This window comes from Protomyctophum parallelum (genome assembly GCF_964188405.1).
Source record: "Protomyctophum parallelum genome assembly, chromosome: 8".
In the NCBI taxonomy this organism is placed as follows: Eukaryota; Metazoa; Chordata; class Actinopteri; order Myctophiformes; family Myctophidae; genus Protomyctophum; species Protomyctophum parallelum.
In genome coordinates, this window is record NC_139703.1 from 10545425 (window position 1) to 10689603 (window position 144179).

The following is a 144179-nucleotide window of genomic DNA, read 5'->3' on the forward strand; positions in this document are numbered from 1 at the left end:
ATGTCCACCGTAAGATGAACCTAAGTAGGCTAGAATGGGGTTGCTAGGTGTAAGTATGTAGGACTAGTAGCATTCCAAATTTTGTGCTATTGCCATAGAGAATGCATTGGGCGTTTAAGTTAAATAACTCATAAACTACAAAGCATAAAAATAAAAAAAAGTTCCAGCATGTGTCTCCACAGTAAGCTGAATAATAAAAAGTGTGAATGGAGTTTCTAGGTGAAAGTGACTTTTGACGTGCCTATAGAGCTGCCATTGAGCCCCATGTTAAATGTCTCAAATTTGAAAGCACTATATTTCTAAAACTATGAAACATTTCAAAGATTCCTTTTCAGGCAAACATGTCCACCGTAAGATGAACCTAAGTAGGCTAGAATGGGGTTGCTAGGTGTAAGTATGTAGGACTAGTAGCATGCCAAATGTTGTGCTATTGCCATAGAGAATGCATTGGGCGTTTAAGTTAAATAACTCATAAACTACAAAACATAAAAATAAAAAAAAGTTCCAGCATGTGTCTCCACAGTAAGCTGAATAATAAAAAGTGTGAATGGAGTTTCTAGGTGAAAGTGACTTTTGACGTGCCTATAGAGCTGCCATTGAGCCCCATGTTAAATGTCTCAAATTTGAAAGCACTATATTTCCAAAACTATGAAACATTTCAAAGATTCCTTTTCAGGCAAACATGTCCACCGTAAGATGAACCTAAGTAGGCTAGAATGGGGTTGCTAGGTGTAAGCATGTAGGACTAGTAGCATTCCAAATTTTGTGCTATTGCCATAGAGAATGCATTGGGCGTTTAAGTTAAATAACTCATAAACTACAAAACATAAAAATAAAAAAAAGTTCCAGCATGTGTTTCCACAGTAAGCTGAATAATAAAAAGTGTGAATGGAGTTTCTAGGTGAAAGTGACTTTTGACGTGCCTATAGAGCTGCCATTGAGCCCCATGTTAAATGTCTCAAATTTGAAAGCACTATATTTCTAAAACTATGAAACATTTCAAAGATTCCTTTTCAGGCAAACATGTCCACCGTAAGATGAACCTAAGTAGGCTAGAATGGGGTTGCTAGGTGTAAGCATGTAGGACTAGTAGCATTCCAAATTTTGTGCTATTGCCATAGAGAATGCATTGGGCATTTAAGTTAAATAACTCATAAACTACAAAACATAAAAATAAAAAAAAGTTCCAGCATGTGTTTCCACAGTAAGCTGAATAATAAAAAGTGTGAATGGAGTTTCTAGGTGAAAGTGACTTTTGACGTGCCTATAGAGCTGCCATTGAGCCCCATGTTAAATGTCTCAAATTTGAAAGCACTATATTTCTAAAACTATGAAACATTTCAAAGATTCCTTTTCAGGCAAACATGTCCACCGTAAGATGAACCTAAGTAGGCTAGAATGGGGTTGCTAGGTGTAAGTATGTAGGACTAGTAGCATGCCAAATGTTGTGCTATTGCCATAGAGAATGCATTGTGTTGCGGAGGATGAGAGGAAAGCTCTCATCCTCCGCAACACCCATTCTCATACACCGCTATACACCGCGAGGATATGGGCTATAGCCCATATCGTACGGCATACTATACTGTAGCACGCCGTTTTTCATCATTTTTGAGGATTTGGAAAAAATTAAAAAATTAAAAAAAACGATGGGTTATAACCCATTGTTTTTTTTATTTTTGAAAAAAATAATATCCTCGTTTTTCATCATTTTGGACCATGGGCTATAGCCTATATAGTACGGCATACTATAGCACGCAGTTTTTCATCATTTTTGAGGATTTGGAAAAAATTAAAAAATTAAAAAAACGATGGGTTATAACCCATTGTTTTTTTTATTTTTGAAAAAAATAATATCCTCGTTTTTCATCATTTTGGACCATGGGCTATAGCCTATATCGTACGGCATACTATAGCACGCCGTTTTTCATCATTTTTGAGGATTTGGAAAAAAATAAAAAATAAAAAAAAAGATGGGTTATAACCCATTGTTTTTTTTATTTTTGAAAAAAATAATATCCTCGTTTTTCATCATTTTGGACCATGGGCTATAGCCAATATCGTACGGCATACTATAGCACGCCGTTTTTCATCATTTTTGAGGTTTTGAAAAAATAATAATAATAAAGAAACGGTGGGTTATAGCCCATCGTTTAAAAAAAAATGTAACCTCGTTTTTCATCATTTTGGACCATATCGTACGGCATACTATAGCACGCCGTTTTTCATCATTTTTTCCATTGAGCCCCATTGTAAATTTGAAAGCACTATATTTCTAAAACTATGAAACATTTCAAAGATTCCTTTTCAGGCAAACATGTCCACCGTAAGATGAACCTAAGTAGGCTAGAATGGGGTTGCTAGGTGTAAGTATGTAGGACTAGTAGCATTCCAAATTTTGTGCTATTGCCATAGAGAATGCATTGGGCGTTTAAGTTAAATAACTCATAAACTACAAAACATAAAAATAAAAAAAAGTTCCAGCATGTGTCTCCACAGTAAGCTGAATAATAAAAAGTGTGAATGGAGTTTCTAGGTGAAAGTGACTTTTGACGTGCCTATAGAGCTGCCATTGAGCCCCATGTTAAATGTCTCAAATTTGAAAGCACTATATTTCTAAAACTATGAAACATTTCAAAGATTCCTTTTCAGGCAAACATGTCCACCGTAAGATGAACCTAAGTAGGCTAGAATGGGGTTGCTAGGTGTAAGTATGTAGGACTAGTAGCATGCCAAATTTTGTGCTATTGCCATAGAGAATGCATTGTGTTGCGGAGGATGAGAGGAAAGCTCTCATCCTCCGCAACACCCATTCTCATACACCGCTATACACCGCGAGGATATGGGCTATAGCCCATATCGTACGGCATACTATACTGTAGCACGCCGTTTTTCATCATTTTTGAGGATTTGGAAAAAATTAAAAAACTAAAAAAACCATGGGTTATAACCCATTGTTTTTTTATTTTTGAAAAAAATAATATCCTCGTTTTTCATCATTTTGGACCATGGGCTATAGCCTATATCGTACGGCATACTATAGCACGCAGTTTTTCATCATTTTTGAGGATTTGGAAAAAATTAAAAAATTAAAAAAACGATGGGTTATAACCCATTGTTTTTTTTTATTTTTGAAAAAAATAATATCCTCGTTTTTCATCATTTTGGACCATGGGCTATAGCCTATATCGTACGGCATACTATAGCACGCCGTTTTTCATCATTTTTGAGGATTTGGAAAAAATAAAAAAAATAAAAAAAAAGATGGGTTATAACCCATTGTTTTTTTTTTTTTTTGAAAAAAATAATATCCTCGTTTTTCATCATTTTGGACCATGGGCTATAGCCTATATCGTACGGCATACTATAGCACGCCGTTTTTCATCATTTTTGAGGATTTGAAAAAAATGAAAAAATGAAAAAAAACGATGGGTTATAACCCATCGTATTTTTTTTTTTTTTTTGAAAAAATAATATCCTCGTTTTTCATCATATTGGACCATGGGCTATAGCCAATATCGTACGGCATACTATAGCACGCCGTTTTTCATCATTTTTGAGGTTTTGAAAAAATAATAATAATAAAGAAACGATGGGTTATAGCCCATCGTTTAAAAAAAATGTAACCTAGTTTTTCATCATTTTGGACCATATCGTACGGCATACTATAGCACGCCGTTTTTCATCATTTTTTCCATTGAGCCCCATTGTAAATTTGAAAGCACTATATTTCTAAAACTATGAAACATTTCAAAGATTCCTTTTCAGGCAAACATGTCCACCGTAAGATGAACCTAAGTAGGCTAGAATGGGGTTGCTAGGTGTAAGTATGTAGGACTAGTAGCATTCCAAATTTTGTGCTATTGCCATAGAGAATGCATTGGGCGTTTAAGTTAAATAACTCATAAACTACAAAACATAAAAATAAAAAAAAGTTCCAGCATGTGTCTCCACAGTAAGCTGAATAATAAAAAGTGTGAATGGAGTTTCTAGGTGAAAGTGACTTTTGACGTGCCTATAGAGCTGCCATTGAGCCCCATGTTAAATGTCTCAAATTTGAAAGCACTATATTTCTAAAACTATGAAACATTTCAAAGATTCCTTTTCAGGCAAACATGTCCACCGTAAGATGAACCTAAGTAGGCTAGAATGGGGTTGCTAGGTGTAAGTATGTAGGACTAGTAGCATGCCAAATGTTGTGCTATTGCCATAGAGAATGCATTGTGTTGCGGAGGATGAGAGGAAAGCTCTCATCCTCCGCAACACCCATTCTCATACACCGCTATACACCGCGAGGATATGGGCTATAGCCCATATCGTACTTATACTGTAGCACGCCGTTTTTCATCATTTTTGAGGATTTGGAAAAAATTAAAAAAAACGATGGGTTATAACCCATTGTTTTTTTTTATTTTTGAAAAAAATAATATCCTCGTTTTTCATCATTTTGGACCATGGGCTATAGCCTATATCGTACGGCATACTATAGCACGCCGTTTTTCATCATTTTTGAGGTTTTGAAAAAATAATAATAATAAAGAAACGATGGGTTATAGCCCATCGTTTAAAAAAAATGTAACCTCGTTTTTCATCATTTTGGACCATATCGTACGGCATACTATAGCACGCCGTTTTTCATCATTTTTTCCATTGAGCCCCATTGTAAATTTGAAAGCACTATATTTCTAAAACTATGAAACATTTCAAAGATTCCTTTTCAGGCAAACATGTCCACCGTAAGATGAACCTAAGTAGGCTAGAATGGGGTTGCTAGGTGTAAGTATGTAGGACTAGTAGCATTCCAAATTTTGTGCTATTGCCATAGAGAATGCATTGGGCGTTTAAGTTAAATAACTCATAAACTACAAAACATAAAAATAAAAAAAAGTTCCAGCATGTGTCTCCACAGTAAGCTGAATAATAAAAAGTGTGAATGGAGTTTCTAGGTGAAAGTGACTTTTGACGTGCCTATAGAGCTGCCATTGAGCCCATGTTAAATGTCTCAAATTTGAAAGCACTATATTTCTAAAACTATGAAACATTTCAAAGATTCCTTTTCAGGCAAACATGTCCACCGTAAGATGAACCTAAGTAGGCTAGAATGGGGTTGCTAGGTGTAAGTATGTAGGACTAGTAGCATTCCAAATTTTGTGCTATTGCCATAGAGAATGCATTGGGCGTTTAAGTTAAATAACTCATAAACTACAAAACATAAAAATAAAAAAAAGTTCCAGCATGTGTTTCCACAGTAAGCTGAATAATAAAAAGTGTGAATGGAGTTTCTAGGTGAAAGTGACTTTTGACGTGCCTATAGAGCTGCCATTGAGCCCCATGTTAAATGTCTCAAATTTGAAAGCACTATATTTCTAAAACTATGAAACATTTCAAAGATTCCTTTTCAGGCAAACATGTCCACCGTAAGATGAACCTAAGTAGGCTAGAATGGGGTTGCTAGGTGTAAGTATGTAGGACTAGTAGCATGCCAAATGTTGTGCTATTGCCATAGAGAATGCATTGTGTTGCGGAGGATGAGAGGAAAGCTCTCATCCTCCGCAACACCCATTCTCATACACCGCTATACACCGCGAGGATATGGGCTATAGCCCATATCGTACGGCATACTATACTGTAGCACGCCGTTTTTCATCATTTTTGAGGATTTGGAAAAAATTAAAAAATTAAAAAAACGATGGGTTATAACCCATTGTTTTTTTTTTTTTTGAAAAAAATAATATCCTCGTTTTTCATCATTTTGGACCATGGGCTATAGCCTATATAGTACGGCATACTATAGCACGCAGTTTTTCATCATTTTTGAGGATTTGGAAAAAATTAAAAAATTAAAAAAACGATGGGTTATAACCCATTGTTTTTTTTATTTTTGAAAAAAATAATATCCTCGTTTTTCATCATTTTGGACCATGGGCTATAGCCTATATCGTACGGCATACTATAGCACGCCGTTTTTCATCATTTTTGAGGATTTGGAAAAAAAAAAAAAAAAAAAAAAAGATGGGTTATAACCCATTGTTTTTTTTATTTTTGAAAAAAATAATATCCTCGTTTTTCATCATTTTGGACCATGGGCTATAGCCTATATCGTACGGCATACTATAGCATGCCGTTTTTCATCATTTTTGAGGATTTGAAAAAAATGAAAAAATGAAAAAAAACGATGGGTTATAACCCATCGTTTTTTTTTTTTTTTTTTTTTTTTAATAATATCCTCGTTTTTCATCATATTGGACCATGGGCTATAGCCAATATCGTACGGCATACTATAGCACGCCGTTTTTCATCATTTTTGAGGTTTTGAAAAAATAATAATAATAAAGAAACGGTGGGTTATAGCCCATCGTTTAAAAAAAAATGTAACCTCGTTTTTCATCATTTTGGACCATATCGTACGGCATACTATAGCACGCCGTTTTTCATCATTTTTTCCATTGAGCCCCATTGTAAATTTGAAAGCACTATATTTCTAAAACTATGAAACATTTCAAAGATTCCTTTTCAGGCAAACATGTCCACCGTAAGATGAACCTAAGTAGGCTAGAATGGGGTTGCTAGGTGTAAGTATGTAGGACTAGTAGCATTCCAAATTTTGTGCTATTGCCATAGAGAATGCATTGGGCGTTTAAGTTAAATAACTCATAAACTACAAAACATAAAAATAAAAAAAAGTTCCAGCATGTGTCTCCACAGTAAGCTGAATAATAAAAAGTGTGAATGGAGTTTCTAGGTGAAAGTGACTTTTGACGTGCCTATAGAGCTGCCATTGAGCCCCATGTTAAATGTCTCAAATTTGAAAGCACTATATTTCTAAAACTATGAAACATTTCAAAGATTCCTTTTCAGGCAAACATGTCCACCGTAAGATGAACCTAAGTAGGCTAGAATGGGGTTGCTAGGTGTAAGTATGTAGGACTAGTAGCATGCCAAATTTTGTGCTATTGCCATAGAGAATGCATTGTGTTGCGGAGGATGAGAGGAAAGCTCTCATCCTCCGCAACACCCATTCTCATACACCGCTATACACCGCGAGGATATGGGCTATAGCCCATATCGTACGGCATACTATACTGTAGCACGCCGTTTTTCATCATTTTTGAGGATTTGGAAAAAATTAAAAAATTAAAAAAACCATGGGTTATAACCCATTGTTTTTTTTATTTTTGAAAAAAATAATATCCTCGTTTTTCATCATTTTGGACCATGGGCTATAGCCTATATCGTACGGCATACTATAGCACGCAGTTTTTCATCATTTTTGAGGATTTGGAAAAAATTAAAAAATTAAAAAAACGATGGGTTATAACCCATTGTTTTTTTTTATTTTTGAAAAAAATAATATCCTCGTTTTTCATCATTTTGGACCATGGGCTATAGCCTATATCGTACGGCATACTATAGCACGCCGTTTTTCATCATTTTTGAGGATTTGGAAAAAAATAAAAAATAAAAAAAAAGATGGGTTATAACCCATTGTTTTTTTTTATTTTTGAAAAAAATAATATCCTCGTTTTTCATCATTTTGGACCATGGGCTATAGCCTATATCGTACGGCATACTATAGCACGCCGTTTTTCATCATTTTTGAGGATTTGAAAAAAATGAAAAAATGAAAAAAAACGATGGGTTATAACCCATCGTTTTTTTTTTTTTTTTGAAAAAATAATATCCTCGTTTTTCATCATATTGGACCATGGGCTATAGCCAATATCGTACGGCATACTATAGCACGCCGTTTTTCATCATTTTTGAGGTTTTGAAAAAATAATAATAATAAAGAAACGATGGGTTATAGCCCATCGTTTAAAAAAAATGTAACCTCGTTTTTCATCATTTTGGACCATATCGTACGGCATACTATAGCACGCCGTTTTTCATCATTTTTTCCATTGAGCCCCATTGTAAATTTGAAAGCACTATATTTCTAAAACTATGAAACATTTCAAAGATTCCTTTTCAGGCAAACATGTCCACCGTAAGATGAACCTAAGTAGGCTAGAATGGGGTTGCTAGGTGTAAGTATGTAGGACTAGTAGCATTCCAAATTTTGTGCTATTGCCATAGAGAATGCATTGGGCGTTTAAGTTAAATAACTCATAAACTACAAAACATAAAAATAAAAAAAAGTTCCAGCATGTGTCTCCACAGTAAGCTGAATAATAAAAAGTGTGAATGGAGTTTCTAGGTGAAAGTGACTTTTGACGTGCCTATAGAGCTGCCATTGAGCCCATGTTAAATGTCTCAAATTTGAAAGCACTATATTTCTAAAACTATGAAACATTTCAAAGATTCCTTTTCAGGCAAACATGTCCACCGTAAGATGAACCTAAGTAGGCTAGAATGGGGTTGCTAGGTGTAAGTATGTAGGACTAGTAGCATTCCAAATTTTGTGCTATTGCCATAGAGAATGCATTGGGCGTTTAAGTTAAATAACTCATAAACTACAAAACATAAAAATAAAAAAAAGTTCCAGCATGTGTTTCCACAGTAAGCTGAATAATAAAAAGTGTGAATGGAGTTTCTAGGTGAAAGTGACTTTTGACGTGCCTATAGAGCTGCCATTGAGCCCCATGTTAAATGTCTCAAATTTGAAAGCACTATATTTCTAAAACTATGAAACATTTCAAAGATTCCTTTTCAGGCAAACATGTCCACCGTAAGATGAACCTAAGTAGGCTAGAATGGGGTTGCTAGGTGTAAGTATGTAGGACTAGTAGCATGCCAAATGTTGTGCTATTGCCATAGAGAATGCATTGTGTTGCGGAGGATGAGAGGAAAGCTCTCATCCTCCGCAACACCCATTCTCATACACCGCTATACACCGCGAGGATATGGGCTATAGCCCATATCGTACGGCATACTATACTGTAGCACGCCGTTTTTCATCATTTTTGAGGATTTGGAAAAAATTAAAAAATTAAAAAAACGATGGGTTATAACCCATTGTTTTTTTTATTTTTGAAAAAAATAATATCCTCGTTTTTCATCATTTTGGACCATGGGCTATAGCCTATATAGTACGGCATACTATAGCACGCAGTTTTTCATCATTTTTGAGGATTTGGAAAAAATTAAAAAATTAAAAAAACGATGGGTTATAACCCATTGTTTTTTTTATTTTTGAAAAAAATAATATCCTCGTTTTTCATCATTTTGGACCATGGGCTATAGCCTATATCGTACGGCATACTATAGCACGCCGTTTTTCATCATTTTTGAGGATTTGGAAAAAAAAAAAAAAAAAAGATGGGTTATAACCCATTGTTTTTTTTATTTTTGAAAAAAATAATATCCTCGTTTTTCATCATTTTGGACCATGGGCTATAGCCTATATCGTACGGCATACTATAGCACGCCGTTTTTCATCATTTTTGAGGATTTGAAAAAAATGAAAAAATGAAAAAAAAACGATAGGTTATAACCCATCGTTTTTTTTTTTTTTTTTTTTTTTTAATAATATCCTCGTTTTTCATCATATTGGACCATGGGCTATAGCCAATATCGTACGGCATACTATAGCACGCCGTTTTTCATCATTTTTGAGGTTTTGAAAAAATAATAATAATAAAGAAACGGTGGGTTATAGCCCATCGTTTAAAAAAAAATGTAACCTCGTTTTTCATCATTTTGGACCATATCGTACGGCATACTATAGCACGCCGTTTTTCATCATTTTTTCCATTGAGCCCCATTGTAAATTTGAAAGCACTATATTTCTAAAACTATGAAACATTTCAAAGATTCCTTTTCAGGCAAACATGTCCACCGTAAGATGAACCTAAGTAGGCTAGAATGGGGTTGCTAGGTGTAAGTATGTAGGACTAGTAGCATTCCAAATTTTGTGCTATTGCCATAGAGAATGCATTGGGCGTTTAAGTTAAATAACTCATAAACTACAAAACATAAAAATAAAAAAAAGTTCCAGCATGCGTCTCCACAGTAAGCTGAATAATAAAAAGTGTGAATGGAGTTTCTAGGTGAAAGTGACTTTTGACGTGCCTATAGAGCTGCCATTGAGCCCCATGTTAAATGTCTCAAATTTGAAAGCACTATATTTCTAAAACTATGAAACATTTCAAAGATTCCTTTTCAGGCAAACATGTCCACCGTAAGATGAACCTAAGTAGGCTAGAATGGGGTTGCTAGGTGTAAGTATGTAGGACTAGTAGCATGCCAAATTTTGTGCTATTGCCATAGAGAATGCATTGTGTTGCGGAGGATGAGAGGAAAGCTCTCATCCTCCGCAACACCCATTCTCATACACCGCTATACACCGCGAGGATATGGGCTATAGCCCATATCGTACGGCATACTATACTGTAGCACGCCGTTTTTCATCATTTTTGAGGATTTGGAAAAAATTAAAAAATTAAAAAAACCATGGGTTATAACCCATTGTTTTTTTTATTTTTGAAAAAAATAATATCCTCGTTTTTCATCATTTTGGACCATGGGCTATAGCCTATATCGTACGGCATACTATAGCACGCAGTTTTTCATCATTTTTGAGGATTTGGAAAAAATTAAAAAATAAAAAAAAAGATGGGTTATAACCCATTGTTTTTTTTTATTTTTGAAAAAAATAATATCCTCGTTTTTCATCATTTTGGACCATGGGCTATAGCCTATATCGTACGGCATACTATAGCACGCCGTTTTTCATCATTTTTGAGGATTTGAAAAAAATGAAAAAATGAAAAAAAACGATGGGTTATAACCCATCGTTTTTTTTTTTTTTTTTGAAAAAATAATATCCTCGTTTTTCATCATATTGGACCATGGGCTATAGCCAATATCGTACGGCATACTATAGCACGCCGTTTTTCATCATTTTTGAGGTTTTGAAAAAATAATAATAATAAAGAAACGATGGGTTATAGCCCATCGTTTAAAAAAAATGTAACCTCGTTTTTCATCATTTTGGACCATATCGTACGGCATACTATAGCACGCCGTTTTTCATCATTTTTTCCATTGAGCCCCATTGTAAATTTGAAAGCACTATATTTCTAAAACTATGAAACATTTCAAAGATTCCTTTTCAGGCAAACATGTCCACCGTAAGATGAACCTAAGTAGGCTAGAATGGGGTTGCTAGGTGTAAGTATGTAGGACTAGTAGCATTCCAAATTTTGTGCTATTGCCATAGAGAATGCATTGGGCGTTTAAGTTAAATAACTCATAAACTACAAAACATAAAAATAAAAAAAAGTTCCAGCATGTGTCTCCACAGTAAGCTGAATAATAAAAAGTGTGAATGGAGTTTCTAGGTGAAAGTGACTTTTGACGTGCCTATAGAGCTGCCATTGAGCCCATGTTAAATGTCTCAAATTTGAAAGCACTATATTTCTAAAACTATGAAACATTTCAAAGATTCCTTTTCAGGCAAACATGTCCACCGTAAGATGAACCTAAGTAGGCTAGAATGGGGTTGCTAGGTGTAAGTATGTAGGACTAGTAGCATTCCAAATTTTGTGCTATTGCCATAGAGAATGCATTGGGCGTTTAAGTTAAATAACTCATAAACTACAAAACATAAAAATAAAAAAAAGTTCCAGCATGTGTTTCCACAGTAAGCTGAATAATAAAAAGTGTGAATGGAGTTTCTAGGTGAAAGTGACTTTTGACGTGCCTATAGAGCTGCCATTGAGCCCCATGTTAAATGTCTCAAATTTGAAAGCACTATATTTCTAAAACTATGAAACATTTCAAAGATTCCTTTTCAGGCAAACATGTCCACCGTAAGATGAACCTAAGTAGGCTAGAATGGGGTTGCTAGGTGTAAGTATGTAGGACTAGTAGCATGCCAAATTTTGTGCTATTGCCATAGAGAATGCATTGTGTTGCGGAGGATGAGAGGAAAGCTCTCATCCTCCGCAACACCCATTCTCATACACCGCTATACACTGCGAGGATATGGGCTATAGCCCATATCGTACGGCATACTATACTGTAGCACGCCGTTTTTCATCATTTTTGAGGATTTGGAAAAAATTAAAAAATTAAAAAAACGATGGGTTATAACCCATTGTTTTTTTTTTTTTTGAAAAAATAATATCCTCGTTTTTCATCATATTGGACCATGGACTATAGCCAATATCGTACGGCATACTATAGCACGCCGTTTTTCATCATTTTTGAGGTTTTGAAAAAAAATAATAATAAAGAAACGATGGGTTATAGCCCATCGTTTAAAAAAAATGTAACCTCGTTTTTCATCATTTTGGACCATATCGTACGGCATACTACAGCACGCCGTTTTTCATCATTTTTTCCATTGAGCCCCATTGTAAATTTGAAAGCACTATATTTCTAAAACTATGAAACATTTCAAAGATTCCTTTTCAGGCAAACATGTCCACCGTAAGATGAACCTAAGTAGGCTAGAATGGGGTTGCTAGGTGTAAGTATGTAGGACTAGTAGCATTCAAAATTTTGTGCTATTGCCATAGAGAATGCATTGGGCGTTTAAGTTAAATAACTCATAAACTACAAAACATAAAAATAAAAAAAAGTTCCAGCATGTGTCTCCACAGTAAGCTGAATAATAAAAAGTGTGATTGGAGTTTCTAGGTGAAAGTGACTTTTGACGTGCCTATAGAGCTGCCATTGAGCCCCATGTTAAATGTCTCAAATTTGAAAGCACTATATTTCTAAAACTATGAAACATTTCAAAGATTCCTTTTCAGGCAAACATGTCCACCGTAAGATGAACCTAAGTAGGCTAGAATGGGGTTGCTAGGTGTAAGTATGTAGGACTAGTAGCATTCCAAATTTTGTGCTATTGCCATAGAGAATGCATTGTGTTGCGGAGGATGAGAGGAAAGCTCTCATCCTCCGCAACACCCATTCTCATACACCGCTATACACCGCGAGGATATGGGCTATAGCCCATATCGTACGGCATACTATACTGTAGCACGCCGTTTTTCATCATTTTTGAGGATTTGGAAAAAATTAAAAAATTAAAGAAACGATGGGTTATAACCCATTGTTTTGTTTTGTTTTTTGAAAAAAATAATATCCTCGTTTTTCATCATTTTGGACCATGGGCTATAGCCTATATCGTACGGCATACTATAGCACGCCGTTTTTCATCATTTTTGAGGATTTGGAAAAAATTAAAAAATTAAAAAAACGATGGGTTATAACCCATTGTTTTTGTTTAAAAAAAAAAAAATATATATCCTCGTATTTCATCATTTTGGACCATGGGCTATAGCCTATATCGTACGGCATACTATAGCACGCCGTTTTTCATCATTTTTGAGATTTTGAAAAAAATAAAATAATAAAGAAACGATGGGTTATAGCCCATCGTTTAAAAAAAAAATGTTACCTCGTTTTTCATCATTTTGGACCATATCGTACGGCATACTATAGCACGCCGTTTTTCATCATTTTTGCCATTGAGCCCCATTGTAAATTTGAAAGCACTATTTTTCTAAAAGTATGAAACATTTCAAAGATTCCTTTTCAGGCAAACATGTCCACCGTAAGATGAACCTAAGTAGGCTAGAATGGGGTTGCTAGGTGTAAGTATGTAGGACTAGTAGCATTCCAAATTTTGTGCTATTGCCATAGAGAATGCATTGGGCGTTTAAGTTAAATAACTCATAAACTACAAAGCATAAAAATAAAAAAAAGTTCCAGCATGTGTCTCCACAGTAAGCTGAATAATAAAAAGTGTGAATGGAGTTTCTAGGTGAAAGTGACTTTTGACGTGCCTATAGAGCTGCCATTGAGCCCCATGTTAAATGTCTCAAATTTGAAAGCACTATATTTCTAAAACTATGAAACATTTCAAAGATTCCTTTTCAGGCAAACATGTCCACCGTAAGATGAACCTAAGTAGGCTAGAATGGGGTTGCTAGGTGTAAGTATGTAGGACTAGTAGCATGCCAAATTTTGTGCTATTGCCATAGAGAATGCATTGGGCGTTTAAGTTAAATAACTCATAAACTACAAAACATAAAAATAAAAAAAAGTTCCAGCATGTGTCTCCACAGTAAGCTGAATAATAAAAAGTGTGAATGGAGTTTCTAGGTGAAAGTGACTTTTGACGTGCCTATAGAGCTGCCATTGAGCCCCATGTTAAATGTCTCAAATTTGAAAGCACTATATTTCCAAAACTATGAAACATTTCAAAGATTCCTTTTCAGGCAAACATGTCCACCGTAAGATGAACCTAAGTAGGCTAGAATGGGGTTGCTAGGTGTAAGCATGTAGGACTAGTAGCATTCCAAATTTTGTGCTATTGCCATAGAGAATGCATTGGGCGTTTAAGTTAAATAACTCATAAACTACAAAACATAAAAATAAAAAAAAGTTCCAGCATGTGTTTCCACAGTAAGCTGAATAATAAAAAGTGTGAATGGAGTTTCTAGGTGAAAGTGACTTTTGACGTGCCTATAGAGCTGCCATTGAGCCCCATGTTAAATGTCTCAAATTTGAAAGCACTATATTTCTAAAACTATGAAACATTTCAAAGATTCCTTTTCAGGCAAACATGTCCACCGTAAGATGAACCTAAGTAGGCTAGAATGGGGTTGCTAGGTGTAAGTATGTAGGACTAGTAGCATGCCAAATTTTGTGCTATTGCCATAGAGAATGCATTGGGCGTTTAAGTTAAATAACTCATAAACTACAAAACATAAAAATAAAAAAAAGTTCCAGCATGTGTCTCCACAGTAAGCTGAATAATAAAAAGTGTGAATGGAGTTTCTAGGTGAAAGTGACTTTTGACGTGCCTATAGAGCTGCCATTGAGCCCCATGTTAAATGTCTCAAATTTGAAAGCACTATATTTCTAAAACTATGAAACATTTCAAAGATTCCTTTTCAGGCAAACATGTCCACCGTAAGATGAACCTAAGTAGGCTAGAATGGGGTTGCTAGGTGTAAGCATGTAGGACTAGTAGCATTCCAAATTTTGTGCTATTGCCATAGAGAATGCATTGGGCGTTTAAGTTAAATAACTCATAAACTACAAAACATAAAAATAAAAAAAAGTTCCAGCATGTGTTTCCACAGTAAGCTGAATAATAAAAAGTGTGAATGGAGTTTCTAGGTGAAAGTGACTTTTGACGTGCCTATAGAGCTGCCATTGAGCCCCATGTTAAATGTCTCAAATTTGAAAGCACTATATTTCTAAAACTATGAAACATTTCAAAGATTCCTTTTCAGGCAAACATGTCCACCGTAAGATGAACCTAAGTAGGCTAGAATGGGGTTGCTAGGTGTAAGTATGTAGGACTAGTAGCATGCCAAATTTTGTGCTATTGCCATAGAGAATGCATTGTGTTGCGGAGGATGAGAGGAAAGCTCTCATCCTCCGCAACACCCATTCTCATACACCGCTATACACCGCGAGGATATGGGCTATAGCCCATATCGTACGGCATACTATACTGTAGCACGCCGTTTTTCATCATTTTTGAGGATTTGGAAAAAATTAAAAAATTAAAAAAACGATGGGTTATAACCCATTGTTTTTTTTATTTTTGAAAAAAATAATATCCTCGTTTTTCATCATTTTGGACCATGGGCTATAGCCTATATAGTACGGCATACTATAGCACGCAGTTTTTCATCATTTTTGAGGATTTGGAAAAAATTAAAAAATTAAAAAAACGATGGGTTATAACCCATTGTTTTTTTTATTTTTGAAAAAAATAATATCCTCGTTTTTCATCATTTTGGACCATGGGCTATAGCCTATATCGTACGGCATACTATAGCACGCCGTTTTTCATCATTTTTGAGGATTTGGAAAAAATTAAAAAATTAAAAAAAATATGGGTTATAACTAGGGTTGGGATTCGTTAGGATTTTAACGGTTCCGGATCCTTCCCGGATCCCTCTTAACGGTTCCGGTTCCTAACGGTTCCCTTAACGGATCCTAATATAATTTTTTCCCCTTTTTTTCTGACATAAATGATGCTTATATTATACCTAACCTAACCAAGTACATAATAAAAACAAATTAATTAATTAAATTATTGAAAATGCACTTTACAAGTATGAGGTGGCACTATTATTTAAACTTCACCACCACCACCACCAGCTAGCCACCACAACAATATCATTTTTACTCTATATATTGCAATTTGCTGTATATTAAATACAGTACACATTGCAATAATGATATTGTTGTGGTGACAAATGTTGTCTTTAATGTTCAGATTAATTTAATATGAAGGACCCCTTACCCTAATGGAAACAAATAGTGCTTTCTTGGAATAAAAAAATCCTTTTAGCAGACCTTGTATTGAACTGTAGGCTACGTTCCTGTGCTTTTTTCTGCAAACTGTTTATAAAGTAGGCTAATCAATCTATGGAGGTATATGCACCTAAACGCTGGGCTCTCAACAGTCACGCGATTAATTTAAAGCCAAATCAAAAGCAGTTGAGTTGCTTATAAGTTGTAAAAAATAAGTGCAGAAAATTGATTTGGCATGATTCATAAAATATCAGACAGAAAGACGTCGAGACATTGGCGTTCTAAATTAACACCATTAACAGTTGTACAATACACCTAATGAAAAGCTCTGTAGACATTAGTAGTTTTTATTTTCTATTACGTTACTAGCCTGGGGAAAGTGAACCAGCCTTGCATCATCCTCATCCCCCGCCGGCTGTGGTGGAGCTGCGGGGAGTGTGAGCTTTCCGCATGGCTCTCAAACGCGATTTGCCTAGATTATTCTCGTGAGTTGTGGACTCGTGTAGGCGTATTGATTTTGAGTTGTTTCATCAATGTGGACGTGCAACAGGTACAAGTTGCAACAACCTTTGCAGGGAACTATAGCATAACATTTATTCCACTTTGCGTGCTCAGCCTCAGAGTCATTTCCCTCTCTGTTAACCACACTTTGGAGATCTCTTCGACATCACTCGCTCCGTGGCGGTGAGCGGTCGCTGAATGCACAGAACAGTGGGCGTATCCTCCCCGACCCCACACACTCCTTTAGGTGGGGTGACGTCACCTCAGGCTCTGCTTGCATGCATGCACATTGCACAGACACAGCGGAGCTAAATGACGACTGATGAGAACCGTTTGGGGAACCGTTAATAAAAAAACGATGGAACCGGCTCCGGATCCGCAATGTCGGAACCGGGTCTGAAATGGACCCGGTTCCGAATCCCAACCCTAGTTATAACCCATTGTTTTTTTTATTTTTGAAAAAAATAATATCCTCGTTTTTCATCATATTGGACCATGGGCTATAGCCAATATCGTACGGCATACTATAGCACGCCGTTTTTCATCATTTTTGAGGTTTTGAAAAAAAAATAATAATAAAGAAACGATGGGTTATAGCCCATCGTTTAAAAAAAATGTAACCTCGTTTTTCATCATTTTGGACCATATCGTACGGCATACTATAGCACGCCGTTTTTCATCATTTTTTCCATTGAGCCCCATTGTAAATTTGAAAGCACTATATTTCTAAAACTATGAAACATTTCAAAGATTCCTTTTCAGGCAAACATGTCCACCGTAAGATGAACCTAAGTAGGCTAGAATGGGGTTGCTAGGTGTAAGTATGTAGGACTAGTAGCATTCCAAATTTTGTGCTATTGCCATAGAGAATGCATTGGGCGTTTAAGTTAAATAACTCATAAACTACAAAACATAAAAATAAAAAAAAGTTCCAGCATGTGTCTCCACAGTAAGCTGAATAATAAAAAGTGTGAATGGAGTTTCTAGGTGAAAGTGACTTTTGACGTGCCTATAGAGCTGCCATTGAGCCCTATGTTAAATGTCTCAAATTTGAAAGCACTATATTTCTAAAACTATGAAACATTTCAAAGATTCCTTTTCAGGCAAACATGTCCACCGTAAGATGAACCTAAGTAGGCTAGAATGGGGTTGCTAGGTGTAAGTATGTAGGACTAGTAGCATGCCAAATTTTGTGCTATTGCCATAGAGAATGCATTGTGTTGCGGAGGATGAGAGGAAAGCTCTCATCCTCCGCAACACCCATTCTCATACACCGCTATACACCGCGAGGATATGGGCTATAGCCCATATCGTACGGCATACTATACTGTAGCACGCCGTTTTTCATCATTTTTGAGGATTTGGAAAAAATTAAAAAATTAAAAAAACCATGGGTTATAACCCATTGTTTTTTTTATTTTTGAAAAAAATAATATCCTCGTTTTTCATCATTTTGGACCATGGGCTATAGCCTATATCGTACGGCATACTATAGCACGCAGTTTTTCATCATTTTTGAGGATTTGGAAAAAATTAAAAAATTAAAAAAACGATGGGTTATAACCCATTGTTTTTTTTTATTTTTGAAAAAAGATAATATCCTCGTTTTTCATCATTTTGGACCATGGGCTATAGCCTATATCGTACGGCATACTATAGCATGCCGTTTTTCATCATTTTTGAGGATTTGGAAAAAATTAAAAAATTAAAAAAAAGATGGGTTATAACCCATTGTTTTTTTTTATTTTTGAAAAAAATAATATCCTCGTTTTTCATCATATTGGACCATGGGCTATAGCCAATATCGTACGGCATACTATAGCACGCCGTTTTTCATCATTTTTGAGGTTTTGAAAAAATAATAATAATAAAGAAACGATGGGTTATAGCCCATCGTTTAAAAAAAATGTAACCTCGTTTTTCATCATTTTGGACCATATCGTACGGCATACTATAGCACGCCGTTTTTCATCATTTTTTCCATTGAGCCCCATTGTAAATTTGAAAGCACTATATTTCTAAAACTATGAAACATTTCAACGATTCCTTTTCAGGCAAACATGTCCACCGTAAGATGAACCTAAGTAGGCTAGAATGGGGTTGCTAGGTGTAAGTATGTAGGACTAGTAGCATTCCAAATTTTGTGCTATTGCCATAGAGAATGCATTGGGCGTTTAAGTTAAATAACTCATAAACTACAAAACATAAAAATAAAAAAAAGTTCCAGCATGTGTCTCCACAGTAAGCTGAATAATAAAAAGTGTGAATGGAGTTTCTAGGTGAAAGTGACTTTTGACGTGCCTATAGAGCTGCCATTGAGCCCCATGTTAAATGTCTCAAATTTGAAAGCACTATATTTCTAAAACTATGAAACATTTCAACGATTCCTTTTCAGGCAAACATGTCCACCGTAAGATGAACCTAAGTAGGCTAGAATGGGGTTGCTAAGTGTAAGTATGTAGGACTAGTAGCATTCCAAATTTTGTGCTATTGCCATAGAGAATGCATTGGGCGTTTAAGTTAAATAACTCATAAACTACAAAACATAAAAATAAAAAAAAGTTCCAGCATGTGTCTCCACAGTAAGCTGAATAATAAAAAGTGTGAATGGAGTTTCTAGGTGAAAGTGACTTTTGACGTGCCTATAGAGCTGCCATTGAGCCCCATGTTAAATGTCTCAAATTTGAAAGCACTATATTTCTAAAACTATGAAACATTTCAAAGATTCCTTTTCAGGCAAACATGTCCACCGTAAGATGAACCTAAGTAGGCTAGAATGGGGTTGCTAGGTGTAAGCATGTAGGACTAGTAGCATTCCAAATTTTGTGCTATTGCCATAGAGAATGCATTGGGCGTTTAAGTTAAATAACTCATAAACTACAAAACATAAAAATAAAAAAAAGTTCCAGCATGTGTCTCCACAGTAAGCTGAATAATAAAAAGTGTGAATGGAGTTTCTAGGTGAAAGTGACTTTTGACGTGCCTATAGAGCTGCCATTGAGCCCCATGTTAAATGTCTCAAATTTGAAAGCACTATATTTCTAAAACTATGAAACATTTCAAAGATTCCTTTTCAGGCAAACATGTCCACCGTAAGATGAACCTAAGTAGGCTAGAATGGGGTTGCTAGGTGTAAGCATGTAGGACTAGTAGCATTCCAAATTTTGTGCTATTGCCATAGAGAATGCATTGGGCGTTTAAGTTAAATAACTCATAAACTACAAAACATAAAAATAAAAAAAAGTTCCAGCATGTGTTTCCACAGTAAGCTGAATAATAAAAAGTGTGAATGGAGTTTCTAGGTGAAAGTGACTTTTGACGTGCCTATAGAGCTGCCATTGAGCCCCATGTTAAATGTCTCAAATTTGAAAGCACTATATTTCTAAAACTATGAAACATTTCAAAGATTCCTTTTCAGGCAAACATGTCCACCGTAAGATGAACCTAAGTAGGCTAGAATGGGGTTGCTAGGTGTAAGTATGTAGGACTAGTAGCATGCCAAATTTTGTGCTATTGCCATAGAGAATGCATTGTGTTGCGGAGGATGAGAGGAAAGCTCTCATCCTCCGCAACACCCATTCTCATACACCGCTATACACCGCGAGGATATGGGCTATAGCCCATATCGTACTTATACTGTAGCACGCCGTTTTTCATCATTTTTGAGGATTTGGAAAAAATAAAAAAAACGATGGGTTATAACCCATTGTTTTTTTTTATTTTTGAAAAAAATAATATCCTCGTTTTTCATCATTTTGGACCATGGGCTATAGCCTATATCGTACGGCATACTATAGCACGCCGTTTTTCATCATTTTTGAGGATTTGGAAAAAATGTAAAAATTTTAAAAACGATGGGTTATAACCCATTCTTTTTTTTTCTTTTTAAAAAAAAATAATATCCTCGTTTTTCATCATTTTGGACCATGGGCTATAGCCTATATCGTACGGCATACTATAGCACGCCGTTTTTCATCATTTTTGAGGATTTGAAAAAAATGAAAAAATGAAGAAAAAAAACGCTGGGTTATAAACCCTCGTTTTTTTTTTTTTTTTTTTTTTTTTTAATATCCTCGTTTTTCATCATATTGGACCATGGGCTATAGCCAATATCGTACGGCATACTATAGCACGCCGTTTTTCATCATTTTTGAGGTTTTGAAAAAAATAAAATAATAAAGAAACGATGGGTTATAGCCCATCGTTAAAAAAAAAAAATTAACCTCGTTTTTCATCATTTTGGACCATATCGTACGGCATACTATAGCACGCCGTTTTTCATCATTTTTGCCATTGAGCCCCATTGTAAATTTGAAAGCACTATATTTCTAAAAGTATGAAACATTTCAAAGATTCCTTTTCAGGCAAACATGTCCACCGTAAGATGAACCTAAGTAGGCTAGAATGGGGTTGCTAGGTGTAAGTATGTAGGACTAGTAGCATTCCAAATTTTGTGCTATTGCCATAGAGAATGCATTGGGCGTTTAAGTTAAATAACTCATAAACTACAAAACATAAAAATAAAAAAAAGTTCCAGCATGTGTCTCCACAGTAAGCTGAATAATAAAAAGTGTGAATGGAGTTTCTAGGTGAAAGTGACTTTTGACGTGCCTATAGAGCTGCCATTGAGCCCCATGTTAAATGTCTCAAATTTGAAAGCACTATATTTCTAAAACTATGAAACATTTCAAAGATTCCTTTTCAGGCAAACATGTCCACCGTAAGATGAACCTAAGTAGGTTAGAATGGGGTTGCTAGGTGTAAGTATGTAGGACTAGTAGCATGCCAAATTTTGTGCTATTGCCATAGAGAATGCATTGGGCGTTTAAGTTAAATAACTCATAAACTACAAAACATAAAAATAAAAAAAAGTTCCAGCATGTGTCTCCACAGTAAGCTGAATAATAAAAAAGTGTGAATGGAGTTTCTAGGTGAAAGTGACTTTTGACGTGCCTATAGAGCTGCCATTGAGCCCCATGTTAAATGTCTCAAATTTGAAAGCACTATATTTCTAAAACTATGAAACATTTCAAAGATTCCTTTTCAGGCAAACATGTCCACCGTAAGATGAACCTAAGTAGGCTAGAATGGGGTTGCTAGGTGTAAGTATGTAGGACTAGTAGCATGCCAAATTTTGTGCTATTGCCATAGAGAATGCATTGTGTTGCGGAGGATGAGAGGAAAGCTCTCATCCTCCGCAACACCCATTCTCATACACCGCTATACACCGCGAGGATATGGGCTATAGCCCATATCGTACTTATACTGTAGCACGCCGTTTTTCATCATTTTTGAGGATTTGGAAAAAATTAAAAAAACGATGGGTTATAACCCATTGTTTTTTTTTTTTTTTGAAAAAAATAATATCCTCGTTTTTCATCATTTTGGACCATGGGCTATAGCCTATATCGTACGGCATACTATAGCACGCCGTTTTTCATCATTTTTGAGGATTTGGAAAAAATTTAAAAAAAATTAAAACGATGGGTTATAACCCATTGTTTTTTTTTTGTTTTCTTTTTAAATAATATCCTCGTTTTTCATCATTTTGGACCATGGGCTATAGCCTATATCGTACGGCATACTATAGCACGCCGTTTTTCATCATTTTTGAGGTTTTGAAAAAAATAAAATAATAAAGAAACGATGGGTTATAGCCCATCGTTTAAAAAAAAATTAACCTCGTTTTTCATCATTTTGGACCATATCGTACGGCATACTATAGCACGCCGTTTTTCATCATTTTTGCCATTGAGCCCCATTGTAAATTTGAAAGCACTATATTTCTAAAACTATGAAACATTTCAAAGATTCCTTTTCAGGCAAACATGTCCACCGTAAGATGAACCTAAGTAGGCTAGAATGGGGTTGCTAGGTGTAAGTATGTAGGACTAGTAGCATTCCAAATTTTGTGCTATTGCCATAGAGAATGCATTGGGCGTTTAAGTTAAATAACTCATAAACTACAAAACATAAAAATAAAAAAAAGTTCCAGCATGTGTCTCCACAGTAAGCTGAATAATAAAAAGTGTGAATGGAGTTTCTAGGTGAAAGTGACTTTTGACGTGCCTATAGAGCTGCCATTGAGCCCCATGTTAAATGTCTCAAATTTGAAAGCACTATATTTCTAAAACTATGAAACATTTCAAAGATTCCTTTTCAGGCAAACATGTCCACCGTAAGATGAACCTAAGTAGGCTAGAATGGGGTTGCTAGGTGTAAGTATGTAGGACTAGTAGCATTCCAAATTTTGTGCTATTGCCATAGAGAATGCATTGGGCGTTTAAGTTAAATAACTCATAAACTACAAAACATAAAAATAAAAAAAAGTTCCAGCATGTGTCTCCACAGTAAGCTGAATAATAAAAAGTGTGAATGGAGTTTCTAGGTGAAAGTGACTTTTGACGTGCCTATAGAGCTGCCATTGAGCCCCATGTTAAATGTCTCAAATTTGAAAGCACTATATTTCTAAAACTATGAAACATTTCAAAGATTCCTTTTCAGGCAAACATGTCCACCGTAAGATGAACCTAAGTAGGCTAGAATGGGGTTGCTAGGTGTAAGTATGTAGGACTAGTAGCATGCCAAATTTTGTGCTATTGCCATAGAGAATGCATTGTGTTGCGGAGGATGAGAGGAAAGCTCTCATCCTCCGCAACACCCATTCTCATACACCGCTATACACCGCGAGGATATGGGCTATAGCCCATATCGTACTTATACTGTAGCACGCCGTTTTTCATCATTTTTGAGGATTTGGAAAAAATTAAAAAAACGATGGGTTATAACCCATTGTTTTTTTTTTGTTTTTTTTTAAATAATATCCTCGTTTTTCATCATTTTGGACCATGGGCTATAGCCTATATCGTACGGCATACTATAGCACGCCGTTTTTCATCATTTTTGAGGTTTTGAAAAAAATAAAATAATAAAGAAACGATGGGTTATAGCCCATCGTTTAAAAAAAAAATTAACCTCGTTTTTCATCATTTTGGACCATATCGTACGGCATACTATAGCACGCCGTTTTTCATCATTTTTGCCATTGAGCCCCATTGTAAATTTGAAAGCACTATATTTCTAAAAGTATGAAACATTTCAAAGATTCCTTTTCAGGCAAACATGTCCACCGTAAGATGAACCTAAGTAGGCTAGAATGGGGTTGCTAGGTGTAAGTATGTAGGACTAGTAGCATTCCAAATTTTGTGCTATTGCCATAGAGAATGCATTGGGCGTTTAAGTTAAATAACTCATAAACTACAAAACATAAAAATAAAAAAGAGTTCCAGCATGTGTCTCCACAGTAAGCTGAATAATAAAAAGTGTGAATGGAGTTTCTAGGTGAAAGTGACTTTTGACGTGCCTATAGAGCTGCCATTGAGCCCCATGTTAAATGTCTCAAATTTGAAAGCACTATATTTCTAAAACTATGAAATATTTCAAAGATTCCTTTTCAGGCAAACATGTCCACCGTAAGATGAACCTAAGTAGGCTAGAATGGGGTTGCTAGGTGTAAGTATGTAGGACTAGTAGCATTCCAAATTTTGTGCTATTGCCATAGAGAATGCATTGGGCGTTTAAGTTAAATAACTCATAAACTACAAAACATAAAAATAAAAAAAAGTTCCAGCATGTGTCTCCACAGTAAGCTGAATAATAAAAAGTGTGAATGGAGTTTCTAGGTGAAAGTGACTTTTGACGTGCCTATAGAGCTGCCATTGAGCCCCATGTTAAATGTCTCAAATTTGAAAGCACTATATTTCTAAAACTATGAAACATTTCAAAGATTCCTTTTCAGGCAAACATGTCCACCGTAAGATGAACCTAAGTAGGTTAGAATGGGGTTGCTAGGTGTAAGTATGTAGGACTAGTAGCATGCCAAATTTTGTGCTATTGCCATAGAGAATGCATTGGGCGTTTAAGTTAAATAACTCATAAACTACAAAACATAAAAATAAAAAAAAGTTCCAGCATGTGTCTCCACAGTAAGCTGAATAATAAAAAGTGTGAATGGAGTTTCTAGGTGAAAGTGACTTTTGACGTGCCTATAGAGCTGCCATTGAGCCCCATGTTAAATGTCTCAAATTTGAAAGCACTATATTTCTAAAACTATGAAACATTTCAAAGATTCCTTTTCACGCAAACATGTCCACCGTAAGATGAACCTAAGTAGGCTAGAATGGGGTTGCTAGGTGTAAGTATGTAGGACTAGTAGCATGCCAAATTTTGTGCTATTGCCATAGAGAATGCATTGTGTTGAGGATGAGAGGAATGCTCTCATCCTCCGCAACACCCATTCTCATACACCGCTATACACCGCGAGGATATGGGCTATAGCCCATATCGTACGGCATACTATACTGTAGCACGCCGTTTTTCATCATTTTTGAGGATTTGGAAAAAATTTAAAAATTAAAAAAACGATGGGTTATAACCCATTGTTTTTTTTATTTTTGAAAAAAATAATATCCTCGTTTTTCATCATTTTGGACCATGGGCTATAGCCTATATCGTACGGCATACTATAGCACGCCGTTTTTCATCATTTTTGAGGTTTTGAAAAAAATAAATAAATAAAGAAACGATGGGTTATAGCCCATCGTTTAAAAAAAAAAATAACCTAGTTTTTCATCATTTTGGACCATATCGTACGGCATACTATAGCACGCCGTTTTTCATCATTTTTGCCATTGAGCCCCATTGTAAATTTGAAAGCACTATATTTCTAAAACTATGAAACATTTCAAAGATTCCTTTTCAGGCAAACATGTCCACCGTAAGATGAACCTAAGTAGGCTAGAATGGGGTTGCTAGGTGTAAGTATGTAGGACTAGTAGCATTCCAAATGTTGTGCTATTGCCATAGAGAATGCATTGGGCGTTTAAGTTAAATAACTCATAAACTACAAAACATAAAAATAAAAAAAAGTTCCAGCATGTGTCTCCACAGTAAGCTGAATAATAAAAAGTGTGAATGGAGTTTCTAGGTGAAAGTGACTTTTGACGTGCCTATAGAGCTGCCATTGAGCCCCATGTTAAATGTCTCAAATTTGAAAGCACTATATTTCTAAAACTATGAAACATTTCAAAGATTCCTTTTCAGGCAAACATGTCCACCGTAAGATGAACCTAAGTAGGCTAGAATGGGGTTGCTAGGTGTAAGTATGTAGGACTAGTAGCATTCCAAATTTTGTGCTATTGCCATAGAGAATGCATTGGGCGTTTAAGTTAAATAACTCATAAACTACAAAACATAAAAATAAAAAAAAGTTCCAGCATGTGTCTCCACAGTAAGCTGAATAATAAAAAGTGTGAATGGAGTTTCTAGGTGAAAGTGACTTTTGACGTGCCTATAGAGCTGCCATTGAGCCCCATGTTAAATGTCTCAAATTTGAAAGCACTATATTTCTAAAACTATGAAACATTTCAAAGATTCCTTTTCAGGCAAACATGTCCACCGTAAGATGAACCTAAGTAGGTTAGAATGGGGTTGCTAGGTGTAAGTATGTAGGACTAGTAGCATGCCAAATTTTGTGCTATTGCCATAGAGAATGCATTGGGCGTTTAAGTTAAATAACTCATAAACGGCCCAGGCCGTAGCGTAACGGTCTGGGCACCGGACTGGTGATCCAGTCGCAGTGTGCCGCGGGTTCGACTCCCGGACCCGACACGGCCTTTACTGCATGTCATCCCCCCATCTCTCTCCCCTTTCCTGTCAGCCTACTGTCTGTCCCTTCAAAAATCAATAAAAGGCGTAAGCCGCAAAAAAATATCTTAAAAAAAATATATATAATAACTCATAAACTACAAAACATAAAAATAAAAAAAAGTTCCAGCATGTGTCTCCACAGTAAGCTGAATAATAAAAAGTGTGAATGGAGTTTCTAGGTGAAAGTGACTTTTGACGTGCCTATAGAGCTGCCATTGAGCCCCATGTTAAATGTCTCAAATTTGAAAGCACTATATTTCTAAAACTATGAAACATTTCAAAGATTCCTTTTCAGGCAAACATGTCCACCGTAAGATGAACCTAAGTAGGCTAGAATGGGGTTGCTAGGTGTAAGTATGTAGGACTAGTAGCATTCCAAATGTTGTGCTATTGCCATAGAGAATGCATTGGGCGTTTAAGTTAAATAACTCATAAACTACAAAACATAAAAATAAAAAAAAGTTCCAGCATGTGTTTCCACAGTAAGCTGAATAATAAAAAGTGTGAATGGAGTTTCTAGGTGAAAGTGACTTTTGACGTGCCTATAGAGCTGCCATTGAGCCCCATGTTAAATGTCTCAAATTTGAAAGCACTATATTTCTAAAACTATGAAACATTTCAAAGATTCCTTTTCAGGCAAACATGTCCACCGTAAGATGAACCTAAGTAGGCTAGAATGGGGTTGCTAGGTGTAAGTATGTAGGACTAGTAGCATGCCAAAGTGTGTGCTATTGCCATAGAGAATGCATTGGGCATTTAAGTTAAATAACTCAATAAATACAAAACATTTTAAAGTAAAAGGTTTCAGCATGTGTCTCCACAGTAAGCTGAATTCTAAAAAGTGTGAATGGAGTTTCTACGTGAAAGTGACTTTTTGACGTGCCACAGTCTGCCATTGAGCCAATCTCAACCTGGATTATTATTTAGTTGTTTTTCCAGATCTGTCTGTTTTCCAGGTTATAACAGACAGTACAGTGCCTGTGAGAACGAGAGGGCCGGAGCAGAAGCCAGCAGTTGGTTCACAGACAGTTGGTTCACAGACAGCGTCTCCTTTCTCAGTTGAAAGATCCATTATCATCAAGTATATACAGGACTAATTCAAGCTGCATGTCTGTCTGTCAGGTCGCTGGTTGCATGGCACAGAACCCGACGTGGAAAATGACTTCTCTCCTAAAGTCCTAATACTGTACACCACACACGCACGGACACATGGCCGCACGCACAGCCACATGCACACACGCTCTCCAGTTTTGTATATCCATTAACTAAGTGATTGATTATTATCTTTGCGTTAGAAATGGCCAACGGAAACAAATGAGAATGCATGCAGGCTTTGGGCCCAGTAGCCCCCTCCCGAGAGAGAGAGAGAGAGACACACACACACACACACACACCACAGGCCCACACACACAGACGATGGACGTGCACGCATGTACATGCACACACATACAGTACAATAATTCCTCCTTTGTCCAGTCCTGTTCCTCTCTCTATACGCTAGAGCCGTTCATTTGTTTTGGACACGGCGTCAGACAAACCATTGTGTCTCAGGCCAAATCTTTCCTTATACCCCCGAAAAAAAAGGGAAACAGACAAGAATCATTAATGACCAACATTTTCCGATTGGACTCTTGCCATTTTGTTCCCCCCCTTCCCTTCGCTCCCTCTGGCATCCTCTGAGATCTGCATTGTTCCAGGAGTCAAACCAGGTTAAACTTGAGAGCCCAGCTGTTCTCTGGTCTGGAACCAGGGGGGCAGTCAGACAGATATTTTGTGAAGCCACTGAGGAAATCGGGATTTCCTGAAAGTTCATATAATGGCCTGTTGTGGCGCTGTCATTGGACCCAGAAAAACCCATATCCCCATAGAGGTCCATGTATTTGGGCCCAACTTCACCTAGACTGTATTACCTTAATAAACATGGTCATGAATACTTTCTGCTTCCAGTCACTAGTTTAAAGTCTCATTTCTAATGTCATAATATTCTTTTTGGAAAATGGTCCCATTTATGAAAAACATGACCATGTCGCGTATGTTCTGAGACCATAGCCTTTAGTTTTTCCGTGATTTTCCCCTTTTTTCAAATCCTCAATGAAGAATGGCTCACTATAGCGGGTCACTCAATGACCTTGAACAGTATAAATGACCTTTAGCAGTATAAATGACTGTCACCAGTATCAATGACCTTGACCAGTATAGATGACCTTCATAAGACTATAGTATGCCCTCCGAGACCATGGACTATCCTGTATTTGGATAAAGTGGTGATAAGATAAGACATTGAGCTGTATTTTGGTAAAGTGATAATATAAGAACACATTCAAGTATCTCACAATGTATAAAGTTCCCAAACCAACAATGATGAGTCACTTCATCACCAATTTTTGCAGAAGAAATATACGTGTGAAAACTTTCTTAAACTAAAATAAGAGACACTCATTTTGTTCTGGGTCTAGTGAACAGAAATCATTATGGAATAAATAGACTTGGGAACCTAACTGTAGGGAGTACAAACACAGTAGAGAACCTTGGGGTTATCTATGAAAAGGCAACACAATGAGCAGAAAATTCAAATAAACCATGTAAATACAAATTGAGCATAGCACTGCAGGGACTTGAACCCCGTTCTGGTAAACCAGGAGTACCACACCAGTGCCTTAGTTTGTTTTGTTGTAATGTACAGGTCCATTATTTTCATCTTGTTCTCAAATCCTGCAAAATCGTGAAAAACGTCATGCAGTCCGAAACCATGGACTAGTATACCTTTTTTTCGTGATTCATCTTTTTTTCGAATCCTCAAATCTTGAAAATCACACCTGTGTGAAGTAAGTGCTGCAACTCTGTTGGGTTGCACCACGGCATACTATAGAGCGTAGCAGTCCCGCCCCCTCGAGAGACCCGGAAAAGTAATCCCTGTTCATTTTCCTCAGACTTTTCAGAAAGTATTTATTTAAAGAAGTTTACGCCGCAGACAAAGCCAACTCTTATTGTGACAAATCATGACAATAAACACAATGTTTTGGACCAAACAAAGAATTAGAAAAAAAATGGCAGGTACAACACTTTGTTTTTCTTCTTTGTAATCATTTGTTGGTCCAAGATAGTGTTTGTTGTCATGACTCGGCTTCGTACAACAATTAAGGTCTTTAAATAAATACTTTTTGAAATGTCTATGGGAAAAATGCATTGGGATTCATTTCCTGGGCCTGGCATAGTCATGTAAGGGAACGGGACTGCGATGCTCTATAGTATGCCGTCCGAGACCATGGACTGTCATTTTTTTCAAATACTCTTAAATCATGAGCTTGTAGATCAGATTTTGTTAATGTTCACCTCTAGTGATTCTATGGTTAATGTAAATAAAGGAAATACATTTATTTATTACATTAACGATATGAACGAATTATTAAATGAAAAAAGTTGCAATCAAAGATTTGGAACCCCTATACTAGGGGTCCGAGAACCATGTGATCAGAACCATCACTCGCTCCTGGTTAAATACAGAAGAGTTCAAAATCCTCCTCACCTATAAAGCTCACAATGGTCAGGCACCACAATATCTCAAAGAACTAATCGATCCCTACAATCTTAACAGAACAGCGTGTTCATAGTTTACAAAAATGCACCAGTCTTTTAAAGTCCTGAATATCAAAAGTTACAATAGGAGGCAGGGCGTTTAAGTCCCGGGCACCGTCTCCCGGCATTTGTCCTCGGTGGTGACACTCTGCACAGTCGAGACTAGATTAAAAACCTCTATGACAAAGGTCACCCGACAGAGTAAAAAGGGTGAGAAGAGAACCCCTCCACCCAACCCACTGTTGTATATCGTGTACACGTAATCAGTGTTGGCAAGTAACTTAAGTAATATACTACTTTCAGTAATATCATTACTTTTTTCCAGTAATATGTAACTTAACTAGTTACTTTCACATTTTGAGTAATAATATTACATTTACTTTTTTTCAAAAGTAATATTACTATTTCACGAGCCTTGGTGGAACTGTGGGTTTGAGTGTTTATTTATAATGGTAGACTGGGTTGAAGTCAAGTTGCTTTGCAGACTGCTGATCCGCTCTAGATCTAGACTCTAGAGCGGATACGGAAACGATGCACACTCGTCGGTACGTATGTGTGAAGTATCGGATGCAGAAGGGCGGGCCTTAAACCGTCCGGAACACGGAACAACAACCTAAACTAGTGTGTGTAACTCGTTAGACTGCACTGTTAAAGAGAAGAGATGTAAATAAACTAACAATGGAGGAGGTGGAGGAGACAGAAACACCGGCACAACAAAGCGTTATAACATTCAATACTTGGAAGTATTCAAAAAAAAATTAGTATGTCCGTGATCAAGACGAGATGGACATTATTGTCCGCTGCAAGTTGTGCATACAGAAGAAGCTATATTCCACGTCGAAATCTACTTCTAATCTATGTGTACAAATGGATCCATCATCATGAGTTAAATAAACACTGCAGAATAGGGGAGGGGGGACTGCTAATGTTGAAAATGCAAAGTAAGACTTTTGGGGACAAAATATGCAATTACTGGGGGAGAGAGAAAAAAAGTAAGTAAAGTAATAAGTAACTAGTTACTTTTATCAGGGAGTAATAAGTAGTGTAACTTTATTACTTTTTTTAAAAGTAATAAGTAGTATATTAGTGTTAAAGTAATATTTTGCCAACACTGCACGTAATAGAGGCTAGTATTTTATAGAGAAAGGTTTTTAATGTGAAGGGAGTTTAATTGTGTTTGAGTGCTTTGCATTATATGAAATGTAGTTTACCGTTTTGCCTCATTCTATAACCCACTGAGTATTTACTTTAATAAAGATTGTTATACCTGTAAAACCCTTGTCTGTGGTCCTTCCAGGTTCTGACATGACTACAGTTTGTAGTAAACCCAGTCATTTATTTTTAGACTTATTTTCGTATAGAAATGTTTAGGCATTTTGAGCAAAGATCCCGGGAGGAGAGAGATACAATTCAGATCCAAAAGTCAGAATACGAAAGTGAGGCAAGAGGAGACACATGGTAGGGATGGAGTTCATTATTTTTTATTGAGCCGGGTTCTTATCGAGCAATCTATTATTTTGTGGAAAGACGGGAGACTATAAACTCTGAACAGAACCAGTATCTTATACTAGGGCAGACGGAAGGCAATAAAATATTAAAGAAACTGTTAACAGGTTGCGTTTACCCGGATAGTGCTGGTTGGCATTTATTGATCCACCTCTCGTCTTGATCATTTAAACATGACCGGGCCACTATACCGCTATGCTCAACAACAAGCTCGATAAGCCCAAAGCTTATCGATAACGGGTACTCAATAAGCTTACGGATTTTCTCCAGGTATCGAGCTCCATCCCTACACATGGGTATCAATGTTTTATTGCTCATGGTCAAGCGGTTCATGAGCTATGCCCGTTTAAAGTTTGAATTTTCAGTTGAGTGCTATAGCACCACCCATTGGCCAATGGTTGTGGGCTTTGCGTCCTCACCGTTTGGCATTGCCCTCTAGGTTGTCCCGATCAGATGGGGTGATCAGGGCCAATCTTAATTTTCAAATGATAACCCGACAGCACAGTTCAGCCAGAACTGACATTTTTGGTGGAAGGAGAAGAGAAAAATAAGGGACCAAGAGTCCCTTCGGGCTTGGTCTCTAAATAGACTTGTAACCCAACTGTAAGGAGTACAAACAGTAAAGAACCTGGGGGTTATCATCTATGAAAAGGCAACACAATGAGCAGAAAATGAACCATGTAAATACAACAAATTGAGGGCACCGCAGGGAGTTGAACCCCGTTCTGGTAAACCAGGAGTACCACACCAGTGCCTTAGTTTTATAATTTACAGGTCCAAAATCAGTCATTAGTTTCAATTTTGCAAAATATGTTTTGAAATTAAGAAGAAAAGAGCCTACACACTCAATTTGAATCACAACTATAAATGATAGCCATGATTATGTCTTTATACAATTGAAAACCGGAAGACTCACTCCACAAATACCTTAAGGAAAACTCCTCAGACATAAACTAAGAATTCTATTTTGTCATGCTCATAAAGTGCTGCAAAGTGCTAAAAGTGAAAAGTGCAGCAGAAAACGTTTGGGTCATAGGCCCATCGTCAATGCCTCGCCTACTGACTGGCATGGATGAAGTTTTAGCTGCAAATGGCAGCATAAATAAATCACATAATGTGATGTTAACTGACGATGAAGCTTGCACATTATAAGACATCACATCAACCAACATCACATACCTAGCCCTACCCTAACCCTAAGTTCATTATGTGATGTTGGGATGACATGATGAAGCCTTACTCACAAATGTGAAATGAGACAAGACATAAACACACATCACATACCGGGCCTGTGTTCATATGTGATGTGGGCTTACGTAATGAAGCTTTACTCACAAATTAGATCTGATAATATAGCACCAACAATGGTCTTATGACCTAGATGTTTGCTGCTGCACTTTTCACTTTAAACACTTGGAGCGCTTTATGAACATGAACAAAATAGATTTTCTTGGTCTCTGCCCAAGCAGTTGGCCTTTAGGTTTTTGTGGCGCAAGTATTTTTCTATCTAGTTGTCCCATGTAGGAAACATGGGGCAAGACTGTACAATTTATGCCATTTGTGGACGATTGACATAAATGAGGTAGCAGCATTCTTTGAGCCCCAGTATTTGTCAGCAATACTACGAACATTAGTACACAACAGCAATAAACACAATTCGTATGGCGCAATGCCAACAGACGTGAATGACGAGCTATCCGCAATTGCTGTGAAATATCACCTTTAAAAAACACATAAATGCACATCACATATCGGCCTGTGTTCATATCGGATGTGAACTGACGTGTTGACGCTTTACTGGTAAATTACATGAAACAGCTCCAAATGAGAAACTGTACGCGAGACACGACCCGAGTCACACATACACTAGTGAAGAACTAGTGTCATAGATAGGAAAGAAATACAATAAAGCAAAATGCGATAAAAAACTCTGACCACAAAAACAAATAACTTTATTAAAGCAAAGAATAGAAGAGAGAAAAGATGAAGGTTGGGTAGAAACCTTGTACATCCAAAACAGTTACTTTTCTGGACCAAAAAACAACTGTGATCCAATATTATTAATATAATAATCTGTGTTCCAATATTATTTAGTCACAAGCTCTTGCTGATACTTCACTGGTTCAATATATTAGAAAAACAGAATACTACATGAATTAAATATTCAATAATGGATTTGCCTCGTGAGATAACATAACATAAATCACATACCTCCACATCACATTTGTACACACATAAAACACAAGTGAAGAACTAGGGCAATAGATAGGCAAGAAGAAAGAAATGACCTAAATAAAGCAAAATGCGATTAAAAACTATGACAACAAAATAAATAACTTTATTAAATCCAATATAGAGAAGAGAAAGGAGACACAAGAGAACATACATATGTGATGTGGATGTGGACAGACTTTACCCGTAAATTATGTTAAACGATAAATAAATCACATGCCTCCACAAACATCACATAACGGTGATGTGGACTGGCATTATACACACAAATTAAGTGAAACTATACATGGCGCGAAAGACAACCTACGGTATGGTAGCATGTAGCCCAGTTAAACAAGCAGCAGGAATCAGACGGTTAACTAACCTTCACTGCTAACAGCAGCCAGAAGTGGCAACAGCATAGAGTTCACCCAGCAGTGGCAACAGCATAGACTAGAGTTCACCCAGCAGTGGCAACAGCATAGAGTTCACACCTCCAGTCAGCTTCACTTTCTGAAATGGCAGGGGGAAAGAAAATTAGTTGTCGGCCTACAGGATGACATTTTGGAAGTCATAACAGTCACCGACAGGGCTGTGTCACCATTATTACACACATTCTAGGGCTATAATCGGCCTTGTGCAACCAATTATTTTATGAAGCCTAAAAGTTAAGGAAACTTCGTATTCATATGTTCAACAGCAAACACAATTGTTAATCGCAATCCTTTGTATGACAATGAATGGTCAACTTAACATGTTGTAATGGTGACCCAGCCCTAGTGTCTACTACAGCCACATGTAATCCAGGTACGTACCGTGGGGGGCCTTCCGTCACTCAGTTGAAGATAGCCGGTATTAATAGAGCCGCGTAGGTTGTATGGCACAATATGTCCCGAGCACCGTACGCCTCGTAATCTCAGGGAGCGTTCGTTGACACCGTTATTCGTTTCAGCCCAGCCGAGTAGACACTATTACCAATACCAGCCATCTCCTGATGACTGCAGCCAAGGTCACCGCATGACACCAAGGTCACATGATCAACCTGTAAAACACAAACATACGCCAACATTACTCTTCATCCAGATTTTATACATTGTAGAAAATACATCTTTAGGAAATTCTTGCATTTTTCTTTTGCAACCAGATCTTATTTGAATGATGTTTGGGAGACAAAAAACACTTTCCTGGGGTTTTTATGCATTTAGATATTTCAGTATTTCAAAGAGTCCATGATGTCATGGACACTGGGCTCACTTCCTTCCTGGACTAAATGTTGTCTCAGGCCCAATCCCAATCCACTCCCTTGCTGACTCAATGAGCCCTCACTGACTTAGCTGCGCGTTCATGTGAAGTCTGCGAGGGCTTGAGGGATGTCCCATTTGAAATCGGTAAGTCAGTGAGGGCTCAGCCCCGCCCCTTTATGTGCCCTTTGCCAAAGTCAGCGTCGATGCTGACTTTAGGCTGACTTTGGCAAATAAATTACCCACAGTTCATAGCGTTACTAGTGGAATGAGGGGGATCCTCCAAACGTCAATCATTTAGGTATGCAAATTAGTTATGTATCACGATTAGAATGTCAACAAACACAATAGTGCTTTCTCACTGTTCTCAAAAGGAGACGGAATGGAAGGATATAGGCTATATATTTAATAACAATAATAATATTAAGGGAAACATGATGAGAAATGACTAATGAGCAAAGTAAAATAATATGGAAATGAAATTTTGAAATTTTATAATGCATATTATTATATATGAATATTAAAACTCATATCACACAGGAAAGTGTATTTATTAAACTAATAATAAAACGATCATCTTAAATACTAAAATAGACATGATAGACATGTATAAATAGGCCAAGCATGTAGGTAGGCACTGGCTGTGAATGAGGACAGTTTGTATAAAGTGATGCAAAGTGTCATGAATGGCGGACTCATCTTCAAAGTGCTGTCCCATTTCTTTCACAACAATTTGGAGCCCTTGCAGCCTCTCACCCTCAAGCACTTACAGCTGACGTCATTAAAGTCAATGAGGGTCCAGGGCTCAGGGCTTGAGGGAGGCATTTGGGATTGGGCCTCAGTAAGACAGCCCTCCCCCTATCCACAAGGAGGAGCAGTGGACCAAAGCATTGTAGGAATTGTAGTTCAGGAAGGAAGTGAGCCCGGTGTCCATGACATCATGGAGTCCATGGACACTTTGAAATACTAAAATATCTAAAAAACACATAAAAACCCCAGGAAAGTGTTTGTCTCAAAAAATCATTCAAATAAGATCTGGTTGCAAAAGGGGTGAAGTGGCCCTTTAGAGTTGAAATAAAGTTGCTCTGTATGGTAGAAATTGGCATGTAGATCTGCTACTTTTGTATGCATGTGTACGTTTGTACATTTGAGTTTTCCATCCAGCAGAGAGACATTTAGTTTAGCTTAATCTTATGAATGCGTCTGAGCCACAGTTACAACTTGTGTTACCATTATGTACTAAAGTAAAAGGGTATGGCATCAAAATGCACTTACAAAATGACTCAATACGCAGAAATGTCCCATTTCAAATGTTTGAAAGAAAAAAAATCTGAAAATAGCAATCTACAATCTCACAATGCATTGTGAGATTGTAGATCAGCTACTTCCAAATGGCCAAAATGTGTTTTTTAAATAATCCAAATCTACAAAACTAGTAAAGTGTCCAAATGTAATGTAATTATGTAATTCTTTACTTTCCACCCGTTTGTTTATTTGTTTGTGTCTCAAAAAGTACCAAAACATTCCTCACATTGTTGTCCTTTTAGAGTCACAATAAACAACCAACAGTCCTTCTAACAACACTAATGTTTAAACAATAACAGAGTTAATGTTGGCTAACAACAACCATGCGGTTCTCAAACAAATCTTACCTTCCAGCACGCCCCAAACACACTGCTATGCACCTCCCAGTGAGCTGTGGCGTCCCACAAGGAAGCATACTAGGGCCTTTACTGTTCCTAATATATGTTAATGACATGACTTCAGCTTGTGACTGCAACTTGTTCCTGTTCGCAGATGACTCAGCACTGCTGGTCTCGGACAGGAACAAACTGCAGGTTGAAAAGACCCTCAGCTCTGAACTCGGTAGAATCTGCACCTGGCTCGCTGATAACAAACTATCCTTACACCTGGGAAAAACTGAATCCATCCTCTTCGGATCAAATAGTAATCTCAGCAAGGCAGATGGCTTCTTGGTTAGAGTGGGTGACAATATTATCACACGAAAAGATCAAATTACCTACCTAGGTTCCATCCTGGAGGCCAATCTTTCCGGTGATAAGATGGCCACCAACGTAATCAAAAAAGTCAATCAAAGAACAAGATTCCTTTACAGGATCTCCTCACTGGTCAGCAAAAACACCTTGAAGACCTTAACAGGAGCCCTCGTACAAGGTTTCTTTGACTATGCATCCACCTCTTGGTACCACAGCACCTCAAAGGCCCTTAAAACAAGGCTCCAGACCTCCCAAAACAAACTGGTCAGGCTCCTACTTGGCCTCACCCCCCGAACCCACCTCACCCCTGCCCACTTTGACAGGCTGGGATGGCTTAGGGTCGTCGACAGAGTACAGCATCTTGCAATGGGTCTGGTCCACAAGATTCGATACACCACCAAGATACCCATGTACCTGTCTAAATACTTCCTTAATGTAAACGAAGTCCACACCCACAACACCAGAGGGAGTGCAACAAACCATGTACAACCCAGATTCGGCACAAACAAGGGACTAAATTCTTTTCGCTCCTATGCCACCAAAATGTGGAACGCCCTACCAACAGTCATTAAGACATGTGAATCCCTTGACTCCTTCAAAACCGCTCTCAAAGGGCACCTACGGATGGCTGCAATTCGAAACTGGCCTCTGTAAAATCTGAATCCCCCCCACCCCCCCCACCCCATTTTCCCTCACTGTATATTGTATCTTTTCCCTTTTTTGCTTCCCATATGATGAATTTAGCTACATAGAAATGTCTATTTGTATGTCTCTAAATGTTTGTATGTCTTTAAATGTTTTGATGAATTGAACAATGTGGACCCTGTTGTAAACAAGTGTAATGCTTAATTGGGTCGTCCACTCACAGTTAACAGTCTTTGTATTGTGTTTGTGCTTAAAATGTACTGTAAATTCTACAAACTGTTAATAAATATTTCAATCAATCAATCAAAGATCACAGCTGTGTAGAAGCCGCACGCATGCGCGCGCACACACACGCACGCACACACGACTGATTGCTGTCGGTCGGAGGAGGAGGAGGAGGAGGAGGATTTCCTGACAGGGTGGGGAGGGAGTTGGCTGAGATCCAGGAAGGTGTTGCTGGCTGCAATGAATAAAGGTTGGGTTTTGGTTACAACTGGTATATCTATCTATTAGTAAAGTAAACGAGGTGGTTGAATGGAGTGATAATAGTAGGCTATGTCTTCAGGTTCTTTCATGATTTTTCTAATTTTTTTATCGTTGAAAATCATGAAAAACAACATAAGTATGTAGTCTAGATTAAAGAAATGATTAAAATCTGTTTTTTCGGCGACATACGTCGAACCAATCATCGACTTAATACTACTCATGTATAGCTTAATCGAGAAGCACATTTTTGGAGGTTTTACATTTTTAAAACATCTGATATATCAACGAAAAACAGTGGGAAGTGGGAATTGGTAGAAGGAATAACCTGGGAGAGAAATGGAGCAGGGGACAAACCTAATGAAATGTTGTCCAGCAGGGGGCGTGGGTTTACCCAGGCTAGCTAGGACAAACCGTCACTAAGAATTTCACGGTGTGCAGTTTTTGGTTTGCCATAAATGAGCAGTTGAACGATGGGCGGCACTATATCTGTATCTAAACATGACATTATATGAGTCATCTTTGTGCTGCAATTATGGAAGTCCAGTGGTGGAAGAAAGTAGGCTAATAGACAGACAGACAGACAGACAGATAGATCTAGAATGCTTTGGACATATAATAATAATACAGCAAATTAATGTGATTGTTCTTTATAGCAATTTTATGTTTCATGCATTTTTATTTTATTTATTCATAATCAATCCATCCATCCATCTTCAACCGCTTATCCGTAGTCGGGTTGCGGGGGCAACAGCTCCACCAGAGTCCTCTCCAGAGCAACATTAGTGACTTAATCCTGGGGGATTCCGAGACGTTCCAAGGCCAGTGAGTCGATGTATTTCCTCCACCTGCGCCTTGGTCTGCCCCGGGGTCTCCTCCCAGTGGGACGTGCGTCGAGGACCTCCCTAGGCAGGCGCCCGAGAGGCGTCCTAACCAGATGGTCTCCTCCCAGTGGGACGTGATCTTTGGTTTGCCCCGGGTCTCCTCCCAGTGGGACGTGATCCTTGGTCTGCCCCGGGGTCTCCTCCCAGTGGGACGTGATCCTTGGTCTGCCCCGGGATCTCCTCCCAGTGGGACGTGCGTCGAGGACCTCCCTAGGGAGGTGCCTGAGAGGCATCCTAACCAGATGGTCTCCTCCCAGTGGGATGTGATCCTTGGTCTGCCCCGGGGTCTCCTCCCAGTGGGACGTGCGTCGAGGACCTCCCTAGGGAGGTGCCCGAGAGGCATCCTAACCAGATGGTCTCCTCCCAGTGGGACGTGATCCTTGGTCTGCCCAGGGGTCTCCTACCAGTGGGACGTGCTTCAAGGACCACCCTAGGGAGGCGCCCCAGAGGCATCCTAACCAGATACCCGAACCACCTAAGCTGATCACAGGCTCAGATCCATATAGTGTTTCATTTGGAGGGAAGTCCGCACACAGATTTCATGACATGCCTTTACAAAATATATATTTTTCACATGTATAATATGTATTGGTTTTATATACATTTTAGAAGTGAGAACATATGTTTAGATGCCTGTGACAGCCTGTCAGCTGGTCAGACACTGCTGCTCCGCTTTTCTACAACAGAAAAATAGGTGAGGACAAAGCCTATACGACAGCTCCCGACCTGACATGATGTTTGTCCGGGCGCAAGTTCAAGTTCATGCTGGAATGAAAAATGCAGATGATTTCGGTGTACGCCCATATTTGGGCGTACGCCAAGTTGATAAATGAGGGTCTATAGTCTACTTGCCTGCCCAATAGAGCCCCAATTGTGAACCCGGACATGTTGAGTAGGCTACACGCCTACACCAAGGTTTTATGTTAGGAATGTTGAGTATGGGTCCCCAGCATTTGGAAACTTCCGGATGCTATCTTGCATATGTTTAGAAATTTTCATAATTGGCATAATATGTGACCATACCATTAACAACCTACATCATGCTTTATGTATAGCAATAATGACATGTCAAACTAGGGGGTTTTCATGATGCTGAATCCATTCCAAGCATTAGTTTTGCAAAAAGAAGAAGAAAGAATCACACCTGTGTGAAGTGAGTGGCGCTAATATATTAAAGCCTAACTCATGTTGATTAGGTGATGTAATGGTGATGTAAAACAAACGGTGCCAACACAAACATTAAACACCATTAACAATAAAGAGACAATATGACGTAATGAGGCACATTATGATGTACATTTTCCCTTCATTGTCAATGGCGTTTACAAAACAAACACTGAACCAAAGACAAACATAGAGCACCGAAGTCTGACGTCACTTTCAGTAGAGGGCGCCAGTACACAGGTTCATGTATTTCTTTAGTTGCATTGAAATCCACATAGGGTTATTTTAGATCGCTTCACATAAGAACTGTGTTTGAAAAATAAGCTGATCATCTCGGCCTTTCTGTCAGGGGGGTATAATATTTGATACAGCCAGTTTCTGGAGACAGTGACGTCAGGACTTCGGTGCTCTATTAAACCTGTATTATAGGAGGGGCTAGCGCCCCTAAAAAAAACACTCATTGGGCTAAAAACGGCCATAGCCACTTGCCCAAATGTGCAGACATCATCACATTTGTGATGACGGCTATGGCTGTGTATTTTGTGCAGATGTTTTTTAAGGCTAGCCTACTGGCAGTGTGCACAAGAAATATAGCACTGATCGGTCCAGCGGTTTGTAAGATTAGCTCCAGAACACAGACACACATATTTAAATAAATAAAAAAATCACACTCATGTGAAATTAGGGGCGCTCTTATCATCATACATCACATCCCGTGCTCAGAAGAAGTCACAGTCAACATGGGTTTTGCTGTCCTTTGCTGACCCGCTTTTCAGACTGAGAACTTTCCAAAATGTGCTTCACCCTGCTGAATTTGAATCCTCTGACAGGCGTTGCACAATTAGAACACCACCATTGGTCATGGTCACGAGAGGGAAGGTGGGTGGGGAAGATGATCTCTGTCACTAGACTAGTAAAAATAAAAATATGTGTGAAATTAGGGGCGCCCACTGTGACTGCCACATGATGTCATCTCTGAAAGCCAGTAGGACAAGCAGACCACTGGGAGCCCATAGGACTTCAGGTGCTTGGGGAGGGCTAAAAGGATCATGAGGTGTAAAGAGAACCTCAGTAACAGATTCTTCATGATGATGTAGACGGGTAAGCACAAGATAAAATAAAAAGGAAAATAAAAAGCTATAAACAGTAAGCTTGCATTCATCTGTAGCCTATATAACTATGTATGTTTTATCTCATACGGTATTTTTCACAAATGTGCATGTATACCAGTTTCTTGTTACTCCACAGATACTGTATAATATACAGTATCTGTGTAGTAACAAGAAACTTTCATAATGTGTATATGAAACATACTCGTCGCTGCACACTCGTGGTACGTCAGGACAGTCTCATTGAAAAACATGCATTCTAATGAGATTTCATTGTTCGCTCGCTCACATTGCTGGCAGTGTAGATGAGGTGTTAAGTCTGTGATGTTACAGATTTTGTCATATTATCACTGTTCATCTGATCATGAACAGAGATAGGGCCGGGCCAAGTCGGGCCTTAATTTTCAGGCCTGTTGAGAACTCTACCACTGTGTTCTGCATTAATGGCAGCTCGAGGGAGACAAACAGTGCATGTGTGAGTTAATAGACGATTCGTGAAGGGAAAAAAAAGTTTGTCGCTAAATGGAGAACATGGGAAGGGGAACCTATGAAACAATTCAAGGCCAACATGTATGCTGGGACAGGATTATAGGCTGATTCATGGGTACATGTTTTGGTCTGAATTTATCCTTTAACAAGAACTTCCACCCCACATTCTTCAAATCAGTCTCATGGTGGTGCTACAACAGCCCGCTTAACATTTTGGCGTGTATAACTTGAGTTACAAATTGTGCCAGAAATGTATGGGTCAGATTTATCATACATTTGGCTATGACTGACTTCCAAAGTTTGCGGGCCCTGGCTGGGGAACACAACCTGGCAGAGACCTGCGCTCCTCTATATTCGACTATAGTTCTACTATACTCCCTCTGCCAATTGTTCTGCACATTCCCCATTGCACATTCCTCGTTGGTGCTATTTTGTTTTCGGATATTTTGTTTGATTTCATACTTACTGTAATATTATTATTTTATGAATGGCTATGTAAGCAGTAAACTATACAAACCATAGTAACCTAACCAAACATAATGCTAGTTGTCCACATAGCTGATTGAAACTTGTTGTAACATCTTTAGCATAATTATCCATTATGCTATGTCGTGGTCATGCATCAGGTCTAATCCACTACTCCACTTGTTTTTCAAATGGATCTAAACATGAACTATTCAGCACATCCTCATCTAACAGGGGTGTTGGTCTGGAACACGCTTCCTTGGAGCAGCTTTAATGATGTTGTCCACTCTGAGAATCATCTCGGCACCCTCAGAAGCACTCAGCAAGACTTGTCTCTTCACCTGGAATGACTCAGTGATTCCCATTTCACACATGTCCCCTATGGTCCCCTTAGACATGTCAAGTCCAAAAGTACTCTTGTTCTCCTGGTGAGCCGCTCTGAGATGAGAGATCAGGTCAGCACTGTCATAACCTGCATTGTCTGCTATTATGATGGGCAGCATCATCAGAGCCTTGGCAAAAGACTCCATAGCAACAGACTCCTTTCCTGGAGTACGAATGGCCAGATCAGTTACAGCCTTAGCCATCAGCATCTCAGAGCAACCCCCTCCATACACAGTGCGCGTTTCTTTAACAGTCTGAGTGAGGACACACAGTGCATCATGTAGAGATCTCTCTGCCTCATCCAGGATCTGCTGAGTGGCTCCACGCAGCACAATGGTGCAAGCTTCACCCATGGCAACTCCAGAGAAGTGGATGAGAGTGTCTTCCCCAATCATCACCTCCTCAATCAGTTTACAATGTCCCAGTTTAACCAGTTCAGGATGCTCAAATGTACTGGCGATCTCACCTCCGGTGACCAGAGCCAGTCTCTCGACACCAGCGAAGTCTGCATGTTCAATGGCCATCACTCCAGCCTGAGCAAACATCTGCTCTGGATAGTTGTAGATCAACTGTCTGTTGATGAAACAGTTGATTCCATGTTTCAGGATATGTTCAACTTTCTCCTTCATCTTTTCTTTCTCAGCTTGTTCAATCTCTGCAACCTTCGCTGTAGAGTCAACTCTCACCCTGGAACTAAAGATCTTAACCTTGTCCGTGTCCATGCTAGTGTTAGCAATCAAGATGTTAGCATTCTCCATTCTTTTGGGCTGATTCACTCCGATCTTCTTATCCAACAGGAAACCCTCATCCAGGTAGGAGTCAGTGAGACTTCCTCCCAACTTTTTGATGATGTGTATGGCATCCAGGTTCCCAGACCCCTTCAGTCTGAGCACAGCATCCACGGCCAGCTGAGAGAAATGATCCTTATGATGAGTCAGTAGCTTAGAGGACAGAGTCGTCCGTGCTATATTCAATAGATCCACCTGGAACTGGACAGGATCATTACCATGGTCCACAGCAGCCTCTCTCAGAGCATCTCTTGCTGCCTGAGTTGCTTTTCTCCACCCTGAGATTATCGTCTGAGGATGAATCTTCTTACCGATCAGCAGTTCTGCTTCCCTGAGCAGTTCAGCAGCCAACACAGTGACTGAAGTGGTTCCATCGCCAACCTCATCATCCTGAACCTTGGCTATGTCCACAAGGACCCTGGCAGCAGGGTTTTCCACGCCGATGGCTTTCAGAATGGTGGCTCCATCATTAGTGACAGTTACATTACCTTCTCTACCTGCTCCTAACAAGATCTTATCCATTCCTTTTGGTCCCAGAGTGCTTTTCACCAGGTCTCCAATAGCAATGGCACCGATGAACGAAGACAGTCTAGCTGTCTCAGCCTTCTCTTCATCTGCTCCTTGTTTGAATATGTTCACGGGTGCATAGGATATAGATGCCATTGTTTCTGGGAATGATTGACTGAAGTTGCGATTATGACATATGGCATATATAGCATATTTATATAGCTGCAGGCTACAGGTTGATGACGTAAGCCCTCTCATATATGGTGCTGTAGTTGAGTCGTTTTGGACCGTTCCGTGACCGTGGAGAGCAAAGGTCCGTTTCTCAATGGATTTGTCATCTACTGTAGGAGGGTTATTCAACAAATTTGGCCGGTTCTCATCATCCATCAATAACATAAAAAACACAAAATCTACACAAAAAACTAAGAAAATCCCCTTTGACTGTTCACCTTGTGGTGGTAAGGGAGATTGAGTACCTCAGTTGAACCCTGAGAGCTATGCCAGTAGGAGGAAACTCCTAGCAGGTTTTACCAAACCGGACAGGTCTAGGGTGAGAGGTCAGACAAAGCACAGTCAGACAACCTTGTGAAAGCATATGGGGCAGCATCTGGGGCCAATAATGGAGTATCCCCTGTGTCCATAACTCAACTCATCATGAGCAGAGAGCTTTCATTGGAGCCTAATATGAAGGCTCTGTGACAGATTTTGAAAAAAATCCCTTTTGGAGCTCAAAATTGGCAGCCATCTTGCATTTGAAGGTCACAAATGGGTCAAATCATTATATACACACCAGATATGTATTCCTTGACCACAATAAGCTCTGAAACCATGTATTGTGCATCATTGTAGGTCAAACCATTAAAAAGTTCATTTTCACGGCAGCCATTTTGGATTTTGGCCTCTAAAGAAAATGTCCCCACACTTTAAAAGAATACACCATGGCCAAATTTGTTTAACAACCCTCCTAGATGACAAATCCATTGAGAAACGGACATTTGCTCTCCACGGTCACGGAACGGTCCAAAACGACCCAACTACTTTGCTCTATAGCTATACTAAAGCAAAGTAGGACCATATATGAAAGACTCCGGACTGGTCCGGATCCAGACCTAACCTGTGAGCCAGTGGTAGAAAAAGTACTCACATGATTACTTAAGTATCATACTGCAATAATTGTCACGGTCCGCTCCTCGGACCGTGAACTCTGCTTTCATAAGAAAAAAACTAATACTGTAATAATAATAAAAATCACACCCCTGTGAAGTGAGCGGTGCTGCTCACTTCACAGGGGTGTGATTTTTAGTCCTGAGTTTTCAGGAAGGGAGGGGGAGAGGCATTTTTTTTGGATCACGTGATCGGAGTGTTGTGCTATGATCCAGTGCTAGTTGGTAAAGTGCTCGGGTGTGTAGAAAGGCGATTGAAAGTTATCAATAAAAACATGCAGTAAACGTAAATCTCCCGTTGCCGCACCGGACCACTGGGAATCGAACAACGTGAATATCCCGCTCCCGCATTCAATTGGTTAACGCCTGATCTGTAATAATAATCTAAATCTACAAAGTAACTAGTAACAAAAGTTTTCAAAGGTAGTGATGTAAAAGTACAATATTTGGATCTGAGATCGATGTAGTGAAGTAGAACTAAAGTATTGGAATTTGGAAACAGTACAAATACCTCAAAATTGTACTTAAGTACAGTACTTAAGTAAATGTACCTAGTTAAGTTTTGTATTATTTATTTTACATCTTTTTAATGATTTTTGTATTGCCTGTCGTGTTTCTTTATGTCTGTACCTTATATAAAGTATATTGAGTCCGCTAATAAAGTTTGAATATACACACACAACTGAATATTGTATACACTATACAGTATGAAGCAGGCAAGGAAGACAATTGGGCTTTGAGTCATAGATACACATCATAGACAAATGACTAATCAGACTGACCATGTAAATTCCGAGATCCACTTTAAGACATGCTGTTTCCATGACATGGGCATGGGATTGTCCCTAGAGGTCGGAACAGGGACAGGACCATTCTTCCTTCATGTCAAGGACCCCCAAATTGTATTGGCCAACAACCCCCATCTGAGAGGATTTTGTTCCAGGGAGTAAATTTGTGTTGTTAAATATTTTCAAAATAATTCAATATTTTCATCGTTTTCCAGTATCGTATCACATTGTGGTGAGTTTGTAGATTGGCTATTGAATAATACGGGTCAATGAAGTGACGCTCATTGTTTTGTATGTGATCATGACTGCTGGGATAGACCTGTTGTGCTAGGTGGATATCACCCTACTCAGCCTACTGTACCCATAACGCACCTGAGTCTATTGTCCAACAGAGATGTTCAACAGATTTACTGAAACATGCAGAGCTGAGAGCACACAAAATGTCTAAAACCATTAGGCTATTTGTATTTATTTTTTAATATCATAAACATCTATCCATCGTGGATAAAGGCCTTGAAAACAGTGACAAAAATAAAATACAAATGGGGGGGAAATGTTTCCATATTTAAAGGATAGGGGACACAGGATTACTGATTTACCTTAAACATTATTGAGGGAAATCAGTAATCCTGTGTCCTCCAACCACCACCTCCACTTTAAGACAGATTTCGTATGCTTGGGTGGTGCAGTGGTAAAGTGCCTGCCCACCACCACGGAGGTTACTCCGGTTTAATGCAGTAAAAAAGCACCAAGCAAAAAAAGTCGTAAAAGAATACAAAAGACGCATGCCACATATAGGCTCTGGTCTGACTGCGTGTTCGAGTTCCGTTCATTACGACCTTTGCTGAATGTATCTCCCCTTCTCTCTCTCCCTCTTTCCTGTCAGTCTCCACTTGAAACTATCAATAAAAAAGGCAGAAAAGCCACAATTATCCTGTTGGATAAATACTAAATAAAAAAGTAAAAAGCAAAAAACAAAACAAAACATAACATAACAAATATATGGGTGCTGGAGTGGTAAAGTGCTGCCCACCACATCGGAGGTTACTCTGGTTTGCTGCAGTAAAAAAGCAAAAAAAGAGTAAAAGCAAACATAACAAATATAATAACAGTCTTTAATACTACAATCAAAGCATGTTAGTCAAATATTCCAAATATCATAATTACAGAAAAAACTGCTTAATGTCCGCCAAGATTTCTTTCATTTGTGAACGGACGGTCCTCTCAAAAGTGCAGAGACGTCTGTCTGACAGTACAGTTCAATTCTTAACAGGAAACATACAAATGGATCACATTTAGAAAAAGTGGAATACTTTGTTGGGAAATACCATCCATTAGAGCTTTTTGTTTGACCTCATGGCTGGTCAGGCAGAGGTTCCAGTGTGAAATCTTCAATGGAGGGGAAGTGGTAGGGTTAGAAGTGTGCCGGCATGGTATGTAGAGCATCTTCTGTGGTGCGCTGAACATCAACGTTCTGAAATAGTGATGAGAGAAGAGGACTTAGTACTGAGACTGCAGTCTTGTACTTTACATTTTGGAATTGTTGGACTTAGTACTGAGGCCACATAGTCTTGTGCTTTACATTTTGGAATTGTTATTCTGGATCAATATAAACATTCAGAATTGTGGCTAAGTGGCTAACTCAAAATCTTACACAACAACCATTTAAAATACTATAGTTATACATTGCTACAGTAATTACAATTGTATACATTCAGACCATGTGGACCAAAAAACAAATGTATTTAACATAAAACAATGTTGTGTCATGGTGACTTGACAAAATATTAAAAATGCTACAGCTGCCTTCTGGTTCTTCTGGTCCATGTAGATCTTGAATTGCCGTCAGTCAAAGTACTATCTACATCACACATTTAAAAAAAGGATATCTTAGAATAGATCAAAGCCTTGCTTCAGACAACCCAGAACAAGCACCATGTACGTGTGTGTGTGTGTGTGTGTGTGTGTGTGTGTGTGTGTGTGTGTGTGTGTGTGTGTGTGTGTGTGTGTGTTCTTGCAGCTACTGACATAACATATCCTAAACCCTATACACAAATTAAACAAATACCAGAAAAAGCTGATTTATTCTTTCCATCTGAATTTGAACAATTACATAAAGTGAAGTTGTCATTTTGACATTTAAATAAATACACAAAGACATAAAAAATCAGTCCGAAATATTTAACAAAAACACACGTGTAACAGATGGTTTTACTCTAGGTTGTGTGTTGTGCGTGATACTGGTACTAGAATATTATGAGATTATTACAGTTCTGCATTTAAACCGTGAATAGAAAAAGACTGTTACACAAAATAGGCTACTGTAATGAATGTGCACAAATTGCATTATAGGCAAAGATGTGTCCTCAGATTGTAACTTCTACAGGTAAATAAAAAATATATAATATACGAGAAATAAACTGTTATATTAAATGGCTTCAAAACAATACAAAATCATAATTACACATAATTAGGCAAAAGGCATGATCTCTGTTATGTAGTATGAGCTACTAAAAGCCACAGAGTATCCTTATAATCCTTATGTTCATACAAACATGACACACAAAACTGAAAGTTTCATCGATGAAAGGAGCAATGAAATGTTTCTGTCCAATAATAAGAGAGGGAATGGGATCAGCACAGACCACTATCCCTGTGTTCAGGAGGATGCCAGGTCACAGACTAAATACTGACTGTGTATGATGCAATACTCAAAGGGGACCTAGGAGCTGATGGGCAGATGGTTAATTTGGTGCTCCAGCAGGGAGAGTGTAAGACACCCACCTCTGGTCTGTCTCTTTGTGTGTTCACTGCCTCCACACTCAAGCAGACAGGCTCCACCTTACAGCCTAAAAGGTACAATGCAAGGGAGAAAGGGACATTAGAGAATGGATAAAAGTTTGCATGTGTTTTGTCGTTTGGGTCACTAGGTGGCAGATTCAAGAACTTTCAGGGATTCGGATCCTGGTCCCGGATCCTGATTGGATCCTGGTCCTGGTGAATTATTTCCAATTGCGTTTCATGCAATAGAGGGTATGCTCATGCATAAAGTGCGTGACAAATCAAGTGACAAAGTGAGTGGCAAAGTGAGTTTAACGCCATTTAATGTCGTGTAATGCAATGAGATAGGACTTTTGTGTTTGGATGGGCTGTCAAGGCCAGAAAGTAGTTTTTTGCCACTCAGTAGGCATTCCCGCGTAACTTCCGGGTATGATGATGATGTCACAGTCACAGTGCACACGCATATCCTCTATACCTCTTGGCAACCAGTAGCTGGTCCTACCTGATCACAGGATCTAAATGTCACTCTCAATAGAATAGCAGGTAGACCAGCTCCAATTACCCCAATTGACCCTTCACTAAACCTCACCACAAAAGCGATTGTCCAATGCCAATCCAAATAGTTTAGCAACCGTTGCTAAGGTGGGCAGGCAAGTTTTCGTCACCACATAGCTGTCAATGCATGGCTGTGTTGTTGAATACATACACACAGTGACGTCGAGTCTGTGGGGGCCACGGAGCCACGGCCCCCATGAAGACTCTCAGGTCCCCTTTGGGCCCCCGTGAAGATTTTCGTGGACATTTTCTGGGAATTCCGAACATTTTGGACCTCTCCGCCGGCAATCTGAGAATCCCATCGTCAAATATTCGGGAAAACAGCGCCTCCCCTGTTGTTCCTCAACTGTTGCGAGGCAACAGTCTGTCTTGAGAGACTACTCCGCCGGCCGTCCAAGAGGTGTTAAAAGTGTTGGGTAGCTGGTACCCAAGTACTCAAATGCTAATCGGTTTCTTTTGTTTTCACCTAGCCAGATGTCCACAACATCAAAGTCTGTCAGAATTTCATGGTAGTTGTTCTTGAATTGTGACATAATAACACTGATCAAGAATTCACCAAAGAGACTCGACTGGTTCAAGGAGCACCAGGGTGAAAATGCCCCGTGAGAGCAGCCTCGTTGAGAGCAATTGTTTCCAACTACACTACAGTGCAATCATGGCATTTCTCGCAGATTTGCGTGCACAAAAAAGTGATTCAGCGTCTCTCTCTCCCCTGAGTGACCGGCTGCCGCCACCGCGCAATCAATCAATCACTCCGCAGGGGGGGGAAACGGGCCCCCTTGAGGATTGATCAAAGAATTCGTCTCTGCATACACAGCTTAACATCGGGAAAGTTACACTCACCCACCGACCCAGGTGATGGCAATAATACTAATCACTGTAGTCTTACCGTGCATTACATGAAAAGATCTTGCGGACGTTTAAGTTGATTGAGTTGGATTTCTCCTTCTAACATTTCCTCATATTCTAGTTCATTGAAATCATGCACATTTGTGCAGTGCATAGCCTACTGTAGGCCTTGTTGACTAGATTTAGAAGACATTTTGAAGCTCTTGCTATTGAAATGATGGTGATGATGGAGAAATTCTGTCATTTAACATGCATCTCAATGGGTGAGAAGGACAGCTTGCCATCGCAGAGTGGAGTGGTGGGGCATAGTGAAGGGCTAATTGTGTTATTTAAATTGTATTAACATACTCTATCATAGTGGTTTTCAAACATTTTTTTTACTTCAGTACCCCGGATACCCCTTCATCAAACTACAACATTTTGCATAGAAAATACTTACCGTAGGCCACAGGGGTTAACTTCAACACAGTGTGCAAAGGACACTCTAGGTAAGGCAATTCATCTGTGTTGGTAGAAACAGAATATTATTGCAATGTTTTACTTTCATATATACTATATAGCTGTACACTGGTTAAGGCAAGCTATTGGGGTTGTGTAACAGAGTGTAGTGCAATAAAACAGTGGATGTTTAGTACCTGCACTCTTGTCCAGGAAATATGCAAGCAAGCAACGCATGACAGCCTGGTGACAGATTACAAGGACATTCCCCTGTCTCTCCAACTCCATGATCACAGGCTCCAGTCGCTGCACCAGGTCCTCGTACGACTGATGGAGGAAAATAAATAAATAAACCCATTAGACCCAAACACAATGTCCACTCGAGTGCATGATGGAAGCTTTTGGGCATGACGGTTCCTCACCTCTCCTTTAGGATAACGATAGCGGTACTTGTCTTGGTCCCTCAATGCAAACTCCAGAGGGTAATTCTCCTGAATCTCTTCATACATCATTTCCTCACAAACACCCTAGGAAAAGGCAGAGAGCATTATAACATGAACATCCGCATAATATTTTGTTTGTCTTTACTCCCAGGTACAAACACTGAAAGAAGACGACAACGTACAGCGTCTATCTCATTGAGAGCTTTCCACTGTTCATACGGCACACCCAGGGCCTCGGCTGTCTGGATTGTTCTCTTCATCTGACTCGTCCAAACCTTCAGGTCATTAATATCCTGGTCCTGGATGAATTTGAGCAGACACTTAGCAAACTGAGGAAAGAGAAACCATTGTAAGAACGATACATTTAACAGTGCAGTGGGTTTGATTAAAGATCTGTACAGCAGGGTGGGACAAAACAAACAAAAACGGACCAAAAACACATACCTCCTTGCCTCGGGTAGTTAAGCCAGCGTCACCTCCAATGCGTCCTGTGATATTGAGGTCACTCTCACCGTGGCGACACAGATAGATGGAGCGTGGCGAGATGTGGCTGTTCATCAGGTAATAGACGATCCGGCTTTGAATGTGGTCAAGAACGCGGTTCACCAGGTAACGTCGGCCGACATCCATGATCTTAATGTAAGACAGATTCCTGGTAGAACATATTTGGAGAACTGAGTTACAATCACAGTCATTCACTGTCCCTGTCATTCATTCCAGTTTTTGAGTAAGGGAGGGAGTCTCCACCTGTCTAGGATCTCATCCAGAGGTTGATAAGCAGACTCGTAACACTTGATTCTCTTCATGAAGTCTGCAATAGCCTCCTCTGTGTTACAGTCTATGTAGTCTGGGCTGTCCAGTTTCACTTGCTGCAGAGCATGAATGGGCGGGGGAAGAATAAATGGGAGTAAAGAAAGAGGAAGTTGGCATGTTTGATACCGTTTCACATGTACATTATAGAAACATTACTATCATGTCATAAGCCGTATTAGGGGCCAAGCTTACTGCATTTTCAGCAATCCCAGATGGCAACCCACCTGGACCACTGAAGACAAATTTTGGAGCCAATTCACAGAATCCATTGAAACCTTACTTCTGGGTTTTATGACACTAGTGTAACACTATATACTACTTGAATAAAACAAAGAAAAAGTATATCACTCACCACTATATTCTCTGCAATGACATCCTGGTCTTCACATACAGACTCCACAAAAAATACCTGGTAGAGTTAACACAGATATACAACCATTAAAGTCATTAAAGTCATGACAACTGATTGAATTGACTCAGGGCCCACTCGCGATTAGCATACCTTGAATCCATTCTGCTCAGCAAACTTAGTTATGGTCCCTCTTCTTTCCCTGGTTGTATTGGTAGCATCAAACACCTGAGGTAACAGGAAGAAAACGTATTACAAGTGTTGCATAAGTGCCAACTGCTGACCAAATGACTGTACATTAAAGAATCCGTTTTGTGATCTATACTATTTACAGTATTTATTTTGGTTTACAATTTTTAATTTAATATTAAGATATTTATGATTGAATGAGTTATTAATAATAACCATCCTTTATTTATAAAGAAAGAAAGCATGGGAAGGTTTAAATGTGATGATGGGTAGGGAAACTAAGCAAAAGTGTACCCCCCTGTCGCACCCCTCTCCATCTTTTGCTAATGATCTAAATATCTTTTTCAGCCGTTTTGACAAGAATGACTTCAGTGCTGAGCGTGATAGTGTGTGTATGTCCATTCCGGAGTATGTCCCTATCACACTCAGTGAAAATGAAATTGTACCTAGCCTTTCCTGTATTAAGCCCAACTCGGCCCCTGGGCCTGATGGCCTTATAGGTAGTGTTGAAAGAAAAATTAATGTTCATGAACTTAAAGGTATTGTGTTGATGCTATTCCAGTATTTGCTTGACTCTAACAATGCCAAATTTATGGAAAATGTTGTGTATTGTGCCTCTCCCCAAGAAGCCTGGAGGCACTGAACTAAAATACTTCAGGCCCATTGCTCTTACTTCCATTTTAGGAATTTGTTTTGAAAGAGTTATAAGCAGACAAATCACAGCGATGGTTTCTAACAGCTTAGATCATCTCCAATTTGGCCCTGGTTGCCTTACTGAAGAAGGGGGACACAGCGGGGGAGGAAGCATACAGAGTACATGTGTCATCTCTTCAGAACTGGTGCGATAAAAGCTCCTTAGGGATCAATGTGACAAAAACAAAATAACTTGTCATTCATGAAAAGGAACCTGTGCAGTCCATTACAATTGGTGGACAAATAGTGGAGGTAGTAGGCAATTTTAAATACTTAGGCACATATATTGACAGCAAACTCAATTTCAGTGAAAATACTGACCAGATTTCTAAAACTTGTAACCAACGCCTCCATCTACTACGCAAGCTCAACTCGTTTAGAGTGAGCAAGCATATCATGGAAACAGTCTATAAAAACCTGATAGACTGACACCACGGCGCGTATTCAGAGCTTCAAGCTGTGACTCCGCCCATCCCCGGGAGAAGTTGTGATTTGCTCTCGTTCACTGCAATGCAATTTGCGGCATTTCCAAAACAATATTGCGCAGAGTAGCGATTATCAAACGTATTTGCAATGCCATACGTTGAAAGATCTGTTGCCCGTGGACAAGGCACGCTACCTCCGCAAGTTAGATATTATCGGCATAGATGTTTGTCCGTATGTGATTAAGGAGTGGACCAAGTTGCATTGGCAGCCATAGAAAATTCTTAGCCCAGGCTAAAACCGGATGTGACATTTGTGGGCGTTCCTGTCTAGCGTGGTGTCAGTCTATAGAGGGAATCTTGACTTTTAACATGGCAATGTGGTATGGCAATCTAAATGTAAAAGGAAGAAGCAAGCTGCAGCGAATAGTAAACCTAGCCTCAAAATTCATTGGGAAGAGACAGAAACAATTAGGCTGTATCTACAAGGAGGTACTTCGTAAAAAAGCAAACGACCCCTCTCATCCACTCTGCAGGGAGTTCGAACTACTTCCCTCTGGTAGACGGTACAAAGTACCAAAAGCTAACCATAACTTTTTTTTTTTATTCCTTCATACCAAATGCCATTAAGGCACTAAATGATACCATGCCTCACTAGATTTGTTGTTTTTCCAATGTATTTGCCACTGTTGTCCTGCACTTTTTTGCCATGAGAAAATAATTGTGTAAGTGTTGTTGTAACTGTTTGTTTTTTACTGTTGAGACCGAAGACAAATTTCCACACGTGGACAATAAATGAAACTAACTAAAGTGCTGTGACGTGTATACTGTTATTTATACACTTCATAAATAAAAGAGTTCATAATATGTTTTGACTGCTTGCATTACCTGAAAAGTAGCTTTTAGCAGTAATGTAGAAAATATTGAAATTTGAGATGCATGTACGATAGAATAGTTGAATGTAATTGAATTGTGAGGTCAATGAAGATGCACACCAGAATTTCATTGGGCTTAATATGTGATACTGATCATCCTAATTATTACAACAGAATAATGGATAAATGTGCATATGACTTATAATATAAAGTGAATTATAATAATGGTCTCAATAAACATTGTATATCAATGTATCCCATAAGAAGCAGCTTCATTCCTCTCACAGTGTGCATTAAACACCTTTCTTTTATCATTACAGAAAATATGTCACACAAAAGGAAAAGAGCACCAAGCCCAACTCAGAGGAGTCTGTCTTCATTCTTTAAGAAAATATCTGTTGGTCAGTTTAAAGGAGCATTCAGACATTGTGTCAGAACTCTCTGTTATTTTTGGTGTGTCGATCGATTTAGATCCGTTGTGTCTTTTACTTGGTCTCCCGGATGATCATGTCATTGATGTCAAACATAAGAGGTTGTTCAACTTATTAACGTTTGCTGCTAGGAAAAATATTCTTTTGTTTTGGATCAAGGATGTTGCTCCATCAAAGAAATCATGGCATAACATTATAATGGGCTGTATTCCTTGTGAATACATCACATGCATGTTGCATTCTAAATTGGACACTTTCTACAAAATCTGGGACCCTTATTTGAATCATATTGGAACCACACTGTCTGCCACGATACTTGGAGGCTTTCCGTACCAACCTTAGATGCTTATGATAACTATTGTCTGCCTTCTTGGCCCTTTCTGACCTGAGATCGGATTCATGCGAGGTTTCCACTGGACACACATTGGTCTGATTGACCCGTTCTGACCTGAGATCAGATTCTGAGGGGTGTCAGTCGTTCTTCGATTTTTCAAGGGTGGCGGACCTACGGGCTCGTAGCGCGCCACTCGGGGGCGCGCTGTGAGCTTGTGGATCTGCTGTTTTTCAGTGGCTAGAGCATGGCATGGTGCCAACACCAGGATGGGTGCCCGGTCAGAATGGGTTAATATATGTAATTAATGTACTGTATGGATGTATTCCCTGGTTGAGAAGCACTTGTCACTTGTCATTTTGGTTCATTGTCCATGTCATGTCTTTGTATATTCAATATTTTTTATTTATAATAGTGTTGTGCTGAGCTGTTTTTCTTTTCTTTTCTTTTGTTTGTTATTATGTGTAATGTCTGTTTGTCTTTAAAAAGAAAAAACCCAATAAATATACTTTATAAAAAAAAAAAAAAGGAGCATTCAGTGATTTGGGTGTTTGGAAATCACCCCGTTCCGCCCCGGTAACACAATGAGCACATGATATGATATGATATGAACTTTATTTGTATAGCGCTTTTCAAAACATAGTTCCAAAGTGCTGCACAGAACAGGATTAAAAACAAGAAAAAACAGACCGTAACCAAATTATAAAGGCACACAAAACAATAGCAAGCATGTATGTACAAATTGGCTAATTAAGTAGTTAAAGAATATTCTGTATAAAGGTGGGTTTTCAGACGAGACTTAAAAATGGGGACGGACGGGGCTACCCTAATGTGCACTGGCAATGCATTCCACAGTTTGGGAGCTCGAGCGGAAAAAGCCTGGTTACCCCGGGTAACTAAGTTTGTGCGAGGGACAGCCAGGAGAGCCTTATCCGAAGATCTGAGGGTACGCATGGAGTTGGGGAGGGATAACATCTCACGGATGTAAATAGGGGCCAGCCCATTTAGGGCTTTGAACGTGATTAAAATAATCTTAAAATGGTGCTTACTGGCAGCCAGTGCAGATCTGCTAATATTGGTGTGATATGGTCCCGTTTCTTTGTGTTTGTCAGTAGTCGAGCGGCAGAGTTTTGTATGAGGTGTAGACGGGAAGTAATTTTCTTTGGAAGGCATATATATATGGAGTTACAGTAATCGAGACGTGATGAAATGAGGGCGTGAATAAAAGTTTCGAGATCCGGGGCTGAGAGGAATGACTTGATTTTGGCTATGTTCCTTAACTGGAAGTAGCAGGATTGGACGACTGTTGTTACCCGTTTCTTAAATGAGAGGTCTGAATCAAAAATCACCCCCAGGTTACGGGCTGCAGGAGTAATATTGGTGGAGAAGGAACATGCACATGGTCTACAGTGGAGTCTACAGTGGGGGAACGCGCAACTGTCCGCACAGCAACTTGTTCCTGTTCGCAGATGACTCAGCACTGCTGGTCTCGGACAGGAACAAACTGCAGGTTGAAAAGACCCTCAGCTCTGAACTCGGTAGAATCTGCACCTGGCTCGCTGATGAAAAACTATCCTTACACCTGGGAAAAACGGAATCCATTCTCTTCGGATCAAATAGTAATCTCAGCAAGGCAGATGGCTTCTTGGTTAGAGTGCACAATATTATCACACGAAAAGATGAAATTACCTACCTAGGTTCCATCCTGGAGGCTAATCTTTCCGGTGATAAAATGGCCACCAACGTAATCAAAGAACAAGATTCCTTTACAGGATCTCCTCACTGGTCAACAAAAACACCTTGAAGACCTTAACAGGTCAAAAACGAAACCTAATGTTTTTTGACCCCAGGGGCTCACTGGGGACAGGGAGGAACTCCTCCATATGGTCAGCACACTCTACAGTAGGGAGGATTATCACAACAAAACAAAAAAATAAGTGATATTTTAATTAAGTGAAACCACTGAATATACCTAAGTAAAATGATCAGAAATAGCCTACTGAGCTCATATTTATTTGTATTGTTGTTTAATTAAGCTCAACTCAACCATTCAACTTGAGACAGATAGACTTTATTCAATCCCTGGCATGATTTGAACATTTTAAAGCAAACAAATGCAAGTCTAGCCAATAGCCATGTTAATAAAACAATCTAGATTCCACTCACCGCCACCTGTCCTCCGTCCAAAAGCAAGTACTGACGAACATCTTTTAGTGCTGCCAACGCACACTGGCTGTGGAAGGAAATGTACACATGGTCAGTCTACCAAAGCCAACCTAATTATCCTTTACAAGTATACAGTAAGGCCCATGTTTGAACATTTTAAGACTTTCAAGACTGGTGGTCCACCGGTGGTCCATGAAGGTTTATTGCATGTGGTCTCTGCATGCATTTAGCAATGTAGGAAATTGAAAATATGTTTTTATCGACCACTAGTTGAGAAACAACAAATGACCTGGTGATGATGTAATGTATGATGACACGTCAATGTTGTCATTTACTGGGAAGTCGGATGTCAAGAACTTCCAGAGAAAAGGGAGTTAGACTTTCAAGGGAAAGTGTACCAAATTGAGTTGAGTCACCATTATTAGGAAATGTGTCCAAATCAACATATGTCTGCTCGCTCATACATACGTTACAATGAATCAGTTAACAGTCAATATTTCATTTCAAGATTTTTTCCCCCCCCAACACCACGCCCATATCCCCCCACGCAACAGTGGTCCCTAGGTTGATTCTTAGTCAGGGTGTTGATCCCTGGTTCATAATCAGTTGAAAACCCCTGTTTTAAGTCACTAGCTGTCAGGAGTTTCTGTTGAATTCTCCATTGGGTGGACAAATCTGTAAACAAATTCCTGTTAACTGTTAACAATGCCTGTGTTTGGCCTAAAGTAGTTATACACTAGTTATACAGAATCATATGACACAATCTTGCATTAACAAGGGTTTAGACAAATAAAAAAAAATGTGTGCCACGAATAAAACCATGTCTCACATAATAAGCTCAAAGAAAGAAAAGATAAGCGGGCAATCATTGAACACGGAATTCTTTGAATTTTGTAGATGGATGGATGAATTATTATTTAGTAGTAGTAGTAGTAGTAGTATTTGCTTCTTAATTTATTATATTTAAGTCTTGTACTGCAATAGTGTGTAATGAATGTGTAATTAAAGGGGTAATTTAATTTAAAACACTTAATTTCATTTTAACATGGTTTTGTGTGCACCCCAGATACTGACATAATATACTGACCATGACATGACATGATATTGACCATGATAATGACATGATACACATGTCCCTGGTTCCTAATCTAAAGACCAGGGAAGCTGTGTTTTGTCTCTTTTTTATGGAAAAATAAATACATGAAAAAAGTAACTTGACTATGGCACACTGATCACTACACAGCTGTTTCATTCAGGCGATGTTGACTGTTGTTATGCCAGCTTGTTGGATAGCCTGTGTTATCTACATACAGTATGTGACCATCATTACAGTAGATTTCCCAGATTACTGCTGTCCAAGATGCCCTGTTATACTTTGTTGCACACGGGTATCGCACACCAAATATAGCCAATATACAAGCTCACCAATCTGCTACCTTGTAGATTAGTTAAATTAGTTGATTAGTTGTTGTCTCCACCAGGCCGAAGGCATGGGGGGAGAGTATGTTTTGCACTCCGTCCGTCCGTGTGTGTGTGTGTGTGTGTGTGTGTGTCCGTCCGTCCGTCCGTCCGTCCGTGTGTAGCTAATCTCGGCCACCGTTAACCCAGTCCATGCCAGATTTTGCACACACACTCCCTGGATGCCAACGATGAACCTCTGCCCCAAACTTTCCAGAACGGCCTGTTATAGCGCCACCAGGAGGCCGCTTTGTGCAAAACAAGTTTTTGCACAGTACACCTACAGATTTTGTCCAAACATCACGCAAATTGGTACAGTCTCTCTAGAGCCATTCAACGAAACGGGTCTTTCAGATTTCTCACACTCCATCCTGATTGGTTAAGATTGGCTTCCAAAGTTCACAGGAGTGCTCAGTTTCAAACAAAATGCTGCAAATCATGAACACATCGCGTGATTTCCGTGAAATTGTGCACCCACATTCCCACTAGGCCGAGGACGAAATGCCACATGAACAATTTCAACAATTTCAATTTCGGTGGCGCTATAACTGGCCGAAAAGTGTTTTTACCTCTAACTGCACGGATCTGTGGATAACTTTGTATGCCAACTCCCTAGAGGCCAAGGAAAAACTTTTGTCTGGAATTTTTCACATCTGCTCTTTATAGCGCCACCAGGAGGCCCACATATGTAAAACACATTTTCTATTATTACTCCTTCAGATTTTATCCAAATTTCACGCAAATCGGTACACATGATCTCCATAGTCATGTGATCAAGACAGGTTTGTTTGATTTCTCATATTCCATCCTGATTGGCCACGATTGGCTCCTACAGTTTTCAGGAGTAGCAAATCGCCACAACTCCTCAACGCAGCGTCCGATTGCGATGAAACTGTGCACGCATATTCCCACTAGGCTGAGGAAGAATCCTGGTGGAGACCTGTGCCCAGAAGGGCACTTTTTCTAGTTCGTTACTGTGCAAGTAATCAATTAGAAAACAAAGAGGTTGTTTACGGCATGCAACTAATTATAAATCAGGCATTAGGTTTTCCTGAGTTGACCTCAGTAATAAAAAACAAAGAAACCAGACTCACCGTCTAACTTTGAGGCCTTCTTCATTGTCTGGCTGGAAGAACTCAAAGGACTTGTAGATCTTCACACACTCCCTCCGGTATTGGCCCACATTGAACTCTGCAGAAGATATAATAATAACAACAACATAATAATAATAATAATTAAGTATGGTAAGAGACGGCTTTCGATGGTGACATATATGTCGATCAGTGTCGGGTGGATTAAAGGACATGCCTCTATGTATAGTATATGTATATGTAATTTGTAAGTTGATTAACGGTATACTGTGGTTACTTTGCGTATGCCCCGTTTGATGCGTATGTATCGTAGCAGCATATGACGTCAGGGTATAACTGGTACAACTAGCTCTCAATGATGACGTAATAAAGATGTGGATTAAAGGACCCAATGCCAGGGTGTAATTGGTTTTCGATGGTGACGTAATGACGATATTTTTTAGTGTCGGGAGGACACTGCCATATCAAGCACAAGTAGTCATTACGTCATACACTGGCACAGCGCATACACATCAAAAACGGCGACATACGCGGACGAAAACTATTACTTGCGCGCTCTGCTTGCGCAAGTAATAACAACAACAACAATTACAAAAGTGTCCTCAACAACAACTAGTTCTGTGCTCCCTGTCCTTGGCCTTGCCAGGCCAGCCTGCCTACCCAGGGCCTGAAAACTTCAGTCATAGGCAACTGGAAATGGGTTCTGATGGGAATGGGATCTGATCAATCTGACTTGTGTGAGTTTTGGACAACATCTGTAGGAGTAGTAGCAAAAAGTGTGTTTTGAAGATAACGCAAGATGGCAGAAAATGTAATCTGGCACAAACGGGGCCTATATGTTGCGTCACGATCCAAGGAATCCAGGGAGAAAATATATTCCCACAACCTACGGTTGTGGGAATGTGCGTGCAATGTTTCACAGCAATCTGCGCTACGTTGTGGCATGTTGTGGCATGTTGTGCAAAACCGGCCACCCCTGCAAAATTTGGAAGCCAAATGGAATATAATATCACATGAACATAATACAGAGATAATGTATTAGTAGCAACAAGCCGATGTTAAAAATGTGGGGCAGAGGTCTTGCTCTGGCCTCCTGGGAGTGCGCATACAAAGTGTCATTCCAATCTGTCCAACGGTGCAGGAAATTAGCTGCCCACAGACACACATGCACACGTCTGGACAGACAGACGGACAGGGGCAGAGACAATAATTTCACATTTTGCTGTACTGCAGAAATCAAAGTAATATGGAATTAATCATCACTTGCTTGTGAGTATAACTGGTAGGCCTACCTTTAGTTGGCACACCTATCCAGTTTAGGTAACGAGTCAACTTCTTTGAAATGTAAGTCTTCCCTCTGGCCGGTAGTCCCACTGTCACAATGAGTGTTGGGCAGTTGGTCATACATACTGAGAGAGAAGGAAAGAAAGAGAAATAGAAATAAGAGAGCGGCACTTAATAAGGACAATAGAAAGAGGTTCAATTAAGAGAGGTTCAATCAACATTTCCCAAATTATTGAATCTAAACTTGCATAGATGGTCAGTCAAACGTTACCTCAACGTAACGTTACCTCAACTTTAAGAGTTGTTTTTCGTTTTGTATTGTCGTTTTGCGTGGATGTAAGTCAGACTGATGCAGAACATACTAAATCAGCCTGTTGAGTCACATCAGTACTGCGATGTTGAGCTTGTATAGATAGATAGATAACTTTATTGTCATTCAGCAGATATATAAAATGCATAAGAGAACGAAATGATGTTTCACTGGCTTTTAGTATGCTAGTTAAAAGAGAACTAAAATACTAATAAAATCTAAAATCCACACAAATAAATAAAATAAGCACCATTAGTTCATAGAGAGACGGATATTGCATGATAGGAGTCCTTATAGCAGCATATGGGGGGGGGGGGGAGGGTTAGGAGATATTGCACTTGTTCAAAAGTCTAATGGCTTGGGGGAAAAGCTCTTGGAAAATCTCGCTGTTTTACTTCCAATGCTTAGGCGATACCTTCTGCCAGAAGGCAACAGAGTGAACAGTCCCTGGTGTGGGATAAAGTTCAATGTTATTGTTGTGTATTACAATACAATGCAATACTTGTGCTCTGGCTCTAAGTGCTAAAGACCTTACATTTACATGAGAAAAAACACCAAATTAAAAACCAATATGATTTTGTCAATATATATATAATATACAGATTTCTCTATTTATTTTTTATTTTTCCTTATGAGATTACTGAAATCTCAAAAAGGTGGGCATAATAAGCTTCGGCTTCAGCCCTTTCCTTTTCGGTCAATTGTATCATGACAACCCCTTTTCCTTGTATGTAATAATGTTGGATAAACCATGACCGAGATAAATAAACTATCTATCTATCTATAACATACTGCGGGAGTGCTTGAATATCTACAAGTCCTTTTGAGCTCTTCAATCCAGACAATGAACTCAAAACATATCTTTTTGTAGGATGGTCAGGATTACGAGGTTATTTGACCTCCTTTACTAGAGTAAAGATACAATTTCAAGGCGGTAACAAAACTGGGAGGGCAACTATTAATCACAAAGTAGGCCTGATTTTGTATATCATCACGACCGTGACTGCATTAGCATCAACAATCCATAGACCTCAAAGTACTTATTTAATTATGTTATTTTATGTTTATTTATTTGGCATGGACGTCACAATCACATTGCACAATTTGTAGATGTGTTGCTTATGTATTCGCTCAAGTGCTAGTTTTCAAAAAATACGATAACACATTAGTCTAAAAACCAAAAGTTATATTTTACATCAAAAACGTACCCATTACATTTACTTGTGAAACAAAACAAAAGTAGACATAATCATTCAGGTAAACAGTCAGAAACTATACATGTAAGGCAGCACAGTTTGTTTTGATTAGATTTCAACCATAGTTTGAGTCCTCTGTTAAACACTATCAGTCTCTAGTTTTAGAACTGTATGCAAAGAGTTCTAAAGCTTTGACCCCTTTACCCAGACTGTCTGAATGAATGAGTTCTTAGTACACTTGGGAAAGGTACAGTCACCATTTGTTGAGGCTAGTGTATAGTTCTCGGAAGTCTATCAACCAGTTCAGAAAACAAGGTGAAACATGACCATGTAAACATTTAAAAATCACACCCGTGTGAAGTGAGGGGCGCTAATATATTAAAGTCTAACTCATGTTGATTAGGTGATGTAATGCTGATTTAAAACAAACGGTGTTTGCCTGGAGGGATGCGACGCTCTGATTGGTTCAGAAACTTCAGAGCCAGCATTTCAAGCTGAAACTTCAAAATAAAATGCCCCCCACTATGAGCACAGAGCACTTTATGATCATTTAAAAATCCTTCCTTGATATCTTATGCAGCAATGTTTTTGAGACCACAAATTTGCAGTCAACCCTGAACAAAGGACAAAGAAGGGCGCAACAGTTTTCTGCGTAGGGTGACCAGATGTTCCGATTTGCGCCACATCAATGTGGTGCGGATAGTTTAGTGAACACCCACCAAAACAAAACAACGCACGAAACACAGTACAACGAGTTAGCGTCTTAGCTAAAACATGGAGGAGAAAGGGGAAGAAAATTAAGTGCAGTTACAACAAGCACAGGGAAACTATTTATCCGTGGGTGAAGACGAAATGCAGAGCAAGGCATATTGAAAGAGTCTTCTGTGACATTTGTAATTAGAGTCGTTTCTCAGTGACACACGGAGGAGGTGAATAACGACGTGAAGCAACGTGTTGATCAAAAGGAGGCTTCACGGAGCATGGACACGTTTGTACTAAAAACCAAAACAAGAAGAAAAGGGAACAGAAGCTGAAATAACTAGTGTTTACCACACAGTTCCTGGCTGTGCTGCTATGGTGGAGAAGTGTGTTTCCAGTTTAATTTATTATGAGTTGCCTCCAATGCTGACCAATTTTGATTTATATTTCTGGTTTAATTAATTTTATCTTTTTTTTATTTTACCTGTATAATTTCAAAATAATTTGCAGTAGTTGGCTTTGTTAGGAGGAGGATACTTTGATAAAGTAAACATTTATTTATTGGTTCCTTATTGGTTGTAATTCATGCCTTCACAATCAAATCAAAGCCCCTTGGTTGGTTGGTCTATTGTCCTGTTTGTCCAATAATAGTTAAGTTTAACTGTTAAGTTTATTTGCATAGTAGTTCTACAAGTAAGACGCGCAAACGCGGGAAGCGAACGCAGCTCGTGTGTGTGTGGTTGTGTGTGTGTGTGTGTGTGTGTGTGTGTGTGCTACAGCTGCGCCCTGTGTGTGTGTGTGTGTGTGCTACAGCTGCGCCCTCTGGTGGCGGGCGGGTGGTGTAACAGCGTGACACACACACACACACACAGACATTCAGCCCTTGCTGTCATAGTAAGTGGCTCACTGCGTTCGCAATTATAGTTATTATCATCATAGTCCTATTATGTGCTACTGAATCAACCAGCTGGCAAAGCATACATATATGGAGGGCTAAAACTGCCATATCTAAAAAATAAATGAAAGCAAAAATAAATAAAGAAATATGCAAATAAATATATAAATCAATAATTAAATGTATTTAAGTGACTATTTATTTATTTAATTTATCTACACATTTAAATGTAAAATGTAAATGTACATTTAAATGTACATTTAAATGCATATTTAAATGCATATTTAAATGTACATTTAAATGTACATTTAAATATGCATTTAAATGTAAATTTCAAGCTGCTTTTCTTAAAGGTCTATTTCATGAACCATAATATGTTAATGAGGGGGTGGACCTTGATGTCACTCACTGACCGGGTGGAACTTGATGATGTCACTTAACAACCATTGGATAATCTATGTAGGAGCTCACAGATCGACTGTACTTTGTCTGTTTTCCCAGGAAATTATGATATATAAATACAGATACAATATTATCATATGGTGGTAGTAAAGGTAAACAAGTGATGGTGTACAATGGTGTGCAAAATGCTTTAAGTTAAACCTCTGAAGAGCACTTACAAAATGTCTGCATTCATATGTTTGCCTGGGCATAACATACAGTGTGCAATCAGAGATATATGATTTCCAATTTAGGCCAACACTGCACACAAGAAGAATGTTACTACTGAGAATAAAATGTACTGATGTACAATGGTACCCGACCAAGGTGGCAAAAAAACTACCCACCTTTACCCAGTGCAAAGTTGTCCAATGCCTAGATTTTGATTATTATTACAAAACTTACATACAATATCCCTAGCATATATAGATTTCGGGCATTTAAAAATAGCCGATCTACAAACTCACATGCGACACATTGTGAGTTTGGGGAGATCTGCTATTTTCAAAAGATTTTTATACATTTAGGACACTTTTACTTTGGGTACTTTAAGTACATTTTGATGCCAATAACTTAATAAAAAAAATATATATATATATTTTTTCAAAACAAACTAAAACTAAACGAAAATCCCAAACTATATGCTAGTGGCTGGATGGGATTTTTTGGTGTTTGATTGCTCTGGGTTAGATTGCTAATGGCTGAATAGGAAAGACACACCCTCATTAGGAAAGACACGCCCCCTCATTAACATACAGTTCATGGAAAAGCAGCTTGAAATACACATTTAAATGTGTATTTAAATGCATATTTAAATGTGCATTTAAATGTGTATTTAAATGCATATTTAAATGTGTACATAATACAAATAAATACATTTAATTATTCATTTCTATATTTCTTTGCCTATTTATTAATTTATTTTTGCATTTAATTATTGATTTATATAATTATTTGCATATATATATTTTTTTTTCATTTATTATTTTATTTATTCATTTATTTATTTTTAGATATGGCAGTTTTGGCAGAATAGAAATGTCTAATTGAGGAATAGAAATGTTATTATTTTTGTTTATTTTTATTCACGCGCACGACACAACCCCGCATGTATCCCACATTGTCCCACATCTGGTTAGTTGGGATCTCGTCACCCTATTTCTACGGTATTGAGCGTTTTCTGTACATTAAAAAAAAAAGTTATATACTGCCTGCCTATACACTACAGTTGATTATTGTGGCTCTCCAAAAAAGTTTGGAAAACACTGACTCAGTGAAAGAGCTCGTTGAATGCCTTCCACATTAAGGCACTCTACAAAGCTTAAAGGACCACTTCACCACTTTTCAACCTATCTTCATATAATTGGTCCTCACTAATGTTCATGATAAAATACCACAATTTCTTTCTACTCAGTCTGTGTCTCATAGGAGGGCTGTGGCCAGTTCAGAAAAATCATCGTTAGGCAAAAAAAATGTAAACAAATATTTAGATTTGCATTATCATGAGAACGATGGCTTCCATTTTCGCATTGCAACTTTTCAGCAATAGAAAGCCTGCAGTTTCTATTAGCTTGGATTCCCCATCGATGATGTCACTGGTGGACGGGTTTCTGAACAGCCCACAGCCCTCCTATGAGACAGACTGAGTAGGAAGATATTGTGGCATTTTATCATGAACAGGTTGAAAAGTGGTGAAGTGGTCCTTTAAGAAAGAAAAAGCAGAAAAGAAAAAGGCAGTGGGTGCTCAGCTTTAAAACTAAATGGAAAAAGCGGCACTCCAAAATAAAAGGTGCAAGACTGGCTCAGAAGCAATTTCTTACCCACTTTGTCTTTAATGGCCGGCACTAATACCACAGAGCATGGAAACAAAAAATAACTAATATAAAACACTTCACCACCAGAGGACAGTTTCCTACTGGCAAGCTTGAGATGTTCACCTGTTATTGTCCAGACCGCAGGCCTTATCTCCTAACTTCAATAATACTGCTTCAAGAACTTCAGCAGGAGTAACAATCACCTCACAGAGTTTTTGTATTGCATTTGCATGATAGCTCAGACTGAACTCAGCTGGTGGAAGCAAGTTGGGCAAAAAGAGTGGGCTTTCTGAGAGCTGCTGACTCAGCAGAAAGAGACTGAAGATGCTGCATCACCACAGATCAAACTGGACTGCTGCATTGGCACCATCTAGCCTACTTGTCTTGTCACCACTGCATGTCAGCTGTCAGTGTGCAATTTGTCATACAAGATTTAATACATGCTGAAACATGATTAGCAAACCTGACCTCAAACCCGATGTTGGAAAGGCCAAGACACATTGGCATGCGCAGAGGGCATTTGATTGGCTTAATTAATGAGTTAATTTACAGACACCTGTGTGGTTAATTATAATTTAGTAGGTTCAGCTTGCTCTGCAGAGAGTTCACATCAATTTTGTTTGACAGAACAACTAAACACCTCCTTATGACTGTGTCAATGACGATTTGTAAGTTAATTTGTTTCAGTTTTATGGTCAACTAAGACTTATTGTTTGTAATATATGTAGAGATTTGTTATGGATGTTTATCTGTAATGTTAAGAAAGGGATTTAGCCTATGACAGTGCTTTGGATGTTCTGTCTTCTGTGTAACCAGAGATTAAGTACTGATTATTTATTTCCTAGGTATTTTGCTGTATTTTACACACACACACACACACACACACACACACACACACACACACACACACACACACACACACACACACACACACACTTTGCTTGTTCTTTTGTACATTCATAATTTTACACATCTTGTATAGCCATCTAGTGGTCACTCACTGCACTTGTCATCTTATATTTGAGTCTACTGTCTACTCAGGTGTTTTGCAAATTGCAATCACAATGAAAGGGGCATATGTTTGTTGGGGGTTAGGTTACACCCTGAAGAAGGCTGTGCGCGGGAGTAGCATATCCCCGACCCCTTTACTAACCTCATGCAAGTGCAGCAAAGTAAAGAGTGTTCTTATTGACACGCCGAGCCCGAGGCTGTACTAACATCCTACCTAATCAGCTTATACTAGTTTCAACACCCGAATTTCAGTGATGCACGGCTGGCAGGCTTAAGAGCAGCTCATATGAACAATGCGAGTCACTTCTTAAATGAATGCTCATTGCTCACATCGGTATCAGGTACGGTCGCCCCTAAACCATCTCGCCCCTCGATTTTTTCCGCCGACCGCTCGGTGCCTCGGTTCATGTATTCTTTATTTTGTTTGACTGAGAATAAGATTAGAAATAAGTTTAGAGTTAGGCATAGTTTTACTTGGGTTAAGTTTAGGTATAGGGTTAGGTTGAATATGTTCAGGCATAGTTTTACTGAGTACCAGGCCGCGGCGCCGCGCAGTTCCGCCGGCTGTACGCCCGGGCGAGTTAGCAGCTAGACTAGTAACCAACCCATTTTACCCCAACCCAACTTGAGTGTGACCACTCTTTTTTTATATAGACTGGCCATGTAGGCTATACTGTAAGTTGGTGTTGTGGTCACGGGTGACTGACTGGCTGTAAGTCATGCGCGTGTCATCTTGTTAAATTACATTAAAGGCGCTCGGGTAAGGTTGCCATAATAGTGTTGTTAAATAAATGTGGCTTCATACATTACCGTATATCATTTTCACAGACCAGACTCGAGACTCAGACGAGACAAACGAAAAAATGATGCAACACTGACACTGTACGTACGCCTAACGTTACCCCCAAAATCCAGGAGCATGCTGATCGCTGAACCCCAAGTGCGCAACGCTGCAAACACCTCGCCGCGCGTAAAGCCATCTTCAAAGTTCATGGACGAGTGGCCTCGAAAAACAAAGACATTTTTCCAAATGAAGAAAAAAACAATAAATTATTATAAACAATAATACAATATAATTAAATAGGCAGATATCTGAGATCACATGCATTGTGGTACATGATGCGGCCAGACAAGTGAATTACAGAGCTCGCCTTACCCCTTCTTTGAGATATGTGCTTTTCTGGTAGCCCGTTTTTTTTACACGGCATCCAGATTTTCCTCAACGGATTCTGGGTCAGTTCGCATGGGAATGTCTCCATCATAACGTCTTGGTTGGTTGTTGCAGTTGCACCATGCCGCAGCCTAGCCTCAGTCACGTCAGTAGCCGTCTGAAGACAGTACTGTCTGACTCTATGTGGATGTCATATCAGCTGAGAAACAGCGCTATCTCGTTACCGTAATGGCACCAAACAAAGCGCAAGGCGTGAAGCATTTACCTCATATTCCGAGGCGTAAAAGTAATACGATATAATAATAATAGAGCTTCAGTTCAGGGCGCCACTTTATCCATTTAACTCAATGGAGGCGGCCCGCTATGTCCTTTTCTGTCGGCTGTCGCAGGTTCTTGATTTATGTATTAATTCGTATGAATTATGTATTTAGTAGCAAAGGCACACGTATGTTTAACAACATTGCGAATGTCTAATTGGTGATTAAACATAGTACCACATGCCAAAGTATCCGTTTTTAAAGAAGCGATTAATTAAATAGTACCGTAATGCTATACAACAGGGTAAGGTGTAAAACTCGAAATATGTACACAAACAGCTTTTTACATCTTCACAACACATGCAACACACATGGGCAGTGAATGTTGCTGTGACTGTAACCAATCACAAATGAGACGGCGAGGATGTGTAGCCAATGGTGTAGCCGACCCAGAAATACGGAGGGCGTGGGGAGTGTGGCTGTGAAAGCAGATAAACTCCTCAAAAACAACAACCCGTGCAGTTTCACGTGCCTTAACCACATTAGAAGAAATGGAGCCGCCAGATATAGCAGGTTTACATAGCCAAATTGAAAACCCTGTCATATGGATGATAATCTACTCTGTTCTAATAATATAGTCTATGTACTATGTAGTCTATGACTATGTATGGCAATAATCTAGTAGGCATATATGGTAAAAAATTGTGTAAAATGTAGTAGTCAACATTAACACTAGCTCTGGTCCACGGCATTGCAACGGCATTAAAGCTATGGACCAGTGGCAGAGCTACATTAACACTGATAGCGCTGTCAGCCTGTCAAACAAGTCTACGAAGCCCTCTTTGAAATATACGAAACAATTGTATAGTTATGTAGTGAGTGAGGTCCATGCTTCATCTCTCTCTCAGCCTAATAATCTACTCTATTCTAATCTAGTGTATGTATGGTAATAATCTAGTATGGTAAGAAAGAAATGTGTAAAATGTAATCGCTTCTTATTCAAGTGATGACTGTCCGTTAGTAAGATCCCATAGTCAGGATGGCCGAGCGGTCTAAGGCGCTGCGTTCAGGTCGCAGTCTCCCCTGGAGGCGTGGGTTCGAATCCCACTTCTGACAAAGATCTTTTGCATAATAAATTATAGTTATGCTCACCAAAATCAAAGCAACAAATTTAAAAGACCATGTGTCAACAAGTACGCAACAAATAAAACCTCTATTTAGTGAACATTAACACTAGTTCTGGTCCACGACCACGGCATTGCAGCTGATGATAGATAGCGCTCAGCGCTGTCAGCCTGTCAAACAAGTCTATGATTATGAAGCCCTCTTTAGTGAGTGAGGTCCATTCTTAGTGAGTGAGGTCCATGCTTCATCTCTCTCTCAACCAAGGGATCCTTGGCCTGAAATTTTTTGAAAAACGTTCTTATAATCTACTCTGTTCTAATGTAGTGTATGGTATTAATCTAGTATGGTAAGAAAAATTGTGTAAAATGTAATCGCTTCTTATTCAAGTCATGACTGTCCGTTCGTAAGGTCCCATAGTCAGGATGGCCGAGCGGTCTAAGGCGCTGCGTTCAGGTCGCAGTCTCCCCTGGAGGCGTGGGTTCGAATCCCACTTCTGACAAATACTTTTTGCATAATAAATTATAGTTATGCTCACCAAATATCAGAGCTGAATTTCTATTATAGATTTAATAGTTCTACAAGAATACAACATAACGGAAATATAATTATTATAATAAGTAATAATTGGCAGACGATTTTTGGCTCAAATTATTTCTTTTTGTTGGGGGGGCGCCTGTCTAGGCCCTGTCTAGTACCGTTTTTGATTAAACTACCTGTTTAATTCTTTCTCCAAGACACTTTTTCGGAGACATTGGAGAGGGTGACAGATTTTATTTTATTTTTTTAGATGATCTATTCAATAGATCATCTAAATGGATAGATAGATTGCAATAGATTCTATTGCAAGTGTCAAATGTGTACCACCGGGTGGCACTGTTGGTCAGTGTAGTGTGGTGTGTAGGCCTAGGCCTATGCCTACTCCTGAAGGACATTCATGGGATATACTTTTCTCTCTCTGTTTATTTGGCATGTTTGACCTGTCAAGCATGGACTAGTTACTAGTATGTTAATGTAAATTGTCCAATGGAGAGTGGACATTGCAGTACTTAAATTGATGTATTATTGTGTAATTGTGTATTATTAAAAAGTGAGAATTGATGTGAATTGAAGTTATCTTACAACATCAATTACAACATAATGTTTGTTTAAGCAACGGGTGCTATTTGTTTTAGTCCTCAAAACAAACATAAAATTTCTCTTTATTTTCTATGGCGTTTTCTTAAACAAGCATCGTTGAAAGACAAACATTAAAGCTGTATATAGGAGGGGCTAGCCCCATCAAAAAATGGTGTGAGGATACAACAATACGTTTCTCTTTATTTGAAATAGTAATAATAAAACGAATGAAAAATAGCAACAGTTTGTGTTGTTTACTTTATTGCAGAAACACTGAATTAATGTGTTAATGTTAATTGTATGCTATCATTATGAATATATATAACCATGTAAAGCGGACAGACGTCAACCTGTTGATCCAACCGGCCCTCTCACCTGACAGTTGAATGAGTTCATCATAATTCTAATCATAATCCTCCTCACACACCAGCACCTCCACAAGGTATTAGCCTATACTTATATGCCAACACTGGCGTAGCTGTCTGGGCACCTTGGCTGGTAATCTAGTTTGGCAGTGTGCCGCGGGTTTGACTCCCGATACCGATGGACTTTACTGCATGTCACCCCCCATCTCTCTCCCCACTTTCCGTCAGTCTACTTTCATCTATCCCTCTATCAGTAAAAAAGAAGGGGGAAAAAAGGTGGCCAAAAGCCAAAGAAGCCAAAGAAGAAACAAAAAATCAACTGACCTAACCAGTTCTGATTCCAGCTTGATTATGATCCAAACATGAACCCTGGGTTACTGGCCACCAAAAGCCTCTCTGAAGAGGGTTAGTCTTACAATTTAGCAGACACTCTTAATCCATATTTACAGTAAGCAAGAACAACACAATACATCAAATAGGCTACTTACAAATAGTCATCAAGGATCATAATGAATTGCATTTTTATAGCGCTTTTCCAAGTGCTCAAATCGCTATACAACGGTTCATTCATTCATACATTGGGATATTGGGTTAGGTCCTCATAAGCAAACTAAGGATCCGACTAACAGTAGAATATGTGTACAATAAAACTATAAGAGTGTACACTATAGAGTGCTATATGTACATAAAATGCTAAATTGCACTTTCTACTTTGGGGCAAAACACACATTTGATTTAAGAGCTGCTTTAAAAGTAGGGCCTACAGATCCATGTGACAATATGAGGGCCGTAACCAGAGATTACGGATATTTGGAGTTAGAACTTTTGTTCTGTTTTACTGCAAAGAAATGAGAGAATGAGACTAGAGGATTTAGTCTGGAAGAAAAGGTCACCATCCTACAGAGCCTTGTTACAGTACGTATGCAAACTCAAACACAAAAATAACATCTGTGAACCACTTCCAGGCATATCAATAGATGCTTGCAAATATGCACACAAACACTGCATACAATAAACATACATGTTAATCTCAGTCTGAAGCCTGTATTAGGTGTAATGGGATTCTGCATATGTGGTTGAACTTTCACCCAGATAGAGCAGAGCAACGATAGAGGGAGGAGGAAGGCGAAGCGGAAATTGAGTGAGTCATATGGATGGATGGATGAGGGAGAAGGGGAGGCTGATTTTGGGGGGTTAAAAAGAGACATGTGGATAAACTGGATCTAATGTAGAGGAAGGGGAGAGGAGGCAAGAGTGTCAGAGAGGGAGAGAGACTAGAGCGGATTTACTAGATTGGAGCCTGCAGATGGCAGAGTTTCCAACAACCCAGGCATAATGTGTGAATGTCATGTGGGGCAATCGGGCATGCAGTGACTGTGGAACTCACACAGGACAAAATATCTCTGTCCTAGGTCTGCTGTAGCTATATGGGCCATCTAGGTACACTTGGACGATGCAGCTGAACTATCATCTATCTATGGAAATGTTTTTGTGACAAACGTGAGCAGATATTACACAAAATAGTCATTTTCATTTGGTTAAGAAAATATCTTAAAATAAATAACTTTGATGCAAATGCACAGAATTTAGAGCATTATCTTATCTTGTATAATTCAAGGGACAGATGCACAGCCAAAGAACAGCCTAAAGGTCCCTGCACACTGGATGCGTTCTGATTTTTTGGATTTTTTCCGTCGGTTTTCTGAAAAACGCGTCCAGTGTGCAACCACCTTTACTATCCACTCCACTATACTATTATTACATCCTACACAGCATTATTTTAGTCTACGAATAAAATACCTGGTTCTCCTTAACACAGTGTCACAGTGTCCACCTGCAGCCTCTCCACAACCGTTTCTACCATAGCAACATGCATGCTTTGACAATAACCAGTAAGACCTGCCTGAGGGTGAGAAGCGATCTCACCCTATTTAAAGGGCGAGGTTGTGTGCACTGGCCATATATGGAGTGTGTCTTGACTGAGAGTACAGGGTGTGATGAGGTCACACCAACATATAGAATGTCAGAACAGGTCAGCTCCATATATGGAGAGCTAAGGGTGGCAGCGGGGGCAGTGTCTTGAATGTACAGGGTTTGATGAGGGCCCAGGTAGGGATGGCCTTAATTTTCGGTCATGTTGAGAACTCTAGTTTTCGCCAGCTGCCAGGCGCGGCTGCACAGATAACTTTGGGGGCTTGTCTAGAATTTAAATGGACAGGTATCAGTCAAAAGGGAGACATGTTTTCGAAGAGGAAGGATGGATGGGGAAGGATCAACATATGAAATATCAGAACCATGTATGGGGATTTTGAGTGACAAACGCAAGATTTCATAGTTAACATATGGGTTTAATATCAGGGATCTCCATATATGGGCTTAATTACGACAGCAGGTCGCATTTACTATGATATGATCCCTGATTTACTATCATCCCTGGTGATGTCATAGTGATGTCACGAGACCTTGGCACAATATATGGGGGCTTTCCCCATGTATGGGGATTTTACTATCATCCTTAATGATGTCATAGTGATGTCACGACTCACAATCATCACTGGTCTCATGACTCGATGGTGAGTGACAGATTGAGTGACGATTGAGAGTGACATGACGTGACAAAAAACGCAAGGTTTCATATATGGTCGCAAAAATAATAATGTTATGAATAATACTTTTCTTTATTAATAAGGCACGTACATTTTTTGCAAACCTCCAAGTAAAGTGCCACCCAGATTTGATATGCAGCAAAGCAGAGGCACATTTAATTCAAGGACACAAACCGCCCATGTTTGTAAACAACACCCCCTAAACAAACTACCACATGCAGCGCCATGTGTGCAAGTTCAACAACCCACCCGGAGCTGCAGGACATTTAATAATATGGTCCTAATGTGACCAAAACACAAGCGTCATTAAATGATATGATGTATACTAAAAGCGATGGTAGCTGTATTAGGCTACATTACACAGTCAGTTAAATAAATAATAGGCTACACGACCTGAAGCAAGATCAACTGCAGAGCTGAAGCGACACCGTGCTACAGGAATATAAATCCGGGGAAATAAGGACACGCTATAGCTAACATAGCCACGTTTTATTTGCATATTAGGTAAACATTGCTTCTCTTCAAATCTAAAACGTCATTTTCCTTAATAAACCCTCGAGTGCCGATCGTCCCCGTGCAGTCCTCGTCGTTTTGTCCTGTGCATGCGCCTACGTGACACAGTCTTGTTTACTCCCACGCACCGTGCAAGGGACTTAACTCGCTGGCCGCTCCATAACACACACCGTCTCATCCAAATGTCTAATGATAACACCAGAGAAACAATTTTGCATTGACATCTTACCTGCCCTGCTTTGTGAGTTTCCTCCTGGCCGGCAAGAACCTCTCATATTCCTGGCGTGGATCCGTTTTTAACAGCGCGGTGTCACAGTGTAGCGTGTGTGCGACTGTGAACAGAGAGCGTCTTTTCGCTCTACTATTCTGCACTGGCAGGAATGAATGAAGTAGTAGGAAGGAGCCTCAGCCTGGCTGGACTGGATTCCTTGCATGCACTCGGATAAGTCCAGCTGCCCATTGACCTATATCTCTACAAAATTACACACTATTAAAATGTACAAATTCAAAACTTTGCATATTCTTATTCGCTGAACCTGTAGATATAGCAGAGTATGAGATCTTGACATCAGGATAATAAGACCTTTTTGGTCTTTTTGGTCTAATAATGACCTTTTTGGTCTAATAATGACCTTTTTGGTCTTTTTGGTCTAATAATGACCTTTTTGGTCTTTTTGGTCTAATAATGACCTTTTTGCAGGCATTAATTCAGGTTTGTTTGTTGCAAACAGGTGCTCTATTAATTTTTTAATAGTAGGCCTATGATTTTAAACTATGTACAAGGTCATAGGCTACTATGATGCTAAACCATGTAAAAACTAGAAAATTTGCAATTTAAAAAAATTGCCGAGTGTGGTTGCCACATTGGCTTACATATGCCCGTCCCACTAATATTGCCAGCCAATTACAATTTCACACCTTACAAAGTCACACCTTAGATCATGTGTAAGTAATTCGGAGAGGATTTAACCCCCAAAATTCATGTTTTTGCGACAAATGGTTACATTTCTCGCATTTGCGGCGCCCCCTATAGATGAAAATGGAATGGAACTTGGTTGATTGAACCACCCCGGACATGTGATTCAAATTTGGGATGGATTGGACATTCCATTCGTGATTTATGGCATTCTTTGTGATATAGGCCCCTCCTACTAACTTCGGACGACGATTACGGCCGAACGATACGCACTATCAAAATTCCGCTGTTCGAGTTTTCATCGGAAAGGTCCAGAGATCACGTGTACAGATTTTTGTGAGATTTGGACAAAATATGTAGGAGGAAAAGCAAAAAGGGGCCTATATTGGGAGATGCGTCATGACCCAAGGAATCCAGGGGAAATTGTATTTTGATTTTACGACCTACGGTTCAAGAGTTATAAGCCAAAAGGTAAAGTGGGCTGTTATAGCGCCACCATGAGGCCGACCGATAACATTATAGGTTAATTAATTTTAGTGATAATTATGAATTTATCCTCCAAGTTTTGTAACTATAGTGCTTACAGTCTCAGAGGAAAAAATACTTGAATGTGATTTTTCGCATTTTCCCATTCAAGTCAATGGGTAAATTTAATTCACTAATAAATTCATATCAATTAAACTATACAACATTTCTCTTAGCAAAACACAAGCACATGATTTTTCCGGTCAATTTGAGATATGGCTCAAGTGCGTACAGTCAAAACTGTGGGACTAGTAGTGCGGCAAACTTTGTCTTACTCCAGTAAAATAATACGTAAGAAAGTGTTACAGTTACTAGAGTAATGACACAGGCTACTGTACCATAGCATAAACTGACTATAGCTATATAGTATGATGTTATAACAATAGACTGTAGGTTATAATTAGAGGTTCTCAAACTTTAAAGTTTTGGGGATCAAGGCACCTTTTGTAAACTTTCACTACCACTGCTGAATCTGTCTTGAGAGATTTAGTCACAGTCACAGAGCTGGTATGTACAGAGCTTTATGTGCGATTAGAGTCAGACATAAAAGACAAAGAAACAGCTCAGACAGGATCATTTTATTTCAAATTAGTGTAGGCCTACTGTATATTGGCTACTGTCATCACAGTAGCATTGTTTTTCCATCTGGGGACGGGTTTATTTGTAGCATCAATGTTATCCACATACTGCTTCGTTATATGACTGCTGCTGACACTTCAGTGACTCTGGAGGTTCTGTCCCTTTCTGAACACAGAGAGAATGACCTCTGAACCTGTAACTGATGGCGACCACAACACACAAACATGCAATCATGATATAACAGATATCAGTTGTATACTATACAGAACTATAAATGCAGTGACTCATATCTCTTACCGGTTTGAAACGAATGTTGTTTTAGATTCTCTCAGGGGGTCCAGGGGCAGGTATGGATGGAGGAGGGGGAATCCAGGGGGGCAAAGGGCTCAATGTGTTTTCTCCCAAGGATGAGGTGCTTCGTGCGAGGGAAGGAACAGCTGGCAGAGGCCCTTTCTGCAAAGCTACAGGGATGGGGATTGTACAAATGTAACCCTCTGGAAGAGTACAATTGTAACCCAATCTTAATGAGATTCAACTTTATTGTCACATCACAGGTTTACAGGTGTAATGTGTGAGTCATCACTGGTACTGGTCCATTTGGTTACTTACAATTGTATACTCCCAGAGTTAAATTAACTCTGACTGGATTTTACTGTGTGCTTTGCTTACCAATGTAGAGATAAAACAGGTTTTGCATTGCAATACTAACCTTGGGTATTTTGGATACATGTCTCCACTGCCACACGGAATGCCTCTGCCTCCACCTCATCTGCAAAATTCAAGCATGCCTGGCAGTCCTGAGAAAACACCAAACCACGTCCCAGAACCAGTGCATTGATGTTTAGAATATTTCTCTTTACAATCAATCAAAGTGATTGTGATATTTATTGAAAACTGCAAAAAGAGGGGCAAATACAGAAAAGCATTACTGAAAAAAGTCCATTACAATCCAACACAGCATCCAAAATAGGATATATAGGATATGCCAAAATAAAAATGATTCATACCATAATAATGGTTTAAAGACACCTGGCAAACTATGTTGCTTTTTGTCTGAATAAATAATAAACTTTATTTGAAAACAGTTCACAGAAAAAAAAAAGGAACATGAAAGGATACAAATGTGCAAGAAATAAAAGCAGAGGGTCCATGAAGCATAAGAACATAAAAAGAAAAAAACACTAAGATTTTAAATCATGGTAATGTCACTTACATCTGAAAGGAAAGTGTGGAAGAACGAGCAAACTGCAGTGTACTGGAAGGGCACATATAGCTCCTGCTCCCACAGTAACCGTGCCTGCTGAATATTATGGAAATAGGAGAGGTTAATAATAATAATAATTTGGTCCAGACTGCTTGAGGAATTTGTCACTATATTAGTATATTTGTATATGCAGTGAAATGTGTGGGCACTATGGCAGTGCACGGGAAGCAATTTGGCCATAAGTATCTTGCTCAGGGACACTTCGACAGACGCATGTAGTAATTCTAATCACTTTGACACGAGCTGTAACTGAAAGGTCCACAAACGTTTTTGGCCGTGCACCCCCTGTGTCCACAAACGTTTTTGCCCGTGCACCCCCTGTTACCTCCTGACCTAGCTGATGCACTCCCCAACGCTCAGTCTCGTTGTATTTGACAGAAAATTATAATATTTTTAATATGATTATGGGAAATAATCACAATGTTACTGCACTGAGAGACGTGCAGCTGCTGTATACTCCCACAGCTGCTCTATACAGTACATCTCCTTACAACAGTGTTTTACCAGATTTTGCCGTTTGTATTAAATAACAGTATAAGGGCGTTCGTGCACCACAAGGGGTGAACACACCACAGTTTGGGAAGCCCTGCTTTAGTCTAAGGCAGTGGTACCCAAACTGGTCATGTCTCTATATAGCTTAAGGAATTTTAATTTCCATGTCAGAGGTGCATCAGCTAGGTCGGGAGGTAACAGGGGGCCATAAAAGTTTGGGAACCGCTGGTGTAAGGCAAGCCTTCTAAGGTCTGTGTTTAACAATGAATGTAGATCCTCCTACCGTAAGACAGTAGAGACGTAGAAAGTGGGAGTGTGCCGAGTGGTCCTCAATGAGACACACCACTCCACAACTCAAAACACTCCAGCTGAGATCTCCAGACCACATCTCAGTGGATACAAGCAACTGTGCAACTGCTGAGGTCACCAACTGAAATACACTCGTATAAAATACAGGAAATAAACACCACATTGCTATTACACTACATATAATATAACTCTCAGAATAAGTAGACTAAATAAACAAAACAAAAAATACTTCTAAAGGAAGAGATTATCTTTTATTACATATTTGTGGCATTTGATTTTACAATGCCACTTTAGTAGGCTTGCCCCATATGTTGTATTGCGTATCTCTAATAATGCTTTAAATCTGTAGCTATGTTAAATCTCTAATAATGCTTTAAATCTGTAGCTATGGTAAATAACTAAACGTGAATTTCTGTCTGTTTGTCTCATCTGTTTGAGGTGCTTCCATGAAATGAGGCAATTTTGGAGTAAGTTGTAAGTTGTAAACAATTATTACAATTATACTACAAGTAATTATTGCAATTATACTATTGTACATGTAAACACATTGAATCAATGATCTAGCTAAATTAACTGAACTGACCTACCTTACACTGGCATCCCAGAAGAGTGAAGAGAATGCCTTTCTCAAGGACAGAGAGCTTCTCATTCAAAGCCAGGCATCCATAGTCCCCACTGGCTGCCATCTCTAAATGGGCTATTTTACCCGTTGTATCTTTCCACTATGTAGAACTCTATTGTGCTTTTTGGATACACAGGTATACACATTAAACGGATTTGCATGGACATATTTATTCTGTGAGCAGCTGCAACAGTTCCTCCTCATGCAAATGTGCGTGACTCAATCACTTCTGTACAGTGTACATGGACAGTGTTTGTGTCAGAATGAAGCTGATTACCAGACAGTTATTGTAACACTGAAGATCAAATAGTTTCTATATTTGTAGATATTATTGAGTGTAAATTATTCCAATGTTCAGTGACAGATTTGCTGTTAGTTTGTTGGGATATTTTTTGTCTTGTGAGAATAAATTAAAATTGAAGGCATGAAGCATAATTTTGGCTACCATCGAATAAAATAATTATTAGAATTCTGTGACCAATCAACAAAAACAAAAACTTCAATATTCAACATTCAGACCTTGGGATAGTGTGGCAGCCATCTCCACCTTGCTTCCAGTTTCAGCATCTGTTCACCACTTCAAGAGAAGAACCAATGTTGTTACTTGATTTTACTTTACAGCTAAGTGGTACGCACTACACAGGGGGGGGGGGGGTTTGGAGCTGTGCTCTAAAGGCCCCTCAACTTTCAATTCCAATTTGGGGTTGATTAGATGTTGAGTTCATGATATATGGTGTGTGTTTTTTTAAGAAGAAATTTGCCCTCATGCACACACACTCTCTCTCTCTCTGCTTCGGTCCAATAGGTCCAGTACTGGAGAGTTACAAATAAAGCGCAACAACAGTGTCAACACGCCATAATAAAAACAAACATTTATTTAAAAATGTTAGAACAGTGACAAAAATATCAGGTCAAAAACAATGATCAGAATAATGTGCAGTGAGTTTTTCATAACCAGATCAGAAATCTCGGCCTACAGATACATCTGGGAGAATGTAAATTCATCAAATGGTTTTGGACTGTGTAGAAAATGCCATAATGCCGTAATTGTTTTTTAATCTCTCAAAATGTTTCCACACAATTCTAGCACATTCATTGAATTTAGCTAGAATTTAGCAGAGCCATCTAATGGAAGAGTTACGATATTGAGGGGGAAGAAACCGAGTGTTCGAGCACTGTTCATGCAGCCTGAACTGTGACAAGCTGGAGTTTGAAATACATTGTTTTCAACGAGGGCGGCGCAAATAAGAGCAATTTTAGGCATGTGTGCAACATGCCAACTGTTTTAAAGTATTGTACAGTGACAACTAAAGTCTCTGTAATGTTTATGTTGTACGATTACTACAAAACCATCTAAAATAAAGGGATTTAAGATCATTAAAGTTGGGCTGTTGCCTGAGTCCAATGCATTTCTGCCTACTTCCGGTCCAGGTCCCAGTTGGTTGTCCCCATTCTCAATAGAAGTCTATGTAGTGTAGTCACACTATTCCTGAAGAAGATCCTAAGGGATCGAAACGTTGAATCAAATAAACCAGTGGAGCTGAGTTTTTCATACCAGTGTTGCAGACTCTATTTTTTCCTATGTAGGAGAGCCGCCATTGGACTGGCCCCATGAAGTGAACGGAGTTTGCGTAACTCTGTCTTACTCTATGGCTCTGGTCTAGTCTAGTTACCAGACTTATCAGTACTAGGTGGAGATTTCTGAAGGTCTGGCTGTGCAATAATGTGCTGGTGATGGAAAGAAAGAATGAGAAAAGAGTAAAGATGAGAGTAATGGACATGCCACACAGGCCACACAGAGGGCAAACTATTGCATCATCCTCTGGTAGTCTCATTGCATTATATATAGATAATGACTGTTAGAGACCACACCTCCTTAATCTCTGTTTCCCTCCGATCCGCCCTCAGCTCCTTCGGGTGCAGGTCTCTTGCGTCGCTTGTTGAGTAGAGCATTGTTGGACGTGTCCAAGTCTTTGATCTTCACCTGGTCGTAGTCAACCCTCATTGTAGCCAAAGCACTGGTCATCTCCTCCTGTTGATATGAGGCCCAGAAGTTTGATAAGTGTGGTGTGGTGCAGGGGTCATCAATATGTCTGTACACAGACATATGTCCGTGGCAAAAACCCTTTTTTACACGCCATGAGAATGTTCTTATTTGATCATAATACCCAATTACTGCATGTGACACTGATTTACCATGACACTATGGCACATTAGGAGTCCAACTAGTACTACTGGTTCTCAAATGTTTTATTTCCAAGGACCCCCAGTGAGAACCACTTTCAGAGTTACAGACCTGTAATTGTCATTCAGGGCTCTTTATGTGTGTCTGTTAATATTATGGTCCACTCATGTAATCCAGCATGGAAATTCTCCCTGGAAAAGAAAAATCACACCCGTGTGAACTGAGTGGTGCAACTCCCCCCCCCCCCCCCCCCCCCCCTCCTCCTCCTCCTCCTCCTCTCTCTCTCTCATTAGCTGGCAACAGTGCAGCACTAATACTATCTCTCTCTCTCTCTCTCTGTTTCTGGCACAAGAGCGCCCCTACTGGTACTCATAGTCATTGGCTCATTAACGTCACATAGGTGAACACGGACATTGCTGTTCCTTGGAGTGGTTGCACCGCTCAAAAACATATGGGTTTCCGAGGCTAGCATGGCGATGATGACCTCTAGTGTGGTGCAGTACAGCCATCTACTGGCCACCTTCAGAACACAATGAGTACATCAACAGTTCTCTGGTCTTACCTTCACGTCGTCCCAGAGCTCTTTGTCTTCTGTCAAGACACGAGTGGTGTGAAGGGGTGTTGGCGGGACCACCATTGACTGCTACAGTTGATAAACACAGTTGAGTGACAAAATTACAAATCACACGAATCAAGGGGACAGTACTCAATCTATAGTCATCAGAATACATTAAGTGTGTACATACACTGATCCAGGGATGGTTCATAAACTGTCCAATGGTCATCCGCTCATTGGGGTCCGTCTTCAGTAACTGGATAATAAGCTGTTTGGCTACATGTGGCAAGAACAGCAATACGATTACAATTTTGTAACCCACCAGAAAATTTATTTTTGTATTTACAAAAGTACTAGAGAGACACCTGTTACAAAGCAAACACCCTATAGTAGTGTTTCTCAACAGGCCCCCTAGGGGGTGTACAGAGCAGTTTGGTCATACAAAGCATGAGGCTCATCTCATTGTAAAATATTTGGTCTGACTCTGAGCCAGACTTAAGACTAAGAACTGAGAGGATGGGCATGACCGTACATTTTACAAAGTTGAAAGAAACCCATTATTTGTTATGAACATCATTCAGCAAACGTATGACTTTTAACTATTTATTGATAATAAACAATTATATAATCAGTGGTTCCCAAAGTGGGAGTTCCAATGGGTCCCCAGCTAAACCAAATGGACCCTTATGGGTCTGTAACTCGGAGAGTGTACAAATAGTACCAAAATACCTAACGGGTCAATTTGGTTCCATTTGTACACTCTCAGAGTTAAATTAACTTTGATTTTACAATATAAATTGGGGGTCCCAGAGATAGAAATGTCATTAATAAATGGGGGATCGTAGTCTAATTCAGGCCAAACCGGGGGCCCTTGAAATGAAAATGGTCTGCTAAATCACTGCTAGAGCCATAAAAGATCTTCTCTTATGGGGGTCCCTGGTATATCTATTCAAATGGGGTCCGCGGGCTAATGAGTATCATTTTGGGGGTCCTTGACATGAAGAAGTTTGGGAACCCCTGCTGTATATTATCAGAATATTATCAAAAAGGTTAACTTAAAACATATGTTGACCTCTGACCTTCCTCTGACACCTCAGCCCATTCTGGGTTGGGAAACTCATACTGGCCCATCCTGATTCTCTGCTTCATGCCTGGAGATATGGCCTGGCCTGTATTGGAGTAGAACGGAGGAAACCCACACAGCCTACAGGACAGGACAGGCCAGGACAGGACAGGACAGGACAGGACAGGACAGGACAGGACAGGACAGGACAGGACAGGACAGGACATGATTCAGTTCTGTTGTCGACTGTCATAGTATGCAGTATTCATCAATAAGAGAGTTAAAGCGACCAATATGGTGGAAATACAGACACCGTGGACACTCACAGAATGTACATGATCACACCCAGAGACCACATGTCACATGATTTGTCATATTTCTCTGGCCCAAGCACTTCTGGGGCTGAAGAGACAGAAATTCTTAATTGAAACAGCAGTCTTAAGACACGCAGACACACACGCACACAGGTAAATACAGAAAGGATGAACATGAGTGGATTTGATTACCACAATACAAATATAGAAGGATAATTATACACTGTATGCCTATAACACTTTCCTACACACCAAATCTGTAGTGTTGATGCAACTCTGAGAGCGACGTGATACACAACTATAGTAGAGCAAAATTAACTACTTACACCCCTCTACGGTTAGTGAAACTGACCTGAGTAGCAACTGTACTTTTCCCATCTACAATAAATATCTTTGTGACCCCCCCAAATGTTACCCCCAGAATTTGCGTCTTCTTTGCTGTGCAGGTGACTGGTACAAAGGGGCCATGCAGAAAGTGTAAGTCCCATAAACACACACTAAAAACACTCACCAACGTAATACGGCGTGTAACATGGAGTTTGGAGTGAGTTGTATAATGTTGTCTCCTTAGCGAAGCCAAAGTCAGTTAGTTTCAGTGTGGCATTGCTCTCCTTGGTTGTGTAGAGTAAATTTTCAGGCTGCGGTGTGTGTGCGTGTGTGTGAGAGAGAGGGAGAGAGGGTGGGAGTAAAAGGTTCAATACCAGTTACTAGTCAGAGATTTAAACATTCTTACAGAGTGTGTGTGGCTTTGCCAGCAGAGCTCTACCTTCACATCTCTATGAGCGATGTCCATGAGGTGAAGGTACTCAATGGCAGTGCCAATGTCCCGCATGATGTCTGAAGCCTCTGATTGACAAGACATGACACGCATGTGACATCACAGGAAGCAACATACCATGAACTATACTTCAAAATAGCCATGCAATAAGCTCACAGCTTGTAAATCTGCTATAAAGAATTTTAAAAAGTGACACTTTCAAACATGGCAAACATTTAATATATACATGGCAGACATTTTGCTCTCGCTTTATAGTTCATACTAGGGTGACCACTTCCCGCATCTCACGGGACAGTCCCAAAATGGGACCATCTGTCCCGCGTCCCACACAAACAGAACATTTAATCAAATCAAAGATATGAAAAGAATCCTGTTCTCTAAACTGCCTCCCCCTGGCCAGCCAAATGATGACGTCAGGAAACAAACGCTACACAAGTGGTGGTAATAAAAACGGGCCTGTTGTATGTCAGGTTTCACCTGACAAAAAAGGATATGAAAACATTGGTTGTGTGTACAATAATAATAATAATGTTGGTGGTTACCCTATTTATATACCCCATCCGAGCTATGAAGTAAAAGCAACATAGTCGCTGCGTAGAATATGGTCAGTGCAGCTGCCCTGACCTGACCCACCTCTCTCTGTGAAAGCCTGGTCCCCTCTCGCCTGTATGCGATTGAACAGCTCACCTCCCTCCATACTGAAACAAGAACAAAGACATCAGAGCCGAAGGACAGCAATGGCTAGAGATGCCCCGATCCGATTTCTTCATTCCCGATCCGATTCCGATACCACAGCTTGCATATAGTCCAATACCAATCAGATACCAGAGAATAATATTAATAATAATAAAATCTTATTTTGAAATTGACATTCATCTAACTTGACACATATGCAATGCTAAGCTTTGACCGTTTATCTGCGTGCATCGTAGTAGAGTTAATGAGATTTTTGAGAGAGAAGGGGAGACAGAGCAGAGCGGAAGTGTCTGTTTAGAGACAGATATCTGGTGTTGCGTTTATAGCTATCTAGCTATATATCTTGTGTTGTGTTTATAGCAGACTCCTCACTCAAACGTGCACTTGCAGTTTGGGCAACTCAAAAGCAAACTCGACATGGAAACGTTTTATTCACTTGCCATAGTATCAACCCCTTACCCATGTATTGGATCGGTGGATAGACTGGCATATTCGCCGATCCCGATATGACGGGACATTCTTGGCAAGCAACCAGTGCCCTCTATTGCAATTATGGTTCCACCATCAAATAAGGCATTGTGCCTCAGTAATTAATTACTACAGGTCTTATCTGGGTCAGTGTTGCCATGTCTGCTTATTATAGGCGACGTTGAGCTTGTTTTCTTTTGTAAAGTTGCTTGTTATGCCACCAAATATTGGTTGCATTTTTGTGGGCTTGTTTCTAAAGTGCTTTTGTTATTTTGGGATCGCTTCCTAATGTTTTCAAATCAAATCAACGCCCCCTAAGCCCTAATTAATTAATGGATTATGTGTGGTGTTCATTAATATGCGCTGTCCATCCAGATAAACGTAAATAAATTAATCTGCAAATATTTGTGCCAGATTTGTGTTTTTAAATTGTCGCATCGTGATTCTCGACGTGTTGAGCTTATAGATCGGCAATTTTCAAATATCCGATGATTAAAGTTTAAACCTGTATGCATCGAATATTTGAAAATAGCACATTAAGATATTTAAAAATAGCACTTTAACTAAACTTTAAAGTGTTCACATATTTTGGACTTGTTTTCATAGACTTGGTTGCTTAGGTTTCTGAGCCAGTGCAAAATAACCGGCTAATAGGGCCGGGTCTACAGGGGCAGGCAGGGTGCTGTGTAGCCCTCAAAATAAAATAAAATACAAATAAATGAAATATGCATGTGCGGGGGCGACCTCTACTAATCTCGCATATGGTGCCGAGAGGCATCGAACCGGCCCTGCCAATATCAGAGTGCAGAAACTCATTAGCAAATTAGATGAAGAATGGAATTACCGGCAAGAAATGCCAATACCTGGCTCAAATAAGCAGAGACAGCTCAGATAAACTAATGATGAAGAGCTTTTCAGTACTAGAAGAGATTGCATGCTTTTGGTGATCCTCACCACTCCATTATGATGAGCAGACATTTCTTCCCCTGGTGCATGTTCTCATACAGGCTGATGATCTGTACAATATAGGGACCCCCCGACACAAGCCAATGCAGGTCTACTTCCCGTCTGGCCTTTGGGGTGTCATACAGAATCTGTTCAAGAGAAGATGGGGAAAATACATTATTAAAAATGTAAATGTTATGTATTTGATGGTGTGTGTGTGTGTGTGTGAGAATCTTATGTCAAAGAATGAACCCTGACCTGAATACAAACTCCATTCATGTTAAAACAAATAATCGTACGTCATATGATGCCAAGAAGCAAAGAATCCCCTTGAAGGATTTAAATAATGAATGCTGTTCTTTAAGAATGCATTACAGTCGAGTGTGTTGTGCCTTTAAATTGTTCTGCGGTGGATCTGCACAAGAGGGTGGGAAAGAGAACAGATGGGAAGAGTACCATTTCCCAGGACAAACCGGCCCCAAAGTACAACCCTCTTCAACATGACAGCAATGCATTCTGGGCTTTGGAGGAGTATAGCTAGGAGACAGTCAATGGGAGTGTTCACAATGAGCTCATCTCATGCCAAACATTGCAGAACTAGCACAATGAACAAGCATTCACACTAATCAAAACACAGGATTATAGTTACGTTTATGTTCATGTAAGAGTCCTTTCAAACATTCCAAAGAAAACATGTAGCAAGGGGAGTTGTTTTACTGGTTTTGTCTTTTTTTAAAGTGCTCTGCCAATGAGCCACGTCACAAGCTGTCCATATGCAATAAATATAGGCCTACTGTAAATTATATGAAACATGCTCATAACTTAATTTATTCTAGTCTCAGTTCAACAGTTGATTGGTTAATGTGGATTTGATCATGCAAAATCACATTTTAGAGATCAGAAAGCACTTTTTAATAATATTAAAAAGTGCTTTCTGATCTCTAAAATGTGATTTTGCCTATTGTAGCTAGGGCTATTGTAGACAAATATTATTTGTCTACAATAGCCCTAGCTACAATAGGCCTTGTTGCACACTAGACAGTGAGTCTCCTCTCCAGACACTAATTCAATTAAGTTTTAACTTTAGATCACTGCTGGAGGTTCTGTTGAGCCAGCTGACAGTCACCATTTAATTTCTGGTCTCCATGCTTTGGTTTGAAAATATGAGACCGAGAGTCGAGACTATAGGCTAGTCAGATAAAGTCACACTCTGTGATTTTAAACCCAAAATATTGTAAATTTCAGAGCTTACTCTGCAGTCAACACCACATAACAATTTGGAGTATCATCATTATCCAGCAATTGGCTCAGATAAGAGGATGCATCAAGAACAAACAGAAACCCTATGTCCTACTATCATGAAACATGGGCTGAGACCAACAAGGAGACAGAGGAAGGATGAATAATTGATGGATGCTCTCTTCTCTCAAAGATATCCTCAAAAGCATCATTTTGATATAGGATAGGCTACAAACATTGGCAGCAGATACCTTCAAAGCACATTTATCTCCTGTCTTCTTGCAGTAACATTCCAACACTTTTCCATTGATGCCCAAACCCAGGACTCCAGCAGTGATTTTGTAGTCATCCGTGACAGCATTTCGTCTGAACTCCAGTTTAAGATGAGCTGGATGCAGGAAGTCAGTGGGCCTGCTGCACAAACTGTTCTCCAAGGTATGGGAGCCACTGTCAACAGCTGTCCCCTGGTGCTCAGGGCTGATATTTGAAGATTTCTCCCTGTTATGATGCATGTTTCCCCCCGAAGTAAGCAATAGTGGTAGGCAACAAAGCAAATATGGGTCAGTGCCTCAGCCAGTATCCAGTATCATTCCATGAGCAGTGCACTGCCCAAGGACTGTTCTTATTGATCATGCAATTTTAAGTTTTCAAATGTGCAGTACATCTCACATGCACACAAAAGGGCGGAGATTGACGTTTCCCTTAGCTCATTCCAGCGGTAATCCCAAATGCAGCGGCAGATCCTCACGTTTTCTTCATAGCCTACTGTAGGTCTATGTTAAAGAAGTTGAAATTCACTCCGACCGCTATTTGGTAATAATAATAAAAAAAATGGGAGCATTCAAAACGGTGTGCAGAGCAGACGCCCTCCTTCTCTCCGACAACCCACCCTCCGACAGCCTGGTCCTACTTCTACCCTCAATACACCGTTATGTGCGTGTTCTGTTTGGCTCCCCAAACTCCCGTCCCTGGGCCCTGACGTCAGTGCGGAGCGGATCAAATGTACGGAATTTAGCGACGCTTGGCAAGCGTCTTTCTTAAAGGAGCCAGAGAGACCAGTCCTGGTCAGTGAGTGGTCCACGTTATGGATCAGAGACAGAGGCTGGGTGAGCTATCCTACTCCTTGACGAAGACGCACAGCACTAAGTTATAAAAGCCAAAACGTAAAGCGTGCAGTTATAGCGCCACCATGAGGCCAATAATGAATTCCTAGTCCTAAAGCAAACATGAGATCCAATTGTTTCCATACATTTACATATTATGGCCCCCCACCTTCAACTTAAAGGTGGGCCTGTAAAGCCTTTTGAGATCTATAGGTTACAAATAAATTTAAGAACACAGTGGCTTTAGTTCATACAATTCTGCCTTTCGTCTATTTATATCCCACTGTCCGATCAGTGACTTCACAAATTGTCAAATGTAAGGATATTTTGTCTTATTAACCCATAGTTCAAATACCCTGTGTGTGATGTTATTAGTGGGCCAAAAAAAACAACTACCTTTGTTGTCTGTCCGACTTGGATGGGGTTGTTAAGATGTTGTCACAGATCTAAGGACTCATGTTGGCTCTAAGTGATGTAAAGCAATAAGCATACCAGTAGCCTAACGATAATAGGTTGGGTCTTTTGGAATTTTGGAATGTTTTCTAACTGTTCTCCATTTAAGTGATGGACTATAAACAAATGCATTCACGGTTTTATTAACCCTTTATTTATTTTTAAATATATATAAATTGTTTTTTGTGCAATTTTCTGAATCACATGCTTGCCTTGCAACTGTCAGCACAACAGAACAAAATCTATATGCTTTAGTGGCTGATTCTTGTGGTCTTATTTCACATGAACACTCAAATCATTAACTTCTCCTTCAATGAATGAACATGTCTGGACAAGGCAAGACAATCTATTAGATTTATGCGATATATTCATAAAAAAAGGCATAGCAAAGTATAGCATTTCAGGGATAACTGTTGATCTTCATGTAAGTGGTCCTCACTAATGCACATTATAAAATAAAATAGGGAGTGGCAAAAAATAAGTTACCACTTAAGCCACACTTCTAAAATAGCGAAAATAGTGGATCTACAAGGTCTCAACATGTTCCCAGGCAGCTATTATTGCTATTTGTTTGGGGCGAAAAGAGAAAATGTTCGCCTATAAGGACATTCCCAAACTAGGGATGTCACGTTGAAAGTGGTTAATTAATGGTTTCATACAATGATATGCTTAAATCTAAAACACGTTTCACATGTAGATGGACAGGCATTGATTGCGATGAAATCAGATTAATCTGCAAAAACTATTTAGAGCTGGGGACAATATGCATAAAATAACTGAATTTGAGGTTAACCCATTCTGACCGGGCACCCATTTTGGTGTTGGCATCATGTTATGCTTTAGCTATTGAAAAATAGCAGATCTACAAGCTCATATCGCGCCACCGAGTGGCGCGATACGAGCTTGTAGGTCTGCTATTTTTGAAAAATCGAAGAACGACTGACATTTTTAGAATCTGATCTCAGGTCAGAATGGGTTAATCAGACCAGTGTGTGTCCAGTGGGAAACCTCGTATGAATCTGATCTCAGGTCAGAATTGGTTAAATGTGAACACTATGGTGCCCCAAATGACGCCCCTGCTAGCCCTGCAGAGCTCTGTCCAACACAAGCTCATCCAGCACAGGGAAAGGCATGGTGACACGCAGCTGCCTGTTCTCCTCCATGGTACGCTGGATGGTCTCATAGGCGTTAGCGTTCCCAGACCAGCAGCGACGAGCCACCTGCAGTACATAGCAAAAAGAGATTATGGGCTGTTAACCCATTCTGACCTGAGATCAGATTCTAAAAATGTCAGTCGTTCTTCGATTTTTCAAAAATAGCAGACCTACAAGCTCGTATCGCGCCACTCGGTGGCGCGATATGAGCTTGTAGATCTGCTATTTTTCAATAGCTAAAGCATAACATGATGCTGACACCAAAATGGGTGCCCGGTCAGAATGGGTTAATCTCAAAGTAAACAATAAATGCACACAGGCAGGAAAATACTCAGTGTTCATTTAACTCTGAAAATTTGTGACTGAAATGTTTCATGTATTCATGGCTTAGATCAGTGATTCTTAACATTCAGCTTGATATGCTTGGCCATGGACCCCATTTGATATAATCTCTGGGACCCCAATCTACATTTACACTGTAAAAAATATAATGATTATGGGTCCATTGTTTTCCGTTTGTACACTCTGTAAGTTTACAGACATTTGATTTAACTAGTCATCCATCTATCGATAATTTAGTTGTGACATACTTTAAGAACCCCATGTTCTGTACGTAATCCTACTGTATGGGCTGGGGTGGCACCTGTCAGCACGGAGTGTTGGACGGGAGGCGTAGGACAAAGGCTCTACGTCCTCACAGTGGGGGCTCTTCACAGTTGAGTAGACAACACAGAAATATGTGTGTGGCGGAATCAGTTGGCATATGGGCAAAATTGTGGAGAAAAAGGGGCAAAAAGCAAAAACACAAACAAACGACTGCATGTTGTGAAGCAGTCTTTAGGTTGAACTCCCAAAAGTACCCCCTACCCCCTCTCTCTCTTTGTCTCTCACCCCATTAGAGACATCCCAGTTGAGCATCAGACAGGCACGCTTTGCAGACTCCTCCGAGCCGTCGAGAAGCAGACCAAAGCCTCCATTCATCACCTCCCCCCTAGTCAGAGATTGAATAGGAAAACAAACATGCCGACTTAACCAATGGACATTGGACGTTGTGTCCAATGTCCATTGGTTAAGTCGGCATGAATAAACCAATGGACAATGGACAGATCCCAAATAAATCACTAGAGGCAGTTCTGTCAGATAACTCACGAATAGATTGAACAAATATTAATATAGAATGAGAATATAAGTCTGCATATATTATATAATTTATATTATATCTTGGCGTTCGGCTCTGCTACATTTGTCTCCCTACTCGGCACAATTATACATCCACCATTAAGAGCAGGGAGATATATATACAATAACAACCCCCCAAGGGGAACAGAAATAGCAGAACCCACCAGTGGTGCTGGGGTGGCGGTGGGTGCAAACGGCTCATAACGACAACCAGGAAGGCAACAGAGATTGGGCCCAAAGATTGCAGCCTTGGGTGAGCTTAAATACCCCCACCCAAATGGTCAGCTGATTGCCATGACAGCGTATGACATATGGGACTGCATAGCACTGAATGAGCCCCTCAATTATATCTGCCAGAACTAACTCCGCAAGCGTATCATTTAATTATAACAGCTGCCCTTTTATGAGTGGCTGGTTTATTTGGAGGGCAGGATCACCTTACCAGCCAACACCTCCGCCATTGTGCAGGGACACCCACGTGGCACCCCTGAACGCATCGCCAACAAAGTTTTGGACAGCCATGTCTGTAGAGGGGACGGTATATGGAGAGATTGCAGTTGGAACCCCATTTTATTATTATTTTCACAAAATCAATGTTTTATTTTATGAACTGTGCAAGTGTGCATGCAACAAACGCTATGGATACACAGAACCTCAGTATTGTACATGGTACACAGAAAGGTCTTGCTAACAAATTGAACCAAATGGGCCATCCTATTTTATATTCGCCGTGGCACAGCCGCATTCTGTTCCTAAACCAGCCTATCTTTTCTGTGCATTCACATGTTGCTTGCCCATGTTTCCGTGTCCGTTTCCGTGATTCTATTACATCACTAGTCACTATGGTTGAAGCGGACCATTGAAATATTGTTTCACATTTCTACAACTACAACTCTAGCTATCTATATAATTAATTGCATTTTATAGCACTTTTCCAAGTGCTCAAAGCGCTTTACAATGGTTCATTCATTCATACATTGGGAGGTGAAGCAGCGAACAGTCGACGCCAGCGTCCTCACTTCCCACATTCACACACCAATGGTGGCAAGCTCACACCGACCGACTCATTGGAGGCAATGTAGGTTTCAGTGTCTTGACCAAGGACACTTCGACATGTGGATAGGAGGAGCCGGGATTCGAACCGCCGACCCAGGGATCATTGGACGACCTGCTCTACCTCCTGAGCCACAGCCACCCATAATCTACATAATATCTACTCTATCATCTATTTAACTCCTCCGTGCAACTCCTACTTTGACAACCTAATTTTACAAGGTCAGACATTACATTTGTTTGTTTGTGTTTGCACTCTTTATGTGAGCATCCCGACACTGTTTTACCTACGTTTGTTGGTGTGTGTGTGTGTGTGTGTGTGTGTGTGTGTGTGTGTGTGTGTGTGCGCGCGCGCACTCGCACATATACAGTAGCCTATATGCTATATGATATGTTATGCACAGTAAAATCCTGAAGTGTTAATTTAACACCAAAGTTAAGTTAAATTTAGAATCTTTCTGTGTGCACTGCAGTACCTGCACAGAAGGCGGATCCGTCGTACACATTTGAGGTCTCTCTGAATGGACTATCTGTTCCACTGACATCATGATGGTCCCGGCTGATAACTACAGGAGCCTGAACACATCTGCATCGTTACATCTTTAAAATATATTTAAAACACCTGCAAGCATTTATTTAAATACGAAATGTAACGGAAATTCTCTTACTGAAACTCTGCCATCAGCTATAGCTTGGTTAATAGCCAGGGCGATGCAGACTCTGCCTTTTTGGTCTGAATAGAGGATTCTAGCTTGGGATCCAACCACCTAAACATAAAGAACAAAACAGATTCAATCAAAGGACATGTCTGTGTAAACATATATCTCTTACATTGAACCGCTGAGTCACTTACTCACCATCTGGTGTTTTCCAGCCTCTCTGATCCAGTGGATGTTGTCGTCGTATTGCTGTCGGACACGCTCAGTCACATTGGCACTAATCTCCTCCAGAACGGTGGCAGCAATCTCATCGGTTATAGCGAGGTCTTGTGGATCGGCGGAGGTACAGACCCAGCGAAAAGGCCCAAAGCCAAGAGAGAAAATGTCTCTGTTGAGTCAGTGTAAGAGAGGGAACACAAAATTCGATTAGAAGAAAGAAACACCTTGATCTTGTTCGCAACATACAGTACCTCATAAATGAAAATATGTTTTCAAAGACTTTCCGACTTCGAAAAGTCATCGTATCATCTAGTTCAACCTTACTTTCCATGAAATCATAAAAGAGATCTCTCACCCCATAATGTCCTGGACATAAGATGGGTAACGGAACTCTGTTGCTCCACCCCCAGCCTTTCCTACATCGGCTCCTGAATAAAGGAAAAAGGTAAATCCAACTTGCAAGCTTATTGATAATACTGCCAAGGACTGCTATTTTCCTTATATTATTGGTGTGCATCAGTGTGTGTGTGTGTGTGTGTGTGCGTACCCACCAGCTCTCTCAGCCTCCAACAGGAAGGCATTGCCATAGTCCCAGAAGAACATGCCTGCATCTGCCAGCTTGTTGATGGCTATGACATGTCTGCGGAGGCTGAGTTTTTCAAAACACCAAATTATTCATCTTGTGTTTTTTCCCGACCTCCCTCCATCCATTACAGAGACTGTAAGATAATGTGTCATCTTACTGACCTCTCATGGACCACAGAGCGGAACTGGCTGGGGTCGGTGCTCATGAGCTGGCTAGCCTGGCGGAAGCTGAGCTGGGCTGGGTAGTAGCCTCCACTGAATGGGTTGTGAAGGGAGGTCTGGTCTGAGCCCAGGTCCACCAGGAGCTCGCCTGTCCTCTCGTATTCTAGTGCCAGTCTCTCCCTGGCAGGGATACAACACGGCGTGAGAAAGCAGAACAGGCAAGGTAATGTTATTGAATATCGTTGCTGTCGGGTGGTATGTACAAAACTGTTACTTGTCAGGAAACGGTAAAAAGAACCAGTGTTCCAATTGATCCAATGCAGTTATTATTTAGTCACAAGCTGATTGGTTCAATATTTATACAACTCACACACATTTTCACATTAAAAAACTGTTGATTGATAGTGAAAATAGATGGATTGTGGATTGATCTATTTTCCATACGAAGATATTTTGACATAAAAAGTTGAAATATGGATACGTTTCTGCCCGAGAGCGACAATAAGATTATCTTATGGCTCCTGCCTCCTTATAAGCCACAGACCTGAAGCAGGATGTGTGTATTCACCTCTCACTCACCATAGATCTACAACATTGCCATGGTAACCCAGACTAAGTGGAGTCTTGGAGGTCCTGAACTCTCTGGAAGACACAAAATCATTTTTGGTCCAGTTGTTGTCATGACTCATACTTTGCTGCCGCTTTGCTAGGGGGGAGTAAGAGGTATTTATCACAGTCCAATCACAAACCTAAGATGAGCAGACACTGATTCGCAGGTCATTTGGCCATCATGGAGGGTTGTAAAACAGTTAACAGAGCTGTAACTTCTAAAAGTTTATGTTGCATTACTAAAAGCATCGCACGCACGCACTCATAATCATCATGGTCATCTGTTATCCAGCGGTTCTCAACCAGGGGTTCGTGAACCCCTAGGCGTACTTGACTGTACTGCAAGGGTTCACAAGATTGTAAAAGTAAAGTAAAAATCACACCTGTGTGAACCGAGTGGTGCAACTCCCCTCTCTCCCCCCTCCTCTCTCTCTCTCTGCTCCGTCAGATTAGCTTTATTATGGATATCAATCCGCGTCGCTGAGAACTATTTTTTCATTGTTATTTTGGCTCGGCCTTTCCTTCTTTAGCGAACCTAGACCGGGTTGCACAACAGCGGTCCCGTCCACCTCCCATTATACAGACAAACTAAAAGTTGAATAACTCCTAATCTACGGAGCTCTCCGTGGTTTGGTCAATTAGCACGATGTTTGGAGGTCTTTGCCGATTATCCGGTGGTCTAGATGGAAACATTGGTGCTTTCTAGAGCAAGGATGGCTATATTTTAGCTCGCTAGCATTGACGCTATTATTTAGCACAAGATGGACGCCCACAACATCTGTTTCTGTGCTGCGTGCGCAGCCTCACAGACCGTGGCAGTCAGAAGTTGGATTTGCGTCCAGCAGGTGGCAGCCATGTCACATACTTCTCTCGTTCCAATTTCACGCATGCGCACACCACTCATGCTCACACATACATACAGGTACACAAACATACAGGTACACGGACATTGCTGGATGTAGGAGTGGTTGCACCACTCAAAAAGTCTAAAGTGAGACTGAAAGTTTGAAATTGTTCACTACAGGTGTAGCCTACCAGTTAAGCTGCACTCTTATTGAGCCAAAAAAGTACAGGGGGTATTTCAGTTGAACCTTTGAGACAGAAGAGATTCATTGCTCAGAAAAGGTTGAGAACTCAAGCTGTAAACTTACGATTTTAGTAGTAATTAAATAGTAGTAGTAAATAGTAAAATAGCAAAATGATTCAATCAAAATAATATTCTAAATCACGTTTATGAAAAGGACCACTTCACCACTTTTCAACCTATCTTCATATAATAGGCCTAATAATCATGATAAAATGGCACCATTTTTTTCCTACTCAGTCTGTGTCTCATAGGAGGGCTGTGGGCAGCTCAGAAACCAGTCCACCAGTGACATCATCGATGTCATGGCTTTCTAGTCCTGAAAAGTTGCAATGCGAAAATGGAAGCCATCGTTCTCACAATAATACAAATCTAAACATTTTTGTAAAAAACATCTTGTTTGTGTCACTGGTGGACGGGTTTCTGATAGGTTGAAAAGTGGTGAAGTGGTCCTTTAAAGTCTGTACATTAATAAGCAGTTGTCTTACCGAATGCTCTTAATGCATTGGTCCAAGCTATTGGTGACCTCCATTACCCAGCCCTGCTCATGTCGCTTTTTAAGAGCAGCCTCGTCCACCTATACAGAGGATCCAATTCAGACAATAATAGAAAAGGTAATCCCATTCCATTAGATTACTTAGAAGTCAGTATTGATCATATCATAGCTGGGTGGATAGCTTGCATGCCTGAAACTGTTACTGTTCATGAAATTGAACAAATGGATGCGTTCCATCTTCCAAGCTCGTTAATTGATTGATTAATTGATTGAATACTTTGTTAGCAGGCTACTAATAAAGTAGTCAATCAATCAATCGGATTAATTAACATGGTAATGGTAGTACGGTCAAATGTTATTTTAAAAAGATAACACAAAAATCCCAAGGGGGCTTGATACTTTACATTGGTTCAATATTTATAAAACGCAGCCTTTACCACCCTCAAGCCTAACCACTTTCACATTAAAACATTTCAAAAATAGCTGATCTACAAGCTCACAGTGTGTTGTGAGCTTGTATATCAGCTATTTAGTATTGTGTGTGACATTGTTGTGTCTGCCCGAGAAGAGTTTTATTTTATTTTTTGTAAGAGCTTTGTGTGAATGTGGTCAATTAGTAAGAGGGGACTATAAGATAAGAACACACCTCTGCTATGACTCCTACACAACCAGCAATGACAGCAGCTTTGGCCTGAGCTCCGCTCATTCCTCCAAGCCCAGAGGTCACGAATACACGACCCCTCAGGTCCCCTGAACCCAGGTACCTCCTTCCTGCGTTCAGCACTGTCAACTAGGTATACATGAATGCAAAAAGAAATTTTAAAACTAAAAGCATCTAGGAAAAGCAATCGTTTTGCGAGCAGGAAGTGGGTTGGAATCTATCATAAACCCCATGGAAAGTGTCATGGAAATTCCATTGCATGTCTAATGGCTCTAGTGAAATGAATCAATATAGATGAATACACAAATCCCTCTTGGTCTGGTTTAATTAAACCATATATTATTGGTCTGTTATTTTTCCACCAAGCGCGACGGGTTGTGAGCTTGTAAATTGGTTATTTTCAGAAAATGTCCTCCGCAGAATGGGGATGCTATGCTTCATGTGGTTAATGTTTGCAATCAAGGGATAGCATGTCTTGACACATGGGAGTGCCTCAGTCTCTCTGAGTCTCTCTTGGTGAGGTTACAATAGTTTTTTAAGGGAGGGCATTACTCTATTGTTAATGACCTTGCTGCAATAGCTCAACAGAAAAGAATGCCCATAAGATAAAGAGTCCATTCACTAGACAAAGCATTTCTGTGTGCAAAAAGCAACTTCCAGCTAAGCCAGGTGCAAAGATTATAATTTTTCATCAAAGACGACATGCTGGTGAATGCTGTGCAGTTTTATCATCATTTTACGAACCACGGTGCCATGAACAATGCCTTGAGGACCAATGTAGCAGTAACTTCCAGCAGTCATCTGACCATACCTAGGAATGGACAACAAAAAGTATATTGGTAATATCGAATCCAGAGTTGCCACATAATAAAGCCTGCAATACCCCTCACCTATTTTGCATTGATATGGGTACCAAATAGTGGAAAAGGTTAATGAGTGACTCACAAACAATTTAATACCATTATTAAAAACTTACATTGATACACCAAGGGCAAACATTTTTTCATACTGGTCTCTGGAGGAGTAATTTGGAATAACCTGACAGAAGTGACAAGGGAAAATATATTACATATATATTATCAAAGTGTGATTCAATTGTAATGCATGTTCATTAAGCTAATAATGGCTTAATGTGGTTACATTCAGTTTGCAGTTACCATGCCATTAGTGATGATAGCACGTGGTGAAGAGGGCAGGCTGGGGAACAGGCCCATGGGATGCCCACTGTACATTACCAGAGTCTGCTCTTCTGTCATCTCACTCAAGTAGTGCATCACAAGCCGGAACTGCCCACATTCACAGACACACACATACGAGAATACATTTAAGATGGTCTGTTTTATCTCTATGCTAGGAATTGCATAGACATTCTCTACCAAGGGACCACAATGGACATAAGCCTTCAAGCTTTAGTGTTTATCCATTTGAATCTGTGTGAATACACAAATCCACTGAGGGGTGCCCTGGGTGTACCATTAAAGCAGGGGTTCTCAACCCGTGGGTCGCGACCCCTCGTATTTTGGGGGGTCCCCAAATTATTAAAAATAAAATATATATTATCTGGTTTCAGTATTTATTTATGGTGTATTGTCTCTATTATTAAGGTTATTGTAGCAGTCAATTTATATTGGGGGTCGGGAGGGGACGGGGGTCCCGAGACACTGCCAAAGAATTTCCGGGCCAAAATCGTTGAGAACCCCTGCATTAAAGGAGCACTTCACCCCTTTTGCAACCAGATCTTATTTTAATGATGTTTGGGATACAAGAAACACTTTCCTGGGGGGGGGTTGTGTGTAATATGTGTTGTTTTTAGATATTTTAGTTATGGCACCATGTTCATGACCAAAATCTGTCATGAGAATGTGGTCTCACTTCCTTCCTGGACTACAAGTCACACAGCCTCCCTCCTCTCCACAAGGATGGGAAGTGCATTATGGTCATTGTAGGAATTCAGCAATTTAGTCAAACTCTAGTAAAACAGACTTCATTATTTTTCTGGCCATAGGGTAACAATTTAAAATTGTGCTACTGTCATCTACTACAAATACTATTAATATTGAGTAACTGCAGTTTCTTCCAGCTTTACGCCTAAGCACTGATTAGCTACACCTGGCCTACAAGACACTGCTCCATGGATCCGTCTATAGGCCTACTGTATGTATTTTTAGGCATGTACACCAATTTGCAATGCAAATTTCAGACAGTCAATCAAACTCTGAATCACAGCACCACATCACCGAAGACTCACCTGGGCCCAGTTGCTGAACACCTGGCCATTCCCTCCATAGGTGACAAGCTCCTGAGGAAACTGAGATAAAGATAGAGGTTGTTAAAACGGTTATATTACAGTAGATGGTGATTGAACTTGTAGATATAGAACACTAAGCTAACATTGGAGCATCAAGCTGCATTTGATGGTCACCTGGGCAACTGCTGGGTCCAGGTTGTTCATTATCATGAGCATGATGGAGGCTGCTTGACGTGTGCGACATGGATACTGATCAATTGGGTAGGCTCTAAAAAGACACAAGAAGAAACACATATTGTAGCCTTTCATAAAGCAGAAAACACAATGAAAAGGCAGAACAGTATGCATTGTTTTGCATTAAAAGTGGGTTGTTAACAATTTATTTAGCTAAAAAAGGTGGGGCTGTAACATTTTGTTGGTGAATTAATTAAAGTTTAATGTACACCAGAAGGCACTGGTGAACCATAATGATTGACTAATGACTTGCTCCAAGTCAGTGAATGACCCATTACATCTTGGCTCAGAAACTTGCAGATTGGATGTATACAATACTGGTACTAATAGTCATAATGGTGCCACTGGTGCTCATTAACGTCACATACATAGGCAGACACATAGGTGAACACGGACATTGCTGTTCCTTGGAGTGGTTGCACCACACAAAAATAAATTCTCAACTACTTTCTGAGCATTAAAATTGGACATTAGGTATATATAATGGGTGCATTAGATTTCTGCAGCACAACAAATGTGCTTCTATGTACCATCCATGCATGCTTCTACCTCTGTTCTATGATCAGTCTGACAGATACAGAAGCGGTTACATGGATACAGAATAAAGCCAATTAGGATATGTGGAGGGGATCAAGGTGTGTCACCTCATGCGCATGGCCGGGCAGAAGCGGTACATGTAGATATGTCCGTATTGTCGCAGCTCTTGAGCAAATTCAGCTGCTAGTGTTGCATGGTGGGATGACGGGAAGTAACGCAAGGCATTCCTTAACGCCAGCTAGAGAGAATAGAAGTGGGGATTAATGGTGCAGCTCAAAACAACAAACATTCAAATTGCATGAGGGTCTTGATTCATATATTCCACTTTCAATACGGTTCACCTTCCGAATCTTACTGCTGAGCACTACCTGTATCTCACTTAATTATTGACTGTGGCCTTTGCTCTGAGTTTCGGGAAAACAGTTGACAACCTCAGAGGATAATCTATTTTTTGTTTCTGCTCTTGTAAGAAAGCAGAAACGACCCCATAGTCAGGACAAAGAGGCAAGCATGACATTCAGTACGGTTGGGTCATCTTGCTTCCACACATCCTTCAAACTTCACATCAAAACTCCCCCTTGATCTGTCTCTCACCAACACATTCTATGATGACACTTCCCAGACATAGACAGTCATTGTCAATTTTGATCATTTTTCTGATTGTGGACCTATTGAAGCTGCAGTTATCCCATCTTTCTTTTTTACAAAATTTCTTGGCTGATGTGTTTAGACAAAATATATACTAAACAAATGATACATTATGGTTGTGTATTGGGATATACTCACCCTCTCCTCCACCACAGTGAGGTTTGGTGTCCGGACAGGTGCATGAGAAATACTAGGATCTCTACCACGATTAGGAGGCAAAGGATCCAGGGTCAAACCACTGCATAACTCCTTTAATGTAGACATTCTGTTCGGTATGTGCTGAGAAACAAACTTGTTTCGAGATCTAGAGAGACAAAGATGGCGGTAGTGGTGAGCAGGCGGCTTGCAGCGTCACTGCAGGCAACTGACTAGGAAGACAGACCTCTCTGTGGGAAGGTTTCCTGTGATGTTCTGAGGCTGGAGGTCACTCACTTCCAGATGACTTCATTGGCTCTTTAACTTTCGTTGCCCTCCACAATCCACCAATGGCAAGCCACAGGTATAAAAGAGTGTTTGGCAATTATTGATTCCTACAGTAACTTGATGCAACATACACCATAGACAAACATTGTCACAAACCCCTGACCCGTGAGGCTCAGGCATGTGGCTCAGTTAAACAAAAACGCATCCAAGAACCTTTGAACAGATTGATGTTACTATACATAAACACATCTCATAACCACATCACACAAACCACACGAAAATGACGATGAAAAATATTAACACTTTCATACAAAGCCACTGCAGTATTCTGATACTGTGAAGGTACTGCTATTACTACCTGTAATAGCCATGACAGCATACAATCATAATTTCAAAGGTAGACAAGATTGGCTTACAAGAATTTAGATATTTTATTGTAAATACACTTTAGACGATTCAGTCAATCTTTTTGCAAGCAAATGGTGTACACTTAAATCCACTGCAATAACGAGCTGTTGAACAATGTTAAATCGCATAAACAGTCCAGTTGAGATTAACCTCGCGGACGTAAAGCATCTGACGTTTCAGTGATAGGTTGACAGGAGAATTTGTGGAAACTTGGTACTGATCATTCATTTCTCAATGGAGTTGAACATAAATGACCACAGAAAAAGTAAAGCAAGTAACAAAAAAAAGGACATCTGTGAACATTTTCACAATAATCTTACAGCTTGAAAGGTTGTAATGGAAAAGGCCATAGAAAGGAGCATGGTTAACACACAAGGAGAAAATTGTAAAATAATTTAGGTTACTATAATATCTCATACATACAGTATATATGCTATATTATATACTCTATGCATATCCACATGGTCCCGGTCCGGCAGCTCTTGACAAGTTATTCATGATCTGTTACAAAGCAGGCAACACATGACTAGCAAAACACTAGCTAAGTGATAGGTTGAGCAAAGAGCCATTTTGAACAGTCTCAGGTCTGCACAGCGATTTATTTATTTATTTTTTAGATATTTTTATTGATAGGGTACAGTAACTAGACAGGAAAGGGGGAGAGAGATGGGGAGTGACACGCGGCAAAGGCCGTCGGGATTGGGAGTCGAGCCCGTGGCACGCCATCCGGCTGGCTTGGCAGCCTAGGTGCCCAGACGGTTGAGCTAACCGTCCGGGCCTGCACAGTGATTTTAATGTGTTTACTGTTTACCAGTACATTAGTAAGTACATTAGTAAGTACATTTAACCAATCTATGACTAGTAGTAATCTAATGCTCATGCTCATCGTTTTCGTGACCATTTCGTTGTCCTTTGTGCTCAGTTGTGTGCTTCTTTGAAACAAATCTGCTAGACTGATAGTGATAGATCCCTCAACCAAATCCTTAATCCAACCACACCAAAATTATGCCTAAACTAAACCTAAACTACTAACAGTGCCTTACAATTTTTGATTGGTCATTTTTGGTTGACCCAGTCTTTGGTCATCTGCACAGGGGGTCAAAGTTGAAGAAGTTTGACTTTGGCCAGCACATGCGTGGGGCTAAGAGCCATCCAAGCTAGCATCAACACTCGCTATGTATGCTCATTATGTTGCCTGCTTTAAACCTGGGATGCCAGGAGAATAAGAGAGATTCACACTATGGTCCCGGATGCGCACTCGGGACCACTTGGCAGATGTTGTGGTAGTGTGAATGCTGCGTACCGTTCCCGGGAGCAGATCACCCAAACGTTCCCGGGACCACATCGGGACCGATTGAAGTGTACTCGGATACGGATCGATGCAATGTGAAAGCATTGAATACAATTGAATGAAGTGTACTCGGGTACGGAATAATCTCAGCCAATGTGAATCATGGCCGGACCAGGAAACCGTATTCGGGAACAGTTTGAATCAAACAGACTCAGTGTGAATCCCCTATTAAAGTAGGGTTGTACCCAGGGACCAAGGTTGGGAATCACTGCACTAACTTAACCATATATAAATTAATTGCTCTTTATGCTAACTCTTGTGGATCTCACTATGATTGATGCGTTTTATTATTAGCTTTCCCCCGAGCTTTCTGAGACAGGTGTCGTTGGGTCAGCGTGGGCTGACGGAGGGGTGGGATTAGAGTCTTGTACTGGGTTAGAGGACGGGGTTGGGGTTTCTCCGGGGATATAGTCCGGTGTGGATTGCTCATTTTCGGTAGAACCCTGTGGTGGCTCCTTCTCATCTTCCTGAGGGTAGAGCTCAGGGTAGCGTTGGAGACAATCCTGCATGGACTTGAACTTCTCCAGGCAGTCAGAGCCCTTTACTTCCTCTTTGCTGTAGTGGAAGCACGAGAAGGCTTCCTTAAATTCAGTCCCACAGGGACCACTAGCCATCCCACCTAAGCAGGGGCAGTTCCAGTTGATCTCACCACTGGGAAGAATCAGACCTACAATGAGAAAAAAGGTAGTTTCCTAGAGCTTTCAATGTTTACTCTAACACAGACTTTTGCCAAACACAGTTGCCAAACTGTTTTGGCTGTGCACCCCGTTACCCCCTGACGTAGCTGACGCACCCCCCAATGCTAAGTCTTGTTGTATTTGGCTGAAAATGATACATGTTTTAACATGATTATGGCAAATGCACTGAGAGACATGCAGCTGCTGTATACTCCTGCAGCTGCTCTATACATATCCTTACAACAGTGGTTTACCGGATTTTGCAGTTTGTGCTAAATAACACCATAAAACCGCCATTACCCTTTTCATGTCATGCACCCCCTAGAGGGCGTTCACACACCACAAGGGATGCACGTACCACAGTTTGGGAACCCCTGCTCTAACATAACATAAACTATGTTCAGAGATTAATTGATAGCATGTTGGCATGTGGCATCTGCATATTATGACTATCAACCCTATTTTCAAAACTATTCAAATATTTCCCCTAAAAACTGAAAAGTTGTGAGACGTGAGCTTGTAGATCTGCTATGCGGGGGATTAAAAATATCAAACATTTCGGCCTATAATAACATGCCCAAAAAAGGGGACACCAAGGGTTAAACTGGCAAATTACATGATAATAATACAGTTCAACTGTTCCATAATTAGTGTGGGTTGCTGTAACAGGACAACCAGACCAGACTTTAGTAATTTGCCCACTTTATTATTTTATTTTTATAAGCTTTATTTTGTCCCACTACACCTCCCACAGTTTGGGCAGCACGCACTCACGCCATATGTTAAATCGACCAGCTTCATCAGGAATCGTGTGCTCTTTTTTCTACGAAATATGTTGTACAGTTTAAATTATATTAATTTATTCATGAATACATTATCCCATTAGACTTCTATTTGGGTAGCTGCAAAGACTCCAAATTGAGTATTTTTCTCAGAGACTGTAAGTGCTATAGTTACAACACTTGCTGGAGAGGTTAAAATGTGTCATCTTTTGAGCAGCACCTTCATGTTAACTCACCTGGCTCTTCATAAGGATCGTTTAGATCCTCCTCCACGAGCTCAGCGTTGCTCGGCGCTGCATGGTCCTCCTTAGTGACAAAGATGATTCGGTCCTTACCTGTGCAAAATAAACAGTGGCAATGTTATGTAAATAACAATATTAATTTGTATGTCAAATTGCTGCCACCCGTCCCTGGAGACATTTGACATTACAATAATGTGGAACATACCGGGGTCCGAGATATTAAACTATGTGAAGCACTTTGGCCTACCTTGTCGACATTCACAAATAGATGTTCAAAACTGGTACAATGTACATGTTTCAGCTCAGCTTTCTGCACAACACGTTCAGAGCACCAATATTTCAGAAAAGTGTAATATTTCACAAGTTTAATATACCTAAAGAAAGTGATTTGTCTTGATGTGGTTCTGCAGAACACTACAGACATTTAATAATTGCAATAATAATTGTCCATGTTGCAAATAATCTGGTCGGGGAGGGTCCCACAGTCACAGATGAAAAGAAATGCTTGCAAGGCGTAGCTCTGTTCCATAGCCTGCTTCGATTCTGCAAATTTCTGCCCTGCAGTAAGGCTATGCGACTTACCGGTTTAAATCTCAAATCGAAATCAGACCAGCCTCTCCTCTTTAGTGGAAATCTCCTACTTTCCTTAGTGGACGCACTCTGAGCCCCCCACCACATGTATAAACTGTACTTTTTGGCCAAAAGGGGATTTTGTTTCCAACGGATTTTTTTTTTTAGTTACTCCGCTGCGCCCTCTACTGATATTGCCCAGAGAACTGCCTCATAGAGAATATTTTTCCTCCGGTGGAAAAAAATCCCTTTCTGGCCAAAAAGTATATGTGTGGTGGGGGGCTCAGAGTGCTTCCACTAAGGAAAGTAGGCTTTCTATTGACACAACCCGTGTTTGTATTGGTGAGTAGGTCAAACGTTTGTGAGATTTCCACTAAAGAGAAGAGGCTGGTCTGATTTCAATTTGAGATTTAAACCGGTAAGTCGCATAGCCTTACTGCAGGGCAGAAATTCGCAGAATCGAAGCAGGAAGGCTATGGAACAGAGCTAGCAAGGCGTTGACTCATGAGCATGTAGATCGGCTGTTTTCACTATGTATTTGTGTAACCTTCACCTTGTCAAACGAAATGTAATAGTTGAGGCAAGTGCTTGTCAGGGTAGGGGTCCCCTGTTCAAATCATTATTTTGGGGTCGTCGCAGCATGACAAGTTTGAGAAGCCCTGCTCTAGGGTTAGGGGACAGATGCAGCACAGAAGTCACTCTGTCTCTCATTCAAAAGGACGAGCTGAGCTGAGCTAGGTTTTCTAAAATAAAATAAAAATCAATCTTAATTATCTGTTTTTTGTGTTTCGTTTTTACATTTAAAAGGGCTTGCTCGTGTACGTTTACTACAGTATATAAATATTGTAATTGTATTCCTTTATCATTTAGTCTGAGTTTTAGGTAACATTATAGCGACCCTAAATCCTGACATGCAAGACAGTGACACCGTTAGCTCAATTAAACAGCATGGTTACCTTCCTCCCTGACCGAGGGCATTGTTTTCACGCCGTGACGGGTTTATTCCACCCTTTAGTATCACTGAAATCGGTCACAACCCGCAGGTCCGGTGTCGCTATATCCAATCGTTATTTCAATGTCCAACTTTATAATATACGGTTTGTTTGTTTCACAACTATCCTTGGAGAGCTCAGCTCATTCAACCCAGAGAATCTACGCTATGGGGTTAAGAAGTACGTGATGGCGTCATCACCAGTGTTGCCAGATTGTGTGTGAGAAATAAGCAACCAGGTCCATGAAAACAAGGGCCATGAAAACAAGCCCAAAAGAATCCCGAGTCCGACTAGGCTATTTTCAAAACAAATGTGACAAAATGTGGAATATTCTTTGAAACATTATAACAACAACACTAATATAGCCAGAGGGTTCCTGGAACAAAATATTTCTTGGTGTAGGGTCCTTAATTGTGACAAATACATTAATCTGGAGGTTCTTTAATGTGTGAGAATCACTGGTTTAAACAACATTAGGAAACAAACTACACTCAACAAGAAACAAGCCCAAAAAACGCAACCGAAAGTGCCGGTGTGAGTACTACCAGATCATCTCGTGTACCCACACCGCAACTACCAATATTTATAAGCAACTTTACTGAAAAACAAGCCCCCATATTAGGTCGTTTATAATAGGCAGACATGGCGGCAACACTGGTCATCGCGCAACGTCTTAGAGTAGCGCAACGTGCACATGGACCCCTTTTAGAAGCCCCTTTCGGGTCCTGATTAGAAATGTAATAAAAAAAAAGTTGCTGACGAGAAGTTCCGAAAACAACAGGGTAACTGAATAGATTATTCCATGTTCACACCATTGCATAATGCGCGGGGGACATTTTGCAAAATGGAAATGTGACTCCTGTTCCTTGGTACCCAGATGTGGTGCAGTGGCTCCATCGCCTGGATATAAACGGTACTGGCCAGTGGCCAGTTTACCGAGGAGTGAGGATGATACATCAACATTATCCTCTGTTAAAATTGGTTTATGGACCACGGCTATGGAAGCACTAGTCAGTCATTAGACATAACCATAAACAAACCCCATACGCCCATATATAGGCATGTCACTATGATTCAGACATAACCATAAGTGTAAAGAAACGGTACCCTTTTGATGAATTGAACAATGTGGACCCTGTTGTAAACAAGTGTAATGCTTAATTGGGTCGTCCACTCACAGTTGACAGTCTTTTGTATTGAGTTTGTGCTTAAAATGTACTGTAAATTCTACAAACTGTTAATAAATATTTCAATCAATCAATCAAACCCCATATGCATAGCCTATAGGCAAATATGGAGATCCAGTTGTTCAGACTGTGCATACTGCATAGTGTATCTGTGCACATATGGTTATGTTTTACATACTGTATGGGACCACTGGCACAGACTGACTCAAATTCGGCTTGCACATCCACATCGGCAAGGACTCGAGGGAGTGCAGTTCCCGCCGTGGAGTTGTTCGGTATGCGGTTGTCCAGAACTGCCGATCCAACCGATAAGTCTAGTTATCCAGCACCACGCTGATCCAAACCATACGGGCATATACTAATGACAGATCTCCATATGAGCATAAAAGGGACACAGGTAGACAGACAGATGCAGAGAGCTCCATATATGGGCACAAAAGGGACAGTCGGGTACTCTGACAAAGCCCCCGGCCCCCCGACACCATGACTGACCCATCAGCGTGATCGGCAGGGCGAGTTGATAGAGGCCCTCACACAAGCTCCCATTGTAATCCAACTGTCTTAAGTAATTAAACAATTAGTAATTACTAGTCTCTCTCACCCAATTATTAATTAGAGCCAAGTAAACCATAACCTACAGTTGCGGGCTCTTCATAAAAGCTTCAGACTACTGGTCTTCATCACTCATGCACACATCTTTACTGTACTGATATTTGCTTTTCGTCAGAAACATACAGAATGTTAGGCTATAGCTACAGTATGAGTATACTATACCCTATGAAAAGGCAGTCACCAAATCATTAAGTGTTTTGTTTTGTTTTTTTATTGAGAATGTTTATCTGGAATACATTTGTTCAGAACCGCAATTCTTTTTACATTTAATCAAAAGACATTATCTTACACTAACAGAATTCAAAAGTGATTCAATGCATAACCTATATACAGAAAACCAAAAGTCTCATGGTTGTGAAAAAGTGACCAACGCAAATGTGTTCAATGAACACAAAGTTTTAAAAATTAAACAAAATTAACCTCACTAAATCTTACGTGGGTAACAATAAGGAATATGGCATAACAGTAAAATCGCCACTTCCTGGGTACGCCATGTAAATCAACTGTGAGGACTGCTGTACTGTACACATTCACAAAATAAACGAAACCATTTTAAGGTGGACCACATTGTGAGTCTTGCACACCCCTCCACTTAAAGACCATGTTGAGACAACAGGTTTAAATCAATGTCAAATGCAGGCAAAATGTTCATATTACTGATATTTTTTTGGTTCATATATTCCCTTAGTTGGGAGGTTCAAGTACCAAAAAAAGAAAGATACATTTTAGCAATAAAGGTACGGTAAGCATGAACAGATTCCTGGGATGGTAAGCATGAACAGATTCCCGATATGTAAAGGCTCACGCATACTGCAGTTTTTAGGACAGTGATAACCTACTCACCGCGGTGGTTGGGAAAACTACAACATGAAGTCACTGAGCCGTGGTGTGAAGAGACTCACCACTCACCCCAGCCCATCTCTCTGTTTTTACTAACCACCGGGGTGGTTAGTTTATCATCTAAAAACTTAAGTATGCGTCCCACTTAAGCATGAACAGATGCCTGGACACAAACTGTGAATATAATTTATGTTTACAATGAGAACATCCAGTACTATTATATCATACTGTCTTGGGTTATATGGAAGACGTCCAGCAGGAGGTGGCCTGCCATCGTCCGAGTCAAGTACAACTGCATTCTGCAGAGCTCTCTTCCTCTCCCTCGTTTCACACACACACACACACACACACACACAGACACACACACACACAGACACACACACACACACGAAACTTTCGAGGGAGTCTTTTTAAGTCCTCAATCAATCTCAAGTCAGTAGAAAAACTGATGACATAAACAGAAGTTTGTCCATTTGATTTGAATAATAGAAAAGGAGGGAGGGAGCTACGTGGACGATCCCATTTCAGCTGCCATTCCTGAGGGACGCAGAAGGAGAAACTCGAAGAATCATCCCCCCATAGCTGGACAGCAGACAGTGGAGGTGGTTAAAATTGATGAAAAACAATATCTGGGTGTGTGGGACTTGGTTGGTGCTTGTCTGTGTTATACAAAGTTGGTGAGGGGAAAAACTGTTGGCTTTTCTAGAAGAGCAGTGCTCCCATACTGCCTACTTCACTTTGTTCCTTGACAAAGATCTCAAAGTACTGGTAGATGATTGTGACGGCCAACAGGATACCAGTGCCAGAACCAATGGCTCCAAGGAAGTCAGCCATCACTGACAGACCACCAATACAGAGGCCACCGAAGGCAGCAGCAGTAGGAATGTACCTAGAAAACACAACATAACTGATTTCTGGAACTGTTGCAAAAACAAACATCACCAGGGACATTGATCACCCCCCCCCCCCCAAGATCTTTGTATTCTTATATAAAAATCTAGCATTTCAGCTTTATTTTTGATAGCAACAGAGAGAGGGCATGACATGCAGAAAAGAGCCTCTAGTCAGATTTAATCCTGGGACAGATGCATAAAATAATATAGCTTTGTTTATGTGGTATGTCAGGTGACTCACTGGGGCTTCCCCAAACTGATTCTATAATTACCCAATTATGTAACTAATGTAAATTATTGCAGATGGGACAAATGGTCACTTAGTTCCGCACTGCAAGCTTGTACATCTATTTAAAAAAAAAAAATCTTGAAAGTGTGAGAACTACTGTCTGTTTTAGAAGGCATTTGTAGAATCGGCCTCAGGTCTTAATGGGTTAAGAATTACGGAAATATACTCTGGCTAAGACAAGGAAGAAACCCGTTCTCAAGCTCATTGCTGAGCATAGTCGATACACATTTGCAACAGCGGACCGTAATGTTGACATGTAGAGACGCTCATACAATAATCATGTATAACTGAGGCCTGCAATATAACGTACCTATTGAGTTCATGGACCATGGAGGTCTCTCTGTGACCCCTCATCACCATCTGCTGTTCCTTCAGCTGTTTCGCCACCTGGAAATTTTCATAAAATCAACTCTATAATACAAGCTCCTTTGATGGTGAGCACAGAATCTGTGTGTAAAGGATTTCATTTCTGTAATTCCACACAATAGGACTTACATCTTTAGCGGATGAGCCAGACACTTCAATCCAGGTCTTGGAGAAAAAGGCACAGGAACCCAGCATGAAAACAATGTAGATGCAGGCATGTACTGGGTCGTCCAGGACAGACCCAAATGACTCTGGAGGAGAGAGGTAGTAGCATAGTCCGGCAACAGGGTAGGCACGAGCTGGACCCCCAGATGTTGCATCCTGAAAAACACCCCAAAAACTGTCTTCAGCAGAAGAACATGCTATAGAATTCTATGAACAATGTGCATCTTGATTGAGAATTTAATGGATCTCAAACCACGTGCTACCAGTGCTAACTTATTTGTAGTTGATGTGATAAATTGCTATTTTAGTGGCTTGACACAAGGTTATAAACAAACAATTAAACAACTCAGGCAATGAACTAGCATTGGGAATGAATGCTGCTTGGTTGTCTGCAGTGAAGGTTATCTGGAAGGTTCTCTTTGCCTCGGTTCCATTCAAGTTTTTCCAAAGAGAGACATGGCAGTCTTTCATTATATATTAATAGAAATCGTATATTATGTGGGCATATCCACTAAGGAGAGTTAAACATTTTGGCATACACAGACTATACTAAAAGGGTGCTTTAAAAGTTCTGTAGAGTTTATTCGTCTGCTTTGCTATACTTACAGACCAGGTCCCCAGCAGGTTGACCAAGAAATTGCCACTGAACCGCGTGGAGAGCATCTGAGAGATGACGTAGAGGTTGGACACCAGGGCAGACTGCAGGATGATGGGAATGTTGGAGGTGTAGAAGAGCTTGATGGGATAGGTGTTGTACTGTCCACGGTAGCGTGCTGACTTGATGGGCAGATCCACCCTGAAGCCCTATAGAAAAGCAAGCGGAAGAATGCTGTTAATTCCATTCATAAGAACACACTCACTGAGGGATCTTCTCAAGACTCTTATTACCAACTCCAGTCATGGGGGGACACAGTAACAGCAGCCTTTAAACGGGTGCCAGTGCCACTGCAACTTCTACTACAGGCACTCACCTGGAAGTATATGACCACACCAAAGACAAAGACTGTGGCAATGAGGTTCATGAGGTTGGGCAAGTTCTGTCTGTAGAAGGCCTCTCTCAGAGCACGCACTTTGTCCGTTCGTGTTGCTATCAAGTGGAAGAGCGCAATGATGGCTCCCTCAAACTCAGTGCCTAGAAGTCGGTAAAAAAAAAAAGAGTCAAGACGTTTTCCTGGATTTAGCAGAGGAGCAGTGAGTGTGCTTAAACCACAAATATGCCTTAGTTAACACATAATAGCAGTAGCCAAATCAAGGATTTCTACAACAACTATGACCAACAGACTACTTTCTATTCTCTTTACCTCGGCCAGTGTTGACAGTGGTGGGACTGAAGGCTTTCCATACAATGGTCTCACAGATATTGGTAGCGATGAACAGGGAAATGCCAGAACCAAGACCATAGCCCTTTTGAAGCAGCTCATCCAGAAGTAGGACAATCAGCCCAGCCACAAACAGCTGGAGAACACAACATAGTTGAGTTACAATCACATATTCAGTGAATGGCGATATACGATAATATACTATTATTACATAATTATATATTTGTCCTAAATAATAAATTGTCCCTCAATGAGTAATTTTCTTTCAAAGCAACTCCCTGCTGCTGACCCAAATGACTGACCCAGTCTCTTATTAAAACTCCAATCACCACTCTGGGCTAAGTCAGAGAACAAAAATGCGATGGAAAAGAAATGTATACATTCTAACCTGGATGATGATGATGAGACAGATGCCAGCTCCCATCTCTGAGGGGTCTCCATACATGCCTGTCATCACATATACGATGGCCTGGCCAATGGTAATGATCATACCAAATACTAAAAAATAAAATCAGTGATTGGTTAGACACCTTGATTAATTTCATGTTACACATTGACAAATTACAACCTGATGATAACAGACTTACATTTCTGTGCTCCATTGAAGAGAGCTCTGTCCTTGGGGGTGTCTCCCACTTCTATGATCTTAGCCCCAGCAAGCAGCTGCATGATGAGGCCTGATGTGACAATGGGTGAGATACCCAACTCCATCAGAGTACCTGTTGAGAAAGTAGAGTTAGAAATACCAACCACACTAAGGACAGTACTTAAAATGGGTTTTTTTGTACAATCTCTGCAGACATACCTCTGTTGGAGGCCAGAATTACTCTCATCCAATAGAAAGGATCTGCAGAATCTGAGGACATGATGCCAAACAGCGGGATCTAGGGGAAGAAAGGTTTCCACAAAATAAGTGAGATGTGTGATTTTTAAGGCAACATACGTTCCACTGAATTGGTGCCACAAATGCTTACAGCAGCTAAGAACACAAAAAGTGAAAATGAAATGGGCATCAAAGTCCAAAATTGTGACTAATTTGCATTTTGATGAAGCTAAAATGTAGATTATCCCCCTGAGCATTCATCATTGCTTGAAGTTAGTTACTGAGGACAACCACAAATTCCCCGGGCTATATATTCATCACATACCCACCCTATAAGGCATATTTAGTCACAGAGTTGGAGAAAATAGCATCTGAAAAGTAATTTGTGGTGGCAGTTCAGCACACAGTATGTATTACAGCTTGTGCTGATGATTGGTCAGGTACTTTGCCACACACGTCCATCAGATATAACCCTCCCTGTGACAACACCACCACATGTTTGATCAACATCCCTCCCTCCCCCCCATTGATTCCTAATTAGAGTGGTTTAAGAGGGCAACCAGACTATAGTAATTTCCTGACTTTATTTACAGAGAAAAAGGTTTGGTTTTATTATTCCACCACTTGCGATGTCATGAGGCCAAATGCATCATCATCATACTGTACTTAGCAACCACACTTGCAATTTCCCAGAATGCAAATTTGCTAGTTTGTACTGCAATAACAATTTACTACATTTACTAGTCTTAACACAACCTAAATACACTGGAACAGACCAAGCTTGTAGATTACTCAACAAGGACATTTTTGCATTAAAAAGTATAAAAACTAATATGTATTAGTAACATTTACCTGGCAGCACACAAGGAAGATGAAGAGTGTGATGGCTGTCCATAGCACCTTCTCTCTGAACTGGATCTGTAGTTCAATCACATTTATTTTATTACATATTTATTACAGATAATAACATGCAACTGGAGCAAAGAACCAGTTGAAATTCAGAGTTCGTTTAAACTGTAGGCTGCTTTTAAGGAAATAAATGTGAACTAACCTTTCTTTCGGGCTTCTGTATCTCAGGCAATACCGCACAGAATGGCTTTATCACCTCCAAGAATTTAACTGAAAGCAAAGGATAGTATAGACTTAATTAGAAGATGGTCCATTGACGATGGGACGTGGCATTGATTGACTGGCCGACTCAAGTCAAGTTAACACAGCAATTAAAATATAAGAGAAAGGCCATAGGGCATCTTGCATGTCAGCAATAATCGTATCCAATAGTGGACAACATGTATATTTCCAGTACCAATATGCTGTTGATCCAACAAGGAAGAGTGCACTGCTGTAACACTGGCTTGTTATGCGTCGTCATCACTGGGCTCTATCTTTGAATGAGTTGCTACTTAGCTACTTAGCTAGCTTAAGAAGCCAACAACAGTGAGTCCTTTTAACTGGGCCACACAGTAAGTAAAACATCCAGACACTGAAATACTGTTTTTGACTAAAGTAATTTTAGCTAGCAACTAACTAGCTAAGCTGGCTAACAATCGTAAACTAGACGGACGTTCACGCCAAGCAAACGTTGCTACTAGCTAGCTGGTCAAGTCGGCTGCAATAAAACAATAGTGTTTCAACTACCAACGTTCATAATATTATATATTCAAATTGTTGTAATACTCACTCCCCATGATGTCTCCTGCGTGGGTTCCTTTTCTGGAAAGAACAGATTTGTGCCACCCGGCGAAATAACTCTTCACTACAGTTGCCGCCCCAGACCAGTGCCACTACACTAATAGTGAATGATTCTTACTGACTGAGTAGTGAGTACTGACTGCCTGGCTGCTGAGAGGACCACACTAACATCCCATAGCTCAGCGGGACGTCTGCTGGGCTGGGCCAGACTTAGAGAGTTACGCAAACTGCGTTCACTTCATGGGGCCAGTCCTTAGAGTATCTAAGGGCCAGTCGGGCCAGTCCAATGGCGGCTCTCCTACATAGACTACGCATTGAGCGTGGGGACAACCAACTGGGCCAAGTCCTGGACCGGAAGTAGGCAGAAATGCATTGGACTCAGGCAACAGCCCAGCTTTAATGATCTTAAATCCCTTTATTTTAAATTGTTTTGTAGTAATAGTACAACATAAACATTAAAGAGACTTTAGTTGTTACTGTACACTACTTTAAAACAGTTGTCATGTTGCACACATGCTTAAAATAGCTCTTATTTGCGCCGCCCTCGTTGAAAACAATGTATTTCCAAATCCAGCTTGGCTCAGTTCAGGCTGCATGAACAGCGCTCGAGCGCTCGGTTTCTGTCCCCTCTATATCGTAACTTTAGATGGCTCTGGGCTGGGCCAGAGTGGGCGTGACGTGAGCGTGGATGCGAGACACACCTCTAATATCATTTTTACTTTTAGTAATAGTAAACTCATAAACAGAGAGCGAACACAAGATAAAGGGCAAATGGGAGGGGAAAGAATATATATAAAAAATAACAACCTTGTCCAAATTGTCTTATAGAAATAGCGATTAATCTTTAAAGACCCCAATGGAAACAAGACATAGTAGTGCTTTGTTGGGTTTACTTTAAATCCTCTTAGCAGACCCTGTGCCTTTTTAAGTATTCAATCAATCAATCAATCAATCAATCAATCAATCAAAAGATGATGCTTTTATTTTTATTTTAGTAAAATAAATTACTAAGTAATCACACTCTTAAAACCACCGGTTTCCTGGCAACCAACTGCCAACCACAGCGCGACCACCCCTTCGCGCTATGGGATCTACAAGAGGGAGGAGCTCTTTAGAGACACGTCGCTCAACACAGCAGTGACGAACACAGCAGCCACAATGTTTAGGTGACGTTGCTTACTATGCTTAGTGCTTACCATAAGGATTTCCCCTTCCTTTTCAGTTTCTTTTAAATTATATAATATTGTAATAGCTATGATTGTTTGGTCATGTGTTTGGTTTTAAGAAGGTACAAAACCTATTTTGATATTAAAGCTTCCCCAGCCTGAATGAGTAAGCATTATCGAAAGTTTATCCATTTTACTGGTCCGATCTGACAATACGACACCCAATACTTCACACAATTTGTATTGTAATAACAAAAAAACAAGAAAAAATAAACACGTTCAGTCATTAAAACTCACGTAAAACCGTTTTACTTAACATAACAGTTTATTTTATCTCATCTCTAACGTTATGGTGGGAGTGGTCGTGGGACACGTGCTATGGCTGTGAATACACACCCTGTGAATACACTACAACACTTAAGTAATTGACCAAATATCGCCTATGGTTAAAGATGTCCTGCTACACTCTAGTCTAGTCAGTCTAGTGCTCTGAGTCTAGCAATAGTTTGTCTACATGTGATGAATCCTCACCTCCAACAGAGAGCAGCAGCAAGTAGAAAATGATCGACTTGAAAAAACGCTTGGCTGAAATAACATTTCATTGGCCTTGAAATGAATTATGTCAATGTCAACTCGTGATTTATGCACAGTCCTATAAAGACCATTTCCATACGAACTGGTCAATTTAAAAATAGCCCACTTTTGCTTAATTGCATTTCTCCAGCTGTTGAAAGCTGACTCTAGATTAGAAACTATAATCGAATAGTTGAGTGGCATGTCCTTGACTGTGTAACATAGGCTATTGTGGGTTTATATGAGAAAAATTTGACATATATCCTCAATTAGCTTCTTGATGTCCAAAATCAGTCACACTCACAAAACAAGTCTTTCCAATTGGTAGCAGCAAACACAAGAAAGACAGGGGCTGAAGGTGGGGTGGGGTGGGGTGTACCATGTAAAGAGAGATGTTTAAACTAGCAGCAGGTGTCGGCGGCTTTGTCACAGTGATGATGGAACAATTAATGAGCTGCAGACAGTTGAAAGAGTCACAAGATCACCATACTGAGCAGTGTGTCAGTCACTCTCTGCTCTGCTGTCTCGCCCAGACCTAATGAATCCAACCACACCGTGACCCCGGCCCCCCACCAACACTAGGTCCGTCTTACATCATCTCTCTGTCTCAATATTTCACTCTCTGCCTCTCTACCCACATCGATCATATGGGTGACTGACTGACTGGTCAGTGTTCCTTTATATTCAGGTCACATAGCACATTACAGTTCCTATGGCACTGCAATCAATTTTCTTTTCAGCCTCTATAATCAGATCTCATGATCAGATGTAGGCCTACTGATGTCTGATAATGACATGACATTGCAAACTCATAATATTCCCAACTCGTGCTGCTATTGATGGATGCAGAGTGATTACAGGTTTCTACTACATTCAGCTGTGTTAAAACAATTACTGATTGGACACCAACATTTACGTTGCTATGATTTGAAATAGGGCTGATCTCTATCTCTCTCTCTCTCTCTCGCACGCACCATAGACTGTAAAAAAATGTGCATGCACACACACACACACACACACACACACACACACACACACACACACACACACACACACACACACACACACACACACACACATTATGCTATACTGTTTTATATACCGGTATGTTCGTGTGTCATAATGTACCGGTATGTGTAAATAACTGTTATTTTGAGATCATCTTATCGCGGTAAAACCACAGGGGTCATGACTCATGGTCATGTTTCTGCTTGACTATAATCCACTGGAATCATCTGGCAGATATAAGAACACTGTGTCCTCTAACCCCATGACCCAAGGTTACATAAACATCTTACAGATCAAAGAGATAGTCCCCACCACCACCACATCATCCTTCCCACTCGTCATCAGACCCTGGATGAAGAACAGCTTGCTTCTCCAGGTCTCAGGATTCAGCGAACATGACAAAACCACCCTCCCCCATCAGTGGCAGTAGTGCTCACTAAAAGCTTTAAATCATAAGAACATTAGCAATAAAGACTGTTGATGAATCCTTTATTAAAATTGGCTCAAGGAAGGACCATTTTGTAGCCTGGCACTCAGTCTGAACATATTCTTTTAATGGGCGTGGCTAGCGATTCAGGGCTGGGGCCAGGCTAACCATTTTGCATAGTTTTGGTAGTTTAAGCCTGGTCATTACATTAAATTCAAGCGATGTTCGTCGTTGGTCTCCCGCTGTTAAAACGTACTGTTACAGTACGTCACCCCTTTTCTTTAAATCCTGTTTTCTAAAACTGTGATGTTCAAAATGCGAGAATTTGGCCTGTTTTTTTTTGCACGGTAGTGTTTTCCCTTTTAAAATAAGCTTCAATGAATCATCAATTTTGTTTGGGAAATGAATAGTAGCATGATCTAGCATATCCAACACCGCTTATTGCAAGACATAGGCCTACCACACAAAACACATTCCAGGAGGTGTTTGAATATAATCAAACTTTTCAGTAGTCGTAGGCTACTAAATGTCTCAATTATAAAAATCACAGTGAGGGTCCCTAATATATTAAAGTCTAACTCATGTTGCTATGATTAGGTGATGTAATGATGATGTAAAACAAACATAGTGTATGCTTATGATTGAATGGCATTAGTAACACAATAGGGTCAGAATAATGCATTGTTGAGGTGAGCTGCCCAGCCTGCTCTTGTTCCCCTGTCCCCCAAAATATCCCTGAACGTTTATCTTATTTCCTGGATCTATTCAAATTAAATACAACCTGCACTGAGATTTGTTGCTGTTAGGTTTACAAGAGTAGGCCTACACCCATAACTACGCACACACTTGATGTGTACCATAGTGCACCACACCAAAACATTTCAGTTTAATTGATCAAAATTATTATAATAATTTAGCACCTTTACTGCTGGGATACAGGGATGATAGATTTAAATCAGCTGGGAGTCAGAGCTAGAATGGTGTCTGACTGATTGACAAGCCACAGCACTGTCACTTGACTGTCAACAGGCTTCACCAGACAACACACTCACCACGTCTCCCTCTGCCTCTCCTGTCTGGGTAATTTATTTAAAGCACTGATACTTAAGACGTATCAAGTTTCAATGTCAGGGTGTTGGGAGCATTCCATAATGTTGACACAGAATATTTATTTATGTATCATGTTATTTAACCATGCTTCTTGACTGTTGACTGCAGCTCACATACACTATACACAAGACCCTCAAACACAGACATGTCATAGTAGATATTATGTACTGTGTCTGTATGTCCAATGTCCAACAACCGGCGTAGATCTGATTTGGTCCTGTCTTGTCATGACCAAAGCCTTTTAGCTGTGGGTTTCACATACTCTTTGATTTGTGTCATTGCTTTCCTTAAATGGGCATAACACTCAATTTCAACATTTTACTATGTCATTAATATACCTTAGATTCAATTAACATTGTGAATCACATCTTGATGACATCATCAAGATGATTTTTTTCAGACCTACAGTTCTAGGAAACACAGAATGGGGGGACTTTTTATTTATTTATTATTTACAGCTCAGTTAATAAGGTTACATACAGTAAGTGTTATGTATTTGGCCACAGACTTCTGTTTAAAAAGAGTTTGTGCCAGGAGCCCAGGAACCACCATAAGATATATATTTTTCAGTTGTGTAAGTCTTATCAATATTTGTCAACATCGTTTGAAAATAGCTTTTCTTTGCCAGTCTATTACAGCTCATCGGATATTTTTGAATAGCCAAAAAGTAAAATAGTGTTTGAACCCCTGGAGCCCCACCAAGGATCCCCCCAGACCTCACTTGAGAAAATAGATTATGTGCCCCTGCCCCGTAAATCACAGCATCCTCACCAAAACGAAACAAATAAACAAAAACAAAATATGTACAAAAGAGCCTGTTAAAGAATATGCGAAATTGGTGGCACAGTCTGTAGTGCTGTCGCCTCACAGCTAGAAGGTCCTGGGTTCGATTCCCGCTGGGGACGCTGTGGGCACTGGGGTCGTGTTCTCTCCTCCGCGTCATCAATGCCCACACCCGAGGCGGGGTTGGCAAAAGGGCCTTTCTGTGTGGAGTTTGCATGTTCTCCCCGTGTCCCCTAGGGTAGAAAACCATGCCGTAATCCTGGTCTCTAAACTACCTCCCCCTGGGGAACCTGATGGAGGGGAAAGGAACTGGTCGGAATAACGTGTTCCTTGAACATGCTACGTCCGTCTGGGGAAACTCCCCCCTGTCAGGTGAAAAAAAGCAGCTTGGACTCCTCATGCATAGAAGGAAGCATGAGGTTATTCCATTGCCCCCCCCCCCCCCCCTCCCAGGGTGGCAGAGGAAGTGTAGCCCCCAGGATTACATTTGATAATTGACACTGGGTGAAAAAATGGGTTGCAAAATCATGGGATAAATATTAAGGGGGAAAAAAAATACCGGTATGCCAAGTTTTATGGGAACCTTTTTGGTTTTTCTGCAGTTGTACTGTATACATTATGTACTGTATGTGTGTACTTTACTTTAAAAACAGCCCATTAAACCCATAACTCTGTGACTATGACTTTTGACCCCAGCTTTCAGAGAGAGCCACAGGACAAAACACTGCCGTCAGCACTTATGTCTGACTCTGACCTTCTCTTATGCAACCTAAGTTCCCACAGTCACTGCCATTAGGGTCAACTTGTCAAGTCAATTCTCCCTTCCCCCCCATGCTGGCTAGCTCCCTCAATCTACTCCTGGCACATTTCCACTGCATGGGGTACCGACTCAACTCGACTCAAAATGGGTCACGAATGAGGTACGCACGCACGCGAACACACACACACACACACACACACACACACACACACACACACAAACCCCCACACACACTAATCCAATCCAATCCACTATTTATATAGCACATTTCACAACCCAGGGTTTACAAAGTGCTGTACAGAAAGTTAAAAAGCTAAATACACTGTAAAGCTAAAACATAGAAACAACAGCAAGACCACACAGTAAAAAAGAACACATAACAACAAAGCCAAACAAAAACCACAGAAACTCAAACAGAATTGGTGTAAAGGTGGTTCTTAAGGCGAGATTTGAAAGTCTCGATGCCAGTTCCTGGTTTAAGCCAACATACAATGAATGCATTGCAGTAGTCCAAATGAGTGGAGATAAAAGCATGAATGACACGTTTAAACTCGTTAAAAGAAACAGCCTTGATTTGGGAAAGCAGCTGGATCTGACCACAGCGTTTACCTGTTTGTCAAGTTTGAGTGCATTGTCCATGTTGACGCCAAGGTTGGAGACAACACGAACCTATGAAACCTAGCAGATTATGAATTATGGCTGTTGCGTAGGAAGTCTAAAGCAATAAACCATTAGAGAGAGGATATTGTTGTTCTAATCAACAAGCCAATAGAGAAAAAAGTGATAAAGTTGTGTCCTTATATCATAATGGGTCAGTGTCAGAAACCAAAGTGCAGCATGTTCATGTTTATGACCTACAATCTCCTAATGACTGTTACTTGAACTTCACTCCTCTCTTCAACATTGAGAGCGGTTTCAAATTATGTGAGGCTGCTGAGTGGAGTTCATCTTGATACTGGGATTGTATAATAGTCCATGATACACAAATGGCACGGCTTGTATAGTCTCCAACACAGTGAAGATATCTTTATCAGCAATCATTCATATCGATAACAGATTCAGCTACTGTTAACCACTTGTTGTTAACCACGTGTGTGCACGTTGTTTTTCAGCCCGATGTGTCTTGATTGATTGATTGATTGATTGAAATATTTATTAACAGTTTGCAGAATTACAGTACATTTCAAGCACAACTCAATACAAAAGACTGTTGAGTGAGTAACTGTGAGTGGACGACCCAATAAAGCATTACACTTGTTCAATTCATCAAAACAGGAGGGATTGACACTGGAGCAGCTCTATTCAGGTGCTAGTACAACAAATGACCGGCTACATATATCATCTTGCATCATCAAGCAGTGAAAACAGCTGGGCTTGTAGATCATCTAAAATAGGGAGCTAATCTACAAGCCCGTAATGTGGACAATGTCTTCTTATGTCATACTGTCTCTCATATGAATCACTCACTCACTCACGCACTCACTCATCCACTGATCCACTCACTCTCCCCCAATGAAAGAAAAAGAGAGAGAATGATGTCATAGCCATAGAGGAGACAAAATAACAAGACAAGGTCAACAGGCAGCAGTGAATGACCTCACTCCAGTCCAGGCCAGACTCTCCAGATTCTGGCTCTGAAAGTAGGCCTATCTATATATAGTAGACCTGCTTTAATCTCACCAGCCCTTATATTCTTGCCATTTGATATAGTATTACTGTTCTCAGCACATTTTGCACTAATAGGATTTGTTAATTAGATTGTGATTAAGCATTTAAACCTGTGAGCAGTACCATGCCTTGTTAGAGTTTGGCAAACACGCCTCATTAATACAGGGGAAACTAAATTCAACGTTTGGGGTTGTTTTAGTATTCTTTCAGTTTAGAATGAGCCTGAGGTTGTTGGGTTCTCTGAAAGTGTGTTTCTATAAAAAAGGTATTTGAATGTTATAATAATAATGTTATAATTGAATATATATATATATTTACATATATTTTTTCCACTAAAGTTAGTGTCCTTGAGCAAGACACTGAACCCCTAATAGCTCATCAGGTAGACAGCTGCAATCCACAAACGTGCTCGCCGAAAGGGTGACAAACCCACCCAGACCTCTACCGCAGCTGCATCAGGACAGGAGCTCAAGTGCACCAGTTGCCCGAAAATCTGTGAATCAAGGATCGGATTATACCAACATGAACGTGCCTGCCGCAAAGCAAAGCTAAAGGACCCCTAACTCTAAACTCCTCATATGAAGAATTTGCCATTGTGTGTGTGTGTGTGTGTGTGTGTGTGTGTGTGTGTGTGTGTGTGTGTGTGTGTGTGTGTGTGTGTGTGTGTGCGTGCGTACAGCAGCCTGCAGATGAGCTGGGATACTGCACAGATATTTTTTTGATCTGAAGAAGTGGAAATGCCTAGGAATATGTGATGTAACATGTAAGCTTTTTTCCCCCATGTTTGTACTGTAGGCCTATGTGTTTCTTTCTTTCGCTATTGTGTTCTTTGAATTTTGTTCAAAAATGTATAAAATGTTAAGTGACACAAAAAAAAAGAAGTGGAAATGATCATCACTCACAGCTGATATCCCTGGCATATCAAATTAATCTCCATGTGCAACTCAAGCCACCATACACACACACAGTACTGAGCACACACCCAGGACTTTAAGCAAATATCTTATAGTCAGATGGGTACTAGGGATGGGTATTTGGACCAATTCTTGTAAACGTGTAACCTTTGGAACCATGGTTAACAGTCTATGACATCATATCAATACGTTGCAGTCCTATTTGTGGGCAGTTCAAATATAGGGCATAAGATTAGATTAGATTAAATGTATTGTCACTGCACATATACAAATACTTTGACAATGAAATGAAGACATAAAACATGTATTGTAGCATACATTCATGGGTCTATATCTCATTCTTTAAAATATTATATGAGGAACAACATTAATATAACAATATTATATTAATATTTGAGTGATTTATCCCAATAATTCTGTCATTTTATTTATTTTTTATATTAATTCATTTCGGTTTAGTGATTTAGTCCTAAACGCTAGCCTATTATTTAGTCCTAATTATTGACGCACATTTTTGTATGTGGGCCATCTGAGTCATGTTACTTGTGACTGCACTGTGGCAATGGTAAGAGTGGCTAAGGACACAGCATGCCCCCCTCTCATGTCACTGTCAGAAAATGCCTCTCATTCAAGGCAGCCAGGCCTCAACACAGTATTCAAAATCACATCAGATAGCCTATGTGTTTAGCATATTAGCCTACACATACATACATGGCCTTATGACAGTATCCATCCTCAATGACCATCCTGCAATAATTCAAAATGGGTGTATTGTTTTTATTTTCTGCTAGAAAATACATATTTTCCAACTGAGCAACACCATTGTGCGTCTGTGTGATGAAGTTTATTTTTCCCATAGCCATAGACACTGTGCAAAATTGTCTGATGGCATACGCAAGCTGCTTGCTACCACGTTGCCCATGTCTGCTGTTCCATCAGCAGCAGTCCAGTATCAGGTGAACCAAGCTGCTGCAGAGTGAGTCAGCATTCCAGACATTCTTTCCACAGTCAATCCTTCCGTGGAATTACCCTTGTTAGTGCACGGGTTTCCGGCCCCTTTAAAGCTGATTTGGGTTGCCTACAAAGCTACCGCTATTGGTAGCCCATGTCTCTTCTTGAGGTCGTCTTTTCTACCTAAAAGTGCCATTATTCTGCCAATATCATGGCTGTCATAATAGTGTTAATTATATGGCCTCCAGTTCTGTAGGCTATCAACTTTGTGGATCCTCTGGTAGATTTAGTACTTTTAAGGTTATAATCTGAGTCAGTGAGTCCGGAGTGAGCCTAATGCACTACTAGAGAGTGTGCTGGGTCATGCGTGGCAGTCACGGGTGTCGTTGTGGGGTGGAACACTTACACAAATCCAGCAAGTTCAGCCAAAGTGCTTAACAAGATCTCAATAACGAATGTATGACGCATGCAGAATAAGATTTCCGCCTTTGTATAATTAATTATAAGTCCATTATTGTCCTAGGTATTAATGACTGTTTAAATGTGCTAAATTACGCACTCTAAATAACCTTTGGTTTATAATAATGGGGGAGGTGGTGGTAGGAGTATGCTGCAGCTGCATTCACATGGAATGCCGCGGCACGGAACGGTAAAAAAATATTCAATATTTTAACATTGATGCCGCATTGCCGTCTGCCATTACTGTCGCCGATGATTCCTGCTGCCGTGCTGTCCTGTTCCATTTACTGTCCTGCTCCCGTCCACTAAAATGTAGTCCGGTTTGCCGTCTTACCGCTTGCCTGATTCCATATGAATGCAGCATTAGCCTGCACAGTTGGTGTCTGATGCTACTTTTCTATGCACCCCTACACTAGGCCTGCAAATTGCAATACAAGCTAAACATAACTCCTTTTCAAAAAAATTAACCATTAAAAGAATATTTCACTTTATAAATGTATAAATACAAAACATGAGCATGGCATTGCAAACTACTTTTCTACCATGGTATTATCACTGAACAGAAGTGTTTTGTGCTTTGGCTTTACCTGCATACCACAGTCATACTCCCATGGAGGCATGATTGCTAATCTGGTTGGATTTCTTCTCCTCTGAACCATTAAAAGGATACTTCACTTTTAAAAAAAAAAAAGGTTTATCGTCTACTCAGGGTTTTGTGAACACCCCAGAAAGTTTTTTAGTTCCTTGATTCAGTATTTAAATATACATTTTAGTTTAGTTTCTTTCTGGTGACTGATATTGCCCTTCTAATACATGAGGGGTTGTCTCCTCCGCTGGCTCTTCCCCCTCATTCTTTTCCAAAAACAATTACATAATGTGGTATGTTGTATGAATAAATACAGTATGACAAGAGAATAAAATGGCCGCTCACCGTATGCATATGGTCAGTTAATTAATGCAACATAACAATTAGACACTTTTACCACAAACAAATATCTTTATTCTCAAACATACTGTTGACACACAGGTACAAGAGGTATCTGCACTTGCAAAAACAAAATTCACTAGTCCATATCAGAACATAACAAAGAGAGCGACAATATGGAATGTCATCCTTGTCTCCATTTCGCATTTGTTTATTTTATTGGTATTTTTTCTTTTACAAATATTAGTTTCAAATAAATAGTTTCTATATTGTCTTTATATCTAATGTTCTTATCAATATATTCTCTTCTTAAGTTGCTGTTTAAGGAATGAAGAGGAGTAAAACAGACAAAAACAAAGGAAAGTGACAACAGAAGGATATCATCCCCTTTTTATAACACCAATTCAAAATGTTTCTGGTGCAAAATAATACAGGGGAGAAAAAGGGCTGAAAAATCCCTTCTTTTTCTACACCTACATCATCTTGTTCTTCCACCACAAAAAACAAAACAAAATAAAACAGTTGATGCTGTAAATCTAAGCACCCCCAATGGATGCATACAAAGCCTGCTTGTCACTGGGGTATGCAGACTTAATTGGGAAAATGTAAAATGTCCCACACAAAATAACTAAGTTGTCTATATTGCTACAAGGCTGCTGACAGCTACGGTCAGCATGTTACAGTCAGTCCCCACTACTATGTGCTGTGCTGTTGGGGAACGGCAGTCTTTCAAACGTCATCCCCCAAAAACCCTCTTTTGTACAGGAAAAAGCACCAAAATCAGACCTAGAACTATGATTGAGCTTCAATTTGTCTCTGTTCTCTTTCTCTTTCTCATTCACAATTTATTTTCTCTCTCAGAGAGCACTAACAGTAAAGATTAACTAGTCTGTAACAGAGTAGGAGGGGGGAGGGAGAGTTCTAGGATGCTACAGAAGTCCAAGTGTCTGTGAACAGACAGTCAAGTCTCATACAGTATTTCAGTCCCGAGACAGGGAAAAGTGCAAGGAAGAGCACAAGCGGTCCTGTCCCATATTAGGAATGGGGAGGATCGAATCTGTGGGCCCTCTATCTGACCCGGAGACATCCCAGCCATCTCCTCCCTCTCGTGGGGGGGGGGGGGTGTAGACCTCCATATGGGCATTAAGAGAATGCACCATTCCAGGTGTAGGGCTTCTGGTCAGCACACTATTCCCGGATGCCGTTTCGAGAGCATGGCAGCTCCCGGCTTTAGTCTGCACCATCCTCCAGCTGGGAAATGATGGTGATCAGGTTCTGAAGGCCAAAGATGTATCCGCTGTCCTGGCCCTCGTGGACCACACTGTCCTCGCCGTAGTGGCGGCAGGTGGTGTGGGCAAAGTCAATCATGCGCACGTCCACCGCAGGGCTGCTGGCCTCCGTTACACTTCGGGATGAGCGGCCCGTGCCGCCCTTGCCACTACCTCCGGCCACAACGGCGCTTCCACCGGTCGCAGAGGAACGGGGGAAGCTGAAGGCCCCCTCTTCCTCATCATCATCAGAGGGCTCGTCCTCGTCACCTTCCTCTCCACCCCGGTGCCTGTGTCTAGCAGGGGCCCTGGGGGGCTCGCCATCGTAGATGATGAGCAGGGAGCTGGAGTAGAAGCGGTAGGACTCGCAGGCCTCCAGGGCAGCCTGCATTTCTCTCAGCCGGCGCAGCACCGGTGACAGCAGCTCACGCCTCAGGCAGCTCCCATCACTTAAAAACTGATACAGGGCTTCCTTGAAACCTGCCAGTGTCAGCTTACGGCCGTGGTACTTGTTCATGAACATCAGCTGGCCTGAGTCTGAATGGTACACCTGTAGAGATCAAATACAAAACATGAGCATGGCATTGCAAACTACTTTGCTACCATGGTATTATCACTGAACAGAAGTGTTGGGAGTGTTTTGTGCTTTGGCTTTACCTGCATACCACACAGTCGTACTCCCATGGAGGCAGATGTGCTCTGCTGGCATTTGCGAATCTGGTTGGCTTTCTTCTCCTCCGACGCATCATCGCCATGCTGCCGTGTGCCCATCTTCAGATCCAAGACACATGGCATCCTGTGACGCCACGTCAGGTTCTCCAATAGGATGAATTCTGCAATTGAGTTAAGGGCCAAACGACAATGGAGGAATGCAAACTAACATAGAATAAATGTATGTTTTCTGGCATCTACCCAGTTCATATTTAAATGACAAAATGGGTATTGTCAACCACCAGCTGCTCGGTGAAAGGATACTGTATTGGTTGCGGTGCTTGGCATTCTCCTTCATACTCTGCAAGTGCTGCTGGTGACATTTGAGACTCCAGGGGTTGTGTTTGATCTGGGGCACCACATTGCCTTTCTCCAGGCTGTAGCAGAGAACCTCTGCCTTCCTCAACTCCTCATGGTTGAAACTGCACCAAAAACAAAACAAATTTCAGAATTACTATGACAGCTCATCTTATAAATGTGGAACCATTAGCCTGTCAGTTATGTAGTGGCAATGGAAAATCATTTCATTTGTGACGGCCGTGTCCTCACTCACCTCATCATCTTCTCTTCCTTGCGGATCTGTCGAGTCCGGTCTTTGCTGTAGTTGTCGTTGTCCAGGAGCAAAACAGACTGCTTCTTGTTGCTCCACTTCAGCATCTTGTTCTTGGGCTCGCAGTCCGTGGAGGGGTCCTTGTTTTCCAGATCGGCGGGTTCACTGTGGAGGGGGTAGGCGATAAGGCAAAGGTTCCCCTCCTCGTCCCCTTCAAAGCTGACGGATACAACACCTGAGAGGGCAAGATGAGGGAATAGATGGGTAAGATAGGGGTTGTTGTTTCGTGGTGATTTAGTCAAGAACTGCCACATCAGTGCTTACCAACCATCTTGTCTCCAACATTTCTGTAAGGAAACAGATACATACAGGCACATACTACAAATACAAAAAAATATGCATGGGAGGAGAATGTCAAACAGATGCAGAAATTATATAGGAGGTTTGTCAGGTGCAGAAATAGAGGGCGGTGCAGCAGACGCAGCATATTATGCTAGCATGAACAGCCGATGTCATGTAATCAGAGCAGTGAGAGCATACAGTATTATAGCCAATGGAACAGGAAGCAGAGATACAAACACCACAGGAGGCTGGAGCATGTTAGACTGACCATAGCCTGAGCTAACGTGTTAGGTTTCTGGTCTAGAGGTTTCTAGAGGTTTCTGGTACCGAGGCTAGTCTGACCAAGACCTTCCTTTATTACGGTCACATGACAAAATAATGTCCAAAACCAAAGATATTCACAGCCAGAACGAGATTGTATGATATTACACAATGAACATGTTCACACATGAATGGGCATCAGCGGCAGCGCGTCACAAAAAAGTCCACAAAACAAAGCAAAAGCTTTGGATTTTTGCACAGTCCAAAAGTCTTTTCAGGTTGGTTCTTCTTAAGTCTCTTGGAAAAGGAAATACCGTATTTAATTCATACAATTTGACAAACAAAAAGAATTATGTGACATAATGCTTCTAGAACAGTCCTTTTCTTTTGTACAGTAGACTGGTAATTTATGATACTTGAGTCAACAAACATGCACCCTGGTAACCCCGCAAAAACAATCTTTGTAAGGGGTTGTGTAATACACCCCTCTGTGCAGAGTAGGGGAAGTGTCACCACACACTGCGGAGTAAACAGCACAGCTGCAGATACAGATTACAAAAAAACATAGACCGATACAGCAATAGATAGAGGAAGGGAGTTGTGACGATCAGTAGGAAAAAAAAGAGTCAGCAGTCAGAAATATGGCTACATAATCCTATTAAAAGAAGCAACCCAAGGCCAATCCAACCCTCTGCATTAACGCCAAGACAAAATAAACAAAACACTTATTTGAAAGCTACAATTTATTTGTAAATCCCTTGCTGGGTTACCAGTAACTGCTAATGGCAGGCCATAGGACCCAGCAGCCGTCTTTCATCCGCAACTTCAGCAGAGAGCAGCGTGCGCAATGATGTCACTGTTCTGCAGAATTCTCAGGCTGCTAAATTAGCTTTACACCTTCCCCATCCCCTCTGCAGTGTCATCACATCATGGAGGGGAGTGTGAATATGCCTCCGTACTTTACTTTAGAAGGGACGGGGTGGTCCATCTAGGTTGATGGTGTGCGAGTCAGAAGTCAGTGTTTATTTATTAATAACAGTGGTTCTCAAAGTGATTTCCAGGGACTGTCAGGGTTAATTTGGAGGGATCCAAATGGACGTTTTCAAGTCTGCAACTTTGAGAGTATGTAAGTGATACTCTCAGAGTTATTGGGCAAAATCGTGCATCGATAATGGCAGGAACCCTCCACTATCTGCTCTGTGTCCATGTCTCAAATCTTTTTTTAGTCCCATATGCTGCATTAATATGAGGAGTCATGTAACACGCCACGGGAGGACTTCTGAGCGCACATCTGAGGGCACACACCGAGATCAGAGACAATCTGGAACCGGATATATATATATCCACACACCGTCTAGCACCGTCTAGCAGCCTCCATGATGGAACTGAACCAGACATGGAACTCCCCCCCATCTGATCCGTCCTCTCCACACCCATGAAGAGAAACCTTAGCCGCTGTCGAGGCAGCTAGCCAGCCTCTTGGCTACTCATCCTCCTGGCAAGTGGTGGTTGTCTGTCTGGAGTTCACCGTCTCTAACATCTGGCTCATATACACAGTTCCTCAGGACGTGTGACACTCCAGTGAACTCAACATGTTACATAAAAGGACAATATCATGCTATCCGAAACGCTTTGTGATGTGTGCATGGCTGCATGCATGTGTCATCATCTCATGAGGTCCTTTGGTGGTTTATGTTTATCTAATCTACAAAATAATTCATAATAATAGTGCCTCAATTTATCTTGCAATGCTTCCTTTACAAAAATGTGGAAATATGAAGAGAGGAGTAGAGAAGAACTGAGCCATAAAGAGACATAAAATGCAACAACACCCTTGATTTGGGGGGGTTCTGAAACGGGTTTGTTTCGGTACGTACCTTTATACTGAGGGATGAACTTGCGCATTTCGGGAGGGAGGCTCTTGTAGAACTGGTGCTCGCGGGGGATGAGGGGCTTGCATATCGTCTGCTCCCCGAAGCGCAGCACGCAGGAGTGCCCCCCGACTTGATGCACAAAGGGCTCAAGCATCACCCCTTTTCCTCCGGGGTAAGGTGTCCCGTCGGCCTGCATGAGCGCTTCCAGAGCGGGGCTCATTCTTCTCACTCCGCATCGGACAGCAATACTGGGCGGTGGACCCACGGTGTCGGTGGCGAGGCGAGAAACTCGACCGCTGGTCAAGCTCCCTGTCCTGTTTCTTTGCAAGCTTAGCTCACTAGGAGGCACTGCTGGGTCTGGTCTGGTCGCCTGCTCACACACAGCAGCAAAAACAAAGGGCAGAGCAGGAAGGAGATAGAGAACACAGAAAGAGAGGAGGAAATCCTTTAGTTCCCTTCGTCTTCCCTGATTTCTAGTCCACGAGAATGTACACGAGTCCTCCGGTTGATTTAGATTATTTTCCCTGTGTAAGTAGGTATAGAAAACGCTTATTTAGACGGTTCCGATGCTGTACAAAACGAGATCGTTGGCGAATGGCGATTACTTTCAACTGACGTATGCTCTGCTGAGCTCCAAGGGACAAAATGATCTTTCCCGTCCCTTAAACTCCACCCCTACCCACAGCCGGCCTATCACAGGCCGCTAACTGTCGCTGGGAGGGGACACTGTACCTAGAACAGGATCAAGAGGTTCAGGCAAACAAAGAGGAAAGACGGATAGGGGGAGGGGAGAACTGGAAAAACACTACAGACAAAACACACACTCACTCAAGGCATTTTACAAGACATAAACACTAAACACTAGTAAACAGACATGATGTTATGATCCGCCGACTTATATATAAACATTCGTTTAAGCTATAGAACAGATACCTTTTTCTGTAGCAATCTAGCAACCTCGTTTTTTCATGTTTTCTTTTCTCTCATATTAAGTTATCTTCTTCATAAAAGATGATTGGATGGCAGTAAAGTAAAGAAATTATAAGGATGGGTTGAGAGTTACCGTGTATTATACAGGATGAGTAGCCTAGCCTATAAACAACTGATTTGAAAGTGATGACACATTTGCAGGCAAAATTGAAACTGGAACACTAAAATGGAAGCTCATGAAAAATTGTTGTGGGGTTCATGTCTCCGTTTCTGTTTATTAAGAGCTGGAGACGGGGAGACCAACGTAGATTTCCCCCCTATTTATTTATTTACAAAAAAACATCACTTACACCCCTTAACAACAATCTATGACATAATAGCACAAATAATCAATGACCAAAAATAGCATTTCCCAGCTTATCAGTCCCTTGTCAATTGTGTTTAGGCAGATGGCTTCTTGGTTAGAGTGGGTGACAATATTATCACACGAAAAGATCAAATTACCTACCTAGGTTCCATCCTGGAGGCCAATCTTTCCGGTGATAAGATGGCCACCAACGTAATAAAAAAAGTCAATCAAAGAACAAGATTCCTTTACAGGATCTCCTCACTGGTCAGCAAAAACACCTTGAAGACCTTAACAGGAGCCCTCGTACAAGGTTTCTTTGACTATGCATCCACCTCTTGGTACCACAGCACCTCAAAGGCCCTAAAAACAAGGCTCCAGACCTCCCAAAACAAACTGGTCAGGCTCCTACTTGGCCTCACCCCCCGAACCCACCTCACCCCTGCCCACTTTGACAGGCTGGGATGGCTTAGGGTCAACGACAGAGTACAGCATCTTGCAATGGGTCTGGTCCACAAGATTCGATACACCACCAAGATACCCATGTACCTGTCTAAATACTTCCTTAATGTAAACGAAGTCCACACCCACAACACCAGAGGGAGTACAACAAACCATGTACAACCCAGATTCGGCACAAACAAGGGACTAAATTCTTTTCGCTCCTATGCCACCAAAATGTGGAACGCCCTACCAACAGTCATTAAGACATGTGAATCCCTTGACTCCTTCAAAACCGCTCTCAAAGGGCACCTACGGATGGCTGCAATTCGAAACTGGCCTCTGTAAAATCTGAATCCCCCCCCCCCACCCCTTTTCCCCTCACTGTATATGTATCTTTTCCCTTTTTGCTTCCTATATGATGAATTCCTGTTCTGTTCTTTAGCTACATAGAAGTGTCTATTTGTATGTCTCTAAATGTTTTGATGAATTGAACAATGTGGACCCTGTTGTAAACAAGTGTAATGCTTAATTGGGTCGTCCACTCACAGTTAACAGTCTTTGTATTGAGTTTGTGCTTAAAATGTACTGTAAATTCTACAAACTGTTAATAAATATTTCAATCAATCAATCAAAAAGTGTGTCAGCTGGTAAACATTGGTAAACCATTGAACTGATCAGTCAAATTAAATAAACTTGCAGCAGACCATTCGCAGAACAATACAATTTGCAATGATAAAACATGGGTGTCTAGAAACAGCTTTGCAAAAATAATTAAAAACCCTGGCACTATAGGCTAATAGACCTGCAACAAGATCCTATATTAAAGGGAAACTTAAAAGAAACACATTATGGTAACTGAAACTGATGTGACTGAGGAATCACTTACTCTGACTACAGGTCGAGACAACACACCACGGTAGTCCTGACAGACCTGAACTACCGCAGATGACATCAGCCCGCTCTCTGAACCATTTCCAACCGTTTGGGAAGCGGTTCAGTTCCATGAGCCAGAGCTCCAACATTTTTCATATTTATTACGATGTATAAAGAATAGCCGATCTACAAGCTCAAAATGTGAGCTTGTAGATCTGCTATTTTCAAATGGCTGAAATATAGGGTTGAAGTGGTTAGTGTGTTTTGTAATAATAAGCAAAATCTACAAAGTAACTAGTAACTAAATAACATTTTCAAATAATTGTAGTGGAGTACAATGGTAAATAGTAAATTGAGTAAAAGTACAATATTTGCATCCGAGATCATGTAGGCCTAGTGAAGTAGAATTGGAAATACCTCAAAATGGCACTTAAGTACAGTACTTAAGTATGATTACTTTCCACCACTGCTGAGGAAGATCTGAAAGTGAGGAAGGCACTTAATTGCATGGGGGGCCCTGAACTATTGAACCCCAACCACTCCGGATAAATCAAACGCTGCTTCTTCTATTCAACGGTAAAGTCTGTTCTCCTATGGCAGGGAATACTGGACCCTGAAACCAACCTTTTGTTTGTCAAAACAAAACACCACCAAGATACCCATGTACCTGTCTAATTACTTCCTTAATGTCAACAAAGTCCACACCCGCAACACCACAGGGTCTCAACAAACCATGTGCAACGCAGATTTGGCACAAACAATTTGTGCCACCAAAATGTGGAACGCCCTACCAACGGTCATTAAGACATGCAAATTCCTTGCACAAAAGTGCTCTCAAGACTCTAGCGGGAGCCCTAATTCAGCCCTACTTTGACTATGCTTGCAGCTCTTGGTTCTCAAACATCTCTATGTCACTAAAGACCAAGCTACAAACCTCCCAAAACAAACTCATTCGACTACTCCTCAGTCTGGGGCCCATGACCCATCTTGTTGCAACTAGGGATGTGCCGATAAGACAATTTGGCCGATATCGATATCCGATATAATTAATTGCCATTATGGCCGATAACCGATATAACCGATGTCGATATGATATCATTCTGTATTTAAAAAAATATTTTGAAAAAAGGCTGAATTAGAAAAAAGCAATGCCTCTTTATTCCAAAACTAGGGATGCACCGTTATTGAAATGTTGGCTCATATCCCAACATAAACAGCTTGAATGAAGTATTTCTTTTTAAATGTTCCAACTATTGACTTTTTCGAAAGCTTCCCCAGAAAACACTGATATAATTTGCAGCCTTCATCATCACAAAAGGATTTTTCAGGCTTTTTTAATTTAAATTTTTAACATAATTATAATAAAATGTAATATCTGCTAAATCTGCTAAATTATTTTACCGATATCAATTAATTGGTTTAAGGCCAATATCGGCCGATACCGATGGGTTTGCCGATTAATCTCCCATCACTATAGTTGCAACCCATTTTGATAGTCTAGGGTGGCTCCGGGTAGAAAAAAAGAGTTAAGCAATTGAAATTGGGACTGAAATTTAAAATTGTAAATGTAGATTTGCCCTCTATGACCTCTGTACCCGCATACCTGACAAACTATCTCACAGCCACAATACAAGAGGAAGCGAGAACAACGATCTGGTACCACCCACTTCCAAAACAAAAATACAAATATAACCCCATTCTTTGTTCCCCAACCTGTAAATATTTGTTATTTTTACCTTGTATGATGATTTGAATTTTGTTGTTATTTTTCATGTCATGATTATGTATTATTAACTGATTATGAACTGAATACCCAGGACCTGAATGGAAACAAGACTGTACCCTGTACTGATTACATTTCTGTTTGACTGTACCCTGATATTACTGCCAATAAAGTATACAATCAATCAACCCTGCAGAAGTCTCTTGACACTTACAGGCTGTACTAGACTGTACCAGAATGTTGCATGCAGTACTTAACATCAGCAAGAGTGAACATGTTACCAACAAGAATCTCAATCTGTATTAGGTAACACCAGTGAGAAAATAGCAGCCAGGAGAATGAGACTGCAGGACACTGCCAAAGACATCAAGAACTGCCAGCCAGCAAATTGTTGCTGTGCATGGGAACCAACAACACGCAGGCACCGACACACAGTGTCGGTGCCTGCGTCCCACATTAACATATGTGGACGTACTCAAGAAAGATGCAGGAGTGCAAAGTAAAGACGAGATGGCCAGATGTATGGATATGCATGTATGTGCAAGTGAAGTAAGCATATATGTGCAAGTTGACTATGCATTTCTGGCCTAAACGGCTTCCCATAGAGAACAGTTTAATGGCATCATTAAAACATAAAATACAATGAAAGCAACACTAGAACATACCGGTATATCATTTACAGAATTGTAGTTTGAAAGTTAAAAAGAAAGAGATGTGGATGGTCTCAACGGGTGGTCTTTATTTTCTTCAGGCACAGAAGAAATTTGTTTGAGCACATGAAAACTACAAAAAATATATACAGTAAATACCATTACAATACAAACACAGCAATTCTTTCATAGTTTAACAATAATAAAACTGTGCATTAACTTCACCATTTGAAATTACCATCAACAATAAAATGGTTAAGTCAAGATAATAATAATAATAAAAGATAATAATAACAGTAGGAAGCCACCTGGAACCTCCATACAGAGATCTTGAAATAAGGGACACTCTTTGCGGCCTTGCGGCGCAGGCGTGTGCGGAAAGGCTGGCAATAAGTTGAAGCAATACGTTGAAGCAATAAGTTGAAGCAATACGTTGAAGCAATAAGTTGAAGCAATACGTTGAAGCAATACGTTGAAGCAATACGTTGAAGCAAAACGTCGAAGCAATAAGTCAAAGTTTCCCTTCAACTTATTGTTTATGGTATGCTATCCACAACTTTTGAAGTAGAATTTTGTTTTCCAACATCATCAACATCAGCAGCCCATTATAAAATATATGCCAGCGACCCCCATAAGAGAAGATTTTTACACAGTGATTCTCAACCCATTTAATTTCAAGTACCAGTTTGACATGCATTAGTATACAGACCCCCATTTAATGGCATTTCTATCTCTGGGACCCCCAATTCATATTGTAAAATCAATGTTAATTTAACTCTGATGGTCCATTTGGTTCCATTTGTACACTCTCAGAGTTACAGACCCATAAGGGTCCATTTAGTTCCAAACTGCTGGGGACCCCCTGGAACTCCCTCAAGGACCCCTGGGGGTCCCCAGACCTCACTTTGGGAACCACTGGTTTAGGCTACTTTAGGTAGTGTGTGCCTCCCGCTAGAACAATTGTGCTGACTTTAATATTTCCTGTGTTTTGTTTTGTTCATTATTGTTAAATTCAGTGTTGACATGTAGGGGCTATTTAGGAAAATAAGGAACAAACTGCGTTCCTTATTGGTTCAATAAGGGACGCATCATTTAATTCTCAAATAAGGGACGATTCTGTATTTTAAGGGACGGGTGGCAACCCTAAGTCCGTCACCCATATGAACATGGTACATTGAACAGGATCACAGCAAGGCAGGCACTGTTGGCAATATAAACAGCTCAGTTCACTAGGCTACAAATGGCTAAAAAAATAATTCAACTGTGTGAGAAGAGGAACATTGCAAACAAAACCAGGTCGCGCTGCTACATTCAAACACCCAGGGTGTCTCCAGTGTTACTCTGGCTGTGTGGAATGAGTGCGTGAAGTTAGCATGCTTCAGTTAGCATGCTTCAGCTCTGAAGCATGGCTCTGCTCCGGTGGAGCAGAGCCATAGAGTATAGACAGACGTAATCTCAGCAAGGCTCTGAAGGCAGATGGCTTCCTGGTTAGAGTGGGTGACAATATTATCACACGAAAAGATGAAATTACCTACCTAGGTTCCATCCTGGAGGCTAATCTTTCCGGTGATAAAATGGTCACCAACGTAATCAAAAAAGTCAACCAAAGAACAAGATTCCTTTACAGGATCTCCTCACTGGTCAACAAAAACACCTTAAGACCCTACAGGAGCCCTCGTACAAGGTTTCTTCGACTATGCATGCACCTCTTGGTACCACAGCACCTCAAAGGCCCTTAAAACAAGCCTCCAGACTTCCCAAAACAAACTTGTCAGGCTCCTACTTGGCCTCACCCCCGAACCCACCTCACCCCTGCCCACTTTGACAGGCTGGAATGGCTTAGGGTCGAAGACAGTGTACAGCATCTTGCAATGGGTCTGGTCCACAAGATTCGATACACCACCAAGATACCCATGTACCTGTCTAGATACTTCTTTAATGTTAACGAAGTCCACACCCACAACACCAGAGGGAGTGCAACAAACCATGTGCAACCCAGATTCGGCACAAACAAGGGACTAAATTATTTTCGCTCCTATGCCACCAAAATGTGGAACGCCCTACAGTCATTAAGACATGCAAATCCCTTGACTCCTTCAAATCCCCCCCCCCCCCCCCCCCCTGAAGGCTCCACATAGGGACAACCGGACGTTTACGGAATGCATTGGAGTCTATGGGCTCACACGAGTACATGAACCATGTGACCAGAATGTTTTCTGCCCCCTCAATATCGCAACTCTTCTATTAGATGGCTCTGCGGTGGACGAAGCTGAAGTATCAAATTAAAGGTAAACCAAAAACATGCAGAATGTTTCAAAATAAAAGGCAACCCAAAATAAACAACATAAATTAACAAATTAACAAACCAAAATAAATAATTTTAGTTCAAATCAAACACCTAGTGTCACTGACACAAGTTTTTAAGCAAATGTTTGCAGTGCTTTATATACAGTAGTATAGCTCAACATACTGTGTTTATCAATTAAATGCCCGTTGATGGCTCTGTCATTAAAACCAAGCCAATGGCCTCCAATATCACAGATCCGACCTTGAGCTAGCTTGTGAGTCAGGTGACCTACAGTAATAATGAGTGGATATTTGCCAAACCAGACCAAGTGCGTGATTATGAATCCCACCACAGCTCTAGGATAGACCTGTCTGTTCTTGTCTTATGTCAAACAAGAACTGTTAATCACAGCGACTACTGGCCAAGTTTGCCTAGAGCTGCGGTGGGATCCATAATAACGCAGACCAAGCTAGCCTAGGCTAGCCAGTGTGGACAAACACGGCCTAAGCATGGACTGGGAACAGACCCCCATTCCGAAACACCGCCATTCAGAAACCCGGTTAGGGTTAGGGTTAGGGTTCTGAATGGAGGTGTTTCTGAATGGCGGTGTGTAACCGCATGGACTAAATCCCTGATGTTCCAGTTACACACCGGGATCAGAAATAGAAAGAATCAATCCTAAAGGACCATAGACCTTGAGAGAGAGAGGGGATTACATAGTCTACTCTAGTAGTTGAATGGGGCACCCTCTCCTCTTTGGAAATGGGCAGGGACTCTCTCAAGTGGCAGGAAGTATGAACTCCCGAGCAGTCTGGTGGGGAGAATGGGTGAAAGCTAAAGCTATTAAGGGACCGGATGTGTGTATTTAATGAGCATGTGTGTGTGCACACGCATCATTCAAAACACCAATACGGTTGCGCAAAGACCCACCCCCGCCTGCCTCTGATTAGCCTACCAAACGTCCCCTTCTGTGACGCACGCGGAACTGCTTCACCTCTAGTCATGTGTCAATGTCGCGGGAATGGAATTGGTGCCGGTGTCACAGTAGCAGTAAATGCGTCAGTCTTATGTCAGCCTGGCATGGCCTCCATTCACATCTCATGGGCCTGTGCTCTGGGACAATATAGTTAGGCTGGACCACAAGGCCTTCAGTCCGGTTACGAAACAGGGGGTTGAGTGATGTAGCTTTTAACATCCTCCTCCAGACACACTGCACAATGTGCGAATGACCTTCTATAAACACAGACGTAACTGGATAGCTCGGCCCAGCCACTTAACACAGCAGCAGACGCTGGCAAATTGGCATCATTCTGCATCAGCAGTGCACTTACGACAAAGATTAAATTAAATGTTACTCTGGTCTAGAAATCTCACATTAGTTGCTGCTCTTAGCATCTGCACTAGACGTTGAACTTGATGCATTCACTGTCACTTTCAGTACTTTTACATTATTGATCTTGTTTATTTCTAACTGAACCAGGCAACAGACCTGGCAAGGTGGTTGGCACAATTTTCACCACCAAGCAGACAGGTGGTGAGAAAGAGATCCAGCCATCCAGGTCACAGAACATCTGATGAGTGCAGTGTTTCTCAGATCTTGTGTCGGGACACAAAGTACCAATGGATTAGATTCTAGCTCTCTAATCAGGGTGGATTAGTTGCATCACAGCCATGTCATTAACTACTGTACGTGGCCACAAAAACTAGCAGTAATCATGGATTTTCAGGAATGGAACTGAGAACGACTCAACTAGAGCACACAGGAAGCTATATAACATTTATTGAGTTTGAGTTGCAGAATCTAGGAGTAGAAGAATTCCTCTGCCAGCAATATGCTGCAGCTGTATCATGTGACAATAAACACCTAGCACTTTGAACCTACTGTAACTGTATGATACGCTTTCATCATGCAACATACTGTACGTCTCAGGTACAGTATATGTTGCATGCACATAGAATTGAAAGTGCATGTCACAATTGCAAATTCCAGTGTAGAGGATAAACTATAAGCTTTTGCCCATTTATGCAGAAGGTTAAGAACAAAGAAAGGACACAATGTTCACATGCGAAATGAGATTGGGAATAAACGTGCACATTCTTTTATAGGCCATTCGTTAGCGCCAACTAATTGCGACCTCATTCAACGACATCCCAGTGGGTTCATATACCCCTAGAGTTGGCCCAAAAAAGAGTTTGGGCCTTTGTCAGCTGCTATACAGAAAATATTAGTGTGTTGTCTGATGAGAAATGAATTAAGTAGCGACGTGAGCTACCAATGGAGCGATAACCACATTAAGTCAGTGCATTGGAGCAACAAAGGCTAGCCCCATGGTACAACTCGGAAACTAGAAACCTCAAGCGAACGTCTCGCAAACTTGAAAAAAAATGGCGCTCAACCAAACAGAAAGAATCATGTATAGTCTGGCAGAATAGCCTCAAAATATACAAAAAGGCTCTCGACACGGCCAGAGCCACCTATTATTCATCCCTAATAGAGGAAAACAAAAGTAACCCAAAGTTTCTTTTGATACTTTGGCAAAACTGACAAAAAGCCGCGATTCCACTGATCCACGTATTCCTACAACTCTCAATAGTAGCGATTTCATGAGGTTCTTCAGTGGCAAAATAGAAACTATCAGAGATCAAATTGATCTACAACTACTCTCGGCTCCCACTGGACTGCCTCCAAATATGGTGGTCTCAGAGATGGCCGCACACCCAAATATATATATGGATAGTTTCTCTCCAATCGAGCTCTCTGATTTCACTTCAATGATATCTTGCTCAAAACCAACAACATGTACCCTGGATCCAGTTCCGACTAGATTACTCAAAGAGGTCCTGCCTCCGGTTGGTACATGCCTACTCAATATGATCAATATGTCCTTGGTGACAGGCTACGTGCCACAATCTTTTAAGGTAGCGGTAATCAAACCTCTACTCAAAAAGCCTACTCTTGATGCAGGCATTCTAGCTAACTATAGACCTATATCGAACCTACCATTTCTCTCCAAAATTCTCGAGAAAGCAGTCGCCAAACAGTTATGTGACTTTCTACATAACAACAATTTATTAGAAGGCTTTCAGTCAGGCTTCAGAGCTAACCATAGCACTGAGACGGCACTGCTGAGAGTTACAAATGACCTCCTGACTGCAGCAGATAATAACCTCCTCTCCGTACTGGTGTTGCTGGACCTTAGTGCTGCATTTGACACTATTGACCACCACATTCTGCTACAGAGACTGGAGCATCTGGTTGGCATCAGGGGTGCCGCACTGAAATGGTTCGAGTCCTATCTGTCTGATCGATTTCAGTTTGTAGATGTCAATGATGGCTCCTCAACACGTGAAAAGGTCAAATACGGAGTCCCACAAGGCTCTGTGCTTGGACCAATACTTTTCTCCTTATATATGCTCCCTCTGGGCAACATCATCAGGGAACACTCTATACATTTCCATTGTTACGCGGACGACACTCAATTATATCTATCGATGAAACCGAACGAAACGGATCAATTAGTCAAACTTCAAGCTTGTCTTAAAGACATAAAGAGTTGGATGAGCCGTAATTACCTACTCCTCAACTCTGACAAAACGGAAATTATCGTGATCGGCCCTAAGCCCCTAAGAGACAAGCTAGCCGATGAGAACTTTTCTCTAGATGGCATTACCTTGGCCTCCAAGGCCACTGTAAAGAATCTGGGAGTTACCTTTGATCAAGATATGTCTTTCAAATCGCACATCAAACAAATCTCAAAGACTGCCTTTTTTCACCTGCGAAATATTGCAAAGGTTAGGCACATCCTATCCAAAATAGACGCAGAAAAACTTGTCCACGCATTTGTTACCTCAAGGCTGGACTACTGCAACTCGCTATTATCAGGCTGCCCAGGTAAGTCTCTGAAAAGCCTACAGCTAGTTCAAAATGCTGCGGCGCGTGTGCTGACAGGTACCAGAAGAAGAGACCATATCACTCCTTCACTGGCCTCTCTACACTGGCTCCCTGTCAAACACAGAATAGAGTTCAAAATTCTTCTTCTTACCTACAAAGCTCTCAATGGTCAGGCACCACAATATCTCAAAGATCTCATTGATCCTTACAAACCAAATAGAACACCAGTGCGTCTACAGTATGCAAAAATGCTTACTGTTCCAAAAATATCAAAAGTTACAATAGGAGGCAGGGCGTTTAGGTCCCAGGCACCTCAGCTGTGGAACCTTCTCCCGGCTTCGGTCCGTGGGGCTGACACGCTCTGCACATTCAAGACTAGGTTGAAAACCTTTCTCTACGACAAAGCCTATAGCTAGAGTTGTCTCCAAGTCTGGCTGGATACCATGGTCGTACATTGTTGTGTGGGTCTGTCTCCCAGCAGTACTTGTAATATACACTATATAGGCTCCAGTAAGGCCTGCCACTAATCCAACATCCGGGGAATCTCTCCCCGGAGTCTCTTTTCGTCCTCCCCGTCGCAGTTCTGTGGACCTCTAATACTAACCCCCAACTGACTGAATGAGCGTGACCGTGGATCAGGCCTCTTCATGGAGCCCACCAGAAGTGTGACCTGGACCCGGCCTCACAGAGCTCGACCAGATGTGGACCAGATGTGGACCAGACCCCTCCACGGAGCCCACCTGTCTATTTCTGTCTATTTCTCTCTGTCTATCTCTCTCTCTCTCCCTCTACCACCCCCCCCCCCCCCCCCCCCGACACGGTCGAGGCAGATGGCCGCCCACCCCAGAGTCTGGTTCTGCCTGACGTTCTTTTCTCCCCTCCTAAAAGGGGAGTTTTTCGTTGCCACTGTCGCAAATTCGCAATATTGCTTGCTCTGGGTGGATCTTTGTTGGTTGTAAAGTGTCTTGAGACAACTCGTTGTGATTTGACACTATAATAAAATTGAATTGAATTGAATTGAAATTGAATTGGACACAGTTGTTTGACAAAGAAGAATTAGCCCTATATACAGTATACACACATCTTTCATGTGTTTAATCAATCAGTAAAATGGTAAATGGCGCATTTATATAGCCCCTTTATCCAAGGCGCTTTACATAGATTGTGCATTACATTCACCAATTCACACACACATGCATACACCGATTGCGGCGGAAGCCATGCAAGGTACCAACCAGCACATCGGGAGCAATTTGGGGTTCAGTGTCTTGCCCAAGGACACTTCGACATGTAGACAGGAGGAGCCGGGATTCGAACCGCCGACCCATGGATCATTGGACAACCTGCTCTACCTCTTGAGCCACAGTCGCAGTGACTAGCATGAATCATCACACATACGTGGAGCTGAAGAAGGCTTCTGTTTGCACACGTGAGTCAGAGTACCACTACATAAATCATCATACCAGATACAGTAGGGTAGTATCGGTAAGCAATCACACAGATGTGAATTCACGTCTCGGCCCGAGATGGGACATTGGTCAGGTCTGCGTTTAGTACTGCATGGCATTTCCATGTAAGTTGTGTGTGTCTAACCCCAAGGCTTGACCCTGAGCCTTCTTAGAAATTACACTGAGGTTAAGTGTCAAACTCCACATGTGCTGCAGTGGAAGCACTCTGAGCTTCCACTAATACATTTTCACCAGAGGAAAGATATTCTCTATGAGGGGTTTCTCTTGGCAATATCGGCAGATATAAATATATATTTGCTATTTCTGCACATTGATGTTGTATGTCAAAGTAGAATATAGGCCTTAAGGAGAAAAAGGATTCCAGAAGTACATGATTCCACACACCTGTTCACGTTGTGTTGGTTCAAGTATAGAGGAAAGACTCTAGGCTAACTTCTCCCCATACACTCATAACTTTCTCCAGGTTAACAGGCAGTGGGAGACTTGCAAATACTTAACCCTGGCTATTAAAAAAAGTTTCATATACACTTGTCAAAGGCTAAATATTTACCATGATGTGCCGTAGGGGAACATGTTATGTAATCAGTAACCCTGGGGTAAAGTGTCAAATCAGCAACAACAGTGAGATGAGCACACAGGAGAGAGACCTACTGTATAGGTCAAAGAGTATTTGTGGGGACATGTTTTTACAGCTTAATTAACCATATCCATGTTGTTTGTGCACATTTTGCACCTGAATGGTGGCAATTTCAACATATCCTGTAAGTTTTGTAATGCTTATACAAACAATTTGATTGGACAATTTGTAATTTGGGCTTGCACCAGTCAATATATGAATGAATATATATATATTGTGGGGGCGCTGTTCTACACACCAAAGTCACACAGGAAACAATTGCATATTTTGCCACTCTGGCGAGGAGGAGCAGCAGCGGACTGTCGGAGGACCAGCGGAGGACCATCCGAGGCCCGTGAGAGGTAAGTGGGTTTCTTTTAGGGTTTTCCTTCCCTGTGTCAGGCTTGTATTTCCATACAAGCGCTGTTTGCATACTATGCCAAATCAAATAGCGTTCAAATTAATCTAAATAATAATGTCATTTCTTACAGAGAGCAGGAGGCGCTTCTACCGGTAAGTAGGGTACGTGCCAGGGCCTCTCCTCGGACAACAGGTAAGATCTGTCACATTTCTCCTTTTAGCTCACTGGTGGGGTTTATAGTGGGAAATGCCATAGCCTCAGAGCCCATGGTGTTCATCGTGTAGTGGAATGGCCTGTGAGGTGAGAAAACACACATTACTATCTTATCATGAGGTGCTATTTAATGAGAGGGACTATGGGTTTGTCTTACCGAGCGCCGTAGGTTTCACTGCTTCCCCGGGAGAGTCTCTGAGGGACTGAGATAGGCAGAGGTTTTTAAGTCACCTGGGCGTCGGCCCCGCAGGTGACAGATAATTTGGTAAACGAACAGGCGGCGTACTGCCCATCCTGACCGATTCCAAGCTGACAGCGTCTGACTTTGCTTCCCTCTCCCTCTCTCTCCCCGGGGTTGCAAACCCGTGGCGCGCGGTCCCTGACCGAGACGCCACAATATATATATAAATATATATGTATGTGTGTGTGTGTG

The 144179-nt window shown here is 40.5% G+C and overlaps 8 protein-coding genes across 15 annotated transcripts; all 8 read right to left on the reverse strand.

Moving 5' to 3' along the window:
* Window positions 1-42436: 42436 nt before the first annotated feature.
* On the reverse strand, window positions 42437-44196 carry LOC310862833 (T-complex protein 1 subunit beta-like; the record flags this gene model as incomplete). Its single annotated transcript, XM_083770937.1, has 1 exon — window positions 42437-44196. The coding sequence occupies exon 1, from the start codon at window positions 44144-44146 to the stop codon at window positions 42437-42439; it is 1710 nt and encodes a 569-aa protein (XP_083627063.1). The 5' UTR covers window positions 44147-44196.
* Window positions 44197-46937: 2741 nt separating this feature from the next.
* pfkfb4b (6-phosphofructo-2-kinase/fructose-2,6-biphosphatase 4b) lies at window positions 46938-74945 on the reverse strand. Of its 3 annotated transcripts, none has more exons than XM_083770848.1 (14): window positions 74756-74945; window positions 61016-61132; window positions 59727-59823; window positions 57175-57241; window positions 52221-52295; window positions 52071-52127; window positions 51653-51774; window positions 51350-51557; window positions 51088-51234; window positions 50885-50989; window positions 50660-50789; window positions 50464-50526; window positions 48624-48688; window positions 46938-47313 (listed from the first exon to the last, which is right to left on the reverse strand). In XM_083770848.1, the coding sequence occupies exons 1-14, from the start codon at window positions 74799-74801 to the stop codon at window positions 47254-47256; spliced, it is 1359 nt and encodes a 452-aa protein (XP_083626974.1). In that variant the 5' UTR covers window positions 74802-74945; the 3' UTR covers window positions 46938-47253. The 3 variants fall into 3 exon arrangements, with proteins under 3 accessions (XP_083626974.1, XP_083626972.1, XP_083626973.1); XM_083770846.1 differs by lacking the exon at window positions 74756-74945 and adding an exon at window positions 68530-68698; XM_083770847.1 differs by lacking the exon at window positions 74756-74945 and adding an exon at window positions 68264-68403.
* Window positions 74946-76638: 1693 nt separating this feature from the next.
* LOC310863167 (actin nucleation-promoting factor WAS) lies at window positions 76639-78742 on the reverse strand. Its single transcript, XM_083771329.1, has 5 exons — window positions 78586-78742; window positions 77760-77846; window positions 77256-77343; window positions 76844-77007; window positions 76639-76745 (listed from the first exon to the last, which is right to left on the reverse strand). Exons 1-4 carry the CDS (start codon window positions 78688-78690, stop codon window positions 76865-76867), a joined length of 423 nt encoding a protein of 140 aa, XP_083627455.1. The 5' UTR covers window positions 78691-78742; the 3' UTR covers window positions 76639-76745; window positions 76844-76864.
* Window positions 78743-79677: 935 nt separating this feature from the next.
* LOC310862790 (MAP kinase-activated protein kinase 2-like) lies at window positions 79678-88211 on the reverse strand. Of its 4 annotated transcripts, none has more exons than XM_083770864.1 (11): window positions 87729-88211; window positions 86248-86387; window positions 84763-84827; window positions 84118-84197; window positions 83863-83989; window positions 83364-83439; window positions 83054-83178; window positions 82165-82250; window positions 81981-82061; window positions 81106-81265; window positions 79678-79800 (listed from the first exon to the last, which is right to left on the reverse strand). In XM_083770864.1, exons 1-10 carry the CDS (start codon window positions 87987-87989, stop codon window positions 81110-81112), a joined length of 1197 nt encoding a protein of 398 aa, XP_083626990.1. In that variant the 5' UTR covers window positions 87990-88211; the 3' UTR covers window positions 79678-79800; window positions 81106-81109. The 4 variants fall into 4 exon arrangements, with proteins under 4 accessions (XP_083626990.1, XP_083626989.1, XP_083626988.1 ...); XM_083770863.1 differs by lacking the exon at window positions 79678-79800 and adding an exon at window positions 80083-80961; XM_083770862.1 differs by lacking the exon at window positions 79678-79800 and having other exon boundaries at window positions 80083-81265.
* A 1874-nt stretch (window positions 88212-90085) lies between these two features.
* Window positions 90086-100825, reverse strand: uroc1 (urocanate hydratase 1; the record flags this gene model as incomplete). The annotated part of the gene is made up of 19 exons (XM_083770944.1): window positions 90086-90253; window positions 91079-91178; window positions 91809-91890; window positions 92896-92995; window positions 93088-93186; window positions 93277-93466; window positions 93653-93725; window positions 93849-93946; window positions 94045-94224; window positions 94624-94686; window positions 96226-96314; window positions 96880-97023; window positions 97639-97705; window positions 97871-97932; window positions 98052-98180; window positions 99143-99202; window positions 99317-99410; window positions 100021-100151; window positions 100700-100825. 19 exons carry the CDS (start codon window positions 100823-100825, stop codon window positions 90113-90115), a joined length of 2028 nt encoding a protein of 675 aa, XP_083627070.1. The 3' UTR covers window positions 90086-90112.
* Window positions 100826-101400: 575 nt separating this feature from the next.
* On the reverse strand, window positions 101401-106153 carry chchd4b (coiled-coil-helix-coiled-coil-helix domain containing 4b). 2 transcript variants are annotated; one of them, XR_014569687.1, is made up of 4 exons: window positions 105971-106153; window positions 104439-104537; window positions 102408-103410; window positions 101401-102324 (listed from the first exon to the last, which is right to left on the reverse strand). XR_014569687.1 is itself a non-coding variant. In XM_083772164.1 (3 exons), exons 1-3 carry the CDS (start codon window positions 105990-105992, stop codon window positions 103034-103036), a joined length of 498 nt encoding a protein of 165 aa, XP_083628290.1. In that variant the 5' UTR covers window positions 105993-106153; the 3' UTR covers window positions 101401-103033. The 2 variants fall into 2 exon arrangements, 1 of the variants encoding a protein (XP_083628290.1); XM_083772164.1 differs by having other exon boundaries at window positions 101401-103410.
* Window positions 106154-108740: 2587 nt separating this feature from the next.
* sec61a1a (SEC61 translocon subunit alpha 1a) lies at window positions 108741-114306 on the reverse strand. Of its 2 annotated transcripts, XR_014569581.1 has the most exons (13): window positions 114182-114306; window positions 113552-113619; window positions 113353-113418; window positions 112483-112561; window positions 112265-112396; window positions 112066-112175; window positions 111660-111813; window positions 111330-111490; window positions 110965-111162; window positions 110323-110514; window positions 110138-110214; window positions 109005-109534; window positions 108741-108966 (listed from the first exon to the last, which is right to left on the reverse strand). XR_014569581.1 is itself a non-coding variant. In XM_083770503.1 (12 exons), the coding sequence occupies exons 1-12, from the start codon at window positions 114186-114188 to the stop codon at window positions 109348-109350; spliced, it is 1431 nt and encodes a 476-aa protein (XP_083626629.1). In that variant the 5' UTR covers window positions 114189-114306; the 3' UTR covers window positions 108741-109347. The 2 variants fall into 2 exon arrangements, 1 of the variants encoding a protein (XP_083626629.1); XM_083770503.1 differs by having other exon boundaries at window positions 108741-109534.
* Window positions 114307-124985: 10679 nt separating this feature from the next.
* Window positions 124986-130492, reverse strand: ip6k2b (inositol hexakisphosphate kinase 2b). The gene is made up of 5 exons (XM_083771825.1): window positions 129946-130492; window positions 127469-127700; window positions 127180-127337; window positions 126862-127037; window positions 124986-126754 (listed from the first exon to the last, which is right to left on the reverse strand). The coding sequence occupies exons 1-5, from the start codon at window positions 130160-130162 to the stop codon at window positions 126167-126169; spliced, it is 1371 nt and encodes a 456-aa protein (XP_083627951.1). The 5' UTR covers window positions 130163-130492; the 3' UTR covers window positions 124986-126166.
* Between the last annotated feature and the right edge of the window lie 13687 nt (window positions 130493-144179).

What these genes read in the sequence shown, in the direction of transcription:
- chchd4b (XM_083772164.1), bottom strand. Translation starts at nt 105,992, where the DNA reads ATGCCCTCGGTCAGGGAGGAAG. An exon ending in GCCCTCGGTCAGGGAGGAAG is followed by an intron (nt 104,538 to 105,970) that starts GTAACCATGCTG and finishes TATTTTGCACAG; the next exon opens with GTAAGGACCGAATCATCTTT. An exon ending in CGATCCTTATGAAGAGCCAG is followed by an intron (nt 103,411 to 104,438) that starts GTGAGTTAACAT and finishes TTCTCATTGTAG; the next exon opens with GTCTGATTCTTCCCAGTGGT.
- LOC310863167 (XM_083771329.1), bottom strand. Translation starts at nt 78,690, where the DNA reads ATGTGGTCTGGAGATCTCAGCTGGAGTGTTTTGAGTTGTGGAGTGGTG. An exon ending in TCCACACTTTCCTTTCAGAT is followed by an intron (nt 77,344 to 77,759) that starts GTAAGTGACATT and finishes GTGTTTTCTCAG; the next exon opens with GACTGCCAGGCATGCTTGAA. An exon ending in ATGTATCCAAAATACCCAAG is followed by an intron (nt 77,008 to 77,255) that starts GTTAGTATTGCA and finishes CCATCCCTGTAG; the next exon opens with CTTTGCAGAAAGGGCCTCTG.
- LOC310862790 (XM_083770864.1), bottom strand. Translation starts at nt 87,989, where the DNA reads ATGCATCATAACAGGGAGAAATCTTCAAATATCAGCCCTGAGCACCAG. An exon ending in GGTGTGATCATGTACATTCT is followed by an intron (nt 83,179 to 83,363) that starts GTGAGTGTCCAC and finishes CCTGTCCTGTAG; the next exon opens with GCTGTGTGGGTTTCCTCCGT. An exon ending in GGCTGAGGTGTCAGAGGAAG is followed by an intron (nt 82,251 to 83,053) that starts GTCAGAGGTCAA and finishes TGCCACATGTAG; the next exon opens with CCAAACAGCTTATTATCCAG.
- sec61a1a (XM_083770503.1), bottom strand. An exon ending in CTGGCTCATCCGCTAAAGAT is followed by an intron (nt 110,215 to 110,322) that starts GTAAGTCCTATT and finishes GAAAATTTCCAG; the next exon opens with GTGGCGAAACAGCTGAAGGA. An exon ending in ATGGTCCATGAACTCAATAG is followed by an intron (nt 109,535 to 110,137) that starts GTACGTTATATT and finishes TGTGTTTTCTAG; the next exon opens with GTACATTCCTACTGCTGCTG.
- ip6k2b (XM_083771825.1), bottom strand. Translation starts at nt 130,162, where the DNA reads ATGAGCCCCGCTCTGGAAGCGCTCATGCAGGCCGACGGGACACCTTAC. An exon ending in AAGGAAGAGAAGATGATGAG is followed by an intron (nt 127,338 to 127,468) that starts GTGAGTGAGGAC and finishes TTTTTGGTGCAG; the next exon opens with TTTCAACCATGAGGAGTTGA. An exon ending in CAAGCACCGCAACCAATACA is followed by an intron (nt 127,038 to 127,179) that starts GTATCCTTTCAC and finishes ACTCAATTGCAG; the next exon opens with AATTCATCCTATTGGAGAAC.
- pfkfb4b (XM_083770846.1), bottom strand. Translation starts at nt 68,635, where the DNA reads ATGATGGAGACATTCCCATGCGAACTGACCCAGAATCCGTTGAGGAAA. An exon ending in TAACTACCCGAGGCAAGGAG is followed by an intron (nt 51,235 to 51,349) that starts GTATGTGTTTTT and finishes CTCTTTCCTCAG; the next exon opens with TTTGCTAAGTGTCTGCTCAA. An exon ending in CACAAAGAGACAGACCAGAG is followed by an intron (nt 47,314 to 48,623) that starts GTGGGTGTCTTA and finishes TCACTATTTCAG; the next exon opens with AACGTTGATGTTCAGCGCAC.